The sequence below is a fragment of the Spea bombifrons genome, chromosome 3 (assembly GCF_027358695.1).
Source record: "Spea bombifrons isolate aSpeBom1 chromosome 3, aSpeBom1.2.pri, whole genome shotgun sequence".
In the NCBI taxonomy this organism is placed as follows: Eukaryota; Metazoa; Chordata; class Amphibia; order Anura; family Pelobatidae; genus Spea; species Spea bombifrons.
In genome coordinates, this window is record NC_071089.1 from 3,284,643 (window position 1) to 3,403,889 (window position 119,247).

Genomic DNA, 119,247 nt, shown 5'->3' on the forward strand with positions numbered 1-119,247 from the left:
CATGCAGGGAATTATTCTGCTCAGGGATGTTGCCAAACTTGGCACATAACTTTTATGTAAAATTGCAAAAATATGTTTTTTATTATTATTATTATTTTTTTATTTTTTTTAATAAAGTAATCATATTAAATGATTTTTAATATATAAAAATTGTATACAAAAATATAGTCAAAATGTCAACAACAACAAAAAAAAAGCCTTGGTCACTAAGGTGGGAAACCACCGGTCACGAATGGGTTAAAGTGTAAATTTCCTTACAGAACAGGTGGAAACCATATTGAAACCGACCCCGAAATGAAGAAAATATGAATTCCCCAAACATCAAAGTATCCGAAATGTTAGTTTTCCGCAGCTTTTACTGACGTGATTTTTTTTTATGTCCGCGCAGAAGCCAAACAAAACCCCAGCTCCGAAATGTTTTCATTTAAGCCGCTAAACATGTGCCTGCGCGAAATCAAAGACGCGCCCGGGGTCAGACGAGACAAAGCGCGCAGGGCATCAAACCATAAAAGGGATACGGCTGTCATCTTAATGCGACCCCCACGGGAGGAAGAACCGGCAGCGTCTGGAAAAAATATGGAAAAACAGGAATATCCCCAAATCAAGAACATTTAACCCAATCGGCTCCTCAGCGAAATAACAGAACTCCGCTCAGACCTCACCTAGAGTAGTGGAGACAGTGCTGGACATCCCATCTCCAGAAGGATATTGACACTTTGGAGGGAAACCATTCCACATTTCAGTTGCCCTCCTCTAACTCAATATGTCCGACTTGGGGAGAGAAGAGAAAGAGAGGATGGGAGAGAAAGATGGGGAGAGAAGATGGGATGGGAGAGAGAGATGGGGAGAGAAGAGAGAGGGAGGATGGGAGAGAAGATAGGGGATGGGAGAGAGAGATGGGGAGAGAAGAGAGAGAGGGGATGGGAGATAGAGATGGGAGAGAGAGATGGGGAGAGAGAAGAGAGAGGGGATGGGAGAGAGAGAGAGGGGGGTGGGAGAAAAGAGAGAGAGGGGATGGGAGAGAGAGATGGGGAGAGAAGAGAGAGAGGGGATCAGAGATAGAGATGGGAGAGAGAGATGGGGAGAGAGAAGAGAGAGGGGATGGGAGAGAGATGGGGAGAGAAGAGAGAGGGGATAAGAGAGAGAGAGGGGGAATGGGAGAGAGAGATGGGGAGAGAAGAGAGAGAGGAGATGGGAGAGAGAGATGGGGAGAGAAGAGAGAGAGGGGATCAGAGATAGAGATGGGGAGAGAGAGAGATGGGGAGAGAAGAGAGAGGGGATGGGATAGAGAGATGGGGAGAGAAGAGAGAGAGGAGATGGGAGAAAGAGATGGGGAGAGAAGAGAGAGAGGGGATCAGAGATAGAGATGGGGAGAGAGAGATGGGGAAAGAAGAGAGAGGGGATGGGAGAGACATTTAAATACATAAAGGGGTTTAACAAAGCACAGGAGGGGAGTTTATTTGCTAAATATGTGACCACCCAGAGTGCCCGCCGACCGCAGACCGAGCCATTCCGCCATGATTCATACTGATAAGTGAGCGAAGATGCCAAGCGGCGCTGGTCCTTTAAGGCCATTGGCTGCGCACCGAAGCGACAGTAAAGGTAGAAATGTGCAGCGGCATAGACCCCCCGCGCGCAATACATCCTTTAATGTGCATGCGCAGAGACACCTGCATTCACCACCACAGGCTGCACTCTCATTCTTCACGAGACATTTCTCTGATATATTGTATTCCCCGAGTTGAACCTTTTTGGCGGGGTGTATTTTTTCTCCCCTTTCTTTGATTTCACAATTAACCAAGTTTGAGTAAAGACAGAGTCTAAATGAATACCATTCGTCCGACCGACGCAGAATAAGATGTAAAGCAGCAAACACATTTGGGGCCTCAGAAGTTTCTTCTTCTACATCTATTTACATTCAGGAGCCATCCGCCTATCCCATGCATGTTTAAATTCCCTCACTGTATTAGCCTCTACCACCTCTGCTGGGAGGCTGCTCCACCTTACCACCATCTCGGTAAAATAAACCATCTCTGTGATCCTCCTCTATGGTTTTTGTACATTAGAATGTTTCTAGGATGGTGATTAGTAACCATGTTAACCATAGGCGATTATTTTTGCGTATCGATAACTATTAAAGTGCAAGCTCTTGGGATCACCATAGTATCTGACGACCCATCTCTAGTGCTTACAGAGACTTTTATTGTTACATCCAAGGCCTTGAATTCATAATCAGATAAAAGCCTGCAATGGAATCTTTAGAAAGAACATTTCTTTATTTATAGGACGAATCGTCACAAAAAACATTAAAAAATCATCAAACGTTCTTTTCCTGACTGCGGAGAATTTTTTTAGGAATAAAAACGTTTTTTGGAGACTTTTTTGCCGTCATGGATGGAAAATGAAGAGCGCGCTCGGATATAAATAGTGTTCCTCCGACAATAAATATGGTTCTGAGAAAGAGGAGTCAGTAACGATGTGTCATGGGTGTCATGGGAACGGTGACACAGATTTTGTTGTCTCACCTTTGTTCAAGCAGGGAATTCTGATGCACTGGAAATAATAATATATATCAGAGAGATTCATATCTCATCAAATCCGAGCAGAGGATGGATAACAAAGACTGAGACTCCGTTCAATGATCCTGAGAACCCCTGGGATCTGGCGTCTCACCCCAATTCACCCTCCTGCACCCAATGGAATTTACCCCAAGGCCATCAAAATCTGCCCCTTCTTCCCAATAGAAAGAGGGATCATTCATTCATCTGACGGCTCCTTGTCTTTCGCTTCCAAAGAACCGGCCTTTTCAGCAAATCCGAAGATCCGCTTCATCGTCTGCATCATGATTTTTGTTTTGTTTTGATTGAGTGAAGAAGACCTGGAGGACTCGGCATACCCCCCCCCCCATGCGCGAGACAGCAAGATAATATTAATAATAGAGGTTACTTATAATAAGCATCGCTCATAAGCATGGATACATGTGGCAGAACCAGCATTATCCAATCAATTTCCCCTCCAGATGTCCCCTCCCTTCCCCCACCTTTACAAAGGCTGCCTGAACCGATTAACAACAATCAGCAACTTAACCATCGGGGAGAGATAACTTAATGGGGAGGAATTATTTTATTGAGATTCAGTGATACATTCATAAGGTGGGATTCCAAGACACATGCATGACCCCAAGGCCGACCCCAAGGCTGACCCCATGTGACCTTGTATTACCTCGTTTTCGTTTTCTTCACCGTTTTTGAGTTCAGCTTCTCTTCAGCATTATTTATTTATTGTTTTTTTATATATATATATATATAGCGCCCTCATATTCCGCAGCGCTGTACAATGAGCGCAATATTAGTGTAAATTACGATGCTTCTCGTTAGTGACCAAACTAAAAATAACCGTTCTGAATGAAGTTCAGTTTAAATGAAATAACGAAGCCACGGATCCCGAGATCCCGAGATCCCGCAGAGCCTAATCCATTCCAGTTTTTTGGGAGGAAAACGTTAACTTTGACTTTGAACGATCGTTCTCTTTGAAGTTTGGACGTTTGAAGACAATGCGGACAGAAACATGCTCTCTTTTTTTGTGGGATTGCTTATGACCAACAATAATAATCATCCTAGCGCTATATGAATCATAAAAAATCTGCTGGAAATATTTCTGAACTGAAGATTTCTCCGGAACGTTGGAAATTCCGCGTTCTAACAAAGTGATTTTTGATACTTAATAGAACACGGAGTCTCCTCATTCTGTTACAGAATCTGGGGGGGTTCAACTCCAATAACAGCAATCAAGAGACTGGAAGTGAGAAGCAATTATTGGACTTTCGGATAAATTTTAATTTTAATGAAATTTGCCATTTTTTTCAGTTCTTATGAAACGAGGTGGGACCCCCAAAAAAACGAATGAAAACAAAGCAGAGAGCTGCGAATTTTCATTGCATTTCATTTTTTTCCACTCTCATTCGCTTCTTATGAAAAATTACTGCAGTTTTTCTGAAGTAATACTGCTATTTTTTGGACATGAAAAAACTGCAATACTGCACTTTTACTGCAGTATTACTGCACATTTACTGCAGTTTTACTGCATTTGTACTCAGGGCCGGCCAAAGACTTAATGCCGCCTGGGGCGAAGTTTAAAACGCCGGGGGGGCGGCATTTTAAACTTCGCCGACGCCATTATCTACCCCCCCCGCTACTTACCTTTAAACAGTCCTGCGGCGAGTCTCCCTGCTCTGCCACGGTGCCGGCTTGTAATGCTGAGCGCCGGAAATTGACGTCACTTCCGGCGCTCTGCATTACAAGCCGGCACCGAACAGGGAGACTCGCCGCAGAGGAGAGAGAGAGAGAGGGGCGCCGAGCGGGTAAGCGAAAACCACTCGGTGCCCCCCTCTCTCTCTCTCTCCTCCGCTTAAAAAAAAAAAAAAAAAAGCGCTTGGGGCGGCAAAGTGCCGCCCCTTCTAAAGTGCCGCCTGGGGCAATTGCCCCAGTCTGCCCCATTATAGGGCCGGCCCTGTTTGTACTTCACTGTACTGCAGTTTTACTGCACATTTACCGCACTTTTTTTTTTATATTGCAAACCTACAGTTGCTCTTCAATGTACTGCAGCTTTATTGCATTTGTACTTCCGTACAAAAATAACTGCAGTACAACTGCAGTACAGTGAAGTACAAATGCAGTAAAACTGCAGTAAATGTGCAGTATTGCAGTTTTTTCATGTCCAAAAAATAGCAGTTTTACTTCAGAAAAACTGCAGTAATTTTTTTGTAAGGGGCTCGTTCACGCTCAATCATTCACTCACTCATACTCATTCTCTCACACACTCTCTCTCCCGCTCTCTGAATGTCTCCCTACATACTCCTCCAACCGCTCCTCTTCCCGACCCATCTTCCTGTCTTGCCTCTCCTTGTTCTTCTGTCTTCTTGGTCCGCTTCTCCTCATTAACCTGACCTCCTGGAGCTCTTCCGCAACAGGGCGGAGCCTTGGCACACACTGTGACGGATCGTCCTGTGCCCCAGACTGGACACATCCGCCCGTCAGCTCCTTCCCTCTCCCAGTAAGCGGACGCGCTGTGGCTGTCCGAAGAAAGCAGTCACAGACCAGCACTTCCCTCAATCATGAGACAGGACTTCATGCTTTGAGGTTAAAAACAGAACTCTCTTTATTACAAACACACAGAACTTATATACAATCTCCATTCACTGTGCACCAAACCCAACCCCCAATCCCATCAGCCACATCCCCTCACAAATCCCATCACTCACATCCCCTCACAAATCCCATCACTCACATCCCCTCACAAATCCCATCAGCCACATCCCCTCACAAATCCCATCAGCCACATCCCCTCACAAATCCCATCACTCACATCCCCTCACAAATCCCATCAGCCACATCCCCTCACAAATCCCATCACTCCCATCCCCTCACAAATCCCATCAGTATACAGGGGATGTATCAGGTGAGGGGATTAAGGGATACAATGGGTTCCCCCACCTGTGTTATCCCCCCTATCCATCTCTTTGAAGGCTGGAGCTGCAGCCACATTCAAACCGGGTACACATAAATATAATAATAATAATAACAGTGAAGATCAGACAGGGTTCGTCACACACACCACTGGGACAGCTTCACCCCCGATTGGAGGAATTGGGGAGAGGGGGTGTGCACCGTGGCCCCACCCTTTTGCGGAAGTAATTCAAAAGGCCAGAATAATGCAGACGCGCAGAAGTGGTTGGAAAAGAAGGTAGGGAGACAGAATGAGGGAGTGTGAGAGAGTGGTAGATAAGTGGAACAGGCTCCCAGTAGATGTGGTAGAGGCTAATACATTAATGGGATTTAAACATGTGTGGGATAGGCATATGGCTCCTGAATCTAAGACGATAGCAGGAGAAATGATGGGGCCGAATGGGGCCGATCTGCCGCCAGGTTCTATGTCTGTATTTCTATGGCTTGTGCCAGGAGCCTGCTGGGAGTAGGTGATCTCATTTCCGACTGCATTATGACCTCATCTCTGCATCATCTTATTTTATAAGAAATAGTAAAACCTGCTGAATAATGTATCTTCTGGTCAATTCATTCCGTGTACCAAAAAAAACAGGACAGGAAATTTCATATTTTCCCATTAACTTTTTTTTAGCGTTTTGGTACAGAAGCGTCAACAGCCCTCGCTTTTTAAAGACTTTTCTAACCGGGTCACCACAGCCAGTCCTGTTTTTTTAAAATACGCAGTATTACACGTTTTCCTCCTTTTTTTTTGGACTCGGTTTAGTGACGCTGATGGAGACTCAGAAAGCCGTATTTTCGGAATAAAGGAAAAGCTCCTTCTTTTGATTTCCTTCAAATGGAAATCCTTCTTGGAAGAGACCTTTTCATCCGTCACCCGTCTTTAAATGCTTTATTTACTACCTGCCTGGAAGTGTTGGGGTTAATAAATTGTTTGATGCCCAAGACCGACTTCTGTCTTCAATTATACCTCCTGGGGCAGTAAATCCCTGATCTGCCCCTCGGTGCGGAAAACAGAGACCTCTCCACACTTGATTTCAAATAACTAGTAGTTAGTTAGTTGGTTAGTTAGTTGGTTGGTTAGTTGGTTGGTTAGTTGGTTGGTTAGTTAGTTGGTTGGTTAGGTAGTTAGTTAGTTGGTTAGTTGGTTGGTTAGTTAGTTGGTTAGTTAGTTGGTTAGTTGGTTGGTTAGTTAGTTGGTTAGGTAGTTAGTTAGTTGGTTAGTTAGTTGGTTGGTTAGGTAGTTAGTTAGTTGGTTAGTTAGTTGGTTAGTTGGTTGGTTGGTTAGTTAGTTAGTTAGTTGGTTGGTTGTCTCGATATAAAGGTACAGAGCGTCCATCCACGCAGAAAGCCTCTAGATGAGAAGCAGGACCCTTTAAATTATTATTAATACATTAATAATTAATATTAATCATGCATAAGTTTTTATCTTATTGGTCAAAGAGATTTTTTTTTACCCCAAAAACTAAGTACAATTGCAGCGTGCCTTTCCGTACAAAGAGAACACGAAATGCGGGGCTTAGAACTGGAGCAAGAAGCTGATAGGCAGAGTATTATTATTATTATTTATTATTATTATTAATTATTATGATTTATTGTTTTATATAGCGCCATCATATTCCGTAGCGCTGTACAATGGATAGACGGGACATAACGAGTAGTATATAACATAACGATTTGACTTATAGAGACACTAGGTGAGGAGGGCCCGGCTCAGAGGAGCTTACAATCTAGTATGTGCCGTCACTGCCCCGCTTTGCGTTACCCAGGGGTATTTGGGGCATTTGCGGTCTATAAGGTGAAGTTCCCAGGGACTCCGTTCTTGTTTAAATCTAATTTACTTTCGGTTCCACGGCGTTTGTCATCCCGCTGTGTACATTGGGCTCGAGTCAAAGACCCGTCTGGTTTCTGCTCTCTTTGCTGAAAGAAAGAACAGGCTCTAAACTGTAATGAAGGAAAAAGCAATCCAACTCCCAGGGCACACAGCCAACACGCACGCGGCGTCTGCTCAGCCTTGTCGACGCGTTCAGCGCATGTTACTTTTCAACGAAAACAGAATTAAAAATGGATGTCCGTCTGCGGATCAAAGCAGGAACTTGAGAGCCAACTGAGAGCGCGGGATTTAATTAAATTATAAAAAATATGCTGTTAAATGCGTCCAAAACTTATTGCAGCAAACTGAAGCTGAAATATATCCATATTATTAAACAGTAATAGTGATTATTAACACGTTACCAAATGCCTGCATTTAACGCAGCTTGCACAATGTTTTACTTCCAACGTTGTTGATTGTTGAGCAGCGGATTTCTCCTCATGGGTTTTTCACCGACGGAGATTGGACTGGAAATGAAGTCCTGAAAATATATATTTATAGAGAACAAAATTAATGTGAAGCTGCAGGCAGGAGTGTGAGTGAGCGAGTGAGTGAGTGAGAGAGTGAGCGAGTGAGTGAGCGAGTAGGGGTGGGATGCGTTTTGGCTCTGCTTGCCCTCAGGCCCTACCCTGTCGGTAGGTGGACTTGCTTCATCAACTGTGACCAAAGGGGAGAAAAAAAGCTCCCCCGGACTCTATCTCGGATGCATTAGAACCGGTTCCAGGCCCTAGCACTCCAATCGCCCCCCCCTCTCGACCGTACCGTCCGCCCGGCTCCCGAGTGTCTCTCCGCCTGTACGACGAGCGTTTCCGAAGCACCATAAAAACCTAAAAAAGGAGAAACAATAAAAAGTTTGATTTCTCGTACAAACGTCTGTGTGTCGGCGCATTAACGCGCATGAGCGGCGGATGGAGGGATCCCACCGGCAGCTGCTCCTCAGACCCCGCAACCTCTCCGTCCATCAGATCTTCTCTGCTGTCCTAGAACCACCTTCAGAGGTCGAGTGTAAGCTCGTCCGAGCCGGGCCCTCCTCACCTGCTGTCTCTGTCAGTCAGTTTGTTATGTTACATACTACTTACGTCCCGTCTACCCATTGTACAGCGCTACGGAATATGATGGCGATATATAAACAATAAATAATAGGAATATCACCTTCCAAACACTGAAATCTGCTTTCCATCCAAAATAAATCATGTTTTATGCTCAGAAACGGTAGTTGTGTTATTGGTGGCCCCTGGCCGATTCCAGATTTGGTGCCATAGCCCCGGCCGGCGGGCCGGCTACCCACGCAGCTGGGGAGCCGCTCCACGCAGCGCTGCACGCTCTCCACGCCTTTTTATTATTTTACGAGCTTGCTTTCCGTACCCAAATGCCAGAAATCCGTCCACAGCCTTCGGAAACGCGGTATTTGTGTCAAACTAACCTTTAGCGGCATTTATTCCTCTCCGATGTGCCGTCCGACCGAGAGCCCGCGCTGGAATCGCCCCCCGCATGCCGTGCTTTTATGGGGTATTTTTATTATTCCTCATTTATCGGTCGTTTTATTTTTCTTTAATTCATTATTATTTTATATTAATATTTTGTACAATAAAATACTTTTTTTTACAGTAAAAAAAAACTTTTCATTAATGAGTGGAGCAGAAAACTTTCTAAACTATATGATCCATGTATACCGCTATATACGCGCTGCGTTAACCCCTTCAATGATGCGATTGTGGGTTTTAAGGGTTAATGTCCTGTGGCTGGTGGAGATAAGAACCTGGCCATCCCGTGCTGCCCAGTCGCTCCGCGAGGGCCGATGATGGTCGGATCATTAGGAGGGAAGTGATCATTATGATCCGCTTCATGCCCCCCTCACGTAAGTGACAGGAAAAAAAAACCACAAATAATGAAGAAAAAACCCAAATATTAGATTTTTTTATACAGAATTATTGCAACCTGGTGGATTATTAGAGATAATTGGTGCTTTAAGCCAAAAACACGCAGGACTCGGTGATTTTGATACTATTACTGGTGATCGGTGTTTTTAAATGGCATTGTACTGGGGATGCACTGGGGGTATACTGGAGATGCACTGGGCAGGCACTTGCAGTGTACTAGGGTGTACTGGGCATATACCGGGGGTGTACTGGGGGTATACTGGGAGTATACTGGGGATACACTGGGGGTGTACTAAGTATATACTGGGGGGTTATACTGGGGATGAACTGGGGGTATACTGGGTATATACTGGGGGGGTGTACTGGGGATGCACTGGGGGTATACTGGGGATGCACTGGGCAGGCACTTGCAGTGTACTAGGGTGTACTGGGTATATACTGGGGAAGTACTGGGGGTTTACTGGGTATATACTGGGGGTGTACTGGGGATGCACTGGGGGTATATACTGGGGGTCTTCTGGGTATATACTGGGGGTGTACTGTGGAAGTACTGGGGGTATATACTGGGGGTGTACTGGGGATGCACTGGGGGTATATACTGGGGGTGTACTGGGGGTGTACTGTGGAAGTACTGGGGGTGTACTGGGTATATACTGGGGATGCACTGGGGGTTACTGGGGAAGTACTGGGGGTATACTGGGGGTGTACTGGGGGTGTACTGGGTATATACTGGGGGTGTACTGGGGGTGTACTGGGTATATACTGGGGGTGTACTGGGTGTACTGGGGGTGTACTGGGTATATACTGGGGGTGTACTGGGTGTTACTGGATATGAAATACTCAGCATTCCTATCAATAAACAGCATTGACCACTAGAGAGGTTATTTGTCATTTACTGCAGAAAATATTCATAAACAGAATTATAAATTAAATCTTAAAATTCCAGTTTTACAAAACATTATCGGATTTCAGTTGTTTATTTAGATTTTGGCACCAATTTAATTACAGAATGTTTTAGTTCTGAAATTCTGGGAACCCTCAGATTTTATCTTCCAGGTTTCTAGGAATCTCGAGCATGCGCCGCTGCCTCCGTCTAGGTGTATGCAGGGACTGACTGCGGGACGCTTCGCACCATTAACTATAATTGGCCAGAAATGCCAAGAACCCTGAACATGCGCGCCGAGGTATTGGAGACATTCGGGAAACATCCCTGGAGATGGATCACTAAAACAACAGAAGCAAACATGAGGTTTATTGCACAATCCCCAAAACAGAGGAAAAAAGAGAAAAACAAGCAAAAAAAAGGAAATAAAACAAAATGGAACCAAACTCCCAGAATTCCCTGAATTAAAAAAACAAAAAAAACATTCTTAATGTAGAAAAATAGAAAGGGAAACAAAGTGAGTCCGGAGTAAAGCTTACTAAGCGGTCTTGTCGCCATGGCAGCCAGTAGAATATTTCTGCGGATTGGACCATTTCATTGGTTGCCGTGGTGATAAGGCCACTTTCCATGCGTGTAAGTGATGGGGCTGTATGGGCTTTCCACGCACGTGGCGGCACACGTCTGGTTAGCGTGTCGCAGGCCTAGGCATGTACAGTGCTGCCCCCTGCAGTGTGGGGGAGGGGGTGTGCGCTCATAGAAAGGAGTCATACATTCTACATACGTTACATGTGGGAGTCGGTAACATATGACATGCCCAATGCCATACCTCTGAAGTGTCTCTCTTTAGGAGAACCAGTCCCTCTTTTTAGCACCAACTTTTGATGCCCCTCTGTCCACCCCTGTGCCCCTCTTTCCCCACTAATTCCCATTTTTCCTCCCCTGATGCCCTCCTTTTCTTCCCCTGTTGCCCCTCTCTCCTGCTTTGTTGCCCCTCTCTCCTGCTTTGTTGCCCCTCTTTCTTCCTCTGCTGCCCCCCCCTGATGCCCCTCTCTCCTCCGCTGATGCCCCTCTTTTCTAGGAGGTCAGAATGTTTGCTGGGTATGAGGGGATCGCAGGGTTCTACAGCCCTAAAAGCCCCGATAATGTGTATAGAAACAGCAGGGAACGGCTTTATAAATGAAACGGGGTAAATTCGGTCTCGTTGGGATCGATCCAGTTGATTTTTTGTTACCGGAGCAAAACCGCAGCTGGGAGGCTTCTAAAAATCCCATCACACTCAGCCAAATGATGCAGCCCGCAGCTCCCATCACGTTCATCCAGACAATTGATCCATGATTCCCCGGCAGTAATACCCCTCTATGTTCTCTCTTTGCCCCAAAACATCCTGTAAATGAATTTATTTATCGCAGCCAGTAACGAGGAGAGAGTGCGGTGGGGGGGGCACCTGGTAACGGGTCAGAAACATGAGAAGTTCCAAAACACGAGGAGACACGGAAAGAGAAGAAGGACGCGGGGGGGGGGGTATAAATAGACCGCCGGCCAGGAAAGCGGAGGAATAGATCAGTAACAAGTGCAAGGTCGCAACCTTTGGGAAAGGGCCTGATCGCCTAAACGACCAATCACAGACTCCGGAGGGACCGTAAACGACGAATTAAAAAATAAACCGAAAAAGGCATTTTTCTTGGAGTTTACGATAATTTTTAGCACGGCACGAAGGAAACGTTTCAAATTCTGGCTGCAAATTCTCTGTAAATCTGGGTTTATAATTCTAACCCCCCCCAGACCTCAATTTGTGTGTTTTGTCCCCAAATTACCCGGTCGCAGGCAGTGATAACGCGGGGAGATTTCACCATCATTCTACTACCCGGTTACGCCGTATATATCGCAGGGAATATTTAAGTAATTTAACATGTTTTCCCCCAAAATAGCTTCTGTATGTATTTCCGCTCGCAGACTGAATGGCTGATGAGCGGGGGTGCTGCGAGGGGGGGTCCTGCGGGGGGGGGCACCACCAGCCCCCCCCCCCAGGAACCATCACCCTCCATCGTGGAGAGGAGCGATGTAACGCGTTTCGCTGCCCCCCGCCAGCTGGTTGTCTCCCACCTGCAGTACCAGATACGGCCACAGAGGGCGCCTCGCAAAACTCCTACTAACGGCGGGCTTCCTGCGGAGGGGGTCCCGGGGCACTCCGTCCAAAAATCACATGTTTTATAGAAAAAAATTATTTCATTTCAAATGATTTCCGGGCAGATTTATCGCCGCTCCACATTAATTATTATTATTTATTGTTTCGTGTAGCGCTGTCATATTCCGCAGCGCTGTACAAATTCCAGCATCCTGAAGTAATCATGAGCAGAAGGAGATCCGGTCCTTATTTTCAGAAAGCTTGACCAGTCTTGGCATTAAATATATGAGCGACCGCTGTCCGGCTTACTGAGGATGATAGGAGTTTTAACCAGAATAACGGACGGGGGGGGGAGTTGAAGTCTAACCCTGGGTGCAGCTGCCCTTTTTTTTGCAGACATGGAGTAACTAGGACTATCAAGCTAAGTACAGGACAGTGCAGAGGTATGGATTGGATAGAATGCTTCCCAAAACCCGCTGGCAGATCGGCCCCATTTGGCCCCCGTCTAGTCGCCCGTTTCTCCTGCTGTAAAGACTCAAACCATAATCAGCCGTATGTCTATCCCGCGCATGTTTAATCCTCTCACTGTATTACCCTCTACCACTTCTGCTGGGAGGCTGTTCCACTTATCTACCACCCTCTCAGTAAAGTAAAACTTCCTTCCATTCCATCTCAGCCTCTGACCCTCTGCTTTCAGGTTACGGCCTTTTATTCTCCTCCTGTGAAACTTAATTTTTCTTGATAAGAGACAAAAAAAAGAACAGTTTTTTGGGGGGGTTTGGGGCGACTCATCACATTCCTGGCTTTTTGTGTCAGTCCCTCCAGGAGGAAGGTTTCAGCCGCCAGGTATTTGTTGGCAGAGAGACAACAGGAACCAACAGGGAGAGGTGTGAAGGGGTGAGTCACGGCGTTATCTGGAGCGTGGAGCGAGCGCTATCTGCGCAGGCAGAGGGGAGTTTTTGCCCCATAATATAAAGTTTTCAGGCAGCCGCATATCAGCCGTTTGTATGATTCTCACTCTGTTATCTGATCCCCGATCTACTAAACCCCCCGACTCCTTATCCTTGTCCTTATGCCTGTGGGGGACAATAGAACGGCTCAGTCTTAATCACCCAGTTGGACTCTCTGACTAATGAAAGTCTATGGAGGAACGAACTTCATTAGCATTGCCATAAAGCGGCAGCTCAGTGTGGTGTTTGACAGCAACGGCTGCTCCAAGTCTGCAGATAAAGGGAGTTTATTGGGACGAAATCCTCAGTCGTTATGGAAACCATGACTGGTCAGGAGGTAAAGATATTCGAACTGAAGTCACCTGTATTCAAGCAGGGATTCCAGCTGTGATATAACAGCATGAAAGCACCAACGGCATAGGATCAGATCTCATGAAATCAGAAGAAGATATGAAGGAGTCGGCTCCAGACCCTGAGACTGGGGTAAAAACCCTTAGAATCTGCCCACTTACCCAGAGACTGGGGCAAACACTGATATTCCCGGGTATGACATTGAGGTCGGTTCTTTGGCCCCCGGGGGCCCCCGCTGAGCTGCTGTACATTGGGTTCTATGTTTAAAGAGCCAACATTTCCTTCATCTATGAAAGGCTCCGTCCGCCGATCTCTCCTCCGTCCGGACTTCTTATTCATCTTTCATTTGTCTCTCGTGCTCGTTAATATTTAATCTCTGACACTAATGCGACCGGCCGCGCCTGCACAGCACCCACCGCAAGCAACAAACGGCGTCAAAACCTATTGAATCGCTACTTACTATACTGAGAGGGTGGTGGATAAATGGAACAGCCTCCCAGCAGAAGTGGTAGAGGGTAATACAGTGAGGGGTATTAAACATGCATGGGACAGACATAGTGGGATACAATGTATAGATCCCCGGATGCCCCTCTCTCCCCCCGATGCCCCTCTCCCCCTCCTGATGCCCCTCTCCCCCTCCCCGATGCCCCTCTTTCCTCCCCCGATGCCCCTCTTTTCTAGGAGGTCAGAATGTTTGCTGGGTATGAGGGGATCGCAGGGTTCTACAGCCCTAAAAGCCCCGATAATGTGTATAGAAACAGCAGGGACCGGCTTTATAAACTAAACGGGGTAAATAAACCCCATTATTCTTCTTCTAAATACCCCTCTCAGTTACACAAATACCCCCTCAGTTATATTGTGACGTAGGAAGTCTTGGTGTAACCACTTTCCCTCTTCGAAATGCCGCGGGGTAAACACAGATCACAAACGCTGCGCTCCACGCAAACGCCTCAGGAATCCCGGTGCAAATCATTCCATTAACCCGGTACTGGCAGCGGGGGGCCGGGGGGGCCTGGAGCAAATAATGCCGGAGCGTTTGCCCCGGTGTGCCAGGTGACCAGTCCAGGCCTGACCGTCAGTCCGGGGCTCTTCTAGTTTATTGTTGCCCCGGAGCCTCGGAGGTATCTGGCATTCAATATTTTCTGGGGGAGGAATAAATAGAATAGCCAATCAGTGAACACTTGGCTGGAGCTGGCCGTTTAGTAATGTTGGTAGTCATTCTGCATGCTAATGGTGACCAGCTCGATGGTTTTATTACGTGTAACAAATCCACCCTACAAAGAGAATGCCCACTCACCCCGCTGAGTGCAAACTAACGTATCCTGAGGCCCGGAAAGGGCAGGATGATCCCCCCCCCCGGTCCCCCCACGCGGCGGCTGAGAAAGGATCCAGTCTTCCCGGTCTATGGTGGTTGTTGGTCCATTTAAAGACGCAGTGCAGGTGGCAGAAGAAGGGTCGCCACGAAGCTGAGTGGCCAGATGACTAGCCAATAGGAGAAGAAGGTGAAGAGGGATTAGAGGTTCCATCCAATCAAAGCTGTCATTCAGTGAGAGCTTTGGGCACTGTCCTCGAGGGTTATACTCCCATGAAACAATAGAATGGCTCGGTCCTAATCACCCAGTCGGACTCTCTGACTAATGAACGTCTATGGATAACTAACATACAAGTCCTACGGAAGTCCTAAAATAGATTTCATTATTGTCGATATTCCTGTTTGATGGACCCTTTATATTTCCGCTTAGGACCCCAAACGCTAAAGCCCCCGGTTATCCCGGTCAGATATCCCGTTATTAACCCTTTATTAGAAGTGTCCGGACCCCGTCTGGTAACATCGTGAGTAATCTCTGTGAATATTAACATAAAGAATGTTTTCATTTCGCCAAATCCCTGTTTTGAGCCTAAAAAGCATTGAAATCGCCGTTGGAAACGGAGTGACATCGGCGGGCGAGAGGGATTTTAACCCGGATCGGTTCTCCCCCCCCATCGCTCTCGTAAAGGAGGGGTCTGCGGAATAAGTCGTTTAGAGGACAAGCCCCGCGTGTCGCTTTAAGAGGTCTGTGAACAGTAGCCGGGAGGACGGGCCCTGCCTCTCTAAGCCGAGCCGAGCTTTGGAATGGAAAGCAGTTCCTGATGTGATCCTCTGAGCTAAACAAGAACACACTCGCTCCCTCCGAGCACTCGCCCCCTCGCCCCCTCGCTCCCGCAGAGCTGCCTGGCTCCTATGTGCAGGACTGCCCTCTGGCTCGGTCCCCGCTCCCCATCGCCCGGCTCTTGCCCCGGGATGGACTACTTAGAATTCTGATCTTGTAGCCCCTGGAAAGACGAAGAAGGACGGTAAAGCAACAAGGCGCACGCACTCCGGACCACCGGTAAGCACCTCGTCCGCAGACCCCCATTATTCTCTCTCTCTTGGTTTTGGGGTTTTTTCCTCCCCTTCCCTTTTTTCTGCGAATGCCCTGTCAGCACAGCAGCTGCATAAACAAGTGCCCCGGCCGCTCGCCACGGCTACGCTGATGCTTTTTTTTCTTTCCTACAAGGTCTTGTCCTGCTGCTTGCGGATTTAACCCTTTGAGTTCCAGAAGGCAAAAACGACCCCCACGTTGTACCCCCCCCTTTTTTCCCTGCCTTTCAAAGAGTTAAACCTGCGGCGGGTCCAAAAAATGTTTACATTCGGCAATTTTTGGGGCTTTTTCTTCTCTGAACGCGAAATATATCTATGGGGGGGGGTGACATGATTGAAATTTTGTTTTGGTTTAATTTGGGGGGGGGTTGGCAGCTTTTGGTATCAATGGCAGCGAGAATGGAAAGGTTAATGATTTGTCGCGAGTGCGCAAAGAGTTAAAAAGAATGAATCTCTGATAATTTACCCAAAGATATTTTACCCCTTAAACGCTGGGTACCTGCCAGCTACTGTCTGTGGGATGGATGCGCCCCGCGTATGACAGCTGAATCGCAGTACCTGCGCGCGGTATTATTGCGGGGACGATGCGTCACGGACCTGTAACTACTACTCCGGCCGCGCGAGGAATCAGATCATTTCGCAGCAGATTGTAAATAGAACCCAAGGCATTTGACACAATGTTGTATCGATCAGCCTTGCAGTGCTGCGTTTAACCTTTTGTGGATGTAACAACTCAAGAACAGAGAATTTAGATACAACGTAAGGACGTCTTTACCGAGAGGGGGGTAGATAAGGGGAACAGCCTCCCAGCAGAAGTGGTAGAGGGTAATACAGTGAGGGTAATAAACATGCGCGGGATAGACATACGGCTCCTGAATCTAAGACGAGACCAACGACTGATTAAGGTTTGAGTCTTTACAGCAGGGCAAAGGGGTGACTAGACGGGGGCCGACGGGGGCCGATCTATGTTTTTATGAATCTTTATGTCTTTTAACCTGGAGCACCTGATTTTAGGGGGTCTCTCCTAGAGCACTTGGTACCAAAAGAGTTAATTTAGCGATATGGCTAAATAAATGTCATCGCAGCATGACTTAACCTGTTCATTGCTGTAAACACTTCCCAACGCCCTAAAATTCTCTTAGCGTTAACCCTTCACCATGCTGCTGGGTGCTATCCCTCCTCTCAGACCCGCGAAGGGTTAATCCCTTCCGTTTACTTTCGCTGCTTCGCTTTACACTTCTCTGTTTTGATAAACGTTTGAAAATATTTACAAGGAGTGCGTGTCGGTGGAGCGTAACCCTTTGTTCCCCGCTCTATACTCTCTCCCGGACTGCGCACGTAGTAAAAATTAACCCCTGAATATCTGTGCCCGAGCGCTCACACCATGAAAGGTTAACCCCGTGTATCCCGCGCAGTTACGTTCTGTATCCTGGTGTGAGGGGAATCTGTGCACTTCAGATAATACAAGATCGTTCCGAGTTTACCGAGGTCACGGTACAGGGGGTCCGCATTAAGGAAGGGGTTAATATGCGGCCCCCCGGACAGGCGCAGGAGTCAGGGGGTCCCTCTACATACACAGCGGTTTATGTGCAGATACTACGCTGGCACCTGAGATTTATTTCAAAGGAGCTTCGAGGTCTCTTTTCCAAGCTGTTGGCCGACGGCAGGAAGAGCCTGCGTGTCTCGCTGGTGGCCGCCAGGGGGCGCTCTCATAACCGGCGCTCTACAGACGGCGGAATCTCTCAGGAATAAATAAAGTATATTCCGCCGGATGGAATTCCTGTTGTACAGCGCTGCGGAGTATGTTGGCGCTATATACATGGATAATAATAGTCATTATTTCACTGGTCGTTTATATTAACTGGAATAACCGGAATTCTGTAGCAAATTTATAATTTTATAGATATTTTGTAGGCGGTTATTTGTACCTTGGAAGAGTATTAATGTGCGATTAACTCTTTCAGTGCTGCAGGGGAGAGACGTCATTTTTTATAAGCCGTGTTTTTGGGGGATTTGAAGATATTTTTGTGCTTTAATGAAACAGAAAATATTTTACATTTCAGGCCCGTTGAGTCTGAACACAAAGACGCTTTCATCTTCTTGACGATTTCTAAGGAGACTTTCTGGCTGGGGCTTAAACATTCAATATATATATTGTGCCCTGTGACGGGGTAATTTGTGTAACTGAGGGGGGCATTTAGAGGAAGAATAATGGGGTTTATTTGCCCCGTTTGCTGCTGCTTCTATACACATTATCGGTGCTTTTAGGGCTGTAGAACCCTGCGATCCCCTCATACCCAGCAAACATTCTGACCTCCTAGAAAAGAGGGGCATCAGGGGAGGAGAGAAGGGCATCGGGGGAGAGAGGGGCTTCAGGGGGAGGAAGAGGGGTATCAGGGGGAGGAAGAGGGGCATCGGGGGAGGAGAGAGAGGGGCATCAGGGAAGAAAGAAAGGCACAGGGGGAGAAGAGAGGGGCATAGGGGTGTAAAGAGAGGCACAGGGGAGGAAAAAGAGAAATAGGGATTTGAGGCACAAAGAGGAACTGGCCAAGCTAAATAGGAGACATCATACTCCGGGATATCGTGCGGGTGAAGAGACCCCATCCTAATGTCGCTGTAAATGCTGTGTATCGGCTCATCCCATAGTAACCCTGCCCCATGTATAGATCAACTCCACATGGAACCATTGGGCTTTTGCAGCTAGAGGCGTTTTGTAACTAGGACACTTGGCGGCTTTATTTTAGTGAATACATGATGCGGCTCGTAGGATCAGCATGGAAGGAGTTAAACAGCCAGTTTTTTTGTATAAAGAAGTAGATTATTGTTCTTTGGGAAAGCGATGAATCCGGCCGCGCGATAGAAAGAAATTCCGCAAAAAAAACTCAACAACCGTTAACATTTTGTCCCAAATTTACGAGAAATTCAGGCACCTGACCCCCGAAACCCAGAGGGGCTCCGAGCCCCAAGACCCCAAACTCGACAGCCGCGTCCATCGCAGCCCCGGGACCGCCGGAGCCGAGCGTTTATGACGGCCGAGTTTAAGCCCCTCGTGCCGAGTTCAGGGTGGGTTACGGCCGTGAACCGATACAGAAAATAATAACCCCGTTTAGGGCAAAATAAAAAGCTTTCAGGTCAATACTTTGTTGTTATTAACCCTGTGAGGTCCAGCTCTGCCGCTTCCACTGACTTTCAGGTTTCTCACCAAATTCTTTTACTTCTAGAATCGGATTAGAAATCAGTTTTCAAAAATATTAACTTGTTTTTGCCCCAAAATATAAAGTTTTCAGGCAGCTGCATATCAGCCGTTTGTATGATTCTCGCTCTGTTCCCCGATCTACTAAACACCCCGACTCCTTATCATACTGCCTGTGGGGAACAATAGAATGGCTCAGTCTCAATCACCCAGCCAGACACTCTGACTAATGAAAGTCAATAGAGGGACGGACTTTATTAGCATCTCCATAAAGCATCAGCTCGGTGTGGTGTTTGAGTAACAGTAAAGACACACACCTTCTTTTCAGAACTGTTCAGATTTGAGACGGTTGGCAGCTATGAGAAGCGATTTGTGTGGGGGGGGTCTGTTCTCATGTATTCAGGTGGATCGTTACACCTGGCCCGGGGTTTAGTGATTCCCGAGACGCTGATGGGAGGTCAGCGCCTGTAAAGAGGTTTTTTTCACTCGTTTTACGCAGACGGGCAGGACCGGCAGCCGCACACGCGTGTGGAATGTCAAACCGCGGCCAGGCAAAACCCAGGATAAAAAATATCCCAATAAACGTCTTTCCGAGGAGAGTTTCCATAGAAACGATTCCAACGCATCCCAGATTCCAATAAATCGGCCCCGAAATTCTAGGTCCGGCCCCCGGTTGGGGTTCCAGGGTTGGAGGGGTAGAAGACACCATGATGGGGCACAAGCTTGGGGGGGTCTGTATAATGCGGGGGGGGTTATTAGATTCCCCATCACTTTTGCCCGTTGAGGCAGGAGGAATTGCCCAGTCCCTGTCCGTGGTACTGACGGGGTTAACAGGAATTCTATGTGCAGAGGCAGCATGGCCCCCGCGAGGGTTTTGGACTTGTTACCCCTATAGATATATATATATACCGTAGCATATTTAAAGGGACAGAGCAGCGCGTGGGTTGGCCAGATGCCCCGGTATGCAAATGATCTACTGTATGCAGAATAGCTTAGATGTTTTTCTTGATGCATATATTTTCCCGCCATTCTATTAGTTTAATATATAAATCTGAGGCTTTTTAATAAAAATATTAAAAATCCCCCAGCCCCCGCCCCCCCCCCCTCCTCTGCTGAATCTCGGGGTTTCTCACGTTACTGAAGCCCGGTCGGCGGCCGGTAACGCTCCGTGTACAGAAGAGCCGCGTCCTCATCGCCCCGGAACGGTCACCGTCCCACAGTCTGCGGCCACCGCAGCGCCTAAAAATAGCTGCCTTCTTCCTGTTGGTTTTGCAGACAGGGTCCGTCTGCCGGTCGGCGGATTATACAGCCCCCCTCTGCCGCATTATCTCTGCTGATCTCACTGCGATCCAACCTTAATCTCGTGTTAGATTCAGGAGCTGTATGTCTATCCCATGCATGTTTAATACCCTCACTGTATTACCCTCTACCACTTCTGCTGGGAGGCTGTTCCACTCATCCACCACCCTCTCAGTAAAGTAAACCTTCCTTCCATTCCATCTCAGTCTCTGATTGATTCCGGTCTCTCGTTGTAACGTTTCTCCTCCTTTGAAATCAATTTCCCTCCCGTACTTTGTTGCAACGAAAAGAATGTTAAATAACGTTAAGTTCCGAATTCTTTAAAAATGTATATTTAGAAAAAAAATTATAAAATTTTATGCTAAAATTAGCATCCGACAAGCAGCTCATTTCACACGGACCGCTTGTCGTAAATACCGCGTACGGCCTGTTTATGTAGATTTACGAGGACTGCCGGGAGACCAGGTAATGGCTTCACCCCATTGTACAGCGCCACGGAATCTGCTGGCGCTATATCAAACAATAAATAATATTAATAATAACTAATTGAAGAATTAAACGTGTCATAAGGCTGTGTCAGGTTTGGCTCACATTTAATCCGATGATGTAATAAGGCTGAGAACAGAGCTAAAGGCTGGTCCTGTATGAATGATCGCTGATGGGCAGTTAACCCTTTAGAGACATGCATTTTTAGGTTTCCTAAGTTTAATTTTATTATTATTATTACCTGTTCAAAAAACAAGGTTTCCATAACTATGTCCAAAATAGCTAAAAATTATTATTATTATTATTATTCCAGGAGAATCAGCAAAACTAGAAAGTTATGTCTGTTTAACACGTTCCCTGCCGGAAGGGCGCGCGGTCTGGCACAGAAAGGGTTCTGGGAAGGAATATAAAATGCCCCCCCAGGGTCGGGCTAAAGGGGGGCGCCTGAGGCCGTTCCTCAGAGATTTGGGGCATTTCTCCGTGTAATGTGACCCTGAACTCAAACAACTGCCCCCGGGCGAGCTCCGGCTTTATATAGAATCCAATATGTGGCCTGGGGGTCAGTGCGGGGCTGGCACTGAACAGGTTAATACCACATCCTTTCAGCCCATCAGGGTTACATTTGTTGCCCCCCATTCTATGAATCACCCCGCCCAGCAGTGTCCCGTTTGGCCCCGCGCTGGGGCAGTATGTTCACGAGCTGCAGGCCCCAGCTGATCATCAGTTTCTCCAAGGGTTAAATCTTTTGACCCCCCCCTTTCCCCAGCCAAATGTATTTTCTCCCCATGGTGACCCCCGGGGTCCTGGGAGCCGGATTCCTTCCGAAGACACAAAGTCATCCAGATGGCAGCGGCGAAGGGGCCACCGTCCTCCCAGCTCGCGGGCCCCGGACCCTGCTCTTACATCATGGAAAGTGTCGGCCGCTCCGGCCCCCCGGGGCCCTCCGGCCTGGAATTCCATAAATGCGTCTTAATGCGCGCCTTCCATTTAAGGCAAGAGCCATATTTTAACCCCTCCTGTGCCAAGGACACAAATCTCTGTACCCCTCAGCCCTGGGCTGTCCAACTCTGGCCCCCGAGCTGGGATATCCAAGAGCGGCGGCCTGTCTGTGGCCCTCGGGGACCGGAGCTGCGTGGCCCCCCCACTTAGATATTTCATCACGGGAAGCCAGATATTATTAGAGACGTGTTATAACGTAATTAACGCATCTTTAACCCTTTGAGTGACACTGAACGATTAATGCTGACTCCAACTCCCACAACTGTCAGCCAGCCTCGACAGCTCACGGGCACGGCCCCGGACCATGTGTGTTCGGCACAGAGGTGACATCTGTAAAGCAGATTTACCAGAATGCCCCCCAAAAAATAACATCTGTGTTCAAGTAACAGATTTGTTGTGGATTTAACTCCTTGATCACCGTCGCTTGGTTATTCTTTGTGTAAATGCTTTACAAACGCGAGACCACAAAGTGATCGCCGAGGCCGGTAACCTCGACATGGTGACGACGGCATAATATAAACCAGGAAACAAAGGGTTAAAAAATTATCTCCCCCCCCATCTATTAACCCTTTAATAGTCCATCGCCAAAACTCCATTATCATGATGGCAGTTGGGAGGCAGGCGCTGCGCAGGAAATGTTTTTTGCTCAGATTTGTCTCCTGCGTTCAAAGAATCGGAGATCCTGAACTCTTCTGTGTTATCGACATACCCGGGTTTGCCCCGACCTCAGGGGTAGATTCTCAGGGTCACGCAGTCTGGAGCTCCCAGTTGGTGCTTTTGACCCCAGTATATATTCCTGCTTGAATGCAGGTGACGCAAGGTTTCCATGACAACGGATATTAGAGCCATTTGGGGAATCACTACATAGACTCGTCATGATGGGATATGAAAGGGTTAACGTTTCAAGTCCCAGGGGCAGCTCAATAATCTACCACTATAATACCCCATCATGTCCATCCAAGGGCCGGACTGTAACCGCGGTGACGGTTTGTTACTTATCTCGCTGAGTCTTGCTTTACCGCACTGCTGTGCAGCGGGCAGAACGAGACGTTTGGCAGGCGCGTCGTGTATTTGGGTTGCGCTCTAAACATCGGCCGATGTTTAACCGAAGAAGACGTTTACCGTAAAACCAGATTAAGCTAAATGTATACAGATTTCTATCTGAAGAAGAGACCGCTGAGGTCCTGTAAACGTCGTATATCATTACATCTGTTTCTATGGCAGCCCAATAAGAAGGGGTAGTTGTGACTGAAGCCTCCGCCCGTATCCGACAGAAAGCAGACATAGACGACGACCAAAGAGCCATAAAAATCTTTCTAAAGGATGTTCAAGGAACAAGAGGCCAGAATCTAAAACTAGAGGGTCTGAGGCTGAGATTAAATAAAAAGACATGTTAGTTTACTGAGAGGGTAGTAGATAAGTGGAGCGGCCTCCCAGCAGAGGTGGTAGAGGGTAATACAGTGAGGGTATTAAACATGCGCGGGATAGACATACGGCTCCTGAATCTAAGACGAGACCAACGACTGATTAAGGTTTGAGTCTTTACAGCAGGAGAAACGGGCGACTAGACGGGGGCCGATCTACCAGCACAGGAGGGTAATACACATCAGATCATATTGGCTGATAATGTAATGAAGTCGCACAGAGGCAGCAGAGACCCCCGTGCCTCCCCCGGACCCCCGGGGGCTGTTAGAGGCAGGGCCGCAGTGGGCCGCAGTATTTGTGTTATGGAATGCTCAGCATGCTGAGAGTGTGCGTGTCAGCAGTGGAAGGCAGGGGCCGTGGCGGAGAGCACACCAGGGACCTTCCTCGCTTCCCGATCCCAGGAAAACTGTTAGGAAGAAAGGAGCTTTTACCCCGGGCTCCGGCCATGGATCCGTCCAATAAGAGCGGGGCCCCGGGTGAGGCTCAGACAATGCCCACCTCCCCCCATCTACCCCTGTGATGTGCGGGCAGGGGGTAAGAGAAGCTTTGGGGCATCTGTCTGTCTGTCTCTCTGTCTGTCTCTGCAGCTGGCCCCGTATTCTGTCATTAATATAATATGACTGATATTCACAACACGCGGAACGTTTGGAAGCTTAAACTCTGAATGTTTTATACCAGAAGCTGATTTAGAAAGTTTGTGTATTTTATCTTCTTCTATCTCTGAGAATGTTGGTGTTTATACTCCGTGTAGAATGTTGGGGTTATACTCCGTGTAGAATGTTGGGGTTATACTCCGTGTAGAATGTTGGGGTTTTATACTCCGTGTAGAATGTTGGGGTTTATACTCCGTGTAGAATGTTGGGGTTATACTCCGTGTAGAATGTTGGGGTTTATACTCCGTGTAGAATGTTGGGGTTTATACTCCGTGTAGAATGTTGGGTTTTATACTCCGTGTAGAATGTTGGGGTTTATACTCCGTGTAGAATGTTGGGGTTTATACTCCGTGTAGAATGTTGGGGTTTTATTCTCCGTGTAGAATGTTGGGGTTTTATACTCCGTGTAGAATGTTGGGGTTTTATACTCTGTGTAGAATGTTGGGATTTATACTCCGTGTAGAATGTTGGGGTTTTATTCTCCGTGTAGAATGTTGGGGTTTATACTCCGTGTAGAATGTTGGGGTTTTATTCTCCGTGTAGAATGTTGGGGTTTATACTCTGTGTAGAATGTTGGGGATTATACTCCGTGTAGAATGTTGGGGTTTATACTCCGTGTAGAATGTTGGGGTTTTATTCTCCGTGTAGAATGTTGGGGTTTATACTCCGTGTAGAATGTTGGGGTTTTATTCTCCGTGTAGAATGTTGGGGTTTATACTCCGTGTAGAATGTTGGGGATTATACTCCGTGTAGAATGTTGGGGTTTATACTCCGTGTAGAATGTTGGGGTTTATACTCCGTGTAGAATGTTGGGGATTTATACTCCATGTAGAATGTTGGGGATTTATACTCCGTGTAGAATGTTGGGGTTTATACTCCGTGTAGAATGTTGGGGATTTATACTCTGTGTAGAATGTTGGGGTTTTATACTCCGTGTAGAATGTTGGGGTTTATACTCCGTGTAGAATGTTGGGGTTTATACTCCGTGTAGAATGTTGGGGTTTATACTCCGTGTAGAATGTTGGGGTTTTATACTCCGTGTAGAATGTTGGGGTTTTATACTCCGTGTAGAATGTTGGGTTTTATACTCCGTGTAGAATGTTGGGGTTTATACTCCGTGTAGAATGTTGGGGTTTATACTCCGTGTAGATTGTTGTGGTTTATACTCCGTGTAGAATGTTGGGGTTTATACTCCGTGTAGAATGTTGGGGTTTATACTCCGTGTAGAATGTTGGGGTTTTATACTCCGTGTAGAATGTTGGGGTTTATACTCTGTGTAGAATGTTGGGGTTTATACTCCGTGTAGAATGTTGGGGTTTTATACTCCGTGTAGAATGTTGGGGTTTTATACTCCGTGTAGAATGTTGGGGTTTATACTCCATGTAGAATGTTGGGGTTTATACTCCGTGTAGAATGTTGGGGTTTATACTCCGTGTAGAATGTTGGGGTTTATACTCCGTGTAGAATGCTGGGGTTTATACTCCGTGTAGAATGTTGGGGTTTATACTCCGTGTAGAATGTTGGGGTTTATACTCCGTGTAGAATGTTGGGGTTTATACTCTGTGTAGAATGTTGGGATTTATACTCCGTGCAGAATGTTGGGTTTTATACTCCGTGTAGAATGTTGGGGTTTATACTCCGTGTAGAATGTTGGGGTTATACTCCGTGTAGAATGTTGGGGTTTATACTCCGTGTAGAATGTTGGGGTTTATACTCCGTGTAGAATGTTGGGGTTAATACTCCGTGTAGAATGTTGGGGTTTATACTCCGTGTAGAATGTTGGTTTTATACTCCTTGTAGAATGTTGGAGATTTATACTCTGTGTAGAATGTTGGGGATTTATACTCCGTGTAGAATGTTGGGGTTTATACTCCGTGTAGAATGTTGGGGTTTATACTCCGTGTAGAATGTTGGGGTTTTATTCTCCGTGTAGAATGTTGGGGTTTATACTCTGTGTAGAATGTTGGGGATTATACTCCGTGTAGAATGTTGGGGTTTATACTCCGTGTAGAATGTTGGGGTTTATACTCCGTGTAGAATGTTGGGGATTTATACTCCATGTAGAATGTTGGGGATTTATACTCCGTGTAGAATGTTGGGGATTTATACTCCGTGTAGAATGTTGGGGTTTATACTCTGTGTAGAATGTTGGGGTTTTATACTCCGTGTAGAATGTTGGGGTTTATACTCCGTGTAGAATGTTGGGGTTTATACTCCGTGTAGAATGTTGGGGTTTATACTCCGTGTAGAATGTTGGGGTTTTATACTCCGTGTAGAATGTTGGGGTTTTATACTCCGTGTAGAATGTTGGGTTTTATACTCCGTGTAGAATGTTGGGGTTTATACTCCGTGTAGAATGTTGGGGTTTATACTCCGTGTAGATTGTTGTGGTTTATACTCCGTGTAGAATGTTGGGGTTTATACTCCGTGTAGAATGTTGGGGTTTATACTCCGTGTAGAATGTTGGGGTTTTATACTCCGTGTAGAATGTTGGGGTTTATACTCTGTGTAGAATGTTGGGGTTTATACTCCGTGTAGAATGTTGGGGTTTTATACTCCGTGTAGAATGTTGGGGTTTTATACTCCGTGTAGAATGTTGGGGTTTATACTCCATGTAGAATGTTGGGGTTTATACGCCGTGTAGAATGTTGGGGTTTATACTCCGTGTAGAATGTTGGGGTTTATACTCCGTGTAGAATGCTGGGGTTTATACTCCGTGTAGAATGTTGGGGTTTATACTCCGTGTAGAATGTTGGGGTTTATACTCCGTGTAGAATGTTGGGGTTTATACTCTGTGTAGAATGTTGGGATTTATACTCCGTGCAGAATGTTGGGTTTTATACTCCGTGTAGAATGTTGGGGTTTATACTCCGTGTAGAATGTTGGGGTTATACTCCGTGTAGAATGTTGGGGTTTATACTCCGTGTAGAATGTTGGGGTTTATACTCCGTGTAGAATGTTGGGGTTAATACTCCGTGTAGAATGTTGGGGTTTATACTCCGTGTAGAATGTTGGTTTTATACTCCTTGTAGAATGTTGGAGATTTATACTCTGTGTAGAATGTTGGGGATTTATACTCCGTGTAGAATGTTGGGGTTTATACTCCGTGTAGAATGTTGGGGTTATACTCCGTGTAGAATGTTGGGGATTATACTCCGTGTAGAATGTTGGGGTTTTATGCTCCGTGTAGACCCCGACACCCGTTCACCCCGACACCCTAAGATTGGGGTAAAAACCCGGAGAATCTGCATATTTACCCCAAACCCCTGCAGACAGGAGAATGACGCTCGGGGGGGGATCAGTCGTGTTCTCGTTGCTCAGTGCAGGTCGGTCAGCGACCAAACCCAACAAGCAAACAGCGTCGATCGCCCCCTTCCTCAAACCCCCAAAAAAACAGAAAAGAACCCCAATTATTTTTACGCCGTATTTCCATCCGAGTGGCGGAGAAACGGCTCGGGAGGCGGCTCTCGGGTTCTGCCGCTTGACTTTTCCAGAGCCGGATGCTTTTCCGTCGGTTGCCCGGCAGCTTCGTTCGCAGCCAGCAGAGAAACAATGGGGCGCTGTCTGTGAGCGGCGGGGCGGCCTACGCAACGCCGGCGATCCAGTCCCGGAACAATCTGCTGCTACGGCAGAAAACTCCCGGGAGTGCGCGCTGGCAGCGGCCGGGAGAAAGAGGGGTTTGTTATTCCCTGTGAATAAATCCGCTGCCCATGGGCTGCCGCCTTCGCATGCCCCCTCCGTGCAGCTCCCCGCTGGCACCGTGCGCCAGGAACCAGACCCACCTCTGCCAGGCGGTGGAACAAGTGTGTGGCGGAGGAAAACATGACAGCGGGAAGGGATCAGATGCTCCCCTTCTTGCACCCGTTAACCCTTTTCACTCTGGAATGCACAATATTTAGCAATATTGGAATTCTCATTCATGAACTCAGCTGGGCTCCCTCTTCAACGCCCCCCTCCCCCGTCCCTAACTACAAGGGGCATCTAGAAGAAGAATAATGGGGTTTATTTACCCCGTTTAATTTATAAAGCCGTTTCCTGCTGCTTCTATACACATTATCGGGGCTTTTAGGGCTGTAGAACCCTGCGATCCCCTCATACCCAGCAAACATTCTGACCTCCTAGAAAAGAGGGGCATCAGGGGAGGAGAGAGGGACTGATTAAACTACACACAGACACTTAGCAAGTATGGAGATATTCCTGGAGTTTCACAGCTGCTGTAACCCTGATTTATTAACTCTGACCCCGATTTTATTGCTGGAATTTGAGAGCTGCCCCTGCAATTTAACCCTTTCAGGGCTGATTACTCCCCGGCAGGCAGAAGCTCCCCCCCCCAATCTCCACAATAAGCGAGCGTCCCCTGCGGCGGTTCTCTAATCCCCCAATCTGTTGCAGAGCCCGCCGAGGCCTGCATGCGGCAGGCAGTAAGGTGACTGTGCTGGGAAATAAATATTACGGGGCAGGAAACGTAAAAGGGAAAAATCATCAGATCAGTGACAGCGGCTCCCAGCGCATGCAGCTTTATGTTAAAGAATCCCCTCAAACTAAACATTATATAACACCGTCACTGCTCCCACGGCTACTGGAGGAGCAGTCTCTGGAGGAGCAGTCACTGGATGAGTAATCACTGGAGGAGCAGTCACTGGGCGAGCGTTACTGGGTGAGCAGTCACTAGAGAAGTGCCACTGGAGGAGCAGTCACTGGAGAAGTGCCACTGGAGGAGCAGTCACTGGAGGAGCAGTCACTGGGCGAGCGTTACTGGATGAGCAGTCACTAGAGAAGTGCCACTGGAGGAGCAGTCACTGGAGAAGTGCCACTGGAGGAGCAGTCACTGGAGGAGCAGGCACTGGGCCAACATTACTGGAGGAGCAGTCATTGGTTGAGCAGTCCGTGGGCAAGCGCTAGTGGACGAGCAGTCACTGGACGAGCGTTACTGCCTAGTGATGTCGCTTATACCCTTGTGCAGCATTTTGAAATACACAGATCAGCCGTCTAGTCTACCCTTGAAACGATTTTTACTTATGAGTAGATTTACACACGTTCCAAGCTTGACGTGCGCCACTTTCATTGGGAGACCATTCCAGGTATCTACTACCATTCCTTTATGATTTATGACTATTAAAGGGATACAACCCTGAAAATGGGCTTGTCTGAAACACCTGAACTGAATAACTTTTGGCCATTTAGTGTGTATCGATGGGAGGGGCCGTTCTCGGCGGTCAATCTGGTTTCACTCTGTATTTTGCCCTTTGAGCGTTTCTTGGGTCCCACTTTAAGTGAAAGAGTCCAGACGGCGCCTCCTCGGTCTCTGATAACGGCCATGAAGGCAAAAACTGTATTCAAGCAGGGATTCTAGCAGGGGGGGAATAAAGCAGGGAGAAAATCCCAGATCGGGATGCCTATAAATTGCTTAAATATGAAGGGGATTTGACAGCCTGGGGCAATAAGCTGACACTTTGCTGGTGGTTTCGCCGCTCAAATAAAGCTTTGTCCGCGGCAGAGAAAAGAGACGTTATCGGCTGCCACCTCCATGCGCAGCTGGTCTGCCCCGGATCAAAGGCTTGGAACTGCCCCTCCAGTGCTGCCCATGGATCAAAGGCTTGGAACTGCCCCTCCAGTGCTGCCCCGCAGCAAAACCAAGGGTCAAATCAGCAACTTAATATAGCGGGAGAGATATAACTTAATGGGGAGGAATAATCGTGTATAATCTATAAGCAACCATTACACGGAACAAGATATATATATATATTTTTTTCCTCCCCGGTACGGAGAAGCTTTTGTTGTTTAAAGCAGGTAACGTTGCCCGGTCACGCTGAGCTTGGCTGCGGAGCTGACGCGTTCCGGCACGGCTCTCGGGGGCCAGGTTACTGAGGAGACTTTGAGCGATACACAAACCCTCGGATGTTGAGAGCTCCTCGGTCCCTCGCGGAGGAAATCACTCGCATTCTTTATCTTTCTTGGCCGACCGAGTTTATTGGCCGATCTGCCTCCCCCCGGGGACCGCAGTCATGGCTTAAGTTAGACACGGCATGCGGACCCTCCTCTCCTCGCCGATTTCCCACATCGCTCTCAGATTCCAGCTGCCGTTCTCATGGATTTCAGGGGTCCGAGGGCTCGAGACGTTCACCGCGTTTGCCCCTCGGCTCTCGCTCGCCCGGACCAAGCCCCCCGCTCCCTCTCAGAGATGCTGCGAGTTGTTAGAAATCTTTTAGGGCGACCCAGGCCCGGCGTTCAGAGGTAAGACGGAGCATCGGGGTCCGAGCCTTTCTCGGGGTCACTTATACGGCGCGGGAACGCTAGAAACCATAGAATGTCAGCGGAATGCCGAAGCCATGTATACAGATATATGCAAATTAGGGAACACATGGCATCGTGGTCATTAATTAATGCCACTTGCCTTATCTGCATATTATTATTATTATTATTGTTTTATATAGCGCTGTCATATTCAGTGGCGCTGCGATTGTTAAAGTGAGTTGGAAACTTTGCACGGTTTTCGGAGCGATTTTAGAAATATCGACAAAAATGTATTTTATTTTGATGGCTGAATTCTGGGACCCCCCACACCCCCCCCCAAGATAAACGCTATAATATGATCCAATGATTTAACAAAGAACAGGAGGAGAAATGTTAGAGAGTCCGTGAGCTTAAATTAGAGAGTCAGAGGATTAGATGAAATGGAAGAAAGTTTTACTTTACTGAGAGGGTGGTAGATAAGTGGAGCAGCCTCCCAGCAGAAGTGGTAGAGGGTAATACAGCGAGGGGATTAAACATGCATGGGATAGACATACGGCTCCTGAATCTAAGACGAGACCAACGACTGATTAAGGTTTGAGTCTTTACAGCAGGGGAAACGGGCGATGGGGGCCGAATGGGGCCGATCTGCCGGCAGAGCAAGAGAGGATGATGACACTATGAGTCCAGCTGTGGATGCATGGAGCTGCCCAGCTGCTTCTGAGCTAAAACTCCCATGATGCTCAGCCAGCATCCCCAAAGGAGAGGAGTGTAACTTTGGTTGTTATTCTGACTATTATTTATTGCTTTGTATAGCGCCGTCATATTCCATAGCGCCGTACAATGGATGTTGTATAAGAGCAGCTGCAGGTTCATCATCATTAGCGAGAAAACAAATGGCTGCTTTGTGACAAACAGCAAAGTTAATAAATGACATTTTTGAAAGATTCCGTATTTAGGTTTTTTTTGAGTAAATCTGGCGTCGCAGCTGTTATGCGTTCTACGTTCTAGAAGATGTTCTAACGTTCTAGGCGTTCTCACCTGTGCAGCTGCCAAGTGCGTAGCATTACATTGTATCATGTGTATCAGACTTGGTTCTCACGGGGGGGGGGGAAGAGATCTTGGATTCTGGCAAATTGGCTCTGCGTATAGAAACTTTCTGAAATGTCCTGTATGTGTTTAACTCTCATCACCCTCAGCCATCTCATTGCCCCCAATCTATGGTTTCCTGCGTGTCGGATAGCTGCAATTTTGCCATTTTGTCACAGCGTCCCGCCAAGCTGTACCGCTGACCTGCTTTTCGGGACAGAGGTAGAGCTCGGCAGGACCCTCAGAGTAGAAGTCGGGAGGCGCATGAATGGAATCATAGCGGCCAACGCTCTGTGATCCCTTTCCCAGTATACTGAATGGCAAGTGATGTCACAATATGTGGCCATCACGATGATGTCATACACCCTTTCTCCTTCAGATTCAGAGTTAAGTGTTTCTTCTCTGGCGCCGCCGTCGGGCACTCGCTGTGACAACAGGCGGGGGGCATAAGTCTAGCGGATGGTGTTGTTCTCAGTAAATTTGTGACTGTTGGCAGGTATTGGGACTGTCTCTATAACATTGCACAGAATATAAACTGAAAAGAAAAATAGCAAAAACCTATCTGCAGCGCATGTACGGAAAAGTTCAATTCAGGAAAAAAAATAATTTGTTAACTTTTTGGGTGTAAGAAATGCTTATTTTTTTAAACAGGTTTTGTTTACAGGAAAAAAATCTGGGTTCTGATAATTTTTTTCTTTTAGAAGGAATAAATTAATGAAAAAAATTAGCTTAACTTTTTGGATGTTAGAAAACTTTTTTTTTACAGGAGAAAAAAATCTGAATTTTCGAATAGGGATTACTGTTTTTTTACCACTTATTATGGATACATTGGTTTCATTGCTCCATTAGATTGTGAGCTTACAGGATCAGGACCGTCTTTTCCTTCTGTGCCTGTATGTGTTAGGTTTATTGTCTTTGTTGAATAGTTATGCTGTCTGGGGTGGGGACTGCGCTATGGCATCTGCTGGCGCTATTTAATTGTGATGCAGTGTATTTTGTGTATATTGAGTGTAAATACTCTGGAAGGGAATTCGCTGAAGTCTTTTCCCCGCAGCTTCCTTTTCTTGGTGGATTTGGGAACTCTCGGGTTACATTGCAGCAATTCCAGCTATTTGCAGTCTGAGTGAGTGTAGCAGATGGTGCGCTCGGCACTCGTTTCATATAGATATTTGTGACTCGAGGTCTTGGTGCCAAGCTGATTGTGGACCCCCCATCAGTACCGGTGCATGATAATCCTAATACATTAGATGGAATGTACGGATGTTTTACTTTACTGAGAGGGTGGTAGATAAGCAGAACAGCCTCCCAGCAGAAGTGGTAGAGGGTAATACAGTGAGGGGATTAAACATGCGCGGGATAGACATACGGCTCCTGAATCTAAGACGAGACCAACGACTGATTACGGTTCGAGTCGTTACAGCAGGAGAAACGGCGACTAGACGGACCAAACGGACTGCTGGTAGATTCTCGGTTTCTAAGTTGAGCACAAGGCTGACAATCTATTTTGGGTATTGCCCCCCAAGAGATTAAGTCAATTCAATGCAAAAAAATAAGTGTCATGTGACATATCATATACTCAAAGTGCACCTGTTATCCAAAAATGAAGCAGGTGCTCAAAATTTGATCTATACATGGATCTGGTCAAACCATGGACAGGTGTATAGACAAGCAGACTCCATTAACTGCGTGGGAATGAGCTGTGGGGTGTAGCAAGTGAACGGACTCCTAACCGCAACGTTCAGTCCACACAACCGGGTTCTTAAATATGCATTTTCCTAGCAGAATATTTCTTTTGATCTATACATACAGTCTGGCGCACGATGCTCTAGCAAAGCTTTAGCTTTTACCGTCCACGAGGCCCAACGAGAGGACTGACGCATTTAACCCTTGCTTAAATCTAGACCTTCTTGCATAACCTTTGGTTCTGTTCTTCTATATCAAACCCGAAGAAAGCTATAAAAATATCTACTCAATAAACAGAGAAGCGCGACGTTCCGAGCGACGCGCTCGCTGCTCCCGGCCCCGGCTCGCTGCTCCCAGCCCCGGCTCGCTGCTCCCGGCCCCGGCCCCGGCTCGCTGCTCCCGGCCCCGCTGGGTATCCAGTAGAGAGATGATAGAACCAACAATTTATTCTACATTAAACTCTCCTCCTGGCTTATAAAACACACATTCTCCGGGACTTGGCGTTGGATCCCAGCGGCGTGGAACAATATTAAGTTCTGATTATGGGGAATTGTGTATAGACGGAAAAAGTCAAGGTGGGTTGGTTTTTTTTTTTGCGAACTTTAAGAAAGTTTGCAAATTCCTCTTAGAATTTCATGAAATGAGTTGGAATGAAAGCGTTTTTGGGTCTCCGCAGACCACACAGAATTTCAATAACCTCCGCGCTGGCTCTGCTTCCAAACATAAGTCCCTCTTACAGAGCAGGAGAGCGTCTCGTCCAGGATATCCCCCGATTCCATTTAATTACCGGCCCTAAGACGGATTTTTCTTTTGGCAAATCTAGAAAAAAAAAATGCAGCGATATTAATAAATGTCCCGCTATTTCTTGAAGCGAAATAATAATTTGCATTTAATCGGACGGCGGGTTCTGCAGTCAGGATGACTCTGAGGATCCAATTTGTTTTTAGAATCATTGGAATCGTTTGGAAAATATTCTTGGAATGTCGCAAATGTATTTTAGATAAAAAAAACCAATAGTTTTGGGAACTTGAAAGGACTTAAAGAGACACCTTTTTTTTCTTTCTTGATTTCTGGGGAGATGTAAGGAAATATCTGGGCCGAGCATGGGGGCCCTCAGGGGCCATGTTGGACAACAACTTCAGCAAAATGTGTCGTTAAATCAGTTTGATGCCCTGTATAATGTATAGATAAATCAGTGAGCCAGCCCCTGTATAATGTATAGATAAATCAGTGACCGGCCCCCTGTATAATGTATAGATAAATCAGTGACCGGCCCTGTATAGTGTATAGATAAATCAGTGACCGGCCCCCTGTATAATGTATAGATAAGTCGGTGACCAACCCCTGTATAATGTATAGATAAATCAGTGACCGGCCCCTGTATAATGTATAGATAAATCAGTGACCGGCCCCCTGTATAATGTATAGATAAATCAGTGACCGGCCCCCTGTATAATGTATAGATAAATCAGTGACCGGCCCCCGTATAATGTATAGATAAATCAGTGAGCCGGCCCCCCTGTATAATGTATAGACAAATCAGCGAGCCGGCCCCCGTATAATGTATAGATAACTCGGCCCTTCCTGCAGCAGTTGTCGTTTAAGCAGGGCCCTCCTCGACCGTTGTTTCTGTAAGTTGAATTGTGATGTCATGTTTACCCGTTGTACAGCGCTGTAGCATATGATGGCGCTATATAAAGATATAATAATGATAGGAAATATTAGCCGAGGTTGTCCATTAATAACGCAAACCGGAGACCCCGTTCCTCCTGCAGACTCCGTCTTTAGTGGATAAACCCATAATTACTAAATTACTAACGGCGGGAAACGTAACAGATCCCGCAGGATCCACGTGCTGAAGGACCCAACGGGGGGGGGTTCATTAACTCCGAAGTGACCTTGGGGTGACTCAGGGTTTAGTGAATCGCACACTAATACGTTCTGCGGAATGAGCGTCTGTAATCGGGTCCTCCGTATAGAGTGCGCGTTCCGCCGTCACGCCGTCTCCCTGAACGATCTCGGCGGCCGCCGGCAGGAACACCGACCTCGCAGTCAATGAGTTTGGACTCCATGAGAATGAAGGAATCATTTATTGTTCTTGGAGCTCTCTGGCGTCTGACATCATGTGAGTCACAGGAGAGGGTGTGAGAGCGGAGACCCCAGTTACCCGTCTCAAATCTCATCTGCTCTACCCCCGCAAACCCCCCCCCCCGGGGGCTCCTAAAATTCCCTGATTTGCGGAGGCCTTTATGATGTCAGAGCTGGGAAATATTTATAAAATATAGCATTAAATAATAAATCAATAATAAGACCGGCAGGAATCAGATGTGGAATCTCTCAGTCAGTAAAGGGTATAGAAGGGAGTGCATAGGTTTTACTTTACTGAGAGGGTGGTAGATAAGTGGAGCAGCCTCCCAGCAGAAGTAGTAGAGGGTAATACAGTGAGGGGATTAAACATGCACGGGATAGACATACGGCTCCTGAATCTAAGACGAGACCAACGACTGATTAAGGTTTGAGTCGTTACAGCAGGAGAATCGGGTGACTGCAGGTATAAAACCCTATTCGCTCCTCTGTTGGACGCCTTTTCCGTGATCGCAGCCGACATCGTCATTCCAGCTGAGAGTCATAGGAGTTCTGGGGATCGGTCACTGGCAGGGATCGGTCACTATTGGCGATCGTCGGTCACTGGCAGGGATCGGTCTCTCCTCTGCAAACTCCCAACATTCCAATGAGGGTGGTTGTGCCGGGGACCGTCGATCGGAGGGGGGAGGTTGGAGGCTGGGCTGGGGTAATATTGTCTGCCTACCTACGGGAAGAGCCACCTCGGGGTGCGAGCTGTGATAGAGAACCCAGACCTTCACTTTTCCAGGTGCGGGGTCAGTCCTCCCGTCGGGGCAGGGGCATTGCCGTGATGTACAATTACCCCATTGTGCCGCGTGGCATTAAAGTCTTCATTGTGACGGCTGGGATTACTGAGCTCATCGGACCTTTTCAGGGATCGTCTAAATGTCAGCCATGAATTATAACAGAAAAAACGCCTTTGTCTTCCCCCCGCGTTTCATGCCGTCTGCTCCGGACTCCTGTGTCCGCGAAACGCGTGGGGCTTCCATCCCTTCATGCTCCTGTTTTCTTCTGGTGCATTTTAAAATACTTACCCTGAGTCCAATGGGCAACCAACCCTCCACTGATTGGTGGTCTGCAGCTCTCATGGAGGGCCGTTGACTTTCTGGGCCGACGCATTTCACATTCAAAGGTCGGCAAGCATCCACTGATGGTTCGTTGCCAGTTCTAGAGTGCCGTTTCTCGAGGCACAGAAGTAGCAGCCCCAGTACAGACTGCGGAACACCCTGTTCTACCCCCCCATCCCCCCCCCGGAGAGGAGCACAGGGGGGCAGAACCTCCTAGAAGTAGCCCCGGTAAAGGCACTTATGTGACAGATCCCAAAGACAGATGCGGGATAATTTATTCTTTATTGTCCCATTGTACAGCGCTGCGGAATATGATGGCGCTATATTAAACAATGAATAATAATACAGCTCGTGCAGTAAACGCGTTTCGCATTCGTTTGAAAGAACTGAAATTGGGCAAATCTCTTAACGTGTATAAACAGCCCTTCCTCAGACGCCACATACCGCAAAATGCAGACGACACGCCAAGAAATCATGTGAAGACGGGGTGGGGGAGGGGGTAACGGAACGCAGATCACATGGAAGCAAATGATCCGATAAGACAGGGAAATTGTATCAGGACGATTACATTCAGCCGGGGACACGACGGACGAGCAAAACTCTGCTGTCACCACCACGAGCGTCCGAATTCCTAACAAAGTCACGCAACCCGCCGCCGGCGTCCGTTAACCCTCTCGTGTCTTTAACCCCCGGAAGTGCTGTAACTTTTCCTAGAAACTGTCTTTTTTTTACCCAGATGAAGGAGGGTGAGCCTCGTGGCCCAAAACAGTGGAAAAAATCCTTAAAAGAAAATCGCGAATAATCCCTGATCAGACCGTATTTCACTTAAACGCATAAAAATATATAAAAGTCATTCCGTTCCAAAAACAAATCAAGTTAATTCTTAGAAGTGCGTGCCTGCGCCAGAGCCCTCCGTGTGACCAGAACTCTCTTATACACTGCGCTATATACAGAGCCATCCGATAGTTTGGGGTCACTCGGCTGTTTTAATGGAAAACAAGGACATTTCTGGCTGTAACATAATTACAAAAGGGGTTCTAACCATCAATTATCCTTTTATACTTGGATCAGCGAACACAACGTGCCATTGGAGCACAGGAGTGATGGGAGTGATAAAGGGCCACTGGAACACAGGAGTGATGGGAGTGATAAAGGGCCATTGGAACACAGGAGTGATGGGAGTGATAAAGGGCCATTGGAACACAGGAGTGATGGGAGTGATAAAGGGCCATTGGAACACAGGAGTGATGGGAGTGATAAAGGGCCATTGGAACACAGAAGTGATGGGAGTGATAAAGGGCCATTGGAACACAGGAGTGATGGGAGTGATATAGGGCCATTGGAACACAGGAGTGATGGGAGTGATAAAGGGCCATTGGAACACAGGAGTGATGGGAGTGATAAAGGGCCTCTGTACGCCTATGAAGAGATTCCATAAAAAATCAGCCGCTTCCAGCTACAATAGTCATTTACAACATTAACCCCGTCTGCACTGGACTTCTTCATGTTATTTTAATGGACAGAATATGCTGCCGCCCCACCCCGGACCCTCTGCCCAGGGGTAGAATATGCCGCTGATTGCATCCATTCCCTGGTGGAGGGCTCTGATCGCTCTGTCTAACCCTCATAGACGGCTTCCAAACGTCTCGCTGCTGGTGCTCGGCTCTCGGTACATTACTCAGAGCTTTGTGGATGTCTCGTAAAAAATGTGTCTGTCTCTGAAACCCCCCAGTTTAATAAACTTACCCCCCCCATAACCTTATAATTAGGGGTCAATGCTGTGTCTGGGACCTGCACAACGTCCCGTCCACCGGGAAAGTCTCAGGGGGGCTAATTTATTGCTATATGTTATGAGTGAAGGGCATTTTTATTATGCAGACATTTATCTGCTGTCTGTTAACCTGAACCTTGCCCCAGCCTGTCAGCTTCTTCCCGATCTCCTTAACATTACACTGAAAGAAATGCTCCTTTTATAGTGAACGGGGAGCAGGACCCTCATTAGCTTTTATGTCGCGTTATCCCTCCCCATCACCCAGATACATTCTACAGATCCTTTGTAAGTAATAAAAATAATGACCTTCTGTCTACAAATAGAGCTGCCCCTCCAGGTTACAGCGTGATGTTTGAGCTACACATTGTGCGAGTTAAATAAAAAAAACGTTTTATTCGCACAAACGGGACGTAATGAGCAAAGTGGAACAGCCTCCCAGCAGAAGTGGTAGAGGGTAATACAGTGAGGGTATTAAACATGCGCGGGATAGACATACGGCTCCTGAATCTAAGACAAGACCAACGACTGATTAAGGTTTGAGTCTTTACAGCAGGAGAAACGGGAGACTAGACGGGGGCCGGATGGGGGCCGACCTGCCGGGAATTTCTATATTTCTTATTGCCGTGACCAGTGTGGAATCTTAACTATTATTAATGATTGAGAAGAAGTAACACTTACGCCGTGTGAACATCATTAACCCCTTCCTGACAGAGCCCGTACATGCATTGTCCTTAAGGGGTTAAGGAATCAGAAGGTTGCACGATTGAAAGTCTTTAAGAATCAGTAAAAGTTCTGAATTCCAGGACCCGACCCCCGCTGGACACGCGCGCGCCCGCTTGCTTTTCTATGTTGGTTCGTAACAGTTTCACATCATCTGATTGGATATAGAATGTTAATAAATATTAAGAAAGGTCTCAAAGGCAAAGTATGCCCCCCCAGAGAATACAAAGGTCAGCAACATGGTAGCCATTCCAGGGGGAACAAATGGTTAATGGTTTGAGTAAATTAAATGGATAGCGGAGAGTCCGGAAGCTGCAGTTTAATGTTGATAAATGTAAAATTACGCACTTGGGATGTAAAAATCTCAGTATAACATTGGGGACCCTGCCAGGGCCGGCCCTACAATGGAGCCGACTGGGGCAATTGCCCCAGGCGGCACTTTAGAAGGGGCGGCACTTTGCCGCCCCAAGCGTTATTTTTGGTTGTTTGTTTTGAAGCGGAGGAGAGAGAGAGGGGCGCCGAGTAGTTTTCGCTTACCCGCTCGGCGCCCCTCTCTCTCTCTCCTCTGCGGCGAGTCTCCCTGTTCAGTCTCGGTGCCGGCTTGTAATGATGAGCGTCGGAAGTGGCGTCAATTTCCGGCGCTCAGCATTACAAACCGGCACCGTGGCAGAGCAGGGAGACTCGCCGCAGGACTGTTTAAAGGTAAGTACCGGCGGGGGGGGGGGGGGAGAAATAATGGCATCAGCAAAGGGGGGGGCGGCATTTTAAACTTCGCCCCAGGCGGCGTTAAGTCTTCGGCCGGCCCTGGACCCTGCGCTGTCGGCAACAACACGAGACAGGAACTTGGGAGCATATTATTATTCTATATAATATATATATTAATGCGGGGATATATATACCGCACGTGGAATTTCAATCATTGGACCGAAAGCCAGTGGTTCTTCTTCCTGTCTCATTACCTCTCCTTTTCTCTTCTTCTTCTTTAGATCATGATCAGCAGATAGCACTCAACAGGATGACCATGGCTCCCCGGAAAAGGAGCCGTCACGCGCTGGGGTTCCTCTGCTGCTTTGGGAGTAGCGAACACCCCGAGATTAATCTCAAAGACAACAACCCTCTGCAGTTTGTGGAATTCGCGGGGCCCATACCCTCTGCCGAAGAGCTCAATGCCAGGTTCTCGGAGCTGGTGGTAAGTGCGCCCCATCACCGCCGTTTCTGCAGGCCCCCCCAACCCGTCTTAAATACTCTGAGTTCTGAGACCTGCCTTTCCTTCTCTTCGGGCTGACTATGGATCGTAGGACTTGTAGTCAGTCACAGAGACTCTCCGTAACTTGCAGACCTTCTGCCTTATTCCGTTCGTTCTTGGAGTTTATTTCTTTTAATATTTTCTGCATATTTTGGGGCAGAGAGCGGTGCCAGGAGACGCAGAAACCCAACGCTCTGGCTCTGCCCTCAGCGGGTATGCGCAGACACCTAATTACCATATGGGCTCATCAGTAGAACGTCTTGGCTTTCAGGTTCCTTGAGGTTTTTCTTGGAATATCTATTTTCAATGGTAAATGAGGACATTAAAACGAGCGGAATAATGTGAGTTTTCGCTTGTTTTTTAGCTTTAATTTTTTGCTCTTAAAGGGCCTCTTCCCCATGCATTATTTTATTTTATTTATGATGCCGGTCTGGATTTTGAGCATCATTACGGCCGTACAAAATCTGCCTGAGCTGATGCTTTATGGCAATGCTAATGAAGTCCGTCCCTCCATAGACTTTCATTAGTCAGCGTGTAGAAACTGGGTGATTAAGACTGAGTCTTTCCATTGTTTACCGTGAGTCAGTGTTTTCAGGGTTTGCCTGATGGTCCGTCAGGGCCTGATGTGTTATGGATTTTAATGGAGACCTCAAATTCAGCTCAGATGTTAATAAACGCTCCAGCTGAGGCTCTGAGTTATTAAAGGCGTAAGAATTGCTGAGCTGGCCCTGCATAATGTATAGATTAATCAGCCCGGTGATTTAAAAAAAAAAAAAAAAAAAAAAAAAAAAAATTGGGGGGGCAGAATCTCACTGAGGTCAGCTCTTTGCAATGTAAGGTGACGTCAGGGAGACAAAACCCTCCGGCCAACTCCTTCCTTAGTGAATAAGCCCCCGTTCGCTGTGCCGGGTACTTTCTTTTTTGTTATGAAAGGCCTTGTGTTTGCTGGGTCTGAATGGGTTCGCCCCAAGCGTACGGACAATAGTGTTATTATAAGCCGGTGACATGCCGCGCAGAGTGACCTTCTACCCCACAGATTAACCCATTCACTGCCGTGGGAGCAACAGCCTTATTAACACTTTGAGATGTGTTTCTTGGTTGTTTCTGAAAAGAAATGAAGTCTGGATAGGCATGATGGGAGTTGCAGTTTATCTGGTGGCTGCTGCTGCCTTAACCCTGGGGTGTCCAGCTACATATTCCTCTGATACTTTTCATGTCCGTAATGGAGTGTGATTCACTGCAACCCAAAGCACAACATACCGCCTAAGTGTCTCTGTTTATTTTGCCCAGTCCCTGCTTGGGCCCAAAATCTCTCTGTCCTTCTTTCTGTCATTGATGCCCCTCCCAACATGTCAAATGGCCAAATAAGGACATTTCTTTTGGGGGTGTGGTTAGAGGCGTGGCTGGGGCAGGGCTCTACACAGACTGTATGCAACTTTGTGCCCTATTGCTGGGTATTTGTGTAGCTGAGCGGGGCATTTAGAAGAAGAGTAATGGGGTCTCCTGCGGTTTCTATTCACATTATCAGGGCTTTTAGGGCTGTAGAACCCTGCGATCCCCTCATACCCAGCAAACATTCTGACCTCCTAGAAAAGAGGGGCATCAGGGGAGGAGAGAGGGGCATCAGGAGGGGGGGCATCAGGGGAGGAGAGAGGGGCATCAGGGGAGGAAATGGAAAACATGGAATGTAAAAGGGACATCAGGAGAGTAAGGACATGGTCATGGATTTGGGACACAAACAGAAACTGACTAAACAGGGACACTTGGCAGGTATGGCGCTTGTAGAGAGTCCTCGCTGCTCCAAATACAATGTAACGTCTTCTATAACAGCGCAGCCAACAAGGACCCCGAGGCTCCGTCAGACTGAATTAAGACCCTTTTCGGGAATTAAAATGCTGATATTCGGTCTGACCGCCTGCTCTGAGTTACAATTTTATATATTTTTTTTCTTCATTTGCTCCAAACTGCAGAGATTCGTCCCGATATTCACTTTGCGATTTATTGTTGCTGTCGGGTTGCATTTATTTGATTGATAAAGTAATTTATTCTCTGCTGTCAAACACTGTTCCCATCTCTCGCAGCCCTCGTCTCATTTTATATCCATTCCTGCCAGTCCCGGCCTCTCCAGCCATCCGAAGCGAGGCGCGTCGGGCAAATTCACAGCTTTTTAGCTCAAATAATTTAATGTTTTCTCTTCTTTAAGAAAAAGTGCTGCAGACTATTACTCAGAGGATTTGAGTTAAGGAGGTTGGAGATTTGTAAGAATTACAAACTCATTTCACATTATACCACGGGAGCAGTCATCTATTCTCAGGATCAGCATGATTATTCCTCCCCGTTAACTTATCTCCCCTCCTGTTGCTGATTGGTTGAGACAGCTTCCTATAAATAAAGTATTAAAAATATCCCCGGATTTGTGAACCCCCCCCCTTTTTTTTAGACACATGGAACCTATTATGAAGTTATGGCTGTTCTGGACATCTGCTTTATACATTGTATGTTGTTTTAATGATAATTAATCAATATAATTAATTGTCGTTATTAATATTTAATACCATACAACGTCCAGGCGTAATAATGAAGAATAACTTTTAATTCACACACAGGCCCTGGGTAGAAAAATTGCCAATTAAATGTAATTAATAAATAAATAATAATAATAGATTAATAAGAAATATTATTTATGCTCCAATTTTTTAATATAAACGTCAGGTTTCTATGTGGTTTAATAAAATATGTATTCTAATTTATTAAAATATAAAATATAAATTCCCATCTGGATTAGGGTTGCCACCTGGCCGGTATTTCACCGGCACGGCCAGTATTTAGAGCACCCTGCCGGTATCGGTATATTTAAAATACCGGCAATGCAATGGCCGGTATTTTTTTGCAGGGCAGACCGGCACCCATTAGAGCGCTCCCCCTCCTGCCGCTCTCTGTCTTTAGCGCAGCGCTACGTGCCGCGACGGCGTGATTGGCGGAGGCAGAGCGCTGGGGGGAAGTGATGTTTAATTTCATGACGTCACTTCCCCCAGCGGCGCTCTGGAATCTAGCAGCATCCGCAGGCCGGCCGGCCTGTGCAAGCTCGCTGCCTATGGACTCGGAGGAAAAGGCCTTATGTCCCTACTCCTGCCTTCACTGATAAAAGCAAACTAAGGTAGGTGCCCATTATGTTTCTGTGACAGGAAATATTGGGGGGGGGTAGGTGCACATTATGTTTCTGTGACAGGAAATATTGAGGGGGTGCACATTATGTTTCTGTGACAGGAAATATTGGGGGGGTAGGTGCACATTATGTTTCTGTGACAGGAAATATTGGGGGGGGGGTAGGTGCACATTATGTTTCTGTGACAGGAAATATTGGGGGGGAGGGAAGGTAGGTGCACATTATGTTTCTTTGACAGGAAATATTGGGGGGGTAGGTGCACATTATGTTTCTGTGACAGGAAATATTGGAGGGAGAGGGAAGGTAGGTGCACATTATGTTTCTGTGACAGGAAATATTGGCGGGGGGGTAGGTGCACATTATGTTTCTGTGACAGGAAATATGGGGGGGTAGGTGCACATTATGTTTCTGTGACAGGAAATATTGGGGGGGTAGGTGCACATTATGTTTCTGTGACAGGAAATATTGGGGGGGTAGGTGCACATCATGTTTCTGTGACAGGAAATATTGGGGGGGTAGGTGCACATTATGTTTCTGTGACAGGAAATATTGGGGGGGAGGGAAGGTAGGTGCACATTATGTTTCTTTGACAGGAAATATTGGGGGGGTAGGTGCACATTATGTTTCTGTGACAGGAAATATTGGAGGGAGAGGGAAGGTAGGTGCACATTATGTTTCTGTGACAGGAAATATTGGGGGGAGGGAAGATAGGTGCACATTATGTTTCTGTGACAGGAAATATCAGCGGGGGGAAGGTAGGTGCACATTATGTTTCTATGACAGGAAATATTGAGGGGGTGCACATTATGTTTCTGTGACAGGAAATATTGGGGGGAGGGAAGGTAGGTGCACATTATGTTTCTGTGACAGGAAATATTGGGGTTGGTAGGTGCACATTATGTTTCTGTGACAGGAAATATTGGGGGGAGGGGAGGTAGGTGCACATTATGTTTCTGTGACAGGAAATATTTATTTGGGGGTGGTAGGTGCACATTATGTTTCTGTGATGTCACGCATATATAAATAATTATGCAAATTAGCATGGCCGGTATTTTATTGCAAGAAAGGTGGCAACCCTAATCTGGATTGATTTCAGACGCTACAAGTCAAATAGCATTTCGACCTCACATTTTTTTTTCTCTGTCTGTGGTTCATTGACAATGTCTAATGGCTGGCTGAGAACACTGGGAGTTCTGATTTAACCATGTAACCATATTGCTCTCTCCACCTTATGTATCAGTTTGTCATAGTCTGTCAATTATCGTCTTGTCAGACCCCTTGAATATCTGTATTGTATTAAGCGCTGCGTAAACTGTTGGCGCTATATAAATAAAAGATAATAATAATAATATTGGGATTGCTGGTATTAGGGAATGGGGTAACATTATCAGTATATATCATCAATGAAACATCACAGGTTTATAAGGGCAGATAGAAATGTGCATTAAGTATAATGTAAGGAAGTTTTACTTTATTGAGTGGTAAGTGGAGCAGCCTTCCAGCAGAAGTGGTAGAGGCTAATAATAAAAAAAAAAAAGTGGCAGGATTTGGGATTATTAATATTTAATACCATACAACGTCCAGGCGTAATAATGAAGAATAACTTTTAATTCACACACAGGCCCTGGGTAGAAAAATTGCCAATTAAATGTAATTAATAAATAAATAATAATAATAGATTAATAAGAAATATTATTTATGCTCCAATTTTTTAATATAAACGTCAGGTTTCTATGTGGTTTAATAAAATATGTATTCTAATTTATTAAAATATAAAATATAAATTCCCATCTGGATTAGGGTTGCCACCTGGCCGGTATTTCACCGGCACGGCCAGTATTTAGAGCACCCTGCCGGTATCGGTATATTTAAAATACCGGCAATGCAATGGCCGGTATTTTTTTGCAGGGCAGACCGGCACCCATTAGAGCGCTCCCCCTCCTGCCGCTCTCTGTCTTTAGCGCAGCGCTACGTGCCGCGACGGCGTGATTGGCGGAGGCAGAGCGCTGGGGGGAAGTGATGTTTAATTTCATGACGTCACTTCCCCCAGCGGCGCTCTGGAATCTAGCAGCATCCGCAGGCCGGCCGGCCTGTGCAAGCTCGCTGCCTATGGACTCGGAGGAAAAGGCCTTATGTCCCTACTCCTGCCTTCACTGATAAAAGCAAACTAAGGTAGGTGCCCATTATGTTTCTGTGACAGGAAATATTGGGGGGGGGTAGGTGCACATTATGTTTCTGTGACAGGAAATATTGAGGGGGTGCACATTATGTTTCTGTGACAGGAAATATTGGGGGGGTAGGTGCACATTATGTTTCTGTGACAGGAAATATTGGGGGGGGGGTAGGTGCACATTATGTTTCTGTGACAGGAAATATTGGGGGGGAGGGAAGGTAGGTGCACATTATGTTTCTTTGACAGGAAATATTGGGGGGGTAGGTGCACATTATGTTTCTGTGACAGGAAATATTGGAGGGAGAGGGAAGGTAGGTGCACATTATGTTTCTGTGACAGGAAATATTGGCGGGGGGGGTAGGTGCACATTATGTTTCTGTGACAGGAAATATTGGGGGGGTAGGTGCACATTATGTTTCTGTGACAGGAAATATTGGGGGGGTAGGTGCACATTATGTTTCTGTGACAGGAAATATTGGGGGGGTAGGTGCACATCATGTTTCTGTGACAGGAAATATTGGGGGGGTAGGTGCACATTATGTTTCTGTGACAGGAAATATTGGGGGGGAGGGAAGGTAGGTGCACATTATGTTTCTTTGACAGGAAATATTGGGGGGGTAGGTGCACATTATGTTTCTGTGACAGGAAATATTGGAGGGAGAGGGAAGGTAGGTGCACATTATGTTTCTGTGACAGGAAATATTGGGGGGAGGGAAGATAGGTGCACATTATGTTTCTGTGACAGGAAATATCAGCGGGGGGAAGGTAGGTGCACATTATGTTTCTATGACAGGAAATATTGAGGGGGTGCACATTATGTTTCTGTGACAGGAAATATTGGGGGGAGGGAAGGTAGGTGCACATTATGTTTCTGTGACAGGAAATATTGGGGTTGGTAGGTGCACATTATGTTTCTGTGACAGGAAATATTGGGGGGAGGGGAGGTAGGTGCACATTATGTTTCTGTGACAGGAAATATTTATTTGGGGGTGGTAGGTGCACATTATGTTTCTGTGATGTCACGCATATATAAATAATTATGCAAATTAGCATGGCCGGTATTTTATTGCAAGAAAGGTGGCAACCCTAATCTGGATTGATTTCAGACGCTACAAGTCAAATAGCATTTCGACCTCACATTTTTTTTTCTCTGTCTGTGGTTCATTGACAATGTCTAATGGCTGGCTGAGAACACTGGGAGTTCTGATTTAACCATGTAACCATATTGCTCTCTCCACCTTATGTATCAGTTTGTCATAGTCTGTCAATTATCGTCTTGTCAGACCCCTTGAATATCTGTATTGTATTAAGCGCTGCGTAAACTGTTGGCGCTATATAAATAAAAGATAATAATAATAATATTGGGATTGCTGGTATTAGGGAATGGGGTAACATTATCAGTATATATCATCAATGAAACATCACAGGTTTATAAGGGCAGATAGAAATGTGCATTAAGTATAATGTAAGGAAGTTTTACTTTATTGAGTGGTAAGTGGAGCAGCCTTCCAGCAGAAGTGGTAGAGGCTAATAATAAAAAAAAAAAAGTGGCAGGATTTGGGATTATTAATATTTAATACCATACAACGTCCAGGCGTAATAATGAAGAATAACTTTTAATTCACACACAGGCCCTGGGTAGAAAAATTGCCAATTAAATGTAATTAATAAATAAATAATAATAATAGATTAATAAGAAATATTATTTATGCTCCAATTTTTTAATATAAACGTCAGGTTTCTATGTGGTTTAATAAAATATGTATTCTAATTTATTAAAATATAAAATATAAATTCCCATCTGGATTAGGGTTGCCACCTGGCCGGTATTTCACCGGCACGGCCAGTATTTAGAGCACCCTGCCGGTATCGGTATATTTAAAATACCGGCAATGCAATGGCCGGTATTTTTTTGCAGGGCAGACCGGCACCCATTAGAGCGCTCCCCCTCCTGCCGCTCTCTGTCTTTAGCGCAGCGCTACGTGCCGCGACGGCGTGATTGGCGGAGGCAGAGCGCTGGGGGGAAGTGATGTTTAATTTCATGACGTCACTTCCCCCAGCGGCGCTCTGGAATCTAGCAGCATCCGCAGGCCGGCCGGCCTGTGCAAGCTCGCTGCCTATGGACTCGGAGGAAAAGGCCTTATGTCCCTACTCCTGCCTTCACTGATAAAAGCAAACTAAGGTAGGTGCCCATTATGTTTCTGTGACAGGAAATATTGGGGGGGGGTAGGTGCACATTATGTTTCTGTGACAGGAAATATTGAGGGGGTGCACATTATGTTTCTGTGACAGGAAATATTGGGGGGGTAGGTGCACATTATGTTTCTGTGACAGGAAATATTGGGGGGGGGGTAGGTGCACATTATGTTTCTGTGACAGGAAATATTGGGGGGGAGGGAAGGTAGGTGCACATTATGTTTCTTTGACAGGAAATATTGGGGGGGTAGGTGCACATTATGTTTCTGTGACAGGAAATATTGGAGGGAGAGGGAAGGTAGGTGCACATTATGTTTCTGTGACAGGAAATATTGGCGGGGGGGGTAGGTGCACATTATGTTTCTGTGACAGGAAATATTGGGGGGGTAGGTGCACATTATGTTTCTGTGACAGGAAATATTGGGGGGGTAGGTGCACATTATGTTTCTGTGACAGGAAATATTGGGGGGGTAGGTGCACATCATGTTTCTGTGACAGGAAATATTGGGGGGGTAGGTGCACATTATGTTTCTGTGACAGGAAATATTGGGGGGGAGGGAAGGTAGGTGCACATTATGTTTCTTTGACAGGAAATATTGGGGGGGTAGGTGCACATTATGTTTCTGTGACAGGAAATATTGGAGGGAGAGGGAAGGTAGGTGCACATTATGTTTCTGTGACAGGAAATATTGGGGGGAGGGAAGATAGGTGCACATTATGTTTCTGTGACAGGAAATATCAGCGGGGGGAAGGTAGGTGCACATTATGTTTCTATGACAGGAAATATTGAGGGGGTGCACATTATGTTTCTGTGACAGGAAATATTGGGGGGAGGGAAGGTAGGTGCACATTATGTTTCTGTGACAGGAAATATTGGGGTTGGTAGGTGCACATTATGTTTCTGTGACAGGAAATATTGGGGGGAGGGGAGGTAGGTGCACATTATGTTTCTGTGACAGGAAATATTTATTTGGGGGTGGTAGGTGCACATTATGTTTCTGTGATGTCACGCATATATAAATAATTATGCAAATTAGCATGGCCGGTATTTTATTGCAAGAAAGGTGGCAACCCTAATCTGGATTGATTTCAGACGCTACAAGTCAAATAGCATTTCGACCTCACATTTTTTTTTCTCTGTCTGTGGTTCATTGACAATGTCTAATGGCTGGCTGAGAACACTGGGAGTTCTGATTTAACCATGTAACCATATTGCTCTCTCCACCTTATGTATCAGTTTGTCATAGTCTGTCAATTATCGTCTTGTCAGACCCCTTGAATATCTGTATTGTATTAAGCGCTGCGTAAACTGTTGGCGCTATATAAATAAAAGATAATAATAATAATATTGGGATTGCTGGTATTAGGGAATGGGGTAACATTATCAGTATATATCATCAATGAAACATCACAGGTTTATAAGGGCAGATAGAAATGTGCATTAAGTATAATGTAAGGAAGTTTTACTTTATTGAGTGGTAAGTGGAGCAGCCTTCCAGCAGAAGTGGTAGAGGCTAATACAGTGAGGGGATTTAATCATGCGTGGGATAGACATACGGCTCCTGAATCTAAGACGAGACCTAAAAGTAAATTGAAAGAAGAGTGTTAAGGGAAACCATAAAAATTATATTCCTTTTTGGTTTCCCAATAGTTACGGAGCTGTTTTTTTTTTAGGAAGGAGTTAACATTTTTAGCCCAAGAATTCCGCCGCGGATTCCTATTTAATGTTCAGCGCCGTGAACTATATCGTCTAATCTGAAAAATAACAAAGAAATGGATAGAGTGTTGATTTCCCTGCGTATTAAAAACGCATTCATTTAAACTTCAGAGGCGGCGAGGACGTGGATTTCGGGCAAATATTTGGCAAATTATTCCGGTTAAATATTTTCATTGGGCGTCCGTCAAAGCGGCCCCTTTGTAGTTTAATCCCTGGTGCAAGAGAGTCCACTTTAGGCTGATGGAAAAATCAAGGGGAGACGCGTGCGGCGGTCACGTGGTGTTTTTGTTACCTTCCGCGGCCCTCGGCATCACATCGCGGCCAGCTGCCTGCGCCGTGGATTCGTTTATCTTGAAAAAAAATATTATTTTGAACGATATTCTGTTTCCATCAGAGAGTCCCACGCAGGTGAGTCCGTTACGCCAACGTGTCGGAAACACGAGACCGGGCCACATTCCGGGTCGGAGCGCAAGCACCCCTGGGCGATGGCGTGAAGACGGGGTTAATTCGCTGCTGACTAATGGATTTTTTTTACCAGCTTGTCCGGGCGCCAGAGCGCAGTTCCAGAATTCCCTTTCGGATCCGTGAAAACTTTAATCTAGATCAGAGTCATTTTTTTTAATTTTTTTTTTTTGGTGTGAAAAATTGCAAAGTTGCACTTAAAAAATTCTGGAAAATAATGAAGTCGATGTTTGGTTCCACGTTGCTGAATCTGCAATAATAAAAAAAAAAAAGTGGCAGGATTTGGGAATAATGATTAGGAAGTTCTCTGCGTGTCGCAAACTGTCTAAATTAGAATGAATCTGGTTTTGTCCGGTATGTGGGCTTTATTCACTAAAGGCTGAGCTTGCATGGAATCTCTTTGGTTATGCCATCTATTGCCATAACTGTGTTCTCAGGGTAGGTCACCTGGAGCTCCTCTGGGGAGGGGTTTTGTGAAGGGGTGGGGTTATGCGTGCATGGGGCTTGGCTATCATTGCCTTAGAGTAGGGAAAACCCCAGATGATCTTTATTGGATGGAAGGAAGGAGGGGGAATGGCCAGGGGGGTGGAAAACCTACCCAGAGGCACTGGGGGGAAAAAAGAGGGGAGATGAGGGACCTAAGAGAAAAGTATGAAATGAGAGAAGTGGAGAGAGAATAGTGAAAAATGACAGGAGAGAAAAAAAAAGGAGAGGAACACACTGTAACTGGCTGAGAGCGCTGAAAAGAAAAAAGTCTGCACCCCACACGTCCACCACTGCACTTGACTCCTATCACGCCCATAAAAGCTTCCCAGAGCCCCCCTGGCACAGCGTGGATGCAAACAGCCCCCAGCCCAGTGCAGAGTCTGGGTCATTTAAAGCTCTTATTACCGGTCCAGTCCCTTTAAATAATAAAAGTTTTTATTTTGCCCCCACCACCCGAAGGGTTAATATGAAACTCGATGCCACTTCTCGTTATCCGCTGCTCTGTAGATCAGGTAAGGAGCCGCGAGTCTGTGATGGTGCCGACCCCGGGCCGGGCACCCTTTGGGCAGGAAGCCGTTTAGCGGTGGACGCCTCTGTGTACTTTGGCAAAAACTATGAATGACTTCAGGAAACAAAAAGAAGAAAAAAAAGGCCCTTTTAGTACCCAACAGAAGCGCGAAGGATGAAAAAAGCGGCAGGAAAGTAAGGTGGCTGCCGGCGCCGAGGTTTCCTCGTAACCTTTCCCACACCTTGCGTCCTGTTCAGCTTCGGGGCTGATTGGCTGTGGCATTAAATACCCCCCCCCGCCGCTGGAGAAGGGGGGTCCGGTGTCAACATCGCCGGCATAAACACCAGAGTGAAGGTTGTGTCTTGGAGACATTCTTACAGATAAACGTCTGCGGATAGAATGTTCCAGATCGCGGACAAACCCAGAGCGGCTTTTTGACTTTGTTAGAAGTCTGCGGAACATGCGCAGTAGCGCCGGCGGCCGCTTCTTTCACCCGTGTTCTGTCTCACGTGTCAATGTATCAGATAAACCCAGAACCTGCCGGCAGAACGGCCCCATTCGGCCCCCGTCTAGTCGCCCGTTTCTCCTGCTGTAACGATTCAAACCTTAATCAGTCTTTGGGTCTTGTCTTAGATTCAGGAGCCGTATGTCTATCCCGCGCATGTTTAATACCCTCGCTGTATTACCCTCTACCGCTTCTGCGCACTTGATTTGTAGTGTAGACCAGTGGCCCTCTGGGCATTTGTCTGGTGTGCCGGTTGAACAGCCTATTCTTCGTAATGATCCTGTCCTCATTATTCCTCCCCATTAAGTTATCTCACCGCTATTGCCAAGTTGCTGATTGGTTGAGGCAGCTGATAAATGTCTATATAACAGCTGCATTGATACAGGAAGTTGTGATTATTGGATGATGTCATCGCGCGGGTCGCAGCGTCTCTTTAGTCCTGACTTCTGCGTGCTTTGTGTCGGCTGCAGACGTTCCGGATTCGTCTTTGCGTTGTTGGCGTTTAATGGCCACAGAAAGCCGCGCTTTGCCAGTTTTTCGGGACATCTGGAAACCATCCGGCTGATAAATTTACAACGCGTTCGCCGAGGCCTCGTGGGCTTACGGGGTGAAAAATGCGTTTAACTCTCCTCCTTCCCCAAAATAAAACTGGCTTTTTTAAATTCTCCCCCATTAATCAGCCGCGAGCGCGGTTCTTTCTCCTATTTATAGATCTTAATGTGGCATTTATTTGACGTCACGTGAATGCCAATTAAATCGTTGATTTATAGCTTAAAAACTTAATTAATTCCTTACAAAAAACATTAAGAGAAACAGCAAAATCCCTGCAAATCTGAAGCTTTAGTCAAACATACTTCCCAAGTGTCTCTGTTTCATTTGTCCAGTCTCTCTTTGGTCCCCAATCCCTGTGCTCTTTGTTTCTCCACTCCTCCCCCCCTGATGCCCCCTCTCCCCTCCCCTGATGCCCCTCTTTTCTAGGAGGTCAGAATGTTTGCTGGGTATGAGAGGATCGCAGGGTTCTACGGCCCTAAAAGCCCCGATAATGTGTATAGAAACAGCAGGAAACGGCTTTATAAATTAAACGGGGGAAATAAACCCCATTATTCTTCTAAATGCCCCCCTCAGGTACACAAATACCCAGCAATAAGGGGCACATGCAATGTGTGGCCTTTTATGATGCTATGAATAATCCCTAAAACAAAAGCCCCCCTCTATGAAGTGTTGGGGCCGTAGCTGCCGGACATAATGCACTTTTTTCACTCATTTATTTTATTTTATTTCTTTGTGCCTTTTTTTCATTTTTAATGACGTTTCCTTAATTTTTTTTGTATCATTGACATTTTTATTCCTGCGCCCCGTCCCATGGATACCGCTCGGCGACGGCAGCCTACATATTACATGGAAGTTCCCCGTCGCTCCTTGTCTACGGCCCCACTCCCGTTTTACAAGCTTCCTGACCTCAGACAGCATTCCTTGGCTTATTTTTAGAGCTGGAATCTCGCTCTGGGGTTTGTAATCCTATGTAACACGGGGCAGAGCTCTTGTTTCGCATGTCTGCCCCTTACATTTGGAAATCCACCTCTAAACATTTCCATATGTTTGCTCACTCAGCCGCGGCTAACGCTCGGAAAACATTTCTTCCCAAATCCTTCACCTCGCGAAGCTGGCAACGAGCTGCCCCAAAAAATGTTGTTTGGGTTCTTTATGCAGTTTTCTGGAGTGAGGGTCTCTGGAGGCCTCCGGGTTCATCAATAGCTGCTACCTGGCTCTGAGCTTCCACTCAGTCCCCTGTAACCGCTTCGGGTTTTATTAAGGGAACCTTTGTTTCTTCTTTAGAATCTACAGACTTGAGATTTTAACCGCATTCCATATAATTAGTAATCGGTTCGTGACTTTCCAGAGACGTTTGAGATCCAAGTTTCTGGGATGAAACTAGGAGAAAATGAACACGGTGGCAGATTCTGTGGGTGGGGGGGCTATTTAGATGACTATTCGGTGTGAGTATCGGGAGGTCTATAGTTTTCAGCCATGGAGCTGTAGAGGAAAAAGTTGGTGGACTTCGCGGTTTGCCACCTCAGGGCGTTTATTGGAAAAGCTCAGCAGTCACTTGTCTGCATGACCAGGGTCCGGACGACATGGTTGTTCCAGACAAAGTTGACACTGGAACACTGACAAAGTTAATGGGTGGCAAAATTCTCCTTTGCTGATTGGTCAACAGTAGGTTGTCCTCATCACCAGGGTCTTCCCTCACACTAGAGATGGGTGAAAACCTTTTGCCCATGTTCTAAAAATGTCTGCCACGTTCCTCCCCACGATAAGTGTTGCTGAAAAAAACTTGTTTCATCCCAGAACTTCTACAGCAAGTTGCATTACGGGCGACCTGATGTTTTAGATGATGTCACAACGCATGCAATGTTTGATGATAAAGTCATCAAGCGAATACTTGAATTTCCTTCACTGCTTTCACGGGCGCCGGCGTTCCCATGGAAGGTTCCATAAGACTGAAGAAAGTCACAAGTATTTTTTTTTGTCCCGACTTATGTTGGTTCCAACTTAGTCAGTATTATAGGCGTCAACGTTTACCTAGATGTGATTATTTTCTGAAGTAAAGTTTATTTAAAAGGAGGAGAAATGTTAGAACAAGAGACCAGAATCTAATGCTAGAAGGTCAGAGGCTGAGATGGAATGTAAGGGAGTTTTAATTTACTGAGTAGGTGACAGATAAGCCTCCCAGCAGAGGTGGTAGAGGGTAATACAGCGAGGGGATTAAACATGCATGGGATAGACATACGGCTCCTGAATCTAAGACGAGACCAACGACTGATTAAGGTTTTGAGTCTACGGCAGGAGGAACGGGCGACTAGACGGGGGCCAAATGGGGCCGATCCGCTAGCAGGTTCTAAGTTTTTAAAGTTTTTAACTTCTTAGTCTAACGGTCTGTAAATTAACCCTTTACTATGTGATAATAAGACTGTGTGGATTCAGGTTTCACGATGATTTGCTCCCCGATTTTCATTCTGTGTCGCCTTCTCGCTCAGCGATTCCGTTTTACAGAAGGGGAGGACTAATTGATTAATGCTGAATCCTCTTTTCTGACTTATAGGATGAGCTGGATCTCACGGACAAAAACAGAGAGGCCATGTTTGCCCTCCCTCCGGAGAAGAAATGGCAGATCTACTGCAGCAAGAAAAAGGTAGGACCTTACAATCCTGCGTTGGTTTATCGGCAGTCATAACTCGATTTTTCACGGTCCTGTTCTTATTATTATCTCCGGGAGGAGCCGTCCGTACGGCGTCACAGAGCTCGGTTTGGAGTCTCCTGTCTCTTTATCGCATTCCTCATTTTGCCTGATCTCTCTGAATGGTGGCAGTCGGTTCATGGTGGCTGGAGACGTCGTGGCCACCAGTATGGCAAGAGGGCATCCGACGCTTTGGTTTGAGGAGAGTTAGGAGCTGCAGTAGGTTATATTTAATGCTGGTAACGTATATATATATCCATACCTGGGACCTCCTAGGGTGCGCTACCTGGAGCTCTCCCGGTTTGGTAGCTGCCAGTCAACATTATAGATGGAGCTAACCATGCATAGGTTGGGGCTCCAGAATGTCAATATCCTCCAGGAGATGGGGGTCTCCAGAACCGTCCCCACTACTCCAGATTCTCCTCTTCACGGACTACGGGGTTTTGGATTCCCACCAAATGACTCCCTATGATTACCAGCCCCCCCCCTCGCATCTTGTTTGGCCGGCTGCAGTTAATTAATACGGGACGGACAAATTGTTTCTGTCTTTTTCTAAGAACTGTCCTCCGACCAAATGATAAATAACCGTAAAGCCGTTCCAGAAGCGTATTGAATATGGTATGATGTTTGCTTTTTCCATTCTTCTGGATTCCAGAGTTCATTAACCTCTGAACAACCCCCCGGTCACTACAGCCGGTGGGAAACGCTCCCGGAGCGCATTATTTACCAGCAAAAAAAAATGTTTAGAGAAAATAAGCCGTTCTGTATTGTTTATTTTGCATAAACAGCAGATATATTGTGGGGATATTGATATAAATCCACCCATACATTATATGTAAATAATCCGGACCCACTTTATGACCCGAATGAAATGAATGATGTTTTATTATCGTACTTTTCGGATTATACAAAACACCCAATTTTTTTAAGTAGAAAAATGTAGGTAAAGAAAATTCTTCTCTATTAAATTATCGTATTATAAATAAAAGATGCTGTCAATTTTTTACTGCACTTTTTTTCCCTACCAAAAAATTGAGTTTTGTATTCTAGGAAACTCTGTGAAAAAATCAGAGCTGAGATGGCTCGACACGGCCCAGGGGCCGCACAGAGAGTTACCCGCGATGACCCCTGAAAGTGCTTTTTTATTGCAGTGGCAAATCCCCACACCCCTCTCCCCTCCCCTGATGCCCCTCTCCCCTCCCCTGATGCCCCTCTTTTCTAGGAGGTCAGAATGTTTGCTGGGTATGAGGGGATCGCAGGGTTCTACGGCCCTAAAAGCCCCGATAATGTGTATAGAAACAGCAAGGAACGGCTTTATAAATTAAACGGGGTAAATTAACCCCATTATTCTTCTTATAAATGCCCCACTAGGGGTAAAGCCACACTACATAAAACCAAAGTATCCATCTTCTGCCAATCCATACATCCTTGAGGGCCAAACAGTTGTTGGCGTCCCATGAGCCAAATGTCTGGCCTCTGTGTCCATGAAGAACACCCAACAAGGACCAATGGCCCAGACCCGGTACCTGATGTGACCCGGTTCCTTGTAATCCAGCATATATGGATTATACATCACCGCGGAATATGATGGCGCCATATAAACTGATCCCTATTTATAATAATAATAATAATAATAATGTGTACGGCTCGTCAGTAGGTAGACGGCAACAGTTACAGCCGATTACATGACATCCATAAAATAAATAGACTTCTTCTGCGAAGGCTAATAAACATGCGCAGGAAACGCACGCTGGATTCGTGACCCGTGATGTAAATCGCTCTCTGCACTTACATATTTCTAAAAGATGAGGTCAAGAAAACAGGGACTTTAAATCACATTGTATGTCATGTTGTACTTCACGGAATGACACACAACAGAATGTTCTATCTGTCACGGCACAAACCGCGGGGAAGCTGCTTAGGATCATACAAGAGAGCGGATTCGTCTGGGACAGAAGAGGGAAAATAAGGAAAAAAAACATTTTTTTGAGATATATTTCAGGTCGTCAGGGTGGACAGCATTCTAGGGGATTCTCTAAAAAGAGAGAGAGATAGTTGACAATAAACTTACTTTTTGGACTGTTAAAAAAAGCCCATTATCATTAGAATTATTGGGAATATGATGCATGTATTGTATATAATCCTTAATAATAATAATAATAATAATAATAATAATAATAAGGAACCCATTTCATGAGAATTACGCAGCGTGTGACATGGTGAATAAAACGGGAGGAGATAAGAAACATCATGGGCAATTCAGATTTAGAGAATTTGGGCCACCAAAAGTGTTGTTTTTTATTTAAACATTCCACTCCACTTAAAGGCTACATTCCCCCCAAGACTGGATCCTCACTGTGCTCCATGTCAGGTTTCTCTATGGTCCTACATCGTAATGAATCCTTTTCCGCAGTAGCTTAATTTCTCTTTATAAAGTAATGTTCCGTTTAAACGCTCTCTAATATTTACCAAGCTGCCCGGACGCTCACCGCGGCTCATCAATCTGCGAGAAACATGATGTGTGAAAGTTACTTCTCTGGGTTCTTTGTGCTTTTTGGCAAAGGAACAAAGAGGAATGAATGAAATAACAGGACTGTGATCGTGTAAATCCATCATTAGACGAATGACCGATCAGCAGATTCCACGAGAATTACAGTGATTTTTAGATCCTCCTGGAATGTTTGATGGCGTTGAAAATCTTCTCCGTCTGTCCGTAGCTGCCGGTTCTCCCGGCCCAGGAATTCTCGCACACGGGTCATCGTCCTCTCTGTCCTTCTCAGTAGCCCCCGGGGTAGCGATACTTGAGTTCTCCTCCGTAATTCCAAATCTCAGTCTGTTCCAAGTTCCTACTCGTTGACCTCTCCAGGGTTCCACCGTATTCTCGCTTGGTGATCTTCTTCAGGGTCTGTCACGTTCTTCAGACCAGAGCTGGCGCCGTGTGGACCTCTCCAGGGTTATTTCTCCATAATCCTACCACGACACCAGAAGCCACGCCATAGAGTTGTGTACTCTTCTCACCCACGGGAAAGGACTACTTCCATGTTACTTATTTAGTAACCAATGGACTTTATACCCTTAAACCGTAATAAAAGTAGTTTTCTGTTAATTGGGGGCTATTCTATTCTTTCAGACATTTTATACAGTAATATACCCCCCCAGCGCTGTATACAGTAATATAACCCCCAGCGCTGTATACAGTAATATAACCCCCAGCACTGTATACAGTAATATAACCCCCCAGCGCTGTATACAGTAATATAACCCCCAGCACTGTATACAGTAATATAAACCCTAGCGCTGTATACAGTAATATAACCCCCAGCGCTGTATACAGTAATATAACCCCAGCACTGTATACAGTAATATAACCCCCAGCACTGTATACAGTAATATAACCCCCAGCGCTGTATACAGTAATATAACCCCCGGCGCTGTATACAGTAATAACCCCCAGCGCTGTATACAGTAATATAACCCCAGCACTGTATACAGTAATATAAACCCTAGCGCTGTATACAGTAATATAACCCCCCAGCGCTGTATACAGTAATATAACCCCCAGCTCTGTATACAGTAATATACCCCCCAGCGCTGTATACAGTAATATACCCCCCAGCGCTGTATACAGTAATATAACCCCCAGCGCTGTATACAGTAATATACCCCCCAGCGCTGTATACAGTAATATAATACCCAGCACTGTATACAGTAATATAACCCTCCAGCGCTGTATACAGTAATATACCCCCCAGCGCTGTATACAGTAATATACCCCCCAGCGCTGTATACAGTAATATACCCCCCAGCGCTGTATACAGAAATATAACCCCCAGTGCTGTATACAGTAATATAACCCCCAGCGCTGTATACAGTAATATAACCCCCAGCGCTGTATACAGTAATATACCCCCCAGCGCTGTATACAGTAATATAACCCCAGCGCTGTATACAGAAATATAACCCCCAGCGCTGTATACAGTAATATAACCCCCAGTGCTGTATACAGTAATATAACCCCCAGCGCTGTATACAGTAATATAACCCCCAGCACTGTATACAGTAATATAACCCCCCAGCGCTGTATACAGTAATATAACCCCCCAGTTCTGTATACAGTAATATAACCCCCCCAGCGCTGTATACAGTAATATACCCCCCAGCGCTGTATACAGTAATATACCCCCCAGCGCTGTATACAGTAATATACCCCCCAGCGCTGTATACAGAAATATAACCCCCAGCGCTGTATACAGTAATATACCCCCCAGCGCTGTATACAGTAATATAACCCCCCAGCGCTGTATACAGTAATATACCCCCCCAGCGCTGTATACAGTAATATACCCCCCCAGCGCTGTATACAGTAATATAACCCCCCAGCGCTGTATACAGTAATATACCCCCCCAGCGCTGTATACAGTAATATACCCAGCAGCGCTGTATACAGTAATATAACCCCCAGCGCTGTATACAGTAATATAACCCCCAGCGCTGTATACAGTAATATAACCCCCAGCGCTGTATACAGTAATATACCCCCCAGCGCTGTATACAGAAATATAACCCCCAGCGCTGTATACAGTAATATATCCCCCAGCGCTGTATACAGTAATATACCCCCCCAGCGCTGTATACAGTAATATAACCCCCCCAGCGCTGTATACAGTAATATAACCCCCAGCGCTGTATACAGTAATATAACCCCCAGCGCTGTATACAGTAATATAACCCCCAGTGCTATATACAGTAATATAACCCCCAGCGCTGTATACAGTAATATAACCCCCCAGCGCTGTATACAGTAATATAACCCCGAGCGCTGTATACAGTAATATAACCCCCAGCACTGTATACAGTAATATAACCCCCCAGCGCTGTATACAGTAATATAACCCCCAGCGCTGTATACAGTAATATAACCCCCCAGCGCTGTATACAGTAATATAACCCCCCGCGCTGTATACAGTAATATAACCCCCCAGCGCTGTATACAGTAATATAATCCCCCAGCGCTGTATACAGTAATATAACCCCCAGCGCTGTATACAGTAATATAACCCCCAGCGCTGTATACAGTAATATAACCCCCAGCGCTGTATACAGTAATATATCCCCCCAGCGCTGTATACAGTAATATAACCCCCCAGCACTGTATACAGTAATATAACCCCCAGCGCTGTATACAGTAATATAACCCCCAGCGCTGTATACAGTAATATAACCCCCCAGCGCTGTATACAGTAATATAACCCCCAGCACTGTATACAGTAATATAACCCCCAGCGCTGTATACAGTAATATAACCCCCAGCGCTGTATACAGTAATATAATCCCCAGCTCTGTATACAGTAATATAACCCCCCAGTGCTGTATACAGTAATATAACCCCCCAGTGCTGTATACAGTAATATAACCCCCCAGCGCTGTATACAGTAATATAACCCCCAGCACTGTATACAGTAATATAACCCTCAGTGCTGTATACAGTAATATAACCCCCAGCGCTGTATACAGTAATATAATACCCCAGCGCTGTATACAGTAATATAACCCCCAATGCTGTATACAGTAATATAACCCCCAGCACTGTATACAGTAATATAACCCCCAGCACTGTATACAGTAATATAACCCCCAATGCTGTATACAGTAATATAACCCCCAGCGCTGTATACAGTAATATAACCCCCCAGAGCTGTATACAGTAATATAACCCCCAGCGCTGTATACAGTAATATAACCCCCAGCGCTGTATACAGTAATATAACCCCCAGCGGTGTATACAGTAATATAACCCCCAGCACTGTATACAGTAATATAACCCCCAGCGCTGTATACAGTAATATAACCCCCAGCGCTGTATACAGTAATATAACCCCCCAGCACTGTATACAGTAATATAACCCCCAGCGGTGTATACAGTAATATAACCCCCAGCACTGTATACAGTAATATAACCCCCAGCGCTGTATACAGTAATATAACCCCCAGCACTGTATACAGTAATACCCCCCCTAACGGTGCTGTATACAGTAATAACCCCCCCCAGCACTGTATACAATAATAACCCCCACACTGAGCTGATGCTTTACGGCAATCCTAATAAAGTCCGTTCCGCCATTGAATTTCATTAGTCAGAGAGTCCATCTGGGTGATTAAGACTGAGGCATTCTATTGTTCCCCACAGGCAGTATGATAACAGAGCGAGAATCATACAAATGTTTTATATGCAGCTGTCTAAAAACATTATATTATGGGGCAAAAACTACAACTGGTTTAAAAAAGGAAACGTCTGATACAGGGAATAAAAATGTTTGGTGGGATTTCCACTTTAAAGACATTATTCTCCCGTCTTTCCGGCTCGGAGCTTCTCTCCCTGCCTAATGATTGCATTACGGGTCTCGCTGAATCATGAATTACGTAGTTGAGTTTCATTATTGAGTTAAGGCAGCCGATGAAACGTCTCGCTGATAAATGAAGCCGTCACAGGGGGTATTAAGTCGTCGGATGTGATGCAGTTTCCAGGGGGGGCTTTAATTCCAACTGCTATCCGGATTGTAATGGAAACGACTTCGGGAATCTGACGCCTCTCTCCTGGCTGCTAATATCTCTAGGGTGTGCTGTCAGCCTCACAATAAGGGATAGAAACTCCTATTTAACCCCTTCACGTCACACTGACTGGTAATAAAAGGTGATTCTGATTCAAACATTCAAAAAAAGTGGTGTTACCCCAAACCTGCTGGCAGATCGGCCCCATCCGGCCCCTGTCTAGTACCCATTTCTCCTGCTGTCTCGTCTTAGATTCAGGAGCCGTATGTCTATCCCATGCATGTTTAATATCCTCGCTGTATTACCCTCTACCACTTCTGCTGGGAGGCTGTTCCATGGAAGGAATAGGATATAAATTTGCTGTTTCGAGTAAAGAAATCCTTCACAGCTCAAAGCGACTCTTTTCAAGCCCCGGGGACACGCAGATAATATTTCCAGGGAAATATCCAATGTCACCGTGGAATGGTTATTGGCTCATATAATCCCCCACCCCCGGTTATTTAAACCTGAGACCCCTGAGACAGCAGACTTGAGTTCTGTTGGCACAATCAGGAGAATCCAAGATCTTCCCAAACAGAAGAGACGCCAGAAGAACGGGAAACATCCCAACAAAACCGACACTTTTTATGTGATCTTGTGCCCCATTGCGGGGTATTTGTGTAACTGAGGGGGGTATTTAGAAGAAGAATAATGGGGTTTATTTACCCCGTTTCATTTATAAAGCCGTTTCCTGCTGTTTCTATACACATTATCGGGGCTTTTAGGGCTGTAGAACCCTGCGATCCCCTCATACCCAGCAAACATTCCAACCTCCTAGAAAAGAGGGGCATCAGGGGGGGAGAGGGGCATCAGGGCAGGAGACAGGGGCATCAGGTTTGGAGACAGGACTATCAGGGGAGGAGAGAGGGGCATCAGGGAAGGCAAGGGGGCATCACGGGGAGGAAAGAGGGGCATCGAGGGAAGAAGGTGGGATACGGAGGAGGAAAAATGGGCATCAGGGAGGGAAAGAGGGACACAGAGAAGTGAAGAGGGGCATCAAGGGAGGAAAGTGCGATAAAAGGGAGGAAAGATTGGCATCAGGGGCAGAAAAGAGGGGCATCAAGGGATTTAGAGACCAAAAAGGGACTATCCTTCCAAAAAAAATGGAACACTTGGGGGGTATGCAGAGGGACTTGCTTTCCAATGCAGGGCAACCCTGCCTGCCGCGTGATAAGCAGAGATTGATCCTTTTCCGCGGGGGATTCGTCTGATCTCTGCCGGGAAGCATTAAATGAATAAAGTGCCTGCACTGTCCTGGTTTTTAAAGGTTACTCCTCTGGCTAATATCTGACCCATCACATCGATCTGTGGAGCAGCTGCAGAACCTCTTGGAAACATAGCTGCCAATCACAATAACACAATCCCAATGTGTGGGGACATGTGATTTCTAGCTACTAGATCACTCTCATGCTATACAGCGCTGGAGGGTTATATTACTGTATACAGCGCTGGAGGGTTATATTACTGTATACAGCGCTGGGGTTATATTACTGTATACAGCGCTGGGGGGTTATATTACTGTATACAGCGCTGGGGGTTATATTACTGTATACAGCGCTGGGGGGTTATATTACTGTATACAGCGCTGGGGGTTATATTACTGTATACAGCGCTGGGGGTTATATTACTGTATACAGCGCTGGGGGTTATATTGCTGTATACAGCGCTGGGGGTTATATTACTGTATACAGCGCTGGGGGTTATATTACTGTATACAGCGCTGGGGGTTATATTGCTGTATACAGCGCCGGGGTATTATTACTGTATACAGCGCCGGGGTATTATTACTGTATACAGCGCCGGGGCACATTCGTATAAGTGTGTATGTGGCGTGTGACCTCGGGGCCGGGTCGTTAGACCGGAGGGAGGATGTCTTTGCAACATAAAGACATTTACAGGAAATCAACAATTGGGGTCAAATAAGGTAGAAACCGAGAGGGAACAGAAATCATAATCCGGATGAATGGCTCCCGGGGGACGGGGACATAACGCCAACAAAAAGATCATTAACAGCCTGAGCCGAAATTGCGGCCCCCAGGGGCCGTTCACAAAGCCAAATGAGAGGCAACAGCACAGAGAAAATGCCCAGGGTTCTAACCTACCCAATTCTCAAACTAATTCTCGCCTCCACCTACTCTTCCGAATTTAACCCCTTTGTAGCTGAACGCAGGCGATGCTGGATGCCCAAACCCTTCCCAGCTCCAGCGGCAGGTCAGGGGCCGCAGAGTGCCGGATTTACACGTTAAAAACGTAGCATCAGGTGACCGCCGGCCATCGTCTTCCCGCCGCCGGCCGGCAGCTTGGAGAATTGCCGGACTTTGGAGCAGAAGAGCAGATGGAGTTCTTATCATTCATGCATCATTTCAGAATTCCTCAATCCCACGGCTTTTAATCTCTTATTTATTTTATTGTTTCGCGTGGAGCTGAAGAATCCGTGTAACGTTGGGCAGAGTAGGTTGCCGTGACGACGCGTGGGTTGTTTGGAGATCACCTTGTGATATAATGAAGTGCGGTTTCCTCTCGTTCCCCAAACATTCCGTAATAAAGAATCCGTTCGGAAAGCTGTATTTTTGTTCTTTCTCGCTCGCGTTTTACATTTTCCGTTTGGACGCGGAACGGGAACGATCTACAGATGGTTTCATAATTAGGAAGTAAAAATAGAGATTGCGTTTCTGTCCTCGTTCTGTAACTAAAGCAACATCTTGTGAGGAAAAACTGATGGGCGGCGAGTCTCTTCCCGTAATCCCCGACCCGTCTCACGATCCAAACCGCTCTAATACGAGTCAGATGTCTCGCGGAAGCCAAGACGGGAGATTCGTGCAGGTGAAGCAAAGCATACCTGCCAAGTGTCCCTGTTCAGTTTGGCCACTCCCTCTTTCAGCCTCTAATGCCCCTTTTTTCTGCCCCTGATGCCCATACCTGGAAGCATCCAGGCTCTGGCTACCCAGAGCTCTCCCTCTTTGGGATTCGGGTGGCGGGTCCGCTGACATTGGGGTGGTAAACCCCAAACGCAGAAATATTTAACGTGATCGGAGGGGTGGAGTGGGAGCGTCGTTAAGCCTTAGCAACCCCTCGCAACCCGGAGATTCTTTATGGTGGCCCACAGGCCCAGATAAGCAGCGCTTCACCCAGGAGTCTCCGGGGGAGACCAGGAGAGTTCCCCGGTATACCGATGCCCCTCTTTCCAACCTTGATGCCCCTCTCTCATCCCCTGTTCCCCTTTTTCCTCCCCGATGCCCCTCTTTTCTAGGTCAGAATGTTTGCTGGGTATGAGGGTATCGCAGGGTTCTACTGCCCTAAAAGCCCCAAAAATGTGTATAGAAACAGCAGGGAACGGCTTTATGGTACTCTTATTATTAGTATTAGTATTAGTAGTAGTATTAGTAGTATTATTATTAGCAATATTAGTATTATTATTAGTAGTAGTAGTATTAGTAGTATTATTAGTATTAGTAGTATTAGTAGTATTATTATTAGTAGTAGTAGTATTATTAGTAGTGTTAGTTTTAGTAGTATTATTAGTGTATAGAAACCACAGGAACCGGCTTTATGGTACTCTTATTATTAGTATTAGTATTAGTAGTAGTAGTATTATTTGTATTAGTAATAGTAGTACTACTATTATTAGTATAATTAGTAGTAGTATTAGTAGTAGTAATATTAGTAGTAGTATTAGTATAATTAGTAGTAGTAATATTAGTAGTATTATTAGTAGTAGTATTAGTATAATTAGTAGTAGTATTAGTATAATTAGTAGTAGTAATATTAGTAGTATTATTAGTAGTAGTATTAGTATTAGTAGTAGTAGTATTATTTGTATTAGTAATAGTAGTACTACTATTATTAGTATAATTAGTAGTAGTATAAGTAGTAGTAATATTAGTAGTAGTATTAGTATAATTAGTAGTAGTAATATTAGTAGTATTATTAGTAGTAGTATTAGTATAATTAGTAGTAGTATTAGTAGTACTAATATTAGTAGTATTATTAGTAGTAGTATTAGTATAATTAGTAGTAGTAATATTAGTAGTATTATTAGTAGTAGTATTAGTATTAGTAGTAGTAGTATTATTTGTATTAGTAATAGTAGTACTACTATTATTAGTATAATTAGTAGTAGTATTAGTAGTAGTAATATTAGTAGTATTATTAGTAGTAGTATTAGTATAATTAGTAGTAGTAATAGTAGTAGTATTAGTATAATTAGTAGTAGTATTATTAGTAGTAGTAATATTAGTAGTATTATTAGTAGTAGTATTAGTATAATTAGTAGTAGTATTATTAGTAGTAGTAATATTAGTAGTATTATTATTAGTAGTATTATTAGTAGTAGTAATATTAGTAGTATTATTAGTACTAGTATTAGTATAATTAGTAGTAGTATTATTAGTAGTAGTAATATTAGTAGTATAATTAGTAGTAGTATTATTAGTAGGAGTATTAGTATTATTAGTAGTGTTAGTATTAGTAGTAGTAATATTATTATTATTATTAGTAGTAGTAGTAGTATAATTATTAGTATTTTTATTGGTATTGTTAGCTTCTGCGTGAAGAACTTCCAAAAAGTCTAAAATGATCACAAAAACACAAAACCGCTGAGATGTCCTTCTGGTTAACCAAGAAACAGTCCGTCCCTGGCAGTCACGCTTGTGGTGTCCGTGTTGAAATAGAACGTTATGTTTTTGATGTTTTCATTTTCTTTAATTCTGCTTCTGTTTTATTTTTTCTCCCCTGTTTTTTTGCCTCATAATTTAATGTTTTCAGGCAGCTGCATATCAGCCGTTTGTATGATTCTCGCTCTGTTATCTGATCCCCGATCTACTAAACACCCCGACTCCTTATCATACTGCCTGTGGGGAACAATAGAATGGCTCAGTCTTAATGACCCAGCCGGACTCTCTGACTAGTGAAAGTCTATGGAAGAACGGACTTCATCAGCATTGCCATAAAGCGTCAGCTCAGTGTTTTCTTAATTAACATGAGTCCGGTGGTTATTGCGGCTTCTCACAGGCTGTTTTGCTTCTCTTTTAGGAACAAGAAGATCCCAACAAGCTGGCGACCAGTTGGCCCGACTATTACATCGACCGGATAAATTCCATGGCAGCTGTAAGTGGCAACGCGCTTTATGGTCCACGTTTAGTGTCCGCAGTCATATGTCTACCCGGGAATGTTTAAATCCTCTCACTTTATTAGGCTCTACCACTTCTGCTGGGAGGCTGTTCTACTTATCTACCACCCTCTAAGACTGCTTCCTTCCGCATGCTGAGAGGCAGAAACAAGAGTTCTAAAAATATATCGTTATTTAAAATTACTAATTTATGTAATAATTTGCATTTATGTTTTGGGGGGGGTTTTGCAGGAAAAAAATAATAAATCTTTTTTTCCTTTAAACATTATTCTTCTGGATTTTTAAAGCTGCTGTTCCGCCTACTCTGCTGAATTTAACCATTTTACTCCTAAACACGGCATTAGAATGTGCTGTTTAGCTGTTGAATTTCCAAACCCTTCCCGGAAATAACTCTTTAATCGTGTAACATTTTGCGTCGTTCCTTATTTTTTGCCTGGAGCGTTTTTAGTGGTCACGTGACACAAAGACACCCACTGATAGGTTGTTGCCATAGCAACCCAAAAACTTCTTAAAAGTTTTTTTTTTATATGATTAGACTTTCAAAGATAAGAATAATTTTGCTGTTTTTTTGTTCTCCGGAGGAAGTTTTTTTAATTTGTTTTAGACTAATTATTGCTGGCTTTATGGGCTCCAAGCGGGTGCCTTAGTGTATCCCGTGATTTACGATGCTATTGTATTTGGTAAATGTTGGTTTTTAGGTTTTTTCATTAATCTTAATGAATTATCGCGTCGCTCGAGCAAACAGGAACCTCGCTAAACGTTTCTCTTTCATCTGCAAGTTAATAAAAAGCCGCCATCGATCATTCAGCCATCAGCTTGTCTATGATGTAAATGCTGTTTGTTTTCCCAGAAAAGCAAAATTTGAATACTGGCCTATAATTCCCCGAAAATGTCAGTATTATAATATAATAATAATATACGTTTGTTATGACGTTTCCGTCTTTTTAAAAATGATTAATTCCGTTTAAATTGAGGTTTTGCGCAAATAAAAGATTTGGGGACTTTTTCAGGTCCCGTATTTTTTTGTAACGTCCTCGGATCTCGGGGGGGGGGGGACTGGAATAAATTCCTGGACTTGTTCGAGAAAATACACAATTTCACTTAAAAGGGCCAAATGATATGGGGAGGAATAATTGTTAAAATACTAATAGGTGTTGCTTGCCGCCTCCCGTTGCCACCATGGCCCCAATGAAACGAAAGTCGTAGGCTGCCATATCGCAGTATTTATTAAATATAACAAATATAATAATATAATAAATAATAAAGGGGATCGGTCAGTTTTATGGCAAAATCAGGATTAAGTGAAATTGGCCAAATGTTACGAGATATTCTTTCACAGGAAGGATTCTGTGTCGCTGTTACGGTTTCCTCGATGAGGATGGTATATTTATTTGGTGTATGAAGGGGCTCTCTCCTCGGAGGGGGCAGATTCCTGGATATGACACAGAACCCCCCCCCGGGGGTGACTGTTTATCCAGGTTGGGGGGTGACCCAGTTGCTGTGTGGATAAGGCTCGGGGTATTTGGGATATGAGTCTCATGCTGGCCGGGCAGAGGGGTCGGGACCAGTAAATACAGCTGCTGCCGGGGGCCGGGGACTCGGAATAATAGACGGCGATATCGGGATAGAGCGCGCTCCGGAGCCGTGCCTTATATTTCAGCGCAGTCTCTAGCAGGCAAACAACATCATTCCAGATGCTGCAGACTACATGTGCAGTGAACTGGTTGGCTGAGAGTCATGAGATGTCTCCTTTCTCTCTGCAGAGCCCCGTGCTGCCTCCTTTTCTCTCTGCAGAGCCCTGTGTGCCCTCCTTTCTCTCTGCAGAGCCCCGTGCTCCCTCCTTTCTCTCTGCAGAGCCCCGTGCTCCCTCCTTTCTCTCTGCTGAGCGCCGTGCTGTCTCCTTTCTCTCCGCAGAGCCCCGTGCTGCCTCCTTTCTCTCTGCAGAGCCCCGTGCTGCCTCCTTTCTCTCCGCAGAGCCCCGTGCTGCCTCCTTTCTCTCCGCAGAGCCCCGTGCTGCCTCCTTTCTCTCCGCAGAGCCCCGTGCTGCCTCCTTTCTCTCCGCAGAGCCCCGCGCTCCCTCCTTTCTCTCTGTAGAGCCCCGTGCTCCCTCCTTTCTCTCTGCAGAGCCCCGTGCTGCCTCCTTTCTCTCTCTGCAGAGCCCCGTGCTCCCTCCTTTCTCTCTGTAGAGCCCCGTGCTCCCTCCTTTCTCTCCGCAGAGCCCCGTGCTGCCTCGTTTCTCTCTCTGCAGAGCCCCGTGCTCCCTCCTTTCTCTCTGTAGAGCCCCGTGCTCCCTCCTTTCTCTCAGCAGAGCCCCGTGCTGCCTCCTTTCTCTCTCTGCAGTGCCCCGTGCTCCCTCCTTTCTTTCTGCAGAGCCCCGCGCTCCCTCCTTTCTCTCTGCAGAGCCCCGCGCTCCCTCCTTTCTCTCTGCAGAGCCCCGTGCTGCCTCCTTTCTCTCCGCAGAGCCCCGTGCTGCCTCCTTTCTCTCTCTGCAGAGCCCCGTGCTCCCTCCTTTCTCTCTGTAGAGCCCCGTGCTCCCTCCTTTCTCTCCGCAGAGCCCCGTGTTCCCTCGTTTCTCTCTCTGCAGAGCCCCGTGCTCCCTCCTTTCTCTCTGCAGAGCCCCGTGCTCCCTCCTTTCTCTCTGTAGAGCCCCGTGCTGCCTCCTTTCTCTCTCTGCAGAGCCCCGTGCTCCCTCCTTTCTTTCTGCAGAGCCCCGTGCTTCCTCCTTTCTCTCTGCAGAGCCCCGCGCTCCCTCCTTTCTCTCTCTGCAGAGCCCCGTGCTCCCTCCTTTCTCTCTGCAGAGCCCCGTGCTGCCTCCTTTCTCTCTGCAGAGCCCCGTGCTGCCTCCTTTCTCTCCGCAGAGCCTCGTGTTTCCTCCTGGCACCCGTTCTGATTGAATGTACCCGGGGTGTTTATCGCATGGTAGACGGTGTAGGGGCACCGCGGCCAGCTGCACACACTCACAGCTGCAGGAGTTTATGGACGCCACGTGAGAGCGCAGAGCGCGGCACATGATGACTGCTTCGTTATTTCGGTGCCAGCGCTTCCTATAACACATTGTGCGATGGTGTTACTGGCTTAAAGCTACCGTTCCAGCTGTAAAGCTCTTTTATAAACACCTGTGCTGTTAGAGAAGCGATTCAGCCCGTCTGGGGTACCCCGGTGTCATACAGCAGTCCTTGGCTTCAGATGTTGTACTGTACGGTATATGAGCATACCTGCTAAGGGTCCTGCTTAAAGATAGCCAGTCCCTCTCAAAGACCCAAATCTGTCTGTCCCTCTTCAGAGGGGTCAGTAGCACTGTGTACCCCAAATCCATGTTCCTTGCTTTCCTTCCCTGATGCCCCTTTAGGGCTATCCTAGTCCTCTCTGCCCTAATAAATTGAGCTGGATTTATTGGAGCCTATAATTTCCAGAACTTATAGCAAATTCATTGTACAGGGCTGTGGAATATGATGGCGCTATATAAAACAATTAATAATATATGAAGATACACACATCTTAAGCTCTTCAACTGAAGCGTATGGTTTCCCAATTCAATTTCTTTCCTCCTCCAGATGCAGACGCTCTACGCCTTTGATGAAGAGGACACCGAAATGAGAAATAAAATTGTGGAAGACTTGAAGACAGCTTTACGGACGCAGCCAATGAGGTACTACTTACAATCATTTTAAAAAATATTAATTAATATTTAATTTATTTACAATAAATACGGATTTATGGATGGAGCAGAGACAGAAAAAGGGATCCAGACAGGATGCAAACCGTACTCCCAACATCCCTGCCATAGTGTATGCTTAATGCACTCATTACATTTTGGACAGCCAACTAACTGATTGTTAGTACTGTGCCAAAAAAATCAAGACTGTTGGCAGCTATGCTGAAAAACCTCCTGAAGGACCTGGTAATAACTAACTTGCCACATGTTTCCATATAAGGAATTATATATTTATGCAAAAAAGAAAAAGTTGTGTTTTTTATTTAGAGTTATTTAAAGGGACATCCAGGGACCCCCCCCCCGAACAAATAATGTAGCCAATCGGGTTGGAGCAGTGTATTTGTGTCGAGTACACTTGCATATTTTCACCACTAGATGGCACTGTAAATAGGCTCACACTGAGCCGCAGCAGGCAAATTGTGGTCTGGCTCCTTTAAGGCCAGGGAATGTTCCTCCGAAGGCGGCGGGAATATTATACAAAGCGGTAGGTATCGAAAAAGAAGCAAAAATCCTCAATCCGGTGAAGACGTTCGATTGGTCAGGAACAGTTACACATTAATTTTAAGGAATGGTAAATAGCTCGTTTTGGATACTGTATCTTTGTCTCCGTATTATGAGGGCGACTCACTTTCTGCACCATTAACCTCGATAACAAAATAAGCGGCTTCCCACGCTAATTATTTTTATTTTCCAACAATGGCCTTTAAGTTTCCTTCGTTACTGGGGGGGGATTTCAAACTATGTCGATGTCAACAAGTAGGTTAAATATAATTATACCCCCCCAGTGCCCAGGTGCCACGTCCCATTAAAGGAGAAATTGTATATAATGTCTGAGTTTTTGGGACTAACCACAGCCTTCTACCGATAAATCTCCAGCAAAGTTTGAAGACAAAAAAAACTGGTTTTATCTCATTTTGTCCCAATAAACTCCCTTTATCTGCAGACCTGGAGCCGCCGTTGCTGTCAGTCATGTGATATTTTAGGTGACTTTCCCGGCTCAAACACCGCACTGAGCTGATGCTTTATGGTGATGCTAATGAAGTCCGTCCCTTAAACTCTTATTAGTCAGAAAGTCTGACTGGGCGATTAAGACTGAGCCATTCTATTGTTTCCCACAAGCAGTATTATAAAGAGTCAGGATGTTTGTCTATTAGATTGGGGCTCAGAGCGATAACTCATACAAACGGCTAATATGCAGCTGCCTGAAAACCTTATATTATGGGGCAAAACCTGAAACCGTTTAAAAAAAATAAAAAAAAGCACTATTTTTAAGACTTATTTTTTAATCTGATATTAATAATACCAAAAGTTTCTCACTGGAGGAGCAGCGAGAGAAAATCACTCATCAGAATTTGGTCACAGACCCCCAGAAAGCTTCAGCCTGGCTGCAGCCCAAATACGTTCCGTATTCCAACGGGGAAAATAAAGTAACGTTGGCTTCCACCAGAGAAAGTTTAACGGCTCTTTGAACAGAAGTTCTCTAAATGCAACATAGAATCAGTTTATTGCATAACGAAACGTAATCAGGTTTAAGTTACAATATAATCGGAGTTTATGAGTCGCCGTGGGGTTCCGCATGAATCGTCGGGCACAGAACTACACGTGTAAGTTGGCAGAGGTCCCCCATGGCTCTTCAGCTAAGACGGGGCAGAATAGGTGAAGAAGAAGTCCTCAGGACCTTCAGTGGTCTACCTTGCGAGTAGGACAGTTCCTTAAGAACGGAGCGTCTGCCAATTCGCCGATGGCCACATTTCCATCATCTAAGCTTTTTCAGCTGTTTTCATCTCGTGAAGTGGAATCATCTCATCTGTTATTAATCACAGTAAGTATCAGCTTCACATCGCGAAGGTCTCGGCGTTCTGCTCCTCGTTTCTTTCGAGCCTCCAGCGCAGTCCTAAAACCTTTTAATGGCTGGAAGCAGCCAAGTTCCTCGTTAAAGACCCGCGTCTCAACTTATATCAAGAGACTCAACTTATGGGCTGCCAAACGGGACGGCGTCCAACAGCCAGACCGGAGCCAATTCGTAAAAATGTTAATAGAAAGAGCACAGATGACCCGCGTGACACGTTCAGCAAATCCAACGACGTGCATTCATATAAAACATACTCTGCTGCAGGTTTATGACATCATCAACCCAGAACGAGCGGCGTTATCAATCTTAAACTAATTATAAATACTTTTTCCCGTGGTGAGCTCTTAACCGTATGTTACGCCACAGCGTAATTTAATTATTTAATTATTTTAATATATTGTATAGATTTTTTATATATAATTTTCTTTAATAATTGCACTCTAGCTATTCATGCGACCAGCAGGCACTTCTCTGAGTAATGCTGCAGCTTTCTCTAATCTTCCGAAACCTTTTCATAGAGGTTCATATTAAGCCAGGCATTCCTAAAAAACAAAAAATAACTATTCCTATAGCATAAACTGGCCAAAGTTTTCAAAAAGAAATGTGATTTTTTTTTTTTATATGATTCCAAAAAAGTTTGGTTTTTTTTTGTTTTTTTTTTTTTAAAAAACACTCCATGCTGAATTTGGTATAATTTAAAAAAAAAATGATACTATCTACGATAAAGTGTAAATGAAGAGGTATACATTCGGTTTGTATGTATATAAAAATTATAAAATTATAAAAAAAAAAACTAGAACATAATAGAAATAACAAAACATTCTACATTAAAATGATCCTTGCTTTAACTTTTTTAATATATTATTATTATTATTAGTATCATCATTTTTATTATTATTTTATTACATATTATTATTTTGTTACATCTGCGCAGAAAGCTTGTTCTTTTTCCCCGGAATAAACCTGGCACATATTGAGTGAATTTATAATCGCGGCGTGTGCAAAAATGTGTCCAAAAAGCTTACATAATTTAATGCGAATTATTCCTGCTGTTCGGCGCGTCATGTTGTGAATAATGAGCTTCTTTGCTCGCTCTAATTACGTTTTTTAAGATTTAAACCGGGGGCCGCTTGCCAGAGTCGCAGGAGAAAAAAAAGCACTTACCTATATATTTCATCTGATGTCAGACTCCGGGCCAGATGGTTCGTGTTGACTGAACAATTTCTGGAAATTAATATTTTTTTTTTGTTCTTAGCATAAAAAGCTAGTATTTTTTTCAGAATTTTTTTAGGGTAAAAAAAAAACATTTTTGCAGGGTTTTATTGCCAGTCTTTATACTGTACAGAGAGGGAAATCAATGTTTTCTATTATAACTTTGTAATGTGCACCCGCTAGAGCCGAGGATAAAGAGCCATCTGCGGCTCCAATACTTTACGCCCCTGCAATAACCTACCGTCCCTTTAAATAAATCAATAAAAACGACCATAATCTTAACTACAACAACCCCTCTCTGCGCTGCCGCCATATTCCCAGTGTTTCAGGTGTCCAAATGGCACGCCATTGGTGGACGTGTGGCCAAAAGACTTACTGGAAGCTCTTCGTGGCATCACAAGGAGACCACGTGGAGGCTGTGATAGAGGAGGTCACCCAATCAGGCGCCGACTCCTTCATATCCTCTGATTTAATGATATCTGAGCATCCTGATTGGTGTTCTTCTCCCAGCTATATCACAGCTGGAATCCCTGCTTGAACACAGGTGACCCCGTTCCGGATCTCTTCACCTCCCGAGAAGCCATGGTTTAACTATTTGGTCTCTGGACGTAGATCTTGGCTGTTTACAGGGTTAATATTTGGAAGCATCTCAGAAACTTTAGAAGGTCTCCCGTTCCTCAGCACAATGCGCTCAACCGCAGCCTGATGTATTATAACAAGTTCCAGAATGTAAAGTAACAATAACGTGAAGTGAGCTTTCTTCCGCATTCTACACGGCTCAAAAACCAGACCAATTTTTTAGTAAAATAACCCAATTTATATACCGGGGCGAGTTAGTGTCCTTAATATAAACTGTATGTTGTATCCTGTGAACATTCCACATTAATGATGTAAGACGGGTCCCGGGATAGACTGAAACGTAAATATATATAAATCAGTCTGACACCAAATTAACCTTGTGAGAGCCAGAGAGGGAGAGCGCGCAGTAAGGTGTATCTCTCTGTTCTTTACAACTTTAAGAGAGTCAAGGCTCCTGGGGATATTATTATATTATTGTTCTATATATATAGCGCCATCATATTCCGTAGCTCTGTACAATATATATATATATTGTTCATGTCTGGTTGGAGATGCCAAAATTCACAGATGGCCACAGAATCTCTTTAAATGTTGTCCCCAGAGAGCTTCTCTCTACTACTATTTCAAAGATCCACACAACGACTGGACCCTCTTAAGTGTCTCATCTGCCTTGCCGTTATTGTTGGCCAAAGTAATCCCCCCGCAGAATGTAACGTTCCATTTTGGAACACTGTAGCTTGTGTGCTCTAGTGGACGGTTTTAAGAATCACCATGGCGACCACCAGAATGGTCCATTCAGCAGGGAAATTCCGCCGATGGCTGTGATCTTAAGACTATTTTTCAGCCATTGCTCCAGAAAAACCCCTAAGATCGTCTTTCAGGATCTGGCCAGTGGCCCTCGACGGTTCGGGTTCAGTATGAAGCTGCAGACTTTAATAATTCTACATCTGTCGAGCACATATTCTGGGCACGATTACAACGAACGCGGGAGCACCCTGCTGTCTCCTTACAGAATATTTCTACGCAAACGTCATGTTTTATACATCACAAAATTATGCTGTAGGGAGTGAAACTGTATTATATAACACAAAGAGAAACGTTTCACACTCTGAATCTTTACGTTTCTATCATTTCTAGTAACTCCGGGGGGGTCGGTCCCCAACGTTCCTTGTATGTAAGGTCCGTGTTCCGTATGGCTACATGTAACCAAGTGACACTAAATTAAAATCAACAAGCTTTGCAGCCCAGTGACAACTGTTTATTGATTTATATGGCGCCGTCATATTCCATAGCGCTGTACAGTGGAATGGGATACAATGAATGCATGATACATGCAGTTAGAAATAAAGGGTTAAAGAAGACAACTTCCCCAAGATGGGCCAACTGCTGATAGCTGGTGGACAGGGGAAGCTCTAGGTTTTGAGGCTTGGCTTTTGGGATAGCCTTCAGCATTTTCCCAGTTCCTTGACTGGTATCACCCCAGTTACTTCTTAGGATACCCCAGAAAAATGTTTCTCTTACCCCGAAATGGAGCCTTCACCTTCCATGATAACCAGACGTTATTTGTCCAGATCTTCAGTTCCTTGAGTTTGTAGACATCAAAAAGTTTGGCAATGAGCGCGTAGGAAAATTAATTTTGGGCTTTCTTACTATTTTACTTAACTTCTGGATAATTTTTTTTTCTTAGGTTTGTGACCAGGTTTATCGAGCTGGACGGCCTGACGTGCTTACTGAATTTCCTAAAGAGCATGGACTACGAGACATCAGAGGGCCGCATACACACATCCGTTATAGGATGCATCAAGGCCCTGATGAACAATTCCCAGGGCAGGGCGCACGTACTCGCTCACCCGGAGAGCATCAACATCATCTCCCAGAGTTTACGGAGCGAGAACATCAAAACCAAGATCGCGGTTCTGGAGATACTGGGGGCTGTGTGTCTCGTTCCGGACGGTCACAAGAAGGTCCTACGAGCCATGCTGCACTACCAGGTGTATGCGGCAGAGAGGACCAGGTTCCAGGTGCGTTCTCGTTCGCTTTCTCGATTTGCGCCACCCTGCCAAGATTCTATCAGAAATTCTTACGGCATTACGTTGCTGCAAGGGCAACATAGAAGTTGCCATTCTTACAAAAAATGCATAACCTTGGATTCGATCGTGTGTAACTCCTCAGGGTCCATAAGTACCGTCCCACCCGTCTCCGGAGCTGCTTGGATTTCAGCTGGTTTTGGAAGCATTTATTTATGGTTCACCTACAAAGTATCACTTCATTAGTGCATATAAAGTACAGAATATCATGTTATTAGCACCCCCTTCATTTTTAGTTCCCCCCAAAAAGGTGTCGTATTGCTGAATTTTCGGCTTTTCTTAAATAATTATTTCCTGAGGCTCGTCCAGAAGCAGAGCAGGAAGCCGGTTATTCCGGTTTACTGCATCAGAAAGCACCACATGTGTTTAAACGAGTCTACAAACCGCCCCGTTCATCTGGAGTCTGAGCGGCCGCTACCTGATACGCCTATTAAACCAAGGGCGTCCTTAAAGCCGGGATATCTGCCCGCTGGAGCCGCGTCAGCCGCGTGTTAAAAACAAATTATCACCCAGTTAAAAGTCACGCTAATGAATTGAGCTGCAGAAGTTAAGTCGCCAGACCGAAATCCACCCGGCCAACAACACCTCATGGGGTGAAACATGGGATAAACTTTCTGGGTGCCCCTGGGACATATTTGGAGCGGAACCTGGCTTCCATAGCAACTGCACCAGCATTAATGCTTTGCACCATAATTCTTATTCTAACGTTCTTCGGTGCCATGCAAGGGGTCTTCCAACAATGTGCTACATACCCCAAATAAAGTGTAGGGTTAACCCTTACGGCTTGCAAACGAAATTGAGTTAGATCAGCGTCTAGCAGCCATCGGCCAATATCTCGGGTCTAACAGGTCGACTACTGGAGCACCCCTTGGTTAAAGCATGGAGCTGATTTTTTCTCTTCCAAAGGGGTCTTACTTTGAGGGACCCCCATGACCATTTAAACGGACCGCTCAGCTATCACATACATTAAAGCCCATATGATGGCTGGAGCGTCCCTTCAGGTCAGAAATATCACAGATGTTCCTTGTTGGGCTTATCTGGGAGTTAGCACACGTGCGTTTTTATTACGACAGACACAGATGTGCACGTCGACCGAGCCGGGAGATCGTGGGTCTCGGAAGATAGGATATATATATATATATACACGGTACTCGGCTATATATCGTACAGAATCATGGTTCGAGTCCAGCGTCTGAAATGAAAGCCATCTGCTCCGACTCCCCGCTTCCAAACCCCGTCATGTCACTGAAATTCGGTGCGATTTGCCGCTGGGAATCACATCATTAATTTCACATGAAAATAGATACATCCAAATAATGGAAGTTGTCTACATCTATATCCATTTCATTACAATGGAGACAGAGCCATGTGTTCCTGGTTTAGATTCCTGTCTGAGGACGGCAGTTTATAACAGCCGTTCCCAGCGCGCCAGCGGCCGGTTTGGAACATTTCAGCCGCTGTTACTCGTTCGCTCTCCTGCCATGAGTTCGTATTCCGCAGAATAATCCCGAGACGCCGATATTTAAGAGCGAGAATCTTTGGGAATCGGGGAAAATTATTCTGATGCAGTTCAGCGGCCGAACTGCCTCCCTCGATCCGGCTAATTTCCGGAGGTTCGTTGCTGATCAGAGTCGGCAAGGACTTGGCTGAAGGTCACTCCCGGTGGATTGGATAACCGGGCATCAATTTGCTTGGGGGGGGTACTGAACAGACCCCTGATAGCGAAAGTATATTGTATGGTAGGAACAAAGTGGGGATGGAGATTGCTCCGGGCTCCTAAAATAAATGATGCTCGTGGGGCATCTGCAGCCACACGTAGGGTTGGTATTTGACTGATGGCGCTCCCTACATAGAGAGCTGGGTTTTGCAGAAAGAGAAGGCAGTTTTCTAATAATCTCTATTCTGCACGCAGACGGATACTATGTAACCGCTCACAATGAGCATTGTTACATTTAAAGGTAACGCAGGGAGCCGACAACCTCCCCTCCGACAGCAGACAGATACAATGTATCAGCTCTCACCCAGCACCGTTACATTTAAAGGTATCGCAAGGAAACCGACAACCCCCCCCGACAGCAGACAGATACAATGTATCAGCTCTCATGGAGCACCGTTACATTTAAAGGTATCGCAGGGAGCCGACAACCCCCCCCCCCGACAGCAGACAGATACAATGTATCAGCTCTCATGGAGCACCGTTACATTTAAAGGTATCGCAGGGAGCCGACAACCTCCCCTCCGACAGCCGATGAATACAATGCATCAGCTCTCATGGAGCACCGTTACATTTAACGGTAACGCAGGGAGCCGACAACCTATAACCCCCCCCCGCCCCCGACAGCAGACAGATACAATGTATCAGCTCTTATGGAGCACCGTTACGTTTAACGGTAACGCAGGGAGCCGACAACCTCCCCTCCCCCCGACAGCAGACAGATACAATGTATCAGCTCTTATGGAGCACCGTTACGTTTAACGGTAACGCAGGGAGCAGACACCCTCCCCTCCGAGACGGATACAATATAGCAGAGGCGTTCTATTAAATGAAATACCTTCAACAGAGCAAGACCCCAACAACTGCCTTCTCATACCTATGTGTAGTTAACCTCTTCAGTGCTGGAATGCAAAATCTATGTGTGTGGTTAACATCTTCAATGCTGGAGTGCAAGCCCCAGAATTTCACTATATTATTAATTATTATTATTTTTATTGATTGATTTATGTAGCACCAGTATATTCTGCAGCGCTGTACAATGGGTAAACTTGGACAAACGCCAAAAATGTATGTTCTACCCTTCTGATGTTAGGAAGGATTGAAACACCAGGACGACCTGGATAACATAATGATGCCCATAGCATGGCCTTAAAGCTGCAGCTTCTACTTAAGGCACCTTTAATATGCATTATTGTTTGTAATAGTTCCTGGTCCCTTTAACAGGAGCGTTCCCGCACAGGGCTTTAAACTTGGTGATTTTTCGGAGGCATTTTGTCACATTCTTGCGTGGTGTCCCCCGTTCCAGCAGCCACGGGGTGTCAGGTGACTTCGGAATATAAAACGTAAAAACATTAGGTTTGGCCGAGCGTCAGGAATCCCTGAGACGCGTGCGGCTGGCGGTGTAATCGGCACCAAGGAGGCTACAGGTGTCCGGTTATATTCTAGAACTACAAATCCCCTAAAATAATCCGGGGAGATACTCAGCGGACGGCTCACGCGGAAACCGTTCATCAGATCAATAACACATACGGTTTACTAAAGTCATTTAACTCCTCGAAGAGCAAGCACTGACGGAACATACATTTTTTTATAGAATTTTCTTTTTAATGTAGGTTTTTATGGTAATTTATGGTGAAATAAAGGGGGGGAATGGTAAGTAAGGTTGTATAGCAAGTGTAATAGTCATATAGATGTTTTGCTTAAGATACATAGAAACATTTGTAAAGACTCAAACCTTAATCAGTCGTTGGTCTCGTCTTAGATTCAGGAGCCGCCTATCCCGTGCATGTTTAATACCCTTACTGTATTTGCCTCTACCACTTCTGCTGGGAGGCTGTTCCTTTTCTCTACCACCCTCTCCATAAAGTAAAATTTGATTATAGTACACCATCAGGAGGTGAAACCAGTACCTGTGTATGGTTCCGGCCTCTCTGATCTGTCACTAAGCCCCCCCAGCATGCTACTATGTATCTGGTCGCTTGCAGGCTTTGGGGCCCAAGTGGCTCCTGATTGGGGCCCGGTGGCCCTTTTTCTGGGGATTGTGCCTGGTGGCCCCTTTTTCTGGGCATTCTACATTGCTTTTTTCTCGCCTCTCTTTTCACAGAGTCTGCTAAACGAATTAGACCGGAGCTTGGGGAAATACCGCGATGAAGTCAATCTGAAAACCGCGATCATGTCCTTCATCAACGCCGTGTTAAACGCCGGCGCTGGAGAGGTGAGTTTACGAGTCTGGAACGCGTTCCCCCAAACCGTCTTTACGAGCGATACAGGAAACAGCGGCGGAGAGCGACTCGATACAAATGCGGTGATTCCTTTTGGCCCCCGCGGGTTGTTGGGGGGGGAAGGAGAGCGAAGCCTGGTTGTTCTCAAGCAGCGAAAAGCCAGAGAAATACCATATGGACGGTTATGGGGGCCGATTAACGTTTCTGCCGCTCAAAGCATCCCGCGGGCCTGTTTTATATCCCGAGGCTGACAAGCCACCAGGCAGATGACACGGTTAGAGAGCAGATTCCACTTTGCGCTAAATGTTTTTAGGATTGTTTCAATTTCAGACACAGAAGTCTTTTTTCCGTCTCCCTTATCGTTGGGATTAAAACAAGTGTAAAAAATGTATCACTAAATAGAACAATAACAAAGTAATCTTTAGAAAAAAACTCCTTTTACATCAGACTCCTGGCTTCCAACAGGATATTAGAACTAATATTATTATTATTATTATTATTATTATTATTATTGTTGTGAGAAGCGCTTTATAATACACAACTTTTTCAGTTTTAACACATTTTGCCTAATTAGTTCATTCGTATGAATCATCAAAAAAGAGGAGAGACCACCAATGAAACAATCAAAAATGATCAAGAAACCTCCTAATTAAAAAATCCTTCTTTTGTTTATGTGTTTTGGCACCCTTCCTATCCATTCCTTAATCACTTGGAACCTGGCCAATATTTTCTGGGATGTCAGCCAACAGTCAATTGCTTGTTACATTTTTTGACTCCAATAAAATATAACAAGCAGTAATTAACTGTTGGATGATATCCCAGAAAATATCAATACTTTAGTCAATTAACGCCTGTTACGTTTTATCTGAATTTAAAAAAAAACAACAAATTTCATGGAGATTATTCTGTTCTGACTTCTCAGAATTACTCAAATTCAAAACCTTTCGTAATTTTTTCTGCGAATATTTAATTGGCATGTGACTCAAGAGCAAGCGCTGATTGGGTGTTTCCATAGAAACTGAAAAAGCTTTCCATTTTCTGTCTAGAATTTTCTATGTTATTAAACCTTGTAAGAGAGGCTCGGAGATCAAACTATGAACTCACCGAATTCCTTACATTTTTTACAGGATAATTTGGAATTCCGGTTACACCTCCGGTACGAGTTCCTGATGTTAGGGATCCAGCCGGTGATCGATAAACTGAGGAGGCACGAAAACGCAACTCTAGACAGGTACGGCATCGCAGTGCAATCGCACGGGACGGAAAACAGAGCTTTCCAAAATATCATTCTCAGAATATAATTGAGCAAAAACTAAACTTGCTCACTTTGACTAAAATTTTTGGATATATTAAGAAAAAGGCATTTTTTTTGTAATTTACCTCCATACTTTGCGGGTACAAAAAAAAAAAAGTACATTTAATATGTAATCGCTTAGCCACAAAATATATTATATTTCACATTCCATTTATATTTTTATTTAACCATTTGGTGCTCCTTCTCTCTCTTTCTCCCTCCTTCTCTCTCTCCCTCCTTCTCTCTCTCTCTCTCTCTCTCTCTCCTTTTCTCTCACTCTCGCTCTCTTTCTATATATATATACTGACCCTGACACTATTTATCTATGCCGTAGGCACTTGGATTTCTTTGAGATGGTCAGGAATGAAGATGAGTCGGAATTGGCCAAGCGGTTTGAGATGGTAAGCGTACGCCCCCCCCAACTCCTATTATTTCAATTCAAGTCCATTCTATCCGATTAACTTAAACCCGAGCTTTCTTTTTAATAAAATTTAAATAAAACAGACTTATATAATATACCCCTTCCTGTAAATTCAAAGCCACCCATATAGTAACAATATAGTTACCAAAAATTCATAACAAAAAATATTTTCTTACTCTTCATATAATAATAATAATAGCGATAATAATAATAATTAATAATAATACTATTATTTTTTTTCTATGCTAAATAAAAAAACAGATGTGAGCCTATTAAAGTTATCACTTTTAAGTAGGAAAATATATTAGCTGGCTTCTTCTAGTACATCTTCTGTACATATATACATATCTAATAGATTGTAAGCTCATCAGAGCAGGGCTCTCTTTTCGTTCTGATTTATCTTACTTTTAATGTTTTTGCTAATTAAGATTCCGCTACGGAATTCGCTAGAGCGTTATGGATAAAATGAATAATAATATGTAATCAAAAGAATCCATAATTTATTCATCTTCGGGGCTATCCAAGGGCTGACCTAGGGCAGTTCCCCCAGCCGCCCTCCATCCTGAATACATTAAAAGGCATCGTATCTCTGTGTCTTAAAGGCGGAAAGTCTATGGACGCTGTGCTGAGCCGACACAGCCTTCATAGATCAAACAGATCAAAGCCTCCCTTGTAACCCAAGCGGGTCACCTTTTGCCCAAGAGGTCCTTGTTCTGCCCCCCCCCCAGTTTGTAGCAGGGGGACTAATGCCCCTTCGGACCCTCCAGCCCAGGATACATCACTGACGGCCACCCTCGCAATGTTACAAAGACGGTGGAACGGCCCATAAACGAAGAGATTTATTGCCAATCGTCCTTCCTTTCTCCTCCCAAACATGAATCGCTCCTTTCACGCTTCCAAAGCCCCGTTCCAGAAAATCCCCGTAATAAAAATATAGCCAGACATAACATGGAGCGGAAACGCAGCAAACGATGTCAAACAAAGGCAGCTGTCCAACGCGATACCCAACAGCAGGTTTGTTCATTAGAGGGATCTGCGAGGCAGCTCTGGCCGGGGCCAGCCACGCAGCTCTCTCCGCGGTTGTTCTTTGGCCAAGCGACGGAGTGAGTTCTGTGTTAACAGCAGAGGTTCAGCGAAATATCCCGGTGGCTCCTTCCCAAGTCCCAACACGTTATCAATAACCGTGCCTAAGATGCTGCAAATCTTTCAACAGCACTTCCAAGGGGAAGAAGTACAAAGCCCCCGCCAAGCTCCGCTCCGGATCCGTTATACCGGGTTCTGGATGGACATAAAAGCCCCGGTCGCTCTTTGGAGATACGCAATTTTGGGGGGGATTTTCAGCTTCAATGACTGCAAAATGTTTTATACCCAAGGGGAGGAAAAAGAAAAAAAAAAAGCTAAAACAAAGTTACGTTCATGCGGCGGAGAGCCTAGAATTGCTGTAAAAAAAATACAAGAATGATTTAACCCTAATGTACGTTTTTATTATCCATGAAGACACTTAATAGGTTGGGGTCCCAAAAAAAGTCTCTCCAGACCCCGTTCTGCTTCCAGTGAGTTATTGGTGCTAATATTTTAAGGAAGGTCGTCAGCCAAAATCGTTTGATTTTGGAAGATTGTCGCGGAATTTAATATAATCGTCGACAAACGCCACGGGAATTCAGAACAAACATGACGTTAGTGGTGCTTGTAGAAAAAAGAAAAGTATTGAGGAACCAGACGATGGAATATTAAGCCGAAAAAACAATTTTTTCACATTTTGAAAAAGTGTAATTTTTTTTATTCGTAAGCCCCACTGATACGATTAATATTCAATATTTTAATTAAACAATAAAAATTTCCATCTCGTTCCCGTGGCGATCCCGCCATCTCTTTGTGCCGCATTTAGCCATTTTATGATTATAAAATTATATTATGAATATTTATATTATTAAAAAAAGAAAAAAAATCCTATTCCGCATCAAATAATAAGAGAAAGAAAGGCATTTTGGTTAAATCGGGGTCATGGAGTTGAGGCTGATTGTGTTAGCGTTATCTGCTGTGCGTTATGGAGAAATGGATTAGATTAGGAAAGTCTTCTGAAAATAATTAGGGTTTTAATACATTGTATGTTTTCAATTATCCCCCCCCAAAAAAAAAGCAATTTGCGCCAACTTCCCGAGCCTCTGTTTATTTGGCCATTAGGAAAATTCTGGACCAATTTTATTCAATTATAGGCAATCCCAGAAGCTTGCAAAACACAGGCTGATCGCGCAAACGTGCATGCGCGGGCTGATGGCGGCACAAAAAGCCAATGCATACCCGTCGATCGCAAGCAGACCTCGCGTCTCTTTCTTTATCTTTGGGGTAGATTTAGCTTTGGCGGCAAAATGCCACAAATTCTCATTAAATAACACTGATTACTCAGACAATAAAATGTAGGCACTCGGGGGCCGATATTTTGCGGTAGTACAGAGCGGTCATCAGCGTCTCCACATGGGGGAATCTCCGCAGACGTTCTTTATGATGACTTCTACCTCAGCAGCAGAGGGAGCCGAAGAGCCAATCGCCCCATGGAGAAGAAGCGCTCACGCCAAGCCCACGCTCTCCATCCTGAAGTCCTTTAATAACCGTGGAATGTAACCAATAAGGAGCCGCTCCTTAAACCGCCGACAACCAATGACTGGAGCTCCAGAACGCCGACATTCACGTGATCAGGAGCAGCCTTTCCAAACCTCAGGTTTTAATCGTAACATCGCGATTAAGTTCAAAAAAAGACCGAAGTCCTTCACGCCCCCCCCCCCACCACCACCACCCCGCGTCTACCGATCCTACCGGCTTTTCATCCAAAAGAAGGCAAAAAAAAAACCAATTAAGCTTTTTTTCAAATTTTGACGCTTAGGGGGAAGAAATTCCTTTTTGACCCCAAAATGCAATCAGATTCCTCCTCGGTTTGAGAAGCTGTAAAATATTTCTGTTTATTCTGTCATTTATACCCCTGTATGTTCTGCTTTTACCCCTTTCGGAGGCATCCGGTGTATCTGATAGAACCCCCTCTCTCGGCGGTGGATTCCGTACCTTTACTGCCCTCACTGTAACGAATCCCTGCCTTAGTTGTGGATGAAATCTCCGCTCTTCCCGTGTCAGAGGACGACCTCTCGTTCTTTTGTTTCTGTTAATGATCGGATCGCTGGAGAGCTCTTTATATCGGGCCCCGCAAATATTTATACAGCGTTATAATATCCCCTCTCAGACGCCGTTTTTCTTGCGTATATAGAGGCAACTTTTTTTTTAGCCTTTCTTCATTACCGAGATCTTCCAACCCCCGTTATTCATTTTGTCCCCCCCTCCCCTTTGCATCTTTTCTGGTTCCAGCACTGCATGCGTTAAACTCTTTCAGATTGGTTGCAACGATTATTCTTTTTCTTTTTCATGATAAAACCTATAGATTTAGTAAAAAAAAAAAGAAAAAAAAAAAAGATCCCACTCCAGAACAGAAGCCCATGAGATTACCGCCTCCTGAATGAGTTCCATTCCCGCAGTGTTCTAATGGTGGATTACATCATCAGCGTCAGACATCAATAAAGCCTTAAACAATGGGACTCTTTATTATTTTTTTGGGGGGAAAAGCGTTTGCTTTAGTGAAATTCCACAGGGTGATGTCTTCTCCTTGTGTGATTTATTTCAGTCTTGTTTAAGGCCAAGGTTTTTATTTCTTTCATTTTCATTCATTCCCCAGAACCACATAGACACCAAAAGCGCCTCCCAGATGTTTGAGATGATTAAGAAGAAGCTGAAGCACACGGAGGGTTATCCATACTTACTATCGATACTCCAGCACTGCCTGCAGATGCCATGTGAGTCATACTCATGCTTTCTGGAGGATCAGAGGTTTAAATGTAATGTAAGGAACTTTTATTTTATACAGAGAGTGATAGATAAGTGGAACAGCCTCCCAGCAGAGGTGGTAGAGGGTAATACAGTGAGGGTATTAAACATGTACAGGATAGGCATTCGGCTCCTGAATCTAAGACGAGGCCGACGACTGATTAAGATTTGAGTGTCAACGACATGAAAATGATCTAATATCTCACGGATTTGAGGTTAATAAATAAAATATTTAGATCATTTAAACGGAACTAAGATGATTAGAAAAGCAGTGTTTTTGAGGAACTCTTTTGGACTTCCAAGTTAAAGAATAAATGCGAAATGTTGGAATATGAACTAGATATTTTCTGAAAATAATCAATAATCAATAAAAAATGGCAAATAAATGTAAAGTAATATATAAAAATAATTAATTCCTATATCCATTTTCAATGAAATCGTGTAAATATCTAGAACATTGACAAAAGCAAAAAAAAAAAATATTCTCGCAATAAATCTTTCTGGATAAATCCTCCCCCCATATTATCTGTACGAGGTCCGGTGATGAACGCTCCCTGTTCTTACAGATAAGTGGCAGGGGAACAGCGTCCAGCAATGGCAGCTCCTAGACAGAATATTACAGCAGATTGTCCTCCAGGATGACAACGGCGAAGATCCAGACGTCACTCCGCTTGAAAACTTCAACGTCAAGAACATCATTAGAATGTAAGTTCTAGGTAATGGTCGTCGGTGCTTCTGGATGAACATCATTAGAATGTAAGTTCTAGGTGATGGTCGTCAGTGCTTCTGGATGTACATCATTAGAATGTAAGTTCTAGGTAATGGTCGTCAGTGCTTCTGGATGAACATCATTAGAATGTAAGTTCTAGGTAATGGTCGTCGGTGCTTCTGGATGAAGGTTCTGAAGAAGTTCCAGCTCAGGTTCCCAAGTTGTTAGAATTTATGTTATCTAAGGTTCTGAGGTTCCTCTGCACTCTTACTCCGTATGTTCCATGGTTCAATAATAACGTTCTTTGGTGCTGTGAGACGGTACGGTCTTCGTTTCCAGAAAACCTATTGTTTTATTATACGATATTGTCCAGATAACAAATATTTTATTACTTCCAGAAGTTCTCCTAAACACTTATATGGCTTTATTGTAGGTTAGTAAATGAGAACGAGGTAAAGCAGTGGAGAGAACAAGCCGAGAAATTCAGAAAAGGTAAGGGTTCTAGAGCTGGGCAAAAAAAAAAGTGAGTATTCACAAACCTCTCTACTTCTATCAGCACTTCCCACGGTAACTTTGTATCCAAAGAGAGATCGCAACGCACAAAAACATCGACCACAGTCTTCCGGATTGGAAAGTTCTCCGCTATTCTAGATTCTAACCTTTCTGGGGGGGTTGGATATTTTTTGGATCAGGTTATTTCACGCGCGCTTACGTTTTTTTTCCTGATAGTTCCGGCTGCTACAGTTTTAAGGAAATAAAAGCCGTTTCTGGATTGTTGCCGAGAGGAGCAAAGGGGTTTATCCGCTAAATTATAACAGCGACAGCCATCAGAAAAAGGGATGAGAGCGCGTAAAATAACACGGCTATTTATTGCGCTAGAACGATAACGTGTCTGATGTTCTGCAGAACACACGGAACTGGCCTGCCGGCTGGAAAAGAAAGAGAGGGAATGTGAAATAAAGACTCAGGAGAAAGAAGAAATGATGAAGACGTTGAATAAGATGAAGGATAAGTTACAGAAGGAATCTGTTGAGCTGCGGCAGGCCCGCGATCAGATGGGAGATCTCGTGTCTCAGCTGAACGAGCTGACGGTGTGTACGGCGCTACTTCTATCCGGAATGCTTCGCCGCCAACCGATTGGTTAAAATAAAATCGAAAAAAATGCCTCGTATTCAGGACAAAGCCAACTTTGTCACATTTGTATCCGCAATGCTTGAGTCTCCCAAAATTCCAGATTTTAAATCAGCTTATAAAAAAAAATATAAAAAAAATACAAAAATCACAGAAAAAAAAATTCTGTGGGTGGGACATCACTGGAATGTAGCAGAGACGTGGGCAGATGGGTGGGCTGTGTAAAGTTAAATACCCTCTTTGCCTCGAGCAACGCCTCTAGAATGTGCCCTTTAAAGCAAGCGCTTGATCTGCCTCCCGGGTAACTCGCTCCAGAAATCTTATCTTTATTTTTTTCCAGAATGGTGGCGCCATATCCTTCCACCAACCACCTCCTCCACCTGGAGGTCCATTCACTCTTCCTCCATCTCTACCTGAAAACTCACCTCCCCCACCGCCTCCCCAACCTTTCTCCACTTTCCCACCTCCTCCTCCTCCACCGCCCCCTCCTCCAGGTGGACCTCCGCCGCCTCCGGGAGCGCCTCCTTTCCTCGGCATGGGAATGCCTCCGCCGCCACTCAGTTCCTTCAACTCTGCCAACCTGAGGAAGAAATCCGTTCCCCAACCATCCCACCCACTGAAATCATTCAACTGGTCCAAACTCAACGAGGTAAAGTACCCGATGGCATCTACTTTGGGCGTCTGCCCCATTTTGGGTATTTTTCAGTTACTAGTGTGGTTTTTACAAAATGTATCAAGAAAAGCGGGATATTTAGAACATCTTTACTCCTTCCCCGTAACGAATGTTCTGAGTTCCCGTGTTTTCCAAGCTGGTCTTCGGATCGGTCTGTGGAGCGGACGTTTATTTCACTTCCGAATCTCACCTTTGGTTATTAGCAGATAGATTTTCAGGGAATTTGGCAAATATACTCTTTAAAGCTAAAAAATGATTGTATTTAGTATGGGGGGGGTTAGGGTCATCAAGGTAGTATTTTAGGTAAGAAGCCTTACGAATTATCTGTCTTTAGTGTTAAGGTATTATTATCCATCAAAAATGTATTTTTATTATTACAGAAGAGATCGTATAATGTTATCTATGGTTATTTTTTTTATTTTTCTGGACAATAAATACATTTATTGTCAGCTTGTAAAACATCGAGGATACGCTTGTTTTTTTATGATTCAAAAACCATTAGTAACAAAGTAACAAGTGTAAGACGTGCCGACGTACGCGAGACTCATTACAACTCCGCTCCGACACCAAGCCAGTCTGTCTCTGAATATCGCAACTCCCACTTGGTGCTGGGGCATCGCTTACGTTCTGGGGGGTAAATTACTGTATACAGCCCTGGGGGGGGGTAAATTACTGTATACAACACTGGGGGTTATATTACTGTATACAGAGCTGGGGGGTATATTACTGTATACAGCGCTGGGGGGTTATATTACTGTATACAGCGCTGGGGGGTTATATTACTGTATACAGCGCTGGGGGTTATATTACTGTATACAGCGCTGGGGGTTATATTACTGTATACAGCGCTGGGGGTTATATTACTGTATACAGTGCTGGGGGTTATATTACTGTATACAGCGCTGGGGGTTATATTACTGTATACAGCGCTGGGGGTTATATTACTGTATACAGCGCTGGGGGTTATATTACTGTATACAGCGCTGGGGGTTATATTACTGTATTCAGCGCTGGGGGTTATATTACTGTATACAGCGCTGGGGGGTTATATTACTGTATACAGCGCTGGGGGTTATATTACTGTATACAGCGCTGGGGGTTATATTACTGTATACAGCGCTGGGGGGTTATTACTGTATACAGTGCTGGGGGTTATATTACTGTATACAGCGCTGGGGGTTATATTACTGTATACAGCGCGGGGGTTATATTACTGTATACAGCGCTGGGGGGTTATATTACTGTATACAGCGCTGGGGGTTATATTGCATACAGTGCTGGGGGTTATATTACTGTATACAGCGCTGGGGGTTATATTGCATACAGTGCTGGGGGTTATATTACTGTATACAGCGCTGGGGGGTTATATTACTGTATACAGCGCTGGGGGTTATATTGCATACAGTGCTGGGGGTTATATTACTGTATACAGCGCTGGGGGGTTATATTACTGTATACAGCGCTGGGGGTTATATTACTGTATACAGCGCGGGGGTTATATTACTGTATACAGCGCTGGGGGGTTATATTACTGTATACAGCGCTGGGGGTTATATTGCATACAGTGCTGGGGGTTATATTACTGTATACAGCGCTGGGGGTTATATTGCATACAGTGCTAGGGGTTATATTACTGTATACAGCGCTGGGGGTTATATTACTGTATACAGCGCTGGGGGTTATATTGCATACAGTGCTGGGGGTTATATTACTGTATACAGCGCTGGGGGGTTATGTTACTGTATACAGCGCTGGGGGTTATATTACTGTATACAGCGCTGGGGGTTATATTACTGTATACAGCGCTGGGGGTTATATTACTGTATACAGCGCTGTGGGGTTATATTACTGTATACAGCGCTGGGGGGTTATATTACTGTATACAGTGCTGGGGGTTATATTACTGTATACAGCGCTGGGGGTTATATTACTGTATACAGCGCTGGGGGTTATATTGCATACAGTGCTGGGGGTTATATTACTGTATACAGCGCTGGGGGGTTATGTTACTGTATACAGCGCTGGGGGTTATATTACTGTATACAGCGCTGGGGGTTATATTACTGTATACAGCGCTGGGGGTTATATTACTGTATACAGCGCTGTGGGGTTATATTACTGTATACAGCGCTGGGGGGTTATATTACTGTATACAGCGCTGGGGCTATATTACTAGAAAACAGGAATTGTTACATTTGCGTTACTGACGTTGATGATGAGGATGGTTGTAATTGTTATTCTTTATACTAAAAGCCTTGGATAAAGTGCATGGGGTCTGGGTAGAGCGTAGGACGTAGGGGGTGGGGGAGTTTGGCCCTAGGGTTTCTAGTACCTATTTTCCTTACTGGAAGAGGTTTTTCCCCCAGATAATATGTGGCCCGCTTGGGTTTAGACAGCTGCCTCCCTCTTCCAGTCGCGCACGCTCGCCCCTTGTTAACGCATTTGCTATAAGTGCCCAGGGATATACGGAATGCCAGAAGAATGCAGATTTTTCTGCCTGTCATTCCTCGTATTTATATATATTAGTACAGACTGTTCCATTGGAAGCGAAGGACGCAGCTGAGGGTTCGGGAGCTTCTGGAAGTGCTTGTTTTGATAAATGAAGATTCTGAAGTAAGAATGTAAATTATCTTCATAGAATAAACAATCATTCCTGTGGCTGCCGTGTATCTGCTGCTAGAGCTCCCTCTACTGGACATTGGTAATAAATAGAGCATACCATTCAGACCCATTCTACATAAACCAAAGCCCAGTATATTCCTCATATATATTATATACTCTCCGGCCGTGTAACTAATCCCGTCCTTATAACCCGTTATATCCCTGTATATTCCTCATATTATATATTATATACTCTCCCCCGTATAACTAATCCCGTCCTTATAACCCGTTATATCCTGTATATTCCTCATATTATATATTATATACTCTCCCCCGTATAACTAATCCCGTCCTTATAACCCGTTATATCCTGTATATTCCTCATATTATATATTATATACTCTCCCCCCATATAACTAATCCCGTCCTTATAACCCGTTATATCCTGTATATTCCTCATATTATATATTATATACTCTCCGGCCGTATAACTAATCCCGTCCTTATAACCCGTTATATCCTGTATATTCCTCATATTATATATTATATACTCTCCCCCCCGTATAACTAATCCCGTCCTTATAACCCGTTATATCCTGTATATTCCTCATATTATATATTATATACTCTCCAGCCGTATAACTAATCCCGTCCTTATAACCCGTTATATCCCTGTATATTCCTCATATTATATATTATATACTCTCCCCCGTATAACTAATCCCGTCCTTATAACCCGTTATATCCCTGTATATTCCTCATATTATATATTATATACTCTCCGGCCCGTATAACTAATCCCGTCCTTATAACCCGTTATATCCCTGTATATTCCTCATATTATATATTATATACTCTCCCCCGTATAACTAATCCCGTCCTTATAACCCGTTATATCCTGTATATTCCTCATATTATATATTATATACTCTCCCCCCGTATAACTAACCCCGTCCTTATAACCCGTTATATCCCTCTATATTCCTCATATTATATATTATATACTCTCCGGCCGGATAACTAATCCCGTCCTTATAACCCGTTATATCCTGTATATTCCTCATATTATATATTATATACTCTCCGGCTGTATAACTAATCCCGTCCTTATAACCCGTTATATCCTGTATATTCCTCATATTATATATTATATACTCTCCCCCCGTATAACTAATCCCGTCCTTATAACCCGTTATATCCCTGTATATTCCTCATATTATATATTATATACTCTCCGGCCGTGTAACTAATCCCGTCCTTATAACCCGTTATATCCCTGTGTATTCCTCATATTATATATTATATACTCTCCGGCCGTGTAACTAATCCCGTCCTTATAACCCGTTATATCCCTGTATATTCCTCATATTATATATTATATACTCTCCCCCGTATAACTAATCCCGTCCTTATAACCCGTTATATCCCTGTATATTCCTCATATTATATATTATATACTCTCCCCCGTATAACTAATCCCGTCCTTATAACCCGTTATATCCCTGTATATTCCTCATATTATATATTATATACTCTCCCCCGTATAACTAATCCCGTCCTTATAACCCGTTATATCCCTGTATATTCCTCATATTATATATTATATACTCTCCCCCGTATAACTAATCCCGTCCTTATAACCCGTTATATCCTGTATATTCCTCATATTATATATTATATTCTCTCCGGCCGTATAACTAATCCCGTCCTTATAACCCATTATATCCCTGTATATTCCTCATATTATATATTATATACTCTCCCCCGTATAACTAATCCCGTCCTTATAACCCGTTATATCCTGTATATTCCTCATATTATATATTATATACTCTCCCCCCATATAACTAATCCCGTCCTTATAATCCGTTATATCCTGTATATTCCTCATATTATATATTATATACTCTCCCCCCGTATAACTAATCCCATCCTTATAACCCGTTATATCCTGTATATTCCTCATATTATATATTATTTACTCTCCGGCCGTATAACTAATCCCGTCCTTATAACCCGTTATATCCTGTATATTCCTCATATTATATATTATATACTCTCCGGCCGTATAACTAATCCCGTCCTTATAACCCGTTATATCCTGTATATTCCTCATATTATATATTATATACTCTCCGGCCGTATAACTAATCCCGTCCTTATAACCCGTTATGTCCCTGTATATTCCTCATATTATATATTATATACTCTCCGCCCGTATAACTAATCCCGTCCTTATAACCCGTTATATCCCTGTATATTCCTCATATTATATATTATATACTCTCCTCCCCGTATAACTAATCCCGTCCTTATAACCCGTTATATCCTGTATATTCCTCATATTATATATTATATACTCTCCTCCCCGTATAACTAATCCCGTCCTTATAACCCGTTATATCCTGTATATTCCTCATATTATATATTATATACTCTCCCCCGTATAACTAATCCCGTCCTTATAACCCGTTATATCCTGTATATTCCTCATATTATATATTATATACTCTCCGGCCGTATAACTAATCCCGTCCTTATAACCCGTTATATCCTGTATATTCCTCATATTATATATTATATACTCTCCCCCGTATAACTAATCCTGTCCTTATAACCCGTTATATCCTGTATATTCTTCATATTATATATTATATACTCTCCGGCCGTATAACTAATCCCGTCCTTATAACCCGTTATATCCCTGTATATTCCTCATATTATATATTATATACTCTCCGGCCGTATAACTAATCCCGTCCTTATAACCCGTTATATCCCTGTATATTCCTCATATTATATATTATATACTCTCCCCCGTATAACTAATCCCGTCCTTATGACCCGTTATATATTCTGTATATTCCTCATATTATATATTATATACTCTCCCCCGTATAACTAATCCTGTCCTTATAACCCGTTAAATCCTGTATATTCCTCATATTATATATTATATACTCTCCAGCCGTATAACTAATCCCGTCCTTATAACCCGTTATATCCTGTATATTCCTCATATTATATATAATATACATCTATTGGATCTGATAGCGCAGTCTGTGTGAGGAGCGAATTCCACATCTTTATGGCTCTTACCGTAAAAAAAAAATGTTTTGCTGCTTTAAGTAAAAATGATTTTCGTTACATCTGAATGAACGGTACTATTAATGAAGAGACCATCAGAGCAGCTGGTATTGGCCCCTTATGTATTTATATAATGACATCATATCCCCTTTAAGACACTTTTTTGTAGTATAAACAACTAAAGTCTTCCATTCGTCTTATGAATGTGTCATTTTATATCTTCCTACCTGCAATTAGTAGATAAAACCGTATCTGGAGGCTGCTTCCTATATGGTGTGTATAATATACCGTATATACCGTATATTTATATATATATATATAGTCATAGTTTCTCTCTCTGGTCTATAAATGATTAAAATGGCTATTAAAGCTATACATCGCTTGCCACTGAATATATTATACAGCGTGTGGATAATTAGGGGTAAAAAACAGCTCATTTACTTAGGCCTTGACCCAAGAAAACACAGCTACACCGACCGTCTCCAAAATCAACACCAACGTATAGCTCATTGTTTTTCCTGCGGTTACATAAACGGTTCCTGTACTTTGATGAAATGTTTTGGGGGAGAATTCCACACTTTTGGAGAAAGTTGGCCTCTTGATCGACTCTCACACCTCATGTTACACCAGCCTGAAAAATGACGTCCAAGACCACAGACAAGCAAATATGTGCTGCAAAGATACAATTGCCCCACATCATCCAGGAGATCGGCCCCATTCGGCCCCCCGTCTAGTTGCCCTGCTGTAAAGACTCAAACCTTAATCAGTCGCTGGTCTCGTCTCAGATTCAGGAGCCGTATGTCTATCCCATGCATGTTTAATCCCCTCACTGTATTACCCTCTACCACTTCTGCTGGGAGGCTGTTCCACCTATCTACTACCCTCTCAGTAAAGTAGGAACTCTGCTCTTATATTCAGGAGCCGTTTGCCTATCCCATGCATGTTTAAATCGTAATAAAACCCAAATATAATATCTGCTATTTATGGGAAAAGGGCTGGCGTGTTTATAAACGGGCATTAAAATCTCCCAGCCCGATCCTGTAGACACAAAGCCAATTAAAGCTGCTGTTCCACCTGCTCTAAACGAACTACCGGTAAATGACACATTAGAAAGACCCCCAAGTCCTGCCGAATGCCTTAAACCCCCTCCCAGAAATAATGATATCATTCTGAAAAATGGCTCATTTATAATTTTTGCCGGGAGCACTTAATTGTCACATGACAGAAAAGCAGGCAGTGATAGGTCGTTGCCGTATGAAGTAAAGCGTTATTTTATGGGATTAAACCTTCAGACTAATAAGGTAACAGATCTGCTACGTTCTGGAGACACGTCCAACCCGGCTGCTGACAACAATTCCCATCATACTCAGCCGGACAGCTGCTGGTCATGCTGGGAATTACATCTGTATGCCAGGCGTGATACTCTGTACCGCTCTGTAGAATTCCTCCCGCATTCATCCGGTTGTTATTGTTTTATTTTTGGGACTTTAGGATAAAATCCACGGAACGATCTGGAATGAGATCGATGACATCAGAGCGTTCAAGGCGTTGGACTTGGAGGAGTTTGAGAGAATGTTCTCAGCGTATCAGAGGCACCAGGTAGGTGATAAATAACTCCTTTCTGTGCCCTAAGGGGTTAAAATATATAACCCCTAGAAAGCAGGGCCGTCACACACTCTATTAACCCCCGGATCGGTTACAATGTTATTCTGTTATTCAGCGCTGGAGGCTAATAGCGCGCCGGGGGCCGAGCCGCTTATCGTATCGGAGGGATAGTAACCTTTTATGACAAATGACAGAAAATCAGAGAAAAGTCATTTTATGGAACGTTAGTAACCGACACTTCCTGCCGTCCGAGAATTTCCATAAAAATAATAGTTAAAAGAATAAAAATATTATGTGTTCATGTTTATGTGTGTAACATTTTTTATACAGCGGATCTGAAATAATGGAAAACACTGAACTGTATAAAATCTGTGCTGGGAAATATAGATGGATGGATGGATGGATAGACGGATAGATGGATGGATGGATAGAGGGATAGATAGATGGATGGATGGATAGATGGAGGGATAGATGGAGGGATGGATGGATGGAGGGATAGATGGATGGATGGATAGATGGAGGGATGGATGGATGGAGGGATAGATGGATGATGGATAGATGGAGGGATGGATGGATAGATAGAGGGATGGATGGATAGATAGAGGGATAGGTGGATAGGTAGATAGATAGATAGATAAAAGCGTGGTATCCAAACATCTAGAATAATCATTTATTTTATTACCTGGGGTGATGAATCCTAATATTTACCCAAAATGAATACTTTCTTACTAATTATTGATGATTCGCTGGATGTGTATTTAACGCAGCCTCGTGCCTTATTACCATACCCGGGAACTTTCTACGTGAGCGGCCCCCGAGACGCTTTAAATATTAACCCTTTAATGGCCCATCGTGAAGATTCTATATATAGCGGCCCGCCAGACGTGTTGCCCAAACGGCTCTAATGCCGGTCGTCATGGAAACCTTGACCTGTTATTATTGGAAGATACACTTAATTGAGTCACCTGAGTTCAAGCAGGGATATCTAACCATAAGATACCGGGGGAGGGCAAGAGCACCAACAGGGAGTTTTAAATATAATCACAGCGGGGTAGAATAGGAAGGATTCAGCTCCAGACTGTGTGACCCCTGAGAATCTGCCCCTTCATCCTGAGATTGGGGCAAAAATCCCTGCGACTCCGGGGCAAGCTCTGGGGGTTATTGCTTTAAGTTGTGGAAATGATTATTTTGCTGCTTGCTGCTTCTTGAATGAACTTTGTGTCTGATTCCTCTGCCTAATTTTTGGCATGTTTCTTTCCGTTTCCGGCGGCTGCCTGCGTAGGACCTGCTAACTAACACTACCCTGAAGCAGGTGAGTACATGACGGAGCCCCTCGGCCCCCCAAACCCGTGCGCCCTCTAACGCTCTTCTTCAAGAATTGCTAATGCTTCATTTTAAGGGGGAAACTGTAAAAAAATGATCCTAAAATCTTATTCTTGCACCTGCATATAAGATGAATCGGGGATAAAACAGGAAGCGTCTTCCAACTTCCTGCTTGGGCGGCCAATAGGATTCCAATGCAGTGAGGGATCATGGGAGATGGAGGGAAATTTGCATGAAATGGCTTTGCTATGCTTTGGAGCTGGGAAATAAAAATCTAAATTATTTTAAAAAATGGGTATTATATTTAAAGCGACACTTTTTAAATCCCCTCGCTGTATTACCCTCTACCACCCCTGTTGGGAGGCTGTTCCACTTATCTACCACCCCCTCAGTAAAGTAAAACTTCTTTCCATTCCATCCAAACCTTTTCACATAGAATCATTTCCCGGGAAGGTCGTCTCTGTTCTCATTGCGAGCGTTCTCCGTCCGTTTCGTTTCATTGTTCCCCACGGAGTTTAAGGGTATTTATGATGTGGAGAAAAACAGTAAGCGCCCCGTGTGAAACGCCGGTGTTCTGACCCGTTTCTGGCGTTGCCTTTTGGCAAACCCGAGTGCCAAATTCCACCGCTGACCCCTTTGTCGTTCCATGTGAAAATATTACAAAATAAGAAAAAAAACCTGAAATATGCGAGAACTTGAAGCGAAACGGAAAGAATGCGAAGCGTTTGTTGTTTTGGACCAGCAAATAATAAACAGGTGGGCTCGCCGGCGGGGTGCGAGCTGCCAGCGACACGGTAACCATCCGGTTACCAAATTCCCCGGAACTTAAGTGAAAATTGTGAATATATACTGTATCCATTACCACTTGTGCCCCCCCTGACGCCCCCAAACAGCTTGTCTGTGCCATCTTTGCCATCAAACCTCCGCTTCCAGAGAAGTATAAATTCTTACAAAATATTCATTTCCTGCAAGATTTCAAAAACTTGTTTTACTGAAAAAAAAATCAACATTTTCTGAGCTTAAAATATATATATTTGTTTAAAGAAATGTTTAAGTAATAAAGTTAAACTGCATATTCGATGCGGAGGATGCTGTGTTAACGCGTTTTACAGATTATTTTATTCTATACTGTTTTATACGCTGTCCTTTTCTCCTGTTTTTCACAGAAAGATATGGATTCCATGGAGGATCTTTACCTCTCCACCCGCAAAGTCAAGGAGCTGTCTGTGATTGACGGCCGACGGGCGCAGAACTGCATCATCCTGCTCTCCAAGTAAGTGGCCGATGCATGTTTAAATTCCCTCTACCATTTTCGCTTAGAAGCTGTTCCATGTATCCACCACCATCTCAGTAAAGTTACATTTCCTTACATTGCCTAGGAAACCAAGCGAAGTGTTACGTTGTATAGCATTCAGTCTCAATGTACTGGGGGTTGTTATTTCCCCCACGATAAGGAGTCGGACCAATGACTGGAGTCTAGAACCCTGATTTCTCGAACCAATGACTATGTCTAGAGTCTAGAACCCTGATTAGTTCTGAGCTGTTTGTACTCGATCTGGGAAAGCTGAGCGAGAAACCAGCATTTTCCACGCTGCCGTTCCTGTTAACGTCACCTATCTTTTTTTTTTAGATTACTTTTATTAGCCCCAAAAATCAGAGCTTTTTTTACAGCGTGAACAGGAAACGCAGACATCGCCTCGCATATCGATTAATCGTATCGGGGGAACCAATATCTCCGGGAATTGGAGAATCATTCATCCAGCTGGAAGGGGCTTTGTGTTCTTTGCCGGGTCCCTTTTCTGCCTTTTCCTCCCCCCCCCCAAACCACATCCCGGTAATTTATATACCCAAATGTTTGGGGTCACTCAGCTGTTTTAACCATCAATTATACTTTTAAACTTAAACTTGGGTCAGCAAACACAACGTGCCATTGGAACACAGGAGTGATGAGAGTGATAAAGGGCCATTGGAACACAGGAGTGATGGGAGTGATAAAGGGCCATTGGAACACAGGAGTGATGGGAGTGATAAAGGGCCATTGGAACACAGGAGTGATGGGAGTGATGGGAGTGATAAAGGGCCATTGGAACACAGGAGTGATGGGAGTGATAAAGGGCCATTGGAACACAGGAGTGATGGGAGTGATGGGAGTGATAAAGGGCCATTGGAACACAGGAGTGATGGGAGTGATAAAGGGCCATTGGAACCCAGGAGTGATGGGAGTGATAAAGGGCCATTGGAACACAGGAGTGATGGGAGTGATAAAGGGCCATTGGAACACAGGAGTGATGGGAGTGATAAAGGGCCTCTGTTCGCCTATGAAGAGATTCCATTAAAAATCAACCGTTTCCAGCTACAATACTCATTTACAGCATTAACCCCGTCTGCGCTGGATTTCTGATCTGTTTCATGTGATTTTAATGGACAAAATCTGCTTTTCTTTCAAAAACAAGAAAATTTCTAAGTGACCCCAAACTATTTAACGATGGTGAATGTCCAGCTGAAAATCTAAACCTTTATATTCCACATTTTGCCTGTTTTGTGCAGCATAGCAGGATATGCAGTAATTTATAATAAAAATAATAGAAATGGTAAATAATATAGTAATTAGTAATTTATAGTGATAATAAAATAGCACCAATTACAATAATGTTACAATGTACAGTATTTGAGTGAGTTTGAGTCGAGCCCTTTAATTCCCCCCGTTGCCGCGGCAGCATCTGCAAGCGATTTGTGCTTTAAACCCACATGGATACATCATGAGTGGATAAGCGGCTGATGTGTTTATTGCGGGGGTCCGGCTGCCGACGCTCCCAGGCTGCGCTCATCGTTCACACGAATCCCTCGGAACTCCCGGATCTTACTGTGGAATTTCCTTAAATCTTAAGAATTGGGAGAATCGTCACAGAGAGAAGAACCCCCTCCCCCCCTTGGGAGCAGCAATATTAACTTCCTGTACTCGGGATCTGAATAATTATTCCTCCCCATTAAGTTCCCTCTCCCCTGTTGTTAAGTTGCTGATTGCTGTTGATTGGTTCAGGGTGGGGGAGGCGGAGAAGGGAGAAAACTTCAGGATGGGAAATTGATCTGATGATGCTGGCTCTGCCACAGGCTGCCACCGGGTAATTATCACCAAAATAAGCACACTGATCATAAAAAACAAAAAACCTATAGAGAGTTTTACTGAATTTGCTTCACAATGATCAGCACCAGCCAGGAGGACATTATAGATGAAGACCTGCCCCTTCATGGGGGTATAAACTTTGCCCCCCTAACACCCCCCCTATACAGAGTATATAATCCAAAACCCTTAATGAATGGAAAATATGGAAAATGCAGTTTCCCAAGACGAATGTGTCAGTTTGGGGTAAACAGAGGGGAATTAACCGCAGGGGTTTGTGCGAAGCTCATGTCTATTAGAAACAGCTGCCGGTTAACAACCGGGAAACCGAGTCGCCGACGGCTCAGGGTCTGACTCCAGATTAAGCAGACGTTATTCGCCGTAGAGTTTTCAGCAATTAATCTGCTACGGGTCTGACGCCTCAAACGCGTCCACTGCTGCTCTCTGAATAGCCTGACCTGGAAGCCGAACCGTACACCTGGCCGAAGCTTAGCTTCATTTTACTTTACTGAGAGGGTGGTGGATACGTGGAGCAGCCTCCCAGCAGAAGTGGTAGAGGGTAATACAGCGAGGGGATTAAACATGCATGGGATAGACATACGGCTCCTGAATCTAAGACGAGACTACCGACTGATTAAGGTTTGAGTCTTTACAGCAGGAGTAACGGGCGACTAGACGGGGGCCGGATGGGGCCGATCTGCCGGCAGGTTCTGGGTTTCTACGACTGTGTGATGTAATTTTCAGCGTGTGGCTGAATGGGCAAACCCTTCCCAGAAATAATGATTTCATGACGTAAAATTTTGCCTCTTTTACCGGGGGACACCTTATTGTCAGGTGACACAAAAGCAGACACCGATAGGCTGTTGCCATAGAAAGCGAAACGTTAGCTAAGAATAAGCTTAAAATCAGTTTAATTGCTTAACATGCTGGAGGGGGGCAATTACTGTCTAAATAGAACCGCTGGTGATAAGACACCAAATGAATGACTACGCGGGGCGTTCCATTCCTGTGCTTCCATATAACAGATTACTGCCCGGGGGGGGCATCCATGCGCAACATCAGCTGCTAAATGAAAGTTGCACATAAATTACCCCCCAAACATTTTTTTTCGTGGTAATTCAACTGTTTGGATCAGCGGCCGCTATGACCGCTGTGTCTGCCGGCCCCCTGCGAAAAACGAAATAATGGGAAACGGAGAACGTCCCCCGAAAATCAGGACCATTAAAATGTCTGGCCGTGCGCTCTGCTTATCATATTCTGTGAAAAATGCATTCTGCCAAATGCATTCCAAAAACGCCAATTTACTTAAAAGTCCTAAACCCCCTGAGCCTGAGGGTCTCGGCTCCGCTGTGAAACGCGTCGGCCGCCCCTGTGGAACGGTTTTCGAGGCCGTATTCTCTGCGCTCCTCTGAAAGAAACATTCTATTCTTCTGAAATAAGCTCGGAACGGGTTATTGAAGCTGTTGAAATATATTCATTTTCAACAAAATTCCTACTGATTTCATGATTTTCAGCAGATTGTCTGACTTGATGCCGGGTCACGTGACATCACCTGCCAACAGGAGTAGAACCAAGCTGAATAGAGCAGGTTAGGGGTGAAGGGGCAGATAGGGGAGATGAGAGGGAAGTAGAGGGTCTGAGTTAGCTTGCCCACTACGTCAGACTGAAAAAAGAACCCCTGCCGTGCCAGAGCAGTGATTGCAAGGGTTAATGAATCTTCAGCATTCGTTATGTCATCATTGATGATGTCATGCCTGATGTGGTTAGCAGAGGCACACGGAAGAGCGAACTTCATTTCTAAGAACTTGTGGCGTAGAGAGAAGATCTAGTTACACATCTATCACACCGTAATAATAACGCAAAGGTCATAGGAAGATTTTGGGGGGTATCCAGGGGGTCCCTCGGGTGAGAAAGTGGGAAAAGATGGGAACGCTCTTTTTTCATTGGCTCGTAATGTCACATCGAGAGCATCTGCTGTAAGCAGGAAGAAGTGTGCTGTAAGCAGGAAGTGTGCTGTAAGCAGGAAGAAGTGTGCTGTAAGCAGGAAGTGTGCTGTAAGCAGGAAGAAGTGTGCTGTAAGCAGGAAGTGTGCTGCGCAAACAAAATCATCTTCCCCCTGCGTTCTGAGAAGCAATAATGCAAAGTCGGATATATAGGAACTTTGGCTCAGCGAGGAAACTTTTATAGATTTGTTTTCTTCGTTCCAAATGAATCTTTTACAGAAAATTCTTTACAGAAAAATGTCTTCCTATATTATATTAAATACGGCAGGTTTAACGGAATGTGTTTTATTTGCGCATGTTTAGGTTGAAATTGTCCAATGAAGAGATCAGGAAAGCCATTATGGAAATGGATGAACAAGAGGACCTTCCCAAGGACATGCTGGAGCAGGTACAGCACTTGTGTGAATGCCAGAACTGACTGGGAGAATCGTGTTATGTGTTTGTCCAGGGTTCCGGAGTACACAGAATGCTGTAACAGAACGTGGGAGGTTCCGGAGTGTAGAGAATGCTGTAACAGAACGTGGGAGGTTCCAGAGTGTAGAGAATGCTGTAACAGAACGAGGGAGGTTCCGGAGTGTAGAGAATGCTGTAACAGAACGTGGGAGGTTCCGGAGTGTAGAGAATGCTGTAACAGAACGTGGGAGGTTCCAGAGTGTAGAGAATGCTGTAACAGAAAGTGGGAGGTTCCGGAGTGTAGAGAATGCTGTAACAGAACGTGGGAGGTTCCAGAGTGTAGAGAATGCTGTAACAGAAAGTGGGAGGTTCCAGAGTGTAGAGAATGCTGTAACAGAACGTGGGTGATATTTTCCTGATTAGGAAACAATGTGGGGTTTCTGGATTTTAAGATGATTGCCTTACATGTTCTTTAACAAATTGAAGTGAATGAAAAAAATCACAAAACATGCTGGATAAAAATGAGCAGGCTTTCCGTCTTGCAAAGAATGCGGATCTGGAAGCCTAGCGACTTATCAACTAACTCGATGCCCATGCGCTAAGTTACAGGGAATGCCGGAGCTTCCCTTTTCTATAAAAGGAATAAATGGAAATGATTCCCTTGAATGTTAATTTAAATTCAGTATCCTTTGAGTAGAGGGGTGACGGCGCCCCCTGCTGGCCTGGAAACGCATCTTGGAGTAACCAGAACGCTATTATCCCGCTATTATCCCGCTATTATCCCGCTATTATCTCAGTGGGTCTCTCGGCTCGGTAAGGATGGACGGATCATAACGTCTCTTCAGATCTCTCCATGTTGCTTTGGTGACCCGAGCAGACGACTTGTGTGCAGCAATGGCGACACTGGACACTTTGTATGAGAAATTTACAGATCAGACACCGATACGAGCTCCGGCCGTGAAAACTGTTATTAGCCATTTACACTCCGCGGCCCCCGGTTATAGAGGAGCCCATTCATTCACAGCACCCCCAGCAATCGGCTCAAAATAGGACCCTGTCTGGGGTCATTAGTGTCTAGATTTTACATAATCACCCCATTATCTACCAGACTTCAGCAAAAATCCTTTGTGGGCACCCGGGGAGGTCAAGGGGGAGACATAGAAAGCAGAGGGCATTTCCTAAATCTCTCTATTCAGAACAGACGATGTTACCCCGTGCCCCGGGGGGCCGTGGCTGGCACACTGTATGGCCTGATAATAATCGGGATGTTTCTTCTTCTGGGGAGGATAGACTTAATAATAATAAGTCTATTCTTTCAGCGGCATAACCTTCCATGTCTGGCATGTGGCGCCCGTCATATTTGGGCAGAATACGAGACAATGGTGATTTTTTTTTTTTTTTTTTATTAAAATCCAATTACCGTTAAGCCTCAAGCGACGTCCGCAGCCGGAAGACGATACGGATTCCTAGTGATGTCTCAGACTGCTTTGGATTGAAGGAATCTCTCCGGTTCTCCCAAACTGATCATCCTCAGGAGGAGCAGCCAGCAAATTGTCATTTTAAATGAAACATTTTTGGGGTATTTAACGCATTAAAATGTTTGGGTGACTCGCGTTTGCCTCTTAGCGTCTCGCTCTATTATTAAAATCTCTTCCGTCTCTTCCTAGCTCTTGAAATTTGTTCCGGAAAAGAGCGATATCGATCTGCTGGAGGAGCACAAGCATGAAATCGATCGCATGGCGCGCGCCGACCGCTTCCTGTACGAGATGAGCAGGTAGGGAACACGCGTGTAATATCACGTGTTATAAGACAGGACACGCTCCCTGCCTCTCACCCTACGATGCTCTCTCTCCCCCCGAATAGAGTCGCCACATATTTTATCCAGGAGAGGCTCCATTAAACGGTGCTTTTTATTATTATTTCTATTGGGGGTCTTTTAATTTAACGTGACCGGCTCCCGATACATAAAATATAGCCCCCCTTACGTAAATTAATTATATTATGGGCAGAAGTAATAATGCTTCCTAAGCGGATAATGAAAAGAACTACGTTTCTGGATAAAATAAATTTAAATTATACATATTTAGTATTATTTTTTTTTTTTACTTTTATGTTTTTGTCTTGTAGAATTTTGTGTATTTGTGATTTATTTTTTTTTTGCCACTTTTTTGGGTCACTCTGTATTCTTCAGTAAGACCCTTGAGTAGCCGAAGGGCTAGCAAGGCTTTGGCAGTGATCAGCACTTAAGAGGTTAAGCCATTTTTGGGGTGGATATCGAGGAAATAATAAACAGGCTGTTCTAATTCACCAAAAACCCTGCTTTTCCCTGCAGAATTGATCACTACCAGCAGAGACTGCAGGCTTTATTCTTCAAAAAGAAGTTTCCAGAACGGTTGGCGGAAACTAAGCCCAAAGTGGAAGGTGAGACGGGAGCGCTGGCGAGGGGTGCGGGGGCAATTATTATATTCCTAGTCTAGCCGGTGGGGGGGCAGTGAGATTATATAGGTTTCTCAGCCCGCCCAAGCATGGTGGGCACAGCACTGCCATTTATCCGCAGGACTAAGGTCCATCAAGATCAGAACAAAGAGGTGGCGCCGTTCATGCGACTCTTCTTCTCTGGAGGTTTCAGGGGTCTTTAGGGCCCTTAACATCTTATAACTGTAACAAAAACAGCCCCATCGCAGTATTATTCCTTACAATGACTCGAAACCAACCCTTTATGAGAAAATAATTCTGCGAGGAGCTTGGCCAGTAGAGGACAGTTCTTCGGCAGTTTGCCCCATGGTAGATGGCCAGTACCAGTAGAGGGTAAAAATCTCCCAACAGGATCTAGAACTCTCCCAACAGGATCTAGAACTCTCCCAACAGGATATAGAACTCTCCCAACAGGAACTAGAACTCTCCCATCCCATAAGGGAAGACAAGAGACGACTTATCTTCTGCTTGAGGGAACCAACAACCCCGGAGACAGGTTGGCCTCATCATTGGAGGAGTAGTTGGTGTCTCGTGATGGGCAGAGGGTCGATATCCGGGCTCCCCCTTTTTTTTAATCTTTTTAAAAAACAAAACCACTAACTGTTTCCTTTAGTTTGTTTTTGACGCCCGCTGTCGCGCAGTTTGCCTGATCACGGTTGGGATGTTAATCGATGTTCCTCTATTTCTTGTCTTGAAGGTCTTCTCCTGGCCTGCAAGGAGTTGACCCGGAGCAAGCGGCTGAAGCAACTCCTGGAGGTGGTGTTAGCTTTTGGGAACTACATGAACAAAGGGCAAAGGGGCAACGCTTTTGGATTCAAAGTATCAAGTTTAAATAAAATAATAGACACCAAATCCAGCATAGACAGGTGAGAGTAAACCGGAACACGTTGGAGGGCTATCCTTCAGAGTAATTAAGGTCAAAAGGTTGGGCACTTGGTTTATGGAGTGAATGGTACATAAGTGGAACCGCCTTCCAGCAGAGGTGGTAGGGGGTAATACAGTGAGAGTATTAAACATGCATGGGATAGACATACGGCTCCTGAATCTAAGACGAGACCAACGACTGATTAAGGTTTGAGTCTTTACAGCAGGAGAAACGGCCAGGTTGAGCCAAGAGATTGGCACAAGCATGAAGATTGTGCAGGGACTGCTCCATGGTGTACAGGGAACTTGGCATGAAGGGTCTTCGTTTGATTTTTTGCGGGATAAAGTAACGCTCTCTTCTGTTCCAGGAACATCACCCTGCTGCATTATTTAATCATGATATTCGAGAAAACCTACCCGGATATCTTGACCATTCAGTCTGAACTTCAACATCTCTCCGAAGCGGCCAAAGTCAAGTAAGTGAGCGGGGGACTGACGAGACCTCCACTAATATAAAATCAACCAGCAAATCATTCTTGGATTTTGTTCCTCTGGAGGTTGTGATAGATCCGGTGCATCCAATATTTATATACATTTATACAAATTATTATTACTATTATTACCATCAAATTCTGTAGCGCTGTACAAATGTAGCATGTGTTTGTGTATTTATTACACTGCATAGTATATGTATTGGGCTGTATACATCGTATTGTGTGTGTGTGTGTGTGTGAGGCTGTATATATTGTGTATGTATTAGGCTGTATATATTGTGTGTGTGTGTGTGAGGCTGTATACATAGTATTGTGTAAGTGTTAGGTTGTATATATTGTGTGTGTGTGTGTGTGTGAGGCTGTATATATTGTGTATGTGTGAGGCTGTATATATTGTGTAAGTGTGAGGCTGTATATATTGTGTGTGTGTGTGTGAGGTTGTATATATTGTGTAATTGTGAGGCTGTATACATAGTATTGTGTGTGTGTGAGGTTGTATATATATTGTGTGTGTGAGGCTGTATATATTGTGTAAGTGTTAGGTTGTATATATTGTGTAAGTGTGAGGTTGTATATATTGTGTATGTATTAGGCTGTATATATTGTGTATGTGTGAGGCTGTATACATTGTGTAAGTGTGAGGTTGTATATATTGTGTAAGTGTTAGGTTGTATACATTGTGTGTCTATGTTAGGTTGTATACATTGTGTAAGTGTGAGGTTGTATACATTGTGTATGTTAGGTTGTATACATTGTGTGTCTATGTTAGGTTGTATACATTGTATCATTAATGCATGTGTATTCCCGGTGTTTATTTTCTGTAGTTTGGTGGAGTTGGAGAAGGAAGTCTGCAGCATTAAATACGGATTAAGAGCCGTGGAATCAGTAAGTGCGATTATTATTATTTATTGGCCTGTATGGCGCTATCATAAGCCGCAGCGATGTACACAGTGCTGGGTAGCACATCACATAACAATATAGACTTACAGAAACAAAATGTGACAGATCCTCGCTCACGGGAGCTTACACTCCAAACGGTGGATTTGTTTAGAGCATCCTCGGCTCGGCCCGGCTTTGCGTTTAGCGAGATGTCTGCCTCTCGGTTGGACTCCATCTTGGCTGCTTTTCACATTTCTTAGAATATCGTTTTAGACGAAAATTCTCTTCCAAACCAGAAGCATCTGCTGCGCCAGACTCCAGAACGCAATCATTTCTAGAATAATAAAGAAAGAAGGAGAAATAAATGTTCTCTCCACCGCGCAGGTTCTTTAAGCGCCAGATCGTGGCGGCTGACCTCGGGTCGCGTTATCTGAGCTTCTCCCTGCCCCTGGGTCACGTTTAGTATAACTGAAAGCAAACATATTTTACTTGCCCATGCGCGACTGCTGAGTACACTCAGGGCAGCCAGGGGACGAGGACCTGTGTGCTTGGCTCTATGAGAAGGCTTGAGATCTGCTGTGGTTGGAGCTCCGGTTTGCGGCGGGGTCTGAATAAATAAGCCGAGAGCTGATCGGGGTCAGGAGCCCCCCCGGGGGTAACGGATTTAAAGAGAACTTCTTATTAAGGACAAAAAGAAAATATTGATCACGTTTTATACACGCAAGAGACGCTTAAAGCAGACCATGTGACTTCACGCCCTGAGTCATGCACCAGTTATACAAACTAATTAGAAACATTTAAAAAATAAAACAGATTGGAAGAGTCCCGGGAAACCCAATCTTCAAAGTTCAAGAGAGACAAAATTTATGCTGAAATATTAAAAATATCAAATATGTTCATTTTAGGTGTTAACCTCTTAGTGCCCAGAGGAAAGGGCAGGTCTTCAAGCCGTGGTTCCCCAGAAGTTTTCTCTATTTTTTTCTCTCCTGTGTGCTGAAGAATGTGAAAATGATTATTCTGTTACCGGAGTTACTTTTCTTCTTATCACTTTACTGAGAGGGGGTAGATACAAGGAACAGCCTCCTAGAAGAAGCGGTAGAGATATAACATGGTATATAGATATTTAACTACGCTATCACACTGATGACCTCACACCTGGCTTCTAAGACTGAGAAATAGCTTGAATTTTTTTTTATTACAATTTCAATATTATTGGCCAGAACAACAAAATGATTGTGTAGTCATAGCACAGATCAGCCGCTGGGTGAATGTGGCAGACGTATACTCATAATCTCTCCATTAACAATAAACATTAAGTGCTGGAAATCTATAATAATGGCTGGTTAAAGCCCATTTTCCTCCCCGGCAGGGAGTAGAGAGAATGAATGAGTCCTTTTGGCTGAATGCGTAGGACGGCGAGTTAAAGGGCCGGTCACGCCTTTACCTTTTCTGCCCGCGTTTACCCCAATTTATACTGAATGTAGAGGGAAACAAGCCTGCGGTATATGCCAGCCACGTACAATCATAAAGAGGACCGCCAGGCAGCAAGAAGTGCCGTACAGCGGATATCAGTGTTAGAGTCCGTGTGTGTTACTGTATATTGCCGGATAGTGTGTACACACGTAGTGTTAGCCTGTGTGAGCGTACAGTGCTGTGTGTTAAGGTATAGCATTAGTGTGAGTGTGTATATCTGTCAGCATATGGTGTTAGAGTGTGTGTGTGTTAGTGTATGGTGTTAGAGTGTGTGTGTGTTAGTGTATGGTGTTAGAGTGTGTGTGTGTGTGTTAGTGTATGGTGTGTGAGTGTGTAAGTGTGTGTTAGTGTATAGAGCTCAGATAAGTGGAGTGTCACCTATGGTTAGTGGCACCTGGGAGATGGAGAAGGGAAGCAGGAGAAGAGCGAGTTTGCGTGTTAGTATGTACTCATGTTAGTTGGGGGGGCTGAAGAAATACTGCACCTGAGGCATAGGGCAAACGATGGTTCTGTCATTAAAAAAAAACTCTATTGGAAATTCAAGGGTGCTAGATGAGTGGAACCACCTCCCAGCAGAAGTGGTAGAGGGTAATACAGTGAGGGTATTAAACATGCATGGGATAGACATACGGCTCCTGAATCTAAGACGAGACCAACGACTGAAGGTCTGAGTGACTTGACGGGGGCCGGATGGGGCCGATCTGCGGGCAGGTTCTGCTTCTATTAAAATTGTTACATTCGGGACAGGTGATTGCTAATAATTTAAGTAACGCAGATGTTTCTTTCTAGGAACTCGAGTACCAGAAGCGGCAATACCGGGAGCCGTGCGACCGCTTCGTCCCCGTCATGAGCGACTTCATCACGGTGGCGAGTTTCAGCTTCTCTGAGTTGGAGGACCTGCTGAGCGAGGCTCGCGATAAGGTGAGCGATCTGAAGAAGAGACCTCTGAGGTCTTAAAGCGTAACTTCTTCTACATGTTTATATAGACACGCTATCCTGTGCTCCACGGGCTGAACATGCGCAGATACAGCGACATAGAAGGGACTTCCGTGCTTCTCTATAAATTATCTGCATGAAGGAAGCGACTGCAGGAATTTCATTGTTTGCCATAAATTAAGTTTTCAGCAAAGCAGAGGCGATGGACTCTCGATGGGGTCTTTGTGTGGTAAATGGGGTCTCTGTTAAATGGGTCTCTGTGTGTCAAAAGGGGTCTCTGTTTGTATAAGGAGGGTCCCTGTTAAATAGGAGTTTCTATTAATGGGGTCTCTATTTGTTAAAGGGGGTCTCTGTTTGTTAAATGGGGGTCTCTGTTAAATGGGGGTCTCTGTTAAATGGGGGTCTCTGTTAATTGGGGGTCTGTGTTTGTTGAATGGGGGTTTATTTTTGTTGAATGGTGTCACATGTTGTGAAGCAGGTTCCGTCCGTCTATCTGCCGCAGTCCTGTATATTTGTGTGCGGCGATCCAGCCAATCAGCTGCTGCTTTGATTCCAACAATCAAAATAACCGAGAAAAATCTGTGGGAATCATTTATTAAAAACTTGGGAACTTAAAAAACTTAAAAAATGCCTGTTCTGCAGGATTATTCCTCCCCATTAGGTTATCTCTCCTCTGTTGTTAAGTGGCTGACCGTTGCTGATTGGTCAAGGCAGCCTTTGTAAGGGGGGGGGACGTCAGGACTGGAAATTCAATAAAGTACAAGATATTTGAATGTTTGATGGGTTAATTCCGTTATTATAGAATTTCCGCAGTTCTGAGAGCCGCACAGCGCAGGCGGCTGCCGGTGACCTGAAAACCTGAGATTTATCTCAGCCAACCTGGAAATAATTAATATCGCTAGAAACGCTCCGCGCGCAAACTAATAAAAGAAATAAAAAGAAATGCATCCAACAAAGACGTTTCACGAGCTCTTCCAGCCAATCAGGACGCGGCAGCCGCCAGCCAATCAGGACGCGGCAGCCGCACAAAATTAAAGTATCCCTGGGGCGCCAGCCAATCAGGAAGTAGACAGCTTGTAAAATGAAAATACACCCAGCCAATCAGGAAGCCAAACGCTCGTAAAAAAAGCTGTTAGTTGAATGATGTCAGCCAATCGGAGACCAGACGGTGTAAGTGCTGCGCAAGCCGAAAAAAAGCAAAAAGTACTGCTAAATTTAACTTTAAAAACCCAAAATCAGAGAAAATGCGAAGAATAAAAAACAGACGCTCGTTATCCCAGCCGTAACGACTCAAACCTTAATCAGTCGTCGGTTTCGTATTATATTCAAGAGCCGTATGTCTATCCCATGCATGTTTTGGTTCCCTCACTGTATTACCCTCTACCACTTCTGCTGGGAGGCTGTTCCACTTATCTACCACCCTCTCAGTTGGATAGAATTATAGAATCGCTATGCACAGATTTTTTTTTTGTGTCGAAAACAGACTCGTAAACGTTTGCCGTCGCCCGCGTGGGAGCGAAGGGTTCAGTGTTCAGATATTTCCGCACTCTGCGGCTGCCATCAAAAACACCGAAGATAATTCAAACAAATCGGATTCCAGTAAAATATTTACAGTGGAAGCCGGTACATTAAATGTATTTATTTATATAGCGCCAGCAGATTCCGTGGCGCAGTTGGGGGGGACAACAATATTCAAACCAGTAAAAGCCATTAATTTACTATTTTATTCCTATTAATCAAAATAATGATTAAGAAAAACTGGAAAAGCACCCAAAATTTCACATGACTGACAGCAACAGGTCTGCAGATAAATGGAGTTTGTTGGGACAGAATGAGATAAAACCAGACATTACTGCATACAGCGCCGGGGGGTTATATTACTGTATACAGCGCTGGGGGTTATATTACTGTATACAGCGCTGGGGGGTTATATTACTATATACAGCGCCGGGGGGTTATATTACTGTATACAGCGCTGGGGGGTTATATTACTGTATACAGCGCTGGGGGGTTATATTACTATATACAGCGCCGGGGGGTTATATTACTGTATACAGCACTGGGGGTTATATTACTGTATACAGCGCTGGGGGTTATATTACTGTATACAGCGCTGGGGGTTATATTACTGTATACAGCGCTGGGGTTATATTACTGTATACAGCGCTGGGGTTATATTACTGTATACAGCGCTGGGGTTATATTACTGTATACAGCGCTGGGAGTTATATTATTGTATTCAGCGCTGGGGGTTATATTACTGTATACAGCGCTGGGGGGTTATATTACTGTATACAGCGCTGGGGGTTATATTACTGTATACAGCGCTGGGGGGTTATTACTGTATACAGTGCTGGGGGTTATATTACTGTATACAGCGCTGGGGTTATTACTGTATACAGTGCTGGGGGGTTATATTACTGTATACAGCGCCGGGGTTATTACTGTATTATTAGTTATGCCCCCCGCAGGTTTCTGACAGTCTGTCTCGCTCTCTGTTTTTCTCCTTTTTAGTTCTCTAAGGCGATGAAGCATTTTGGGGAACCTGGAGGCCAAATGCAGCCTGATGAGTTTTTTGGAATATTTGACACCTTCCTCCAGTCCTTTGCGGAGGCCAAACAAGACCTGGAGAATATGAGGAAGAAAAAGGAGGAAGAGGAGCGCAGGGCTCGTATGGAGGCCATGGTGAGGACTTTTCTCTAACCTTCCATGTTTCAGCTTCTCCATCTGTTCTCCATTCTGCCAGCGCCTTGTTCTCCGTTTCTCCGCTGTAATCTCCTTTACACCTCCGCTTCGTATCTTCTTTTTTATCTTTTCCCCCTCGTTGCGCTCTTTCCGCCGTCTTCTCGTCCGCTGAATCTCCTGCTGCCGGCAGATCTCTTACACTTCCTCCTACAATCTTCCTTTCCTCCATTCGTTATTTCCTCTAATCCCAGTCCTCCCTCCTCTAGTTTAGTTTTTCCCCGTATATGTAGCAGTTTAGCTGCTTCACGAAGCCAACTGACCAATAACGATGGAACGTTGGTTACCCCTAAACTTATGAAGTCTGAAGTAGAGAAGTTTTCTTAATCCCCCTGAATTTCTGACCATTACCTCCTGCTCCCGCAACGTGTGTCCAATCCCGCCCGCTCCCGCAAACATCATTCACAAACATTCATTCCCTCATTCATTCCCTCATTCATTGCCTCATTCACAGATACTCATTCATTCCTTAAATACTCGTTCATGCAAACTCCCCCACCCCCTTACCTGAACTGCAGATTTCTTGCGCACTCTGCAAGGCTGCCTTCGCGTTGCTCGCACACAGAATCTCTTCTCTAGTCCCGCCCAGGGGAAGAGGGAACGGAGCAGAGTCATGTGACATGAAGTAAATTCACGTGACTCCGCTGGGTTCCTGGGCAGAACAAGAGAAGAGACGCTGTGAGGGAGCAGCGAGAAGACAGCCTTGCGGGAGTGCGCGGGATTCCCGGGACCCGCAGGTTCAGTGTCTGACCGCCCGCTCCCGCCCGCAACACCCGAAAAAACCGCCCGCGCCCAAAAGTTTTTTCCCGATGCAGTCCTGTAGTGTGAAGCCTTGTCCAGGACCCCCCAGGCAGCGTTCGTGGCCCCTGCGCTGTATGTTTAGCCGCCGTGAGAGTGTAAAGTACCTCATAATGATAATCAGAAATCAACTTCGAGAAGCGGCCCAAAAGCCTTCTTGAGAATACTCTCATGGTGCGTCCATCAAGAAACCCAGACCCTGCCGGGAGGCTGTTCCACTGATCTACCACCCTCTTTTGAAATTTGATACAAAAGGTCATGAAAGGCAATATTAACTCCGTGAGGTTAAGGCTGTTTCTGCTCTCATCCTTTTAAGTAGAAGCAGCACAGATCGTTCTCGCCCCCCCCCACTTGCCGCGTCCCGAGTGGGTCCTGGGAACTGAGCTCACTTTTAGTTTCCCAAAGTCAGAGAGCTCCTCAGAGTCGTAAACAGCCTCGCGTTTGCTTTATTAACCCTTTCCGTGATAAGCCAGTCGCTTTTTGGTGAATTAACACTGGAGGAGACGCTTTGTTCCGAGGCGTCCCGAGGTCGGCTTTATCCTTCTAGAGCGTGAACCAAATCGGGGTGTTTTTACCGTCCATAAAACTGAAGCCTCTTTATTCCTTTCCCTGCGATTACGAGCTCCGCACAGTAACTAATCGCTGCCGCCAGCGGGGGGGGGTAGAACGTTTGGCCGGCGCGCGATACACGGAGATATTTCACGATCCCCACAAAATGGAGTAAATTTTAAACATTGCTGCTGATTTTTAGGTTAAAAACTTTAGCTTTAAATTTTACTGTATACCCAAAAAAACCAGAGCAGCCATCTTTACTTACTGGTCTTATCACCTGCATGATTATTCCTCCCCACTTCATAGACTTCATAGGTAAAATACACCCCCACCCCCACTGAAAACACTGAATAAAAACCAAAAACGTGTAGTTTTACTCCTTCCTAGGAGCCGCGTACGTGGCCGGTCCTCGCTAACGATTTTGACATGTGAATAACTTTTCAGGTCTGGTTTCCATGACGATTTGGGGCATTTTACGGGAAACGACCCCTAAACCAGAATACTTGTTTCTTTCTACAGCTCAAGGAGCAGCGTGAGAAGGAACGGCGGCTGAAGAAGGCGAAAGCGGGGAGCGCGTCCGAAGAAGGAGGAGAGTTCGATGACCTGGTGTCGGCGCTGCGGTCCGGCGAAGTCTTCGACAAGGATTTATCCAAACTGAAGAGGAACCGGAAACGTTCCGGGAATCAGGTTCTAGACCCCAGCAGAGAAAGGGCTGTCACCAAGCTGAATTACTAAGGCCACGGAGAAAGTCCAGACCGAAGGCTACGGGGAGATTCTGACGCCGGAGCGGAAGGACGGATGTCAGCTGGTTGGGATTTCGATGGAAGCTTGGAGAGATGTCCTCAAAACGAGCTGCCGGGTTCCTCGATACAAAGGATCGTTCTGCATGATCTGCCGCAGAACGCATCGGATGCAACGAGCAGAAGAGACGAGCGCAACGTGCGGCCATCGGACTTCTCAAGTGCCAAATATATAGGTTTTATTTTTTTGCACTGTCTTACATTTCAGATGTAATGGGATTTTATTCGGTATCCGGCCGCCGGCCGCGAGCGCAGACTGTAGGATCCGACCGATCCGCCGCGCCGGTCCCGTTCTACGGGCGAAACCAAAGCGAGGATATAATTCTGAAATAAAAAAGGAAGAAAGACTAGAGAGAGACGGGAAAAGGACGGCGGACGGCGGCCAACGAACCCGAACGTTTCTCAAAGAGTCGGTGGGCAGAGGTTCCAGAACTCGGAATAAAAATCCGGTTTACGTTTCAGCTGCGAGATAAATGGGTATTTCTTATTTTCAAGGTCTGTCCGAGTTGAGGTTTGGTACAGAATGTTACACTCACACTCTCGGTGTTATACGCACTCCGCATGAGTCTAGGACTCCCTCCAATTGTTCAAACCAAACACGATTGCCACATCACGCGCGCTTTCTGCCCCCCCGTACGCCGCCTTGTAGATTCTTGGCGTAGGAGGTCCATGCGCGGCCAGCTTGGAAACTCCGCATTTGGCCAAAACAAAAAGCACAAGATGTTAGGGGGGGCGAGAGATGGAAGCGCCGTCAGGTTCTGGACGGGGAGCGCAGGCCGACCGGCGAGGTCTTTGGAGCCGAATCCGAAAGCTTTTATATAGGTTTTACCAGCGAGGAACGATCCATACGTCCGGAGCCAAATGAGTTACCCGCCTGCCCCTGGATCTCACCTGGGAGGGGGGGGCAGGGTTTTTTGGGCTCAAATGATGTATTTTTATTGCCTTACCCATGGGGGAGGTGGCGGGTAAATTCATGCAGGGGTCGGTCAGGTATCCTCCAGGAGAAGGTTGGACTGTTTCTAGAGGTCAAAAGAAGGGACTCGGTACGGATTTTTTTATGGTGGGACCCCAAAAACGTGCTAATGGAGTTCGATTTAGCATCATGGCAGCCGAGTGACAGAAATCCCTTACATTGTCACGAGACGGCTTCTAAAAAGTTGTAGGGGGCGCCTTCTTATCTGACGTCACTTTCTATGTTCTAAGGAACAAAAAATGGGGTTAAAACCGCCAAAGAGGCAATTTTATATCCACCTGCAGCACTTCTCGAATGAACTCGAGCGCTTCGACCGGGGGGGGGTGCCGTCTCGCTGTGTCCTTAACTAAATATCGATGAGAAGATTTCGCTGTCAATTCCATTTCTCCCCAAAAATTAGGAATTCAATAGAAAAAATGTCATATGATTCCGGAATATTCCGCTCTGGATCTGATTGCACATCGCGGCTTCACCCCTAGGCTGAGGAGGGCTATAGCGGCCCTGCAGAGTATCTCTCAGAAACCATCTGCAGGACTCAGGGACTTAAAGGGACTTTAACTATTATTTTTTCAAGTCATAGCTCTTTTTAAGGAAAAAAATGCCATTTTTTAGTAAGAGATTTTTTGGGCTGTTGGAGAATCGGATCAGAGGGGTTAATTGGGGGAATTGAGTATTTTGTATCCTCTCCGAGTTTCGTAGTCGCAGGGTACGGGAGCTCCGCGGAAGAACCGGTAATGGTTGTTTACACGTATGTATATTTTGTATACAAGTTTTTGCTGCAGAAATTCTTAAAATACAGCGGTTACGACCCAAAAAAAAAAAATAATAATCTGTAAACCATAATTTTTATTTATTTGAAAGGGTTCTATGCTTTTAGTCGTTGTCTGTATATATTTTTGCCACTTTTCAATCAGCGACGGTTGAGAAAGTTCCGCTGTGTTAAGCCGTGAAGGAGCTGCTGAGATCTGCAACTCCCATAAAGCTCAGCCTTAAAGAAGCACCGTTGGGTAAATAGTTTACAGCAGCTGCAGCGCACGAGGGGTTAACTGGCCACGCGCAAAAGGCTGCATAGATCACGTGAAGGTATCCGGTACCACAAAGTAAAGCAACAATGTAACAAAAATACAAAAAAGATACTTTTTTTTTAATAAAAAGAAAATTAGAGAAAAAATGTTTTGTGCCGAAAATGCATATTATTTACCGGCTCAGAATCCACCAAACGCTTTGCCTGTAAATGTGTAATCATTTTAAGTGAAAAACTCTTGATACAAAGTGTTACGGGATATTATGATTCTGCTTTGTTAACCCTTTGCAAACCGGAGAGAGACATCTGCAAGTTGAGATTTACTTAGAAATGATCCCAAAACAGGAAGTACAGAATTTGAAAAAGTTATTAAAATCAGAATAAAATGAATAAATTAAATTAGCATAACAACAATAATTGGCCGCTTTGGAAATGTAACATTAAGTGTATAAAAAGCTTAATAAAAAGTGACGTTTTGGTTAAATTGGATGGCGGGGACGAAGACGATTGCTGGCGGGGATTAGAAGAGTGAATGAAGATGCAGCGGGGGATCGGAAGGTGCTGAGCGGAAAGGGGATGATGTTAGCAAGGAAAACAGGATTTATTCAAAAAGTTAAGTTTAAAATACTTGATTTGGGGGAAAAAATCAGTTTCATGAAAGGAATATCTTCACTGTCACTGAGGAATATTTGAAAAGGTTTACGTGGCTTGCCGGGCCGTGCAGACCAGCGCGTGATCTCGAGATTCCTTTAAGATCGTTATTTCCGGGGGATCCGGTCAAACCATCCCCAAATAAAACATAAATACATTTAATTTAACCCAAATCTGGAACAGAAACTGGGTGAAAAGCAGAAGAAATGCTGGGAATCGCACCAAGGCAGCGAGCGATGATTACAAACTAACTAAAAAGGGAAATTGTGTTTTTTAACATTTTTATAACGAGTGGCCATCGTGTGAAGATCTAATAATATAACCCAAATTACCCAAATTAATGCTAAACTAAGCTTTACAGGACGAGGTTTGCCTGCGAAACGCGTCGGGGGTCCTTTTCTGGTGCAATACTCTGGGATGTTTCTCATTTGTTGGTCAGTTTAAAAATATAAATGAATTAAATTAAGTTTGTAGTGTTCTTTTTACGCGCACTTTTTTTATTATAATATTCTGTTTTACTAATAATAAAATTAAACATTTTATTTCCGTCGCATTGCGTGTCTTTTGTCGCTTTTCTTCTCCTGACTTAATTCTTTCTCCAAATAAAGCTTTATTAAGAAGCGACCGAGGATGTTGAGAGTTGAAGTCCAGCAAAGGAGGTTCCCTTTTCTTGTTGGGTTTATTGAGGGTTATTACTGTATACAGCGCTGGGGGTTATATTACTGTATACAGCGCTGGGGGTTATATTACTGTATACAGTGCTGGGGGGGTTATATTACTGTATACAGCGCGGGGGTTATATTACTGTATACAGCGCTGGGGGTTATATTACTGTATACAGCGCTGGGGGTTATATTTCTGTATACAGCGCGGGGGGTTATATTACTGTATACAGTGCTGGGGGTTATATTACCGTATACAGCGCGGGGGGTTATATTACCGTATACAGCGCGGGGGGTTATATTACCGTATACAGCGCGGGGGGTTATATTACTGTATACAGTGCTGGGGGTTATATTACCGTATACAGCGCGGGGGGTTATATTACTGTATACAGCGCGGGGGGTTATATTACCGTATACAGCGCGGGGGGTTATATTACTGTATACAGTGCTGGGGGTTATATTACTGTATACAGCGCTGGGGGGTTATATTACTGTATACAGCGCTGGGGGGGTATTACTGTATACAGTGCTGGGGGTTATATTACTGTATACAGTGCGGGGGGTTATATTACTGTATACAGCGCGGGGGGTTATATTACTGTATACAGCGCGGGGGGTTATATTACCGTATACAGCGCGGGGGGTTATATTACTGTATACAGTGCTGGGGGTTATATTACCGTATACAGCGCGGGGGGTTATATTACTGTATACAGCGCTGGGGGTTATTACTGTATACAGTGCTGTGGGTTATATTACTGTATACAGTGCTGGGGGTTATATTACTGTATACAGCGCTGGGGGTTATATTGCTGTATACAGCACTGGGGGTTATATTACTGTATACAGAGCTGGGGGTTATATTACCGTATACAGCGCGGGGGGTTATATTACCGTATACAGCGCGGGGGGTTATATTACTGTATACAGTGCTGGGGGTTATATTACTGTATACAGCGCTGGGGGGTTATATTACTGTATACAGCGCTGGGGGGGTATTACTGTATACAGCGCTGGGGGGGTATTACTGTATACAGTGCTGGGGGTTATATTACTGTATACAGTGCGGGGGGTTATATTACTGTATACAGCGCTGGGGGTTATATTACTGTATACAGCGCTGGGGGGTTATATTACTGGATACAGCACTGGGGGGTTATATTACTGTATACAGTGCTGGGGGTTATATTACTGTATACAGCGCTGGGGGTATATTAATGTATACAGTGCTGGGGGTTATATTACTGTATACAGCGCTGGGGGTTATATTACTGTATACAGTACTGGGGGGTTATATTACTGGATACAGTACTGGGGGGTTATATTACTGTATACAGCGCTGGGGGTTATTACTGTATACAGTGGCGGGGTTATAGTCTAAGACGAGACCAACGACTGATTAAGGTTTGAGTCTTCACAGCAGGAGAAACGGGTGATTAGTTGGGGGCCGGATGGGGCCGATCTGCCGGCAGGTTCTGGGTTTAATTTGTTTATTTGGAGTATTTTGTAAATTCTGTAAAATCTGATTTTTTTTGCCTTAAACCGCGAGGTATGAAGCGGATTCGTCGGCTGGGATTCATTAAACGTTATTCTTTCCCCATCCGGCAGAGATAATCAGGAACGGAGTCGCCTTCGCTGCCGGATTCCTAGATAAACCACAGCGATGAAGTCACCGCAACGGAAAAACCATAAACGCCGCGCGACCCTGTAACGGCTCCTCGCGGGAATCTGGCTTTATTTATTCCTCCCCATTAAACTAACGGATACACTTTCAACGAGCAGTGGAGAAGTCGGCAGCGGGGTCCCGACATATTTACATCGCGGCAAAGAAACCAAATAACGTTTAATTCCCCCAAAATGATGAGCGGAAGTCAGTCAGACACAGCTGCGTGATGACTGCTATGTAAGGAAGTTCTACTTTACCAAGAGGGTAGTAGATAAGTAGAACAGCCTCCCAGCAGAAATGGTAGATGCCGGAGCGGAGTAAATTGGAAGACCAGAAATTGAACAGATAATGCTGACTCTGCCACAGGCTGCCACCAACGCAAACCTCTCTTCTAAAAGGAGATTTTAAACCCATTCGGCCGATTTCCAACTGTTATTCTAATAAAAATAATAATACAAATCTTACACTTTCACATTTCCCAGATTGCGGAAATTTAACATTTCTTCCCCATAAACCATTGGCCAGGAAA

The 119,247-nt window shown here is 44.8% G+C and overlaps 1 protein-coding gene across 4 annotated transcripts; it reads left to right on the forward strand.

The window, feature by feature from the left end:
* The first annotated feature begins 15,633 nt into the window (after positions 1–15,633).
* DAAM2 (dishevelled associated activator of morphogenesis 2) lies at positions 15,634–114,366 on the forward strand. 4 transcript variants are annotated; one of them, XM_053459033.1, is made up of 26 exons: positions 15,634–15,932; positions 39,691–39,893; positions 54,267–54,356; positions 66,021–66,095; positions 69,672–69,766; positions 75,163–75,496; positions 79,381–79,491; positions 80,626–80,729; positions 81,127–81,193; positions 84,932–85,049; positions 85,647–85,785; positions 86,223–86,281; positions 86,696–86,880; positions 87,261–87,569; positions 94,773–94,880; positions 96,169–96,198; positions 97,376–97,482; positions 101,637–101,721; positions 103,394–103,500; positions 104,059–104,147; positions 104,899–105,067; positions 105,434–105,541; positions 106,384–106,444; positions 108,701–108,832; positions 111,362–111,532; positions 113,459–114,366. In XM_053459033.1, exons 2-26 carry the CDS (start codon positions 39,720–39,722, stop codon positions 113,672–113,674), a joined length of 3,243 nt encoding a protein of 1,080 aa, XP_053315008.1. In that variant the 5' UTR covers positions 15,634–15,932; positions 39,691–39,719; the 3' UTR covers positions 113,675–114,366. The 4 variants fall into 4 exon arrangements, with proteins under 4 accessions (XP_053315008.1, XP_053315011.1, XP_053315010.1 ...); XM_053459035.1 differs by lacking the exon at positions 15,634–15,932 and adding an exon at positions 23,769–23,900; XM_053459034.1 differs by lacking the exon at positions 15,634–15,932 and adding an exon at positions 30,154–30,253.
* Positions 114,367–119,247: the final 4,881 nt, after the last annotated feature.

What these genes read in the sequence shown, in the direction of transcription:
- DAAM2 (XM_053459033.1), top strand. Translation starts at nt 39,720, where the DNA reads ATGACCATGGCTCCCCGGAAAAGGAGCCGTCACGCGCTGGGGTTCCTC. An exon ending in TTACGGACGCAGCCAATGAG is followed by an intron (nt 69,767 to 75,162) that starts GTACTACTTACA and finishes TTTTTTTCTTAG; the next exon opens with GTTTGTGACCAGGTTTATCG. An exon ending in CTAACACTACCCTGAAGCAG is followed by an intron (nt 96,199 to 97,375) that starts GTGAGTACATGA and finishes TGTTTTTCACAG; the next exon opens with AAAGATATGGATTCCATGGA.